The 144,179-nt window shown below is 44.4% G+C and overlaps 1 protein-coding gene and 1 pseudogene across 1 annotated transcript; one reads left to right on the top strand and one right to left on the bottom strand.

Moving 5' to 3' along the window:
• Window positions 1–24,786: 24,786 nt before the first annotated feature.
• On the top strand, window positions 24,787–104,227 carry LOC126106511 (uncharacterized). Its single transcript, XM_049912835.1, has 6 exons — window positions 24,787–24,990; window positions 45,283–45,333; window positions 61,010–62,003; window positions 67,125–69,059; window positions 90,781–90,867; window positions 103,774–104,227. Exons 2-6 carry the CDS (start codon window positions 45,284–45,286, stop codon window positions 103,804–103,806), a joined length of 3,099 nt encoding a protein of 1,032 aa, XP_049768792.1. The 5' UTR covers window positions 24,787–24,990; window position 45,283; the 3' UTR covers window positions 103,807–104,227.
• On the bottom strand, window positions 103,491–103,608 carry LOC126107148 (5S ribosomal RNA; annotated as a pseudogene).
• Window positions 104,228–144,179: the final 39,952 nt, after the last annotated feature.

Genomic DNA, 144,179 nt, shown 5'->3' with positions numbered 1-144,179 from the left:
GGGTTCTACACAGCGCTGGTGGCTAATTTAATAGAGAGATGGGCCCCCTCCACGCCCGCACCAACGTGGTGACCAAACCAAAAGTTCTACTGTCACCTCCGTAAACATGTTAGTTATCTAGAAAGTGGATCACAGCATGCTGGGCTGTGATGTTATCCGTGCGTCTGGGTAAGACTACGCATTTACACGGTCCATCAGGCGAGCGCTGGTGACTACTTTGAAGCCGGCCGGTGTGGCCGAGCGGTTCGAGGCGCTTCAGTCTGGAACCGCGCGACCGCTACAGTCGCAGGTTCGAATCCTGTCTCGGGCAAGGATGTGTGTGGTGTCCTTAGGTTAGTTAGGTTTAAGCAGTTCTAAGTTCTAGGCGACTGATGACCTCAGATAAGTCCCATAGTGCTCAGAGCCATTTGAACCATTTGAACTACTTTGAAGGACAGTAACAGGTGCGAGCATGTAACTCTTTTGTATCGGTTGTGAATAAGTAGTTGCCGCTATTTAAGTTTCAACCCTCGTATTTCCAAGCAAGTACGTATGCCATGCTGATATCATAGAAACGAACAGTAATACAGTGCATTGTCGGTCTGCCATGGTGGAACGTAATGTGTTAGGATAACACCGTCACACTCGTAGACGAGAATCACCATAATTTTCACCATACTGGGGCTCTGACGCACTTTCGACCTTCGCGGCGACCCATAATGACGCCCTTCGTTGGATTGGCGTTTTAGTTTTGGCTCGCACGATGTGGCCCACGTCTCATCCAGTGTTAGGATACGGCGTAAGAAAGCCTCTCCTTCGCGCTCATAGCGCTCCAAGTGCGTCTGAGCAGCGTCGTAATGCATCCATTTCTGCATTTCGTCAAGTCATGCGGAACCCATCCTGATGCAATTTTTCGCATGCCCAGGCGTTTCTTCAGGATGCGAAGGACAGTCGCACGCGCTAATCCGGTTTCGTGGGCGAGCTCACGAATCTTATGGCGTCGATCACTGTCCACTAACGCGGCAACAGCATGCACTGCTTCTTCAGAGACGCTGGGACGACCTGCCCGATGCACGTCTGCCACAGTTTGCCGACCTTCGTCGAATTCTTTTACCCGACATGCCACTGTTCTGTACAACAATGCCGATTCCTCGCACGCCTCTTGATGACACTGTCGTGCTGTACGACCTCTGGCACATTCAGCCTTGATCCAACTCCGTTGTTCCTGTTTCGAAAACATAGACATCGTTACGTTAGACCGCTCGCTCACAAGTTGACTGTGTTTCCCTCGATTGTGCGCACGCTGGTGACGTGGGACGGGCGAGTCCATTTCCTCGGAGGTACGGTAGGTATGTCAACAAGGTGTGCTGTCAGCGACAATAGTAGATTCCATTGTGTAGTCTTAATACTAGTTATAGATTTGTCTTTGCTCTTCTGCTCCCAAAACTTCTTCATCCTTTCCGACCTGGCTGCCCTTTCTTCATCAGTTATGGTGTATTTTTGCGTGTAAATGTCTTTAATTTAAATCTTGTGTCATTGTCTTTCAGGATCTTCTTCTCTTCTTTGCCTTCAATTTGTTGCAATGTCAAGCCTAACTCGCCTAAATCATCCTGAACTTCTTTGAACCAGTTTTTCTTGGTCTCACTTTTCCAAAAGTAGCTGAAGTTGTTTCAGTAGCCAGTTTCTGATAGTCTAGAAATGCACCAGATAAAATCATCCCTCCTTTTCCGCATTGTGTTAGTTACTGACTCAGTTTCTTGGTATACAACTTCGTTAGGTAGTAGTCGTCACTTGGTATTTTTTGTTTATAATTGTTCTAAGGATTCTTCTGTCTGCCCTCTGTAGTTTGTCTGTGGTTGATTTGGTGTTTACTTTGAACAGTGTTTCACTAGATTACGTTGCTTCAGTTTAAATGCAGAGTGGTAGTGTTTGAGTTTTGCATCTATCGAGAGACATTTCTTCTTGTATGTTGGCCAGGTGATGCGTTGCGCTTCTTTCAGTTTAGTTGTTCAGTTTTCTACTGTCATTTTCTCGTTTGGATTCCAACTTATAACCTCACCAAGATATTTGAATTTAATTACTGTTTTAATTTGTTTGTTATCGTTCAGCGTAATGGCTGGTGTTTCAAGCCTGAAGGTTCGCATCATTTCTGTCTTTTCAAACGAGATCCGTAGTCCGACTTTTGCTGCTATTTTTTCGTGTTCTTCCATTTGGTGTTTAGCCTCTTCCACGATATTTGCGAGCAGCGGTAGATCATCAGCAAAGGCCAGGCAACTGAGTTTGATATTTCTGCCAATCTTGATGTGTGGTTGGCATTTCTTATTCCACTCTCGCATGACTTTCTCCAGTGAGCAGTTAAATAGTAGTGGTGAGAGATCATCCCCCTGTCGAAGTCCCGTCCAGATTTAAAATGATTGATATAGTTCCCCTCTGAATTTAACTTTTGATTTGGTATTCTTAAGGGCGAGTCCAATAATATTGACGAGTTTCAGGTGCAATCCAAATTCCGCGAGAATTTTAAGTAATGACTCACGATGGATACTGTGATACGCCTTCTTGAAGTCAACAAAAGTGGTGACCAACTTCTTGTGTCACACTCTTTGATGTTTCATGATCCACTTAAGTCTGATAATATGATCTCGGTCCGCAGCTCGTGGTCGTGCGGTAGCGTTCTAGCTTCCCGCGCCCGGGTTCCCGGGTTCGATTCCCGGCGGGGCCAGGGATTTTCTCTGCCTCGTGATGACTGGGTGTTGTGTGATGTCCTTAGGTTAGTTACGTTTAAGTAGTTCTAAGTTCTAGGGGACTGGTGACCATAGATGTTAAGTCCCACAGTGCTCAGAGCCATTTGAACCATTTGAACCAATATGATCTCGACAGCTTCTTCCAGGACGAAATCCTCCTTGATATTCTCCAAGTTCTTGGTCGAGTTGTTTCTGAATTCTTGTAAAGCTAATTCTAGACAAAATCTTATATGTGACATCAGGAAGCGAAATCCCCGATAGTTGTTTGGATCCGACCTATCACCCCTTTTATGTATTGGGTGGATTATAGCTGTATTCCTCTCTTCTGGCATTTTTTCAGAATTCCAGTTGTCTACTACGTGCGTATGGAGATTCTGAAGTGTTTGTTTATTTGCGTTTTGCCACAGCTCTCCCCTGCTGGTTTGTAGTTCATGAGCCACCTAGTTGCTTCGATCACTTCACTGAGATCTGGTGGTGTAATTTTGTCTGGATGTGTTTTGTTCTTTGGATGTGGTTCGAAACCTAGGTAATCTTTTGGTTCCTCGGCATTTAGTAATTGTTTGAAGTGATAAGCTAGAATGTTGGTATTGTCTTGATTAGTGTGCGCTATTTTACATCATGTGTGTGGGTGGAGTATACTTTAATTGATAGTTTCTGAATGTCCTTTAATAGTCCATTGTTTTATGCTGTTATGATTCCTCTATGAAGCTTATGGTTTCTTTTTGAGGGTCTCTATTGATTCTTCTGATTTCCTTGGCCGTTTGTCTTCTGGCTCAATGCATTACTGCATTAGAAGAAAATAAAATTGATAAGAGTAAATGTATTGCATTTTGCGGTGACAATGCCAACACTAATTTTAGAGGAATGCGACAAGCAGGTACAAACAATTTATTTGCTAGACTGAAAAGGGTGAAAAGTGAAGTAAACAGAAAATCTTTTAGGAGTCGGCTGCTCTGCTCACGTAATACACAATGCTGCCAACACAGCCACTGACGTAATGAGTGTTGACGCAGAAACCTTTATAGTTAAACTTTTCAATTAATTCTTCATACACACAGCACGAACGGAGCGCCTAAAGGAGTTTTGTGAGTTTGTGGACGAAGAGTATCATGCATTGTTGTCACATACAAAAACATGGTGGTTATTTTTGTTTGTTGCAGCAGAGAGAGTACTGAAGTTGTATAATGCTCTTAAATCATTCTTCCTCTTAGACGAAAAGGCACCTAAATTTCTGACAACCCACTTCCAGAATTCCGTTAACGGAAGCAAATCTGTGGTTACTGATACGTCGAGTGTGTTTCAGAGACAAATACTTAAACTTGAGAAAGCAGACAGCAATGTTATAGAAGTAGCTGCGATTTTGGAAAATAGTAGCAGTAAGAAGAAAGTTTTATTCCACCCAAAGCGACGTCTCTCTTGCAGATCAGCGAGTTTGGATTAACAAGTGAAATTCAAAAATTTCATGCTGATGGAAAACAATTTTATGAAACGTGTACGGCTCATTTAGAAAAATGGTCAACAAATCTCAGTGAGTTTTTCATTTTTAAATGGATGTTGCTGGACGCAGAACCTGAGTGAAGCAATGTGCCAAGGACAACAACATTTGTAGAAGGTAGAGGATTGTCAGCAGATGATAATTTATTGTTTGACCTGTTTTCTTTAATAAAGCATTTCACTAAACAAGAAATCAACAAAAATAGCCGATAACTGGATTAGTAAATCATGTCAGGAGAAATGGACCTATTTCTGTCGACAGATTGGATGCGAAGAACAATATTCTCAGTTGCTGAATCTGTGTGGATCGTCTTTAGTATACAAGGGCGTAATGCAAAAGTGGAACGAGTATTTTTCAGATGAATGTGCGATGGTCTGAGGAACGAAACAGATTACAAGTACCAAATGTCTTTTTAATTATCAAATGAGCTGATCTAAGTTTTATGAATACATCACACAGCGGAAAGATTTTCTCTGCAAAGCTCAGAATTCAGATAAATTTGAGGCGTAGGATAACAAGTTGTGTGAACTTTGCACTTCGACATATGGTGTTTCAGCAGACAATTTTGTATCTCGTATTAATGATTCAAATTAAAAAAGTCTTGTGTTACCAGTACTAATATTGTGAAATGTTATTACCATTTGAATGCCCTCCCTTGGGTTTTATTACAGTATAATGTGTTCATTTATTTATTTATTTCACTACATCAATTGAATACAGCAGTAATTTGCACAACTACACTCCTGGAAATGGAAAAAAGAACACATTGACACCGAAGTATCAGACCCACCATACTTGCTCCGGACACTGCGAGAGGGCTGTACAAGCAATGATCACACGCACGGCACAGCGGACACACCAGGAACCGCGGTGTTGGCCGTCGAATGGCGCTTTCTGCGCAGCATTTGTGCACCGCCGCCGTCAGTGTCAGCCAGTTTGCCGTGGCATACGGAGCTCCATCGCAGTCTTTTAACACTGGTAGCATGCCGCGACAAGGTGGACGTGAACCGTATGTGCAGTTGACGGACTTTGAGCGAGGGCGTATAGTGGGCATGCGGGAGGCCTGGTGGACGTACCGCCGAATTGCTCAACACGTGGGGCGTGAGGTCTCCACAGTACATCGATGTTGTCGCCAGTGGTCGGCGGAAGGTGCACGGGCCCGTCGACCTGGGACCGGACCGCAGCGACGCACGGATGCACGCCAAGACCGTAGGATGCTAAGCAGCGCCGTAGGGGACCGCACCGCCACTTCCCAGCAAATTAGGGACACTGTTGCTCCTGGGGTATCGGCGAGGACCATTCGCAACCGTCTCCATGAAGCTGCGCTACGGTCCCGCACACCGTTAGGCCGTCTTCCGCTCACGCCCCAACATCGTGCAGCCCGCCTCCAGTGGTGTCGCGACAGGCGTGAATGGAGGGACGAATGGAGACGTGTCGTCTTCAGCGATGAAAGTCGCTTCTGCCTTGGTGCCAATGATGGTCGCATGCGTGTTTGGCGCCGTGCAGGTGAGCGCCACAATCAGGACTGCATACGACCGAGGCACACAGGGCCAACACCCGGCATCATGGTGTGGGGAGCGATCTCCTACACTGGCCGTACACCACTGGTGATCGTCGAGGGGACACTGAATAGTGCACGGTACATCCAAACCGTCATCGAACCCATCATTCTACCATTCCTAGACCGGCAAGGTAACTTGCTGTTCCAACAGGACAATGCACGTCCGCATGTATCCCGTGCCACCCAACGTGCTCTAGAAGGTGTAAGTCAACTACCCTGGCCAGCAAGATCTCCGGATCTGTCCCCCATTGAGCATGTTTGGGACTGGATGAAGCGTCGTCTCACGCGGTCTGCACGTCCAGCACGAACGCTGGTCCAACTGAGGCGCCAGGTGGAAATGGCATGGCAAGCCGTTCCACAGGACTACATGCAGCATCTCTACGATCGTCTCCTTGGGAGAATAGCAGCCTGCATTGCTGCGAAAGGTGGATATACACTGTACTAGTGCTGACATTGTGCATGCTCTGTTGCCTGTGTCTATGTGCCTGTGGTTCTGTCAGTGTGATCATGTGATGTATCTGACCCCAGGAATGTGTCAATAAAGTTTCCCCTTCCTGGGACAATGAATTCACGGTGTTCTTATTTCAATTTCCAGGAGTGTATTTCACTTTTTAACATTAAGAAAAAATGTCGCGGTTTATGATTCACAAACTATGGCCTTTTTCCCACCACCATTTGTAAAGCAGCGATCTCCCACCGATGTGGGCTCACTGTCCTCAACCTTTGATAGTTCGCCATTTCCTGATGGAATGCCCTTTTTTTAACCACTTACGCTCTAATTTATGTTTGCCGTTAGCGAACGACGCGCTGGCTGTCGACCACGTTTTACTTTTTACCCGTCGCAGCAATATGACGAAGGCCGTTTAATCTTTACTTCAGCAACTTCGTTGTCTTTATGGCGTATTTTATGGCCCTTTCTCCAAGAGGAAGTCCCTGTTTTTAGCTTAACGTGTAGTCGCTTTTAACTCCTTTTTCGTCTCCATGTTCTACAGTTCTGACAAGGGCGCGTATGACCTCAGTTGTTTTTGCGCCCTAAAACAACACAGGTCTCGCGTAACGATCGCTACGAGAATATCCGAGAAGTTAGAGACAATATGGAGATCCACCAACGCGCCACTGCTGAGTGGAGCAGGGAAGGCGTCATAGAAAGTGGTAACAGAAGTACGCACCGTCACACAACGTAAAGCCGTCGGCACACGGACCGTGCTGTCGAACGTGAACGTTGAGCGTGCCAAGTTCAACGTGCTGCTGAACGCTCAGGAACGATGTGACTTATGCATACGGTACGTGGACCCCGACGTGGTATACGCGATCGCAACGCACTCCAGCGGCAGTTGAGGGTTGTTTCTAGTTCATAAATCACACTGTTTACTCAACGGGCGTGCGTAACATTCCCACGTTAGCTCTATTAAAACGCACATTTCCTCCATCGTCCACAAAAAGGAAAGTACCATCTCCAATGAATGAGGACGCAGGGTTGTAAAAGTTCCATTACAAACAGTGCGATGCAAATTCGGAATACTTCTCCGCATAAGATAAACATTATTTCATCATTCGCATATTTTAGTAAAACCCGAAGGTCAGTCTTACTTGATCACTATTCCTACCCAGTAGCAGAATCTTTGCAATATGTGAATTACGAAGCGTAAAAGAAAAGGGAGCAAAATATCTTTATACAAGTAGCGCAAGCTGCCTTGTAGATTAAGCCAATCGAACAAAGTGACCCCTAAAAAAAAAGGTGAACTTATATTTACATAACATCAAATATTATAGTATATACGTATTTTTTTAAAATCTCATTTTGTTCGTATTCGTTCGTTGTATCTGCTCTGGGCGGACGTCGAAAGACAAACATTTCAGTTCGTTGTTGTTGCACGCTGAGCTACCGTGTCGGCACGCTAAACCAACAACACATTCCTGGTATCTAATAATATTGTTTTACCCCTTTCTGAAAACCTTACTCGTAGCTATGTTACTAATTGAAATTTAATTATAACAAATTGACCAAGAACAATGCGTTTTGGGTGGATCTTCAGTGTGTCGTTGTCTTCAAATAGCCTACTCTCATAACACGCAAGTTACAATAATTCTTTTTCAACGAATATGATGGTTCTCATTATTTTATTGGAACGAATCACACAGTTAACAACGGATTTTCCAGCGATTCTCAATTTCCTGGTGCTCAGAAACGGCATATATACATATAGGGTTGAAATGAATGCCAATATGGCACCTTATAACTCTGTACTGAAGGGAGACGGAGTGCGTGTGACGTAGGCGGCGTTGTGCCATCTCATTGGTCAACGCTCAGACGCACGCTCAGAATATCTGACATGCTCGATATTGCTCTGCACGTTCGAAAAGACTCCCGAACGTGCTATTCCACGCTATGACGTCAGAAACTCTGCACGCTCAACGTTCGGATGCACGGTCCGTGTGCCGACGGCTTAAGGTGGCTTGCAGGGTACATGTTAGTGTAGATAACAGCTGGCACGCACTTTCACTTTCCATTAGAGACGGTGAGGGTGTAGTTGTGCATCGGTGCTGCGCTTTCTTTCCTGTTCTGTGACCTTAACAGCTGACCAATTGCAACACGTCTCACATAAGGAGTCAGTGCAGCGATCAGGGAAATCTGCGCCTCCTTTGTCCGTAGGAGCGCCGCGCAGCTGTCGACGTTATCAGCTCAGCACGTCTGTGTTTAGAGGGCCTCCCGCCCACGCAGCTGCGGGGTAATCTGTTTCTGTTATCAGGAGGAAAACTAGCAGGCAGCCCACGTCGTGTCCACCTGAGGTGGATGCCAGTGCACGACATGCACTTTGGCACACTCTCCCTTTTAACAAGTATGCATTCTGTGCGAACTGTCAGGTTCCCTGTCCGTAGCTCACTCCTGTCCTTGCCGACGATGTATTCTCCTGTCAGTAACATTATCTGATGATCGGCTGAGTGAGATTCATTAACCACAATGGACTGAGATGCCACTACAGTAATGGAAATCAGTATACAGAGTGGTCCATTGATAGTGACCAGGCCAAATATCTCACGAAATAAGTAAGCGTCAAACGAAAAAACTACAAAGAACGTAACTTGTCTAGCTTGAAGGGCGAAACGAGATGACGCTATGGTTGGCCCGCTAGATGGCGCTGCCATAGGCCAAACGGATATCAACTGCGTTTTTTTTTTTTTGAATAGGAACCCCCATTTTTTATTACATATTCGTGTAGTACGTAAAGAAATCCGAATGAAATTACAATGAAATGAACACCCTCAGCTGCTTACAGGCGTTGTCATACGTCAACGGGGACAGATGGAAATGTGTGCCCCGACCGGGACTCGAACCCGGGATCTCCTGCTTACATGGCAGGCGCTCTATCCATCTTTTTTTTTTTTTTAATCTCATTTTGTTCGTTGAATCTGCTCGGGGTGGACGTCGTAAGACATCCGTTTAAGTTCGTTGTTGATCGATTAACTCAGTTTTTTTTATTACAGAGGGCTGCTAACCTTCTGACCGAACACGCTGAGCTATCGTGCCGGCATCCATCTGAGCCACCGAGGACACAGAAGATAGCGCGACTGCAGGGATTTACCTGGCACGCCTCCCGCCAAACCCACATTCTCAACGTATTGTCCCGCACTACATTCGTAGTGCCCCCGCCCATTATACTCACTACTCGCGGCGCGTCGCCGATTCCCGTAAGAGTTCGGGCACTGTTTGTGCATTCGCACAGAAGAAGAAGATGGTCAAGTGGCCGGTGAGCCTTAACTTAGTATATATATATATATATATATATATATATATATATATATATATATACTAAGATGGTATCTGTTCTTTCGGACATATCCGAATATTTTAGTTGGACCACTTTTTTCGCTTTGTGATAGATGGCGCTGTAATAGTCACAAACATATGGCTCACAAGTTTAGACGAACAGTTGGTAACAGGTAGGTTTTTTAAATTAAAATACAGAACGTAGATACGTTTGAACATTTTATTTCGGTTGTTCCAATGTGATACATGTACCTTTGTGAACTTATCATTTCTGAGAACGCATGCTGTTACTGCTCGATTACCTGTAAATACCACATTAATGCAATACATGCTCTAAATGATGTACAGGCCGACCTCGTCTGCTGACTGACAGATACCGCAAACAGTTGAAGACGGTCGTAATGTGTAATAGGCAGACATCTATCCAGACCATCACACAGGAATTCCAAACTGCATCAGGATCCACTCAAGTACTGCGACAATTAAGCGGGAGATGAGAAAGTTGAACTACATGATCGAGCGGCTGCTCATAAGCCACACACCACGCCGGTACATGCCAAACGACGCCTCGCTTGGTGTAAGGAGCGTAAACATTGGACGACTGAACAGTGGAAAAACGTTGTGTGGAGTGACAAATCACGGTACACAATGCAGCGATCGGATGGCAGGATGTATGCAACGTCTTAAGTGGCATTGTAGCGAGAAGGAAGTACTTCTCTGGTCGCTGTGTCACTGACCTGGTGTCTCGCTGCTTCCGTAAGTCCCTCGTTGCACAGTAGTAGCGCTCAGGCTCCGGGTTCCATGAAGGTTATGATCTTGCTGAACTGGAGTGTTTCTTGGGATGCCAGTTGTTAAATGTCAACATCGTTTTCCACTATGCTCCTTTTAATAAAGAAAATACTTTGAAACACACTTCACAGAATTTGCAATATGGCGGCTCTTGGCTACGCCGTTATTCAACCCTTTACAACACATTAACACAATTCTCACTTGAAACTTCCTGGCAGATTAAAACTGTGTGCCCGACCGAGACTCGAACTCGGGACCTTTGCCTTTCGCGGGCAAGTGCACTACCAACTGAGCTACCGAAGCACGACTCACGCCCGATACTCACAGCTTTACTTCTGCCAGTACCTCGTCTCCTACCTTCCAAACTTTACAGAAGCTCTCCTGCGAACCTTGCAGAACTAGCACTCCTGAAAGAAAGGATATTGCGGAGACATGGCTTAGCCACAGCCTGGGGGATGTTTCCAGAATGAGATTTTCACTCTGCAGCGGAGTGTGCGCTGATATGAAACTTCCTGGCAGATTAAAACTGTGTGCCCGACCGAGACTCGAACTCGGGACCTTTGCCTTTCGCGGGCAAGTGCTCTACCAACTGAGCTACCGAAGCACGACTCACGCCCGGTACTCACAGCTTTACTTCTGCCAGTACCTCGTCTCCTACCTTCCAAACTTTACAGAAGCTCTCCTGCGAACCTTGCAGAACTAGCACTCCTGAAAGAAAGGATATTGCGGAGACATGGCTTAGCCACAGCCTGGGGGATGTTTCCAGAATGAGATTTTCACTCTGCAGCGGAGTGTGCGCTGATATGAAACTTCCTGGCAGATTAAAACTGTGTGCCCGACCGAGACTCGAACTCGGGACCTTTGCCTTTCGCGGGCAAGTGCTCTACCAACTGAGCTACCGAAGCACGACTCACGCCCGGTACTCACAGCTTTACTTCTGCCAGTACCTCGTCTCCTACCTTCCAAACTTTACAGAAGCTCTCCTGCGAACCTTGCAGAACTAGCACTCCTGAAAGAAAGGATATTGCGGAGACATGGCTTAGCCACAGCCTGGGGGATGTTTCCAGAATGAGATTTTCACTCTGCAGCGGAGTGTGCGCTGATATGAAACTTCCTGGCAGATTAAAACTGTGTGCCCGACCGAGACTCGAACTCGGGACCTTTGCCTTTCGCGGGCAAGTGCTCTACCAACTGAGCTACCGAAGCACGACTCACGCCCGATACTCACAGCTTTACTTCTGCCAGTACCTCGTCTCCTACCTTCCAAACTTTACAGAAGCTCTCCTGCGAACCTTGCAGAACTAGCACTCCTGAAAGAAAGGATATTGCGGAGACATGGCTTAGCCACAGCCTGGGGGATGTTTCCAGAATGAGATTTTCACTCTGCAGCGGAGTGTGCGCTGATATGAAACTTCCTGGCAGATTAAAACTGTGTGCCCGACCCAGACTCAAACTCGGGACCTTTGCCTTTCGAGGGCAAGTGCTCTACCAACTGAGCTACCGAAGCACGACTCACGCCCGGTACTCACAGCTTTACTTCTGCCAGTACCTCGTCTCCTACCTTCCAAACTTTACAGAAGCTCTCCTGCAAACCTTGCAGAACTAGCACTCCTGAAAGAAAGGATATTGCGGAGACATGGCTTAGCCACAGCCTGGGGGATGTTTCCAGAATGAGATTTTCACTCTGCAGCGGAGTGTGCGCTGATATGAAACTTCCTGGCAGATTAAAACTGTGTGCCCGACCGAGACTCGAACTCGGGACCTTTGCCTTTCGCGGGCAAGTGCTCTACCAACTGAGCTACCGAAGCACGACTCACGCCCGGTACTCACAGCTTTACTTCTGCCAGTACCTCGTCTCCTACCTTCCAAACTTTACAGAAGCTCTCCTGCGAACCTTGCAGAACTAGCACTCCTGAAAGAAAGGATATTGCGGAGACATGGCTTAGCCACAGCCTGGGGGATGTTTCCAGAATGAGATTTTCACTCTGCAGCGGAGTGTGCGCTGATATGAAACTTCCTGGCAGATTAAAACTGTGTGCCCGACCGAGACTCGAACTCGGGACCTTTGCCTTTCGCGGGCAAGTGCTCTACCAACTGAGCTACCGAAGCACGACTCACGCCCGGTACTCACAGCTTTACTTCTGCCAGTACCTCGTCTCCTACCTTCCAAACTTTACAGAAGCTCTCCTGCGAACCTTGCAGAACTAGCACTCCTGAAAGAAAGGATATTGCGGAGACATGGCTTAGCCACAGCCTGGGGGATGTTTCCAGAATGAGATTTTCACTCTGCAGCGGAGTGTGCGCTGATATGAAACTTCCTGGCAGATTAAAACTGTGTGCCCGACCGAGACTCGAACTCGGGACCTTTGCATTTCGCGGGCAAGTGCTCTACCAACTGAGCTACCGAAGCACGACTCACGCCCGGTACTCACAGCTTTACTTCTGCCAGTACCTCGTCTCCTACCTTCCAAACTTTACAGAAGCTCTCCTGCGAACCTTGCAGAACTAGCACTCCTGAAAGAAAGGATATTGCGGAGACATGGCTTAGCCACAGCCTGGGGGATGTTTCCAGAATGAGATTTTCACTCTGCAGCGGAGTGTGCGCTGATATGAAACTTCCTGGCAGATTAAAACTGTGTGCCCGACCGAGACTCGAACTCGGGACCTTTGCCTTTCGCGGGCAAGTGCTCTACCAACTGAGCTACCGAAGCACGACTCACGCCCGGTACTCACAGCTTTACTTCTGCCAGTACCTCGTCTCCTACCTTCCAAACTTTACAGAAGCTCTCCTGCGAACCTTGCAGAACTAGCACTCCTGAAAGAAAGGATATTGCGGAGACATGGCTTAGCCACAGCCTGGGGGATGTTTCCAGAATGAGATTTTCACTCTGCAGCGGAGTGTGCGCTGATATGAAACTTCCTGGCAGATTAAAACTGTGTGCCCGACCGAGACTCGAACTCGGGACCTTTGCCTTTCGCGGGCAAGTGCTCTACCAACTGAGCTACCGAAGCACGACTCACGCCCGGTACTCACAGCTTTACTTCTGCCAGTACCTCGTCTCCTACCTTCCAAACTTTACAGAAGCTCTCCTGCGAACCTTGCAGAACTAGCACTCCTGAAAGAAAGGATATTGCGGAGACATGGCTTAGCCACAGCCTGGGGGATGTTTCCAGAATGAGATTTTCACTCTGCAGCGGAGTGTGCGCTGATATGAAACTTCCTGGCAGATTAAAACTGTGTGCCCGACCGAGACTCGAACTCGGGACCTTTGCCTTTCGCGGGCAAGTGCTCTACCAACTGAGCTACCGAAGCACGACTCACGCCCGGTACTCACAGCTTTACTTCTGCCAGTACCTCGTCTCCTACCTTCCAAACTTTACAGAAGCTCTCCTGCGAACCTTGCAGAACTAGCACTCCTGAAAGAAAGGATATTGCGGAGACATGGCTTAGCCACAGCCTGGGGGATGTTTCCAGAATGAGATTTTCACTCTGCAGCGGAGTGTGCGCTGATATGAAACTTCCTGGCAGATTAAAACTGTGTGCCCGACCGAGACTCGAACTCGGGACCTTTGCCTTTCGCGGGCAAGTGCTCTACCAACTGAGCTACCGAAGCACGACTCACGCCCGGTACTCACAGCTTTACTTCTGCCAGTACCTCGTCTCCTACCTTCCAAACTTTACAGAAGCTCTCCTGCGAACCTTGCAGAACTAGCACTCCTGAAAGAAAGGATATTGCGGAGACATGGCTTAGCCACAGCCTGGGGGATGTTTCCAGAATGAGATTTTCACTCTGCAGCGGAGTGTGCGCTGATATGAAACTTCCTGGCAGATTAAAACTGTGTGCCCGACCGAGACTCGAACTCGGGACCTTTGCCTTTCGCGGGCAAGTGCTCTACCAACTGAGCTACCGAAGCACGACTCACGCCCGGTACTCACAGCTTTACTTCTGCCAGTACCTCGTCTCCTACCTTCCAAACTTTACAGAAGCTCTCCTGCGAACCTTGCAGAACTAGCACTCCTGAAAGAAAGGATATTGCGGAGACATGGCTTAGCCACAGCCTGGGGGATGTTTCCAGAATGAGATTTTCACTCTGCAGCGGAGTGTGCGCTGATATGAAACTTCCTGGCAGATTAAAACTGTGTGCCCGACCGAGACTCGAACTCGGGACCTTTGCCTTTCGCGGGCAAGTGCTCTACCAACTGAGCTACCGAAGCACGACTCACGCCCGATACTCACAGCTTTACTTCTGCCAGTACCTCGTCTCCTACCTTCCAAACTTTACAGAAGCTCTCCTGCGAACCTTGCAGAACTAGCACTCCTGAAAGAAAGGATATTGCGGAGACATGGCTTAGCCACAGCCTGGGGGATGTTTCCAGAATGAGATTTTCACTCTGCAGCGGAGTGTGCGCTGATATGAAACTTCCTGGCAGATTAAAACTGTGTGCCCGACCCAGACTCAAACTCGGGACCTTTGCCTTTCGAGGGCAAGTGCTCTACCAACTGAGCTACCGAAGCACGACTCACGCCCGGTACTCACAGCTTTACTTCTGCCAGTACCTCGTCTCCTACCTTCCAAACTTTACAGAAGCTCTCCTGCAAACCTTGCAGAACTAGCACTCCTGAAAGAAAGGATATTGCGGAGACATGGCTTAGCCACAGCCTGGGGGATGTTTCCAGAATGAGATTTTCACTCTGCAGCGGAGTGTGCGCTGATATGAAACTTCCTGGCAGATTAAAACTGTGTGCCCGACCGAGACTCGAACTCGGGACCTTTGCCTTTCGCGGGCAAGTGCTCTACCAACTGAGCTACCGAAGCACGACTCACGCCCGGTACTCACAGCTTTACTTCTGCCAGTACCTCGTCTCCTACCTTCCAAACTTTACAGAAGCTCTCCTGCGAACCTTGCAGAACTAGCACTCCTGAAAGAAAGGATATTGCGGAGACATGGCTTAGCCACAGCCTGGGGGATGTTTCCAGAATGAGATTTTCACTCTGCAGCGGAGTGTGCGCTGATATGAAACTTCCTGGCAGATTAAAACTGTGTGCCCGACCGAGACTCGAACTCGGGACCTTTGCCTTTCGCGGGCAAGTGCTCTACCAACTGAGCTACCGAAGCACGACTCACGCCCGGTACTCACAGCTTTACTTCTGCCAGTACCTCGTCTCCTACCTTCCAAACTTTACAGAAGCTCTCCTGCGAACCTTGCAGAACTAGCACTCCTGAAAGAAAGGATATTGCGGAGACATGGCTTAGCCACAGCCTGGGGGATGTTTCCAGAATGAGATTTTCACTCTGCAGCGGAGTGTGCGCTGATATGAAACTTCCTGGCAGATTAAAACTGTGTGCCCGACCGAGACTCGAACTCGGGACCTTTGCATTTCGCGGGCAAGTGCTCTACCAACTGAGCTACCGAAGCACGACTCACGCCCGGTACTCACAGCTTTACTTCTGCCAGTACCTCGTCTCCTACCTTCCAAACTTTACAGAAGCTCTCCTGCGAACCTTGCAGAACTAGCACTCCTGAAAGAAAGGATATTGCGGAGACATGGCTTAGCCACAGCCTGGGGGATGTTTCCAGAATGAGATTTTCACTCTGCAGCGGAGTGTGCGCTGATATGAAACTTCCTGGCAGATTAAAACTGTGTGCCCGACCGAGACTCGAACTCGGGACCTTTGCCTTTCGCGGGCAAGTGCTCTACCAACTGAGCTACCGAAGCACGACTCACGCCCGGTACTCACAGCTTTACTTCTGCCAGTACCTCGTCTCCTACCTTCCAAACTTTACAGAAGCTCTCCTGCGAACCTTGCAGAACTAGCACTCCTGAAAGAAAGGATATTGCGGAGACATGGCTTAGCCACAGCCTGGGGGATGTTTCCAGAATGAGATTTTCACTCTGCAGCGGAGTGTGCGCTGATATGAAACTTCCTGGCAGATTAAAACTGTGTGCCCGACCGAGACTCGAACTCGGGACCTTTGCCTTTCGCGGGCAAGTGCTCTACCAACTGAGCTACCGAAGCACGACTCACGCCCGGTACTCACAGCTTTACTTCTGCCAGTACCTCGTCTCCTACCTTCCAAACTTTACAGAAGCTCTCCTGCGAACCTTGCAGAACTAGCACTCCTGAAAGAAAGGATATTGCGGAGACATGGCTTAGCCACAGCCTGGGGGATGTTTCCAGAATGAGATTTTCACTCTGCAGCGGAGTGTGCGCTGATATGAAACTTCCTGGCAGATTAAAACTGTGTGCCCGACCGAGACTCGAACTCGGGACCTTTGCCTTTCGCGGGCAAGTGCTCTACCAACTGAGCTACCGAAGCACGACTCACGCCCGGTACTCACAGCTTTACTTCTGCCAGTACCTCGTCTCCTACCTTCCAAACTTTACAGAAGCTCTCCTGCGAACCTTGCAGAACTAGCACTCCTGAAAGAAAGGATATTGCGGAGACATGGCTTAGCCACAGCCTGGGGGATGTTTCCAGAATGAGATTTTCACTCTGCAGCGGAGTGTGCGCTGATATGAAACTTCCTGGCAGATTAAAACTGTGTGCCCGACCGAGACTCGAACTCGGGACCTTTGCCTTTCGCGGGCAAGTGCTCTACCAACTGAGCTACCGAAGCACGACTCACGCCCGGTACTCACAGCTTTACTTCTGCCAGTACCTCGTTTCCTACCTTCCAAACTTTACAGAAGCTCTCCTGCGAACCTTGCAGAACTAGCACTCCTGAAAGAAAGGATATTGCGGAGACATGGCTTAGCCACAGCCTGGGGGATGTTTCCAGAATGAGATTTTCACTCTGCAGCGGAGTGTGCGCTGATATGAAACTTCCTGGCAGATTAAAACTGTGTGCCCGACCGAGACTCGAACTCAGGACCTTTGCCTTTCGCGGGCAAGTGCTCTACCAACTGAGCTACCGAAGCACGACTCACGCACGGTACTCACAGTTTTAATCTGCCAGGAAGTTTCATATCAGCGCACACTCCGCTGCAGAGTGAAAATCTCATTCTGGAAACATCCCCCAGGCTGTGGCTAAGCCATGTCTCCGCAATATCCTTTCTTTCAGGAGTGCTAGTTCTGCAAGGTTCGCAGGAGAGCTTCTGTAAAGTTTGGAAGGTAGGAGACGAGGTACTGGCAGAAGTAAAGCTGTGAGTACCGGGCGTGAGTCGTGCTTCGGTAGATCAGTTGGTAGAGCACTTGCCCGCGAAAGGCAAAGGTCCCGAGTTCGAGTCTCGGTCGGGCACACAGTTTTAATCTGCCAGGAAGTTTCATATCAGCGCACACTCCGCTGCAGAGTGAAAATCTCATTCTGGAAACATCCCCCAGGCTGTGGCTAAGCCATGTCTCCGCAATATCCTTTCTTTCAGGAGTGCTAGTTCTGCAAGGTTCGCAGGAGAGCTTCTGTAAAGTTTGGAAGGTAGGAGACGAGGTACTGGCAGAAGTAAAGCTGTGAGTACCGGGCGTGAGTCGTGCTTCGGTAGCTCAGTTGGTAGAGCACTTGCCCGCGAAAGGCAAAGGTCCCGAGTTCGAGTCTCGGTCGGGCACACAGTTTTAATCTGCCAGGAAGTTTCATATCAGCGCACACTCCGCTGCAGAGTGAAAATCTCATTCTGGAAACATCCCCCAGGCTGTGGCTAAGCCATGTCTCCGCAATATCCTTTCTTTCAGGAGTGCTAGTTCTGCAAGGTTCGCAGGAGAGCTTCTGTAAAGTTTGGAAGGTAGGAGACGAGGTACTGGCAGAAGTAAAGCTGTGAGTACCGGGCGTGAGTCGTTCTTCGGTAGCTCAGTTGGTAGAGCACTTGCCCGCGAAAGGCAAAGGTCCCGAGTTCGAGTCTCGGTCGGGCACACAGTTTTAATCTGCCAGGAAGTTTCATATCAGCGCACACTCCGCTGCAGAGTGAAAATCTCATTCTACAATTCTCACTTTCCATACTCGTGATATACCCGTGGCGTTCACTGATAACTAACCTCCACTTTACATCTCATGTTTAACGGCTGGAATATTTACTCGCGACCGTTCTTTTGGAGCTGCCCCGGTTACTCGGCCGTACGTTTGAGTTGGTTTTGGTTATGTAAATTTTTTATGTTCAATGTGTCATTATTCATTATGTTCAATTTTTTTTTTGCTTGGTATATTGTGCACTAAATTGCCAAGTCGCTTTCCTTAGTTATTTGGGGCCTGCTGTCTCATTCATGTTATGGAGCTTGTTGCATGTATTTTGATGCATTTACTTCCAAGTGAAGCTTGTGTTTACATGGGCATGTAGCCGCTGGTTGCTTAGAAAAAGAGGACTCTGGTGAGCAGTGTATTGGGGCTGTCCCAAGTAACTTTGGGGCCATTCGTCTGGACCACATTGCCCATCGGGAGCGGTTTCATATCAATCAGCTTTAATTGTTTTTCTTTCCTTTTTAATGAACTCCTTTTAGGTAAACCTGTGTTATTTGTTGTACTTAAAACACATTTTAAAAATGTTACTTGCCTGCCTGTCGTGAAGACTGTTTTCCTCTTCTGTTATTCTAGTTACAAAACACTGTTATTTGAGGCATTCTTGAGTTTTGTACTTAATCGTTTTTTTGAAGATATTGTTTTATTGATCATCAGTAATTGTTCTTAAACTGTTTTATCTGATTGTATGGTTTTGTTTTAATATGTCAAGGCCCTGTTGACCTAATTGATAAAGTGACTTCTCCTGAGGAATGTTGTTAAATCTTTATACGAATGATGTTCTATCCCTATTTTGCCCATTCCTTCCATTCCCAGGCAACCTACTATGCTTTCTGTTGACATAGTAGCATAATATCTTTCCTAACGTTTTATGGACTCCCTCCATTCTTCCACTAGTTTGCAGATGTATGGGAGTAGTCCTCATTTTCTTTACATACAATAGACAACAGAGCACTTTCAACAAATCCAGCATAAGGTTGGTTCCCTGCTCAGTCTCTATCGGCTCAGGTACTCCTTACTTCAATTGTTAACTAATGCATGCACTATTGATTATTCCTATTGGTTTAGCATAGCAGCCAATGGGCATCACTGTGGGGGTCCGGACAGAGGTTTGTCGGGGACGGCGAGCTCGTCCCACACATCTCCCGATCGGACAACGGCTGTGGCTGCCCGGGATACTGCTCACATTGAGGCTGATCCCTCACCCGTCGTAGAGTGGGACGTCGTCTCGAGGTGTGGCAGGGGGCGAAAGACATTCCGGAGGGCTGAACGGAAGACCTCTCCAGTTTTTCTGTCGAACCAGCTTCAGGCTCTGTCTCCGGCTGATACTGATCTTCAGCCGGACATGGCTGATTGTCCTGTTCCAGACGTTGCCCCTCACTCTGCAAGATCCGGGCGGTCGCAGAGTAGTTGGGAGCTCCTACGTCAGGCACGTAATGTGGCCCCTTAGGGATATGGCTGCAAGGGAGGAGGGGAAGAAACCAATGTGCACTCCGTGTGCATACCGGGGGGAGTCATTCCAGATGTGGATAGGATACTTCCGGATGCCATGATGGATACAGGGTGCACCCATCTGCAGGTGGTCGCTCATGTCGGCACCAATGAAGTGTGTCGCTATGGATCGGAGGAAATCCTCTCCGGCTTCCGGCGGCTATCTGATTTGGTGAAGACTGCCAGTCTCGCTAGTGGGATGAAAGCAGAGCTCAAAATCTGCAGCATCGTCGACAGGACCGACTGCGAACCTTTGGTACAGAGCCGAATGGAGGGTCTGAATCAGAGGCTGGGACGGTTCTGCGACCGTGTGGGCTGCAGATTCCTCGACTTGCGCCATAGGGTGGTGGGATTTCGGGTTCCGCTGCATAGGTCAGGAGTCCACTACACGCAGCAGGCGGCTACACGGGTAGCAGGTGTTGTGTAGCGTTGACTGGGCGGTTTTTTGGGTTAGATGGCCTCGGGCAAGTACAGAAAGGGCAACAGCCTCAAAGGGTGCGGGGCAAAGTCAGGACATGCGGGGACCAAGCAGCAATCGGTATTGTAATTGTAAACTGTCGAAGCTGCGTTGGTCAAGTACCGGAACTTCAAGCGCTGTTAGAAAGCACCAAAGCTGAAATCGTTATAGGTACGGAAAGCTGGCTGAAGCCAGAGATAAATTCTGCCGAAATTTTTACAAAGGCACAGACGGTGTTTAGAAAGGATAGATTGCATGCAACCGGTGGTGGCGTGTTTGTCGCTGTTAGTAGTAGTTTATCCTGTAGTGAAATAGAAGTGGATAGTTCCTGTGAATTATTATGGGTGGAGGTTATACCCAACAACCGAGCTAGGTTAATAATTGGCTCCTTTTACCGACCTCCCGACTCAGCAGCATTAGTGGCAGAACAACTGAGAGAAAATCTGGAACACATTTCACATAAATTTCCTCAGCATGTCTTAGGTGGAGGTTTCAATTTACCAGATATAGACTGGGACACTCAGATGTTTAGGACGGGTGGTAGGGACAGAGCATCGAGTGACATTATTGTGAGAGCACCATCCGAAAATTACCTCGAGCAATTAAACAGAGAACCGACTCTTGGAGATAACATCTTGGACCTACTGATAACAAACAGGCCCGAACTATTTGACTCTGTAAGCGCAGAACAGGGAATCAGTGATCATAAGGCCGTTGCAGCATCCCTGAATATGGAAGTAAATAGGAATATTAAAAAAGGGGAGGAAGGTTTATCTGTTTAGCAAGAGTAATAGGAGGCAGATTTCAGACTACCTAAGAGATCAAAACGAAAATTTCTGTTCCGACATTGGCAATGTTGAGTGTTTATGGAAAAAGTTCAAAGCAATCGTAAAATGCGTTTTAGACAGGTACGTGTCGAGTAAAACTGTGAGGGACGGGAAAAAACCCACCGTGGTTCAACAACAAAGTTAGGAAACTACTGCGAAAGCAAAGAGAGCTTCACTGCAAGTTTAAACGCAGCCAAAACCTTTCAGACAAACAGAAGCTAAACGATGTCAAAGTTAGCGTAAGGAGGGCTATGTGTGAATTTTTTAGTATCTCTAGTTTCAATCAGAGGCTGTCTGCTTGAATTGTGTACATTAAAATTTGCTTTCTGGCTGCCTGTTTTATCAATGTTAATGTCATTTTCATCCTGTCTCTGAACATCTTTCGTTACTGCCCTCCCTCCCCTAAAAAAACCGCTGATCTGTCACTTGTAACCTATGTAACAGTGCCCCCCGTAAGTTATTTGCTATTAGCCCAGACAATTTTCCCTTCTCTTTCTTGTTGAGGTGAAGGCCATGCCCAGTATAGTCCCATGTGCTGATAGAGTCAACAGGAAACACACCGATATGAGATCCTATATCTGATCCAAGAAGCCGTTCCACCTCTAAATTAACTCTCCTAACAGAAGAGTTTAAATGAGGCCGGTCATTACACCTCAGAACTGACACAAGCCCAACACCAGCATGTCTCGTTGCTGAATCTATCTTTACCAGGGTTCCTATCTACGCTGTTGCCTGCCCCACCCGCTATTACCACGGTGTCTTCCTTTGTGAAGTCTTTACAAAGTGAACCCTCATCCTCTATCAACTGACCCAGACTTGCACTACGTTTAAAAAAGCTTGTGACCTGGTAACCTGACGCTAGTTCATCCTGCAACAGTTGGCCAACATATCTACCATGTGAACCACCTAACAACGAAACTTTCTTCTTCTACACAGCTTTCCTGGCTTCTCACTTTTGAAACACTGATTGAAAGTTTGTGGTGTCCTGTCTACTCCTGCATCTATTTGTGGCTCATCAGTTTCCAACTGTGACAACAGATCAAACCTGTTTTCCACATTCACAACCACACTGCCTGAGAACATCCTATTCCTATTTCTTCTATAACCCGTTGTCACTTCCCACCTCTCTTTTCCCTTCTCCCCCCTTTACCTTTCCAGATCTAGTTTCGCTTCATCTAGTTCCGCCTGAAGGGCAGTAACCTTCTCCTCTTCTTCCGCTATCTTCTTATCTCTACAGAAAATCCAACACTGAGCCGTGTTTATTTCCCCAATTCCCACGCCGCTACAGCCACCCACATAAAAGAAACTGAAACAACCCTTACACCACACCCCGGAACTATCAATCCTACTGCAAGTCATACACTTCTCACTCATGGCAAACAAATTTTAGCTTCAGTCAAAACAGGAATAACTGTGTAGACTGCTCAATTAATATATTAAATTTCTTAGCCAATTTAGGCCTAAAGTTAGGATAATAATTCAAAACTTCTGGAGAAACAAAAACGATATAAGCTGCATTGTTTACGTGACGAAACAAAAACTAAACAAAGAACTGAGCCTACACTATATAAAGTTTAAACTTATTTCGGTACTGTTCACTTCAACTACTTGCTAGAGAATCAAATGGACAGCTTATAAGAATGCACTAACAACACAAACTTTACTTCATTGAAATAATCACGTAACTTACAGTATATCACAGCGTAAACAAATCCTAGTCCAAAACTCGCGCCTATAAAATGTCTTTTTTCAGAAATTACGCAAAAATATGAATCCTTCAATTGATAGCTTACAATGGGTATTAATTTACTTAATTATGATGTAATATTGCCTTGATTAATTAATTAATTCCTTCCGGAATTGGAAACGGTGTTGGGAGCGGTGTATCAATTGTGGAGGAGAGTATTTCGAAGGAGATCATACACAATAAGTGAAAGGTAAGCGTTGAAAAATAATGTGGGCAAAGTTCTGGAATTTTTTGAATAGACCTCGTACGAGGACGTGCTGAAAAGTAGCGCCTCAGAATTTATTATGTCAAAAGTTGTAAAAGTTTTTCTATTAAAATTGATGCTGTTAACATTGTACATCTTTACTCTTCATATTTACATATTCGCAGCCCTATGCTACTAGAGAGATCGGAATTGTGGCGTGTAACATGGCGGTCTGTAACGCAACTACTGTAAATCGGTACGTGAGAAGCAGCGCACCCTGAGCGGATTTCGAATACGAAGAGTTCTTCCATACGTGGAGCACCCTCTTCTTGAACATGCGAACGCCAGAACACAAAACTAGCGCTGTGACATTTGCAACAATCCAATTCCTTGGGTCCATTGTCATTGATCATCCTCCATACAGTACCGACTTGCCCGAATCCGATTTTCATCTTTTCCCGCAACTTATAGAACATCTGCGAGGACTTCACTTTGACAGTGTTGAAGTGGCGCAAGCAGAAGTAAAGTTGTGGCTCCGTCAATAGAGTTAAATATTTCACAATTACGGTACCAACAAACAAGTCTCTCCTTGGGAGAACTATATCTGTTACCAGGGTAGCTATGTTGAGAAATAAATATCTAGGAATGAAGAATATGGAAGTAACATTTCAATATCGCTTGTTTTGTTTACGAAGATATAAGACTTTTCATGTTAAGAAATTTGGTACCATAATCTTCCAGCACGCCTTCGTATCTTTAAAACCATTGCTCTGTGTAGTATCTTAAAATTTTACTCCACCTCGATTGCGTAAAAAGTTCAAGACAGACGTCGAAGCATGATTTCTTTTTTAAGAATCTTCTGCCATTTAATTGTTAATTTTTCATTTATTTTACACAGCCATGATTTCGGTTTTATAGCCGTTCTCAAGAGCATGTTGAACTGAGAGTTAACGAAGCATATACATCACACAGTACAGGGCAGGAACAAGAACTCGTTACGTATTTCAAAACATTACTTACGTGTTAAAATATATCTGACCTGTCTGTGACATGTCATCATCGTAAAAACGTATTTCTCATCTTACAGATCAGTTGTCGTATTACAGGATATGAGTATATACCGAAGATATGGCATATTAAGTATCGTTGCTATGTACTCGTATCCTGTAATACGACAACTGATCTTTAGGACCAGAAACAGGTTTTTTTGTTGATAACATGTCACAGACAGGTAAGATATATTTTAACATGTCGTAATGTTTTAAAATACATAACGACTTCTTGTTCCTATGTTCTGTACTGTTATGACATGTACACTTCATTAATTTTCAGTTCAACATGCACTTTGGAATGGCTATAAAGCGGAAATCATGATTGCGTAAAATAAATGAACAATTAACTGTCAAATGGCAGAAATTCCTTTCAAAGAATTCTAGGTGAGTGTGGTCTCCCACGCAGGAAAGATTATCAAATGTTTTGTTCAAATATTTTTTTTCTTAAATGTCACTCTAGGTACTAGGAACAAGAAAAACAGCATCCTATCTGCAGATATCTCATACCATTAGACTGTCTTATCTCCTACTGAATCATATGCCGTGGCACTTTTTCCTGTGCTTCGATAAGTGTCTGTTATCAGTCGAACTGAAGATTTATCAACAGGCAGGCAGTTTGCTACCCGAACCCGTCTGCTGCACCGAATATTGGCGGTAAGAGTTTTGTTATATCTGCATTCGTTTTAACATCCTTGTTGCAATTTTGGCTCATGTCACCTGAAAAAAGTACAGTAATGTGAACTTGTGTTTTAGGAAATTTAAGAAAAGTGGGCTACCTTTGACACGCGCAACATTGGTGTGCTTCAGAGAATTGGAGCGCCGTTTCCAGGACAAGGAACTACGCAATAAAAGCAGTGCAGAGACCGGAGAATACAGCATCTCAGCCATACGTAATCAGAGGTGATTCTGGATTGGAAAACGACTAACAGCCGGTCGTGAAATACGGATAAGGTAAAACTAACAAGAACTTTTTATATATTTTTCATGGTGAATGGGCCTGCAGTGAACTATGTCTTGAAAGGACATTGTAAATAAGGTTGCAGTATAACTGCTCAAAACATTTATTGAATATTACGACAGCTGTTACGAAAGATTTCCATTTCAAGTACGTCTACGTTGTTCTGATGTATATTTCACCTGAAATTATCGATTTCACCTCGATTTTGTGCTGTTTTTTCCAGTTTGGCGTAATATTTTGAGATGACATTGTAGATATTTCCTGTCATTTTTGACAGGATACTTCCTGTAAGCCTTTTGACAGTAAATATCTACAATATTATATCAAAATATTACACCGCACTGTAATATTTTGATATATTTCCTGTCATTTTTTAACAGGATATTTCCTATAATTTTTTGACAGGAAATATCTGCAATATTATAAATCAAACTATTATGCCACACTGTATAAAACTGCACTAAATCGACTTGAAATCGATATTACAGAGCTTCACTTGAAATGTAACGAGCACAGTAACCAGATACAGTCACATCAGATGTTAGATATGCGTCAGGACAAAATGGAAATCTTCCGAAATAGCTGTCGTAAGCAGCTGTTTTAAGCAGTGATACTGGAATCTTACTTACTTTTTGTATGCTTTCAAATGTATTTGTGTTGCGTATGTAGAAATGATTCAGATTGCCTAGTTAGGAGGTGAAAATGTTTCACTACCGAGCTGTTATCGGACACTGCAGAATATCTCCAGGGAATACATCTACATCTCCCTCGAACAGTTATTTCTCTACCGTTCCAATCTCTAACAGCGCGCGAGAGAAACGAACACTTAAATCTTTCATTGTGAGCTCTGATTTATCTTACTTTATCATGATCGTCGTTTCTGCCTATGTAGGTGGGCGTCAACAAAACATTTTCGCACTCGGAGGTGAAAGTTGGTGACTGAAATTTGACGAGAAGACTCCGCCGCAACGAAAAACGCCTTTGGTTTAATGACTGCCACCCCAATTCGTCTATCATATCTGTGGTAGTCTCTTCGATATTTTGCGATGATAACAAACGAGCTGCCCTTCTTTCAACTTTCTCTATGTGCTCCGTAACGCTATCTGATGTGGATCCCGCGTCGCACAGCTATACTCCACAAGAGTGTGGACAAGCGTAGTGTAAGCAGTAGACCTGTTGCATTTTCTAAGTATTCCGCCAATAAATCGCAGTCTTTGGTTTGCTTTCCCCATAATATTACCTATGGGATCGTTCTAATTTAAGTGATTCATAATCATATTTCATAAGAATTTAGTTGGATTTGCAGCCTTTAGATCTGTGTGATTATCGTGTAACAGACATTTAGCGGGTCCCTTATTGGTATTCATGTGGATGATTTCACTCTTTTCATTATTTACAGTCAATTACCAGTTTTCGCTACCATATAGGCATTACGTTTAAATTATTTTGCAATTGGTTTTGATGGTATGATGAATTTATGTGATGATAAAAGGCAGCAGCATCTACAAAGAAATGTAAGAGGGCTGTTTTGATTGTCACCTACATCGTTTGTGTGGCTCAGGAACAGAAGAGGGCCTATAGAACTTACTCAGGGAATGCCAGATAGTAAGTTTGTTTTACTCAATGATCTTCCGGCAGTTACTACGTAACCTGGCTTTCTGACAGGATATCACAAATGTAGTCAAACAATTGAGACAACGTATGTATATGAAGGTGGTATCGCCGGCCGCGGTGGTCTAGCGGTTCTAGGCGCTCAGTCCGGAACCGTGCGACTGCTACGGTCGCAGGTTCGAATCCTGCCTCGGGCATGGATGTGTGTGATGTCCTTAGGCTAGTTAGGTTTAAGTAGTTCTAAGTTCTAGGGGACTGATGACCACAGATGTTAAGTCCCATAGTGCTCAGAGCCATTTTGAAGGTGGTATCTGTTCTTTCGGACATGTCTGAAAGAACAGTTAACATCTTCATATAGATAAGGCTTACCGGCCAATTATCTTCCTCAGTGCGGATGCACTCAGATTACCCCAACTCCTTACGGAAATCGGTAGGCTGACTGCTGCGAGTAATGAGTGTAGTGGGCAGAGACACTACAAGTGTAGTGTGTAGACAGTAACTTGGAAGTGTGGGTCTGGCGGGGAGCGTGCCAGAGGTAAGTCCCTGCAGTCTTACTATCCTCTGTATCCTCGGTGGCTCAGTCAGATAGTGCGTCTGCCATGCAAGCACGAGATGTCGGGTTCGAGTCCCGGTCGGAACACACATTTTCAACTGTCCCCGTTGATACGAGGGTGAGTCAAATGAAAACCTTAAATATTTTTTTAAATATTATTTATTGTACAGAAATGGTACAAAGCTGTATCACTTTTCAACATAATCTCCCCCACGCTCAATGCAAGTCCTCCAGCGCTTACAAAGTGTATAGATTCCTTTAGAAAAAAAATTATTTTGCTAGTCCGCACAACCACTCATGCACCACGTGGCGTACCTCTTCATCAGAACGGAACTTCTTTCCTCCCATTGCGTCTTTGTGTGGTCCTCACATACGGAAATCACTTGGGGCAAGGTCTGTTGAGTATGGTGGATGAGGAAGACACTCAAAATGCAGGTCTGTGATTGTTGCAACTGTTGTACGGGCAGTGTGGGGCCTTCCATTATCATGTTGCAAAAGGACACCTGCTGACAGCAATCCACGTCGCTTTGATTTGATTGCAGGCCGCAGATGAATTTTTAGGAGATCTGTGTATTATGCACTGGTGACAGTGGTCCCTCTAGGCATGTAATGCTCCAAAATGACGCCTTTTTCGTACCAAAAGAGAGTCAGCATAACCCTCTCTGCTGATGGCTCTGAGCACTATGGGACTTAATTTCTGAGGTTATTAGTTCCCTAGAACTTAGAACTACTTAAACCTAACTAACCTATCACTCACATCCATGCCCGAGGGAGGATTCGAATCTGCGACCGTAGCGGCCTAGCGGTTCCAGACTGTAGCGCCTAGAACCACACGGCCACTCCGGCCGGCTTCCCTGCTGATGGTTCTGTTCGAAACTTCTTTGGTTTTGGTGATGAGGAATGGCGCTATTCTGTGCTCGCTCTCTTCGTTTCCGGTTGGTGGAAGTGAACCCAGGTTTCGTCCCCAGTAATGATTCTTGCAGGGAAGCCATCAGCTTCTCGTTCAAAGCGCCGAAGAAGTTCTTCACAAGTATCAATACGTCGTTCTCTCATTTGTGGAGTCAGCTGCCGTGGCACTCACCTTGCAGACACTTTGTGAAACTGGAACACATCATGTGCAATGTGGTGTGCTGACCCATGACTAATCTTCAGTGTCACTCGGCGGTTTTCCTTCACTATGGCTTCAACTGCTGCAATGTACTGTGGAGCCACAACTCGTTGTGCCTGACCTGGACGAGGAACATCTTCCACTGAAGTCACACCATTTGCGAACTTCCTACTCCATTCGTAGACTTGCTGCTGTGAAAAACATGCATCACTGTACTGAACCTTCATCTGGCGGTGAATTTTGATAGGTTTCACACTTTCACTACCCAAAAGCCGAATAACAGAACGCTGTTCTTCCCTGGTGCAAGTCGCAAGTGGGGCGGCCATTTTTATACTGATACTGCGACGGGATGTGTGCACCTGCACTACGCTGTCACCTACAGGTCATTCAGCGCGCTGTTTGTAGCACGCTTACCAACTTACAGGATAACGGCGCGAAATTTCGATTTGTTATTACAAATTTATGGTTTTCATTTGACTCACCCTCGTATTTATCAGCGCCTATAAGCAGCTAAAGGTCTGGATTTCTTTGTAATTTCAAATTTCAATTGGGACGGCAGACTGTAGGGACGCAATTTCATTGGAAGTCGCTTGTGAGGAATCGTATCAAAAGCCTTGTGGAACTCTAACAACATGGAATCCACTATTGCAGGCACTAACTCTAAATGCGAGCCCGTTTCTGTATTAAAGACCAGTGATCATTTGAAATTCAAACTAGAAGCAGGCACAAGGATAGATGTGTAGGCAATAGGAGTATGTCCAGCCATGACATAAGATACGTAAGATTCAAGTAGGTCTTGTTAGCTATGAAACAAATTTTGGTAGTACTGTGCAAGACCAGTACCAAAACTTTTCTGCTATGAACCGAATATTTGTTAGCAGTAAGCAAGACTCGGACCGAAAGATTTCTAACATTAAACAAGACTGAGACGTAAAGGTTTCTGCTACAAAACCAAACATCTGCTAGTACCAAGCAAGTCTCAGACCAGACAGTTACAAATCTGTCAGTCCACATTGATCATAAAATGTCTTCAGTGTCAGACGAACACAATAAAACATCTTGGGGTGATGAGCTAGAGCATGATTTAGAAAAGCTGAGAACTAATTGGGAACATTATGGCTGAAATGATAAAGGATCATTGTAATGGACACATAAGAAAGATTGGCGATATCGTAGCAGCAAGTGTGAAGAAATTAATTCATCTCAAGAAGACCATTTAATTCAGGTGCAGTTGCAGTATGTGATATAGCATTAATGTCTGGAAGCTAAGTATACTGAAGGACTGAATGACTTTAAGCGGAATACGGAGCAGTGTGTCAGCACGTCGGAGTCTGAGTAATGTACTGGTGGGAGTGTAGCTGAGGAAAATATTCGAGTTAAATTTTAGAATTTTTAGAAATTTGACCCATTGAGATCAATTCACCCTGTAGATTTTTTAGAAAATTTTGCATACATTTAATCAAGTTACTGGAACTAAAGGGAAAAGATATCCTTCATCAAGAGTCATCTGAGTTGCGAGCCATTAGAATGGGGGCCATAGCTGCAGAGGCATCTCAGACAATAAAAGAGTTTGAAGCAAAATTTCTCTTTAAGTACTGGTCAAAAAATTGCGAAGCGGTTGTAGTGAGGTAAATTACAACAGCAGGGAAGCCAATGGCGCTGTTTATGGTAAGGGGGCACAATTAGTTTCTACAATATTTCAGAAGCACAAGGCAAAGGGCAACATAAAATGTGTTCAAATCTGTGTGTACCTTCTGCATAGTAACATTAGCGATAGAGTATTGCAAGAAATAACAAGTTCATGCAGTATGTACTGTTACAAAATATGTTCAACTTGGGCTATATTCGTTTCTTTGAGAAAACTATTAATAACCTGTGGCATAAACCCACAGGATTCGTCCCATGTGGCCTATGTTCAATGAAAATCTACACAATTTTGTTACGGAGGAGGTACAGTTCTCATTGATTAGGGCAGTGGACTTTGAGCAAAACAAGAAGTCTACGGAAAAGACAAGAAAGAAAGCGGGAGAGAGGATAAAGAAACACGACAAGGAGGTCAAGCTTATCGGCTTCTAAGTAGGAGACTTAGTTTTGATAAAGACTAAAGAATAATCCAAGTGAATAAACACTGAGGTAAAGAACTTTTTGGTGGTTTATCATGGTTTGTTGAAGGTGGTAGTTAACCTTATGACAATACCTATAGGCTAACATTTTTCAAACCAGAGAAACACCTTGGATTCAAAGCCGGAGCCTTATGAGTATAGAGAGAGAGACGAAATTCCTAGAGAACATATCACTCCACCACGTATCAATGAGTAGGGGTTCTCGAGTTGACAGTGGATTTCCTTACGTTTCCTGATATGCAGACATTTTCCTTTTACTGTCCTATCATGATCTGGGATGGACGGAAACTTCCGTTGATCTACTATCTCATTGATTAGTCAGTGTGCATTATTATGAGTCAAGAAGATGTAAGTTCAAGGAAAGGAAATATTTTTAGTATGATTCCTTACATTTCTGCATTCTTACGTCACTCATTTCTATGATTCCGTTGTGTAATGACAGTTTTTTGCTGTTTGTATTTGAAAGTCTTTTTTGTCAGAGGGTGCTATTTTGCCAGAGAAGTATAATACGTTGGCTGTCATACGCTTAAGTCGTCATTACTTGCAATTTAAAAGACTGGCCACCTTGAGGTGTTGCGGCACTTCTTAAGGTCAGTTTGCAGCTCTTCCTTCTTTATTTTATTGATAAATTTTAGTTATTTTGTTTCCAAGACGGCTATCTGATATAAATGTTACCATTTACACTTTGTGAAGTAATATCTGTGCCTCCTTCAATATTATAAATTCTTTGTTTGTTATATTACAAAGTTCTTTTTTTTCTCATGTTCTGGAAGTTAGTTTTCACTAGCAGTTCAATTGAAATTCAGGTACTTCTGTTGTAGCTGGAGTGAGGGAGAAATGTGAAAATAATGATTATAAGAATATTAGTTGGTTTTGACTTTAGAGATTAATATGGAATCAGTGTTGAAACGTCCGCTTAGAAAATTAATGAATTACTGTGCTGATAAACATCTTACGTTATTTGATTTTCAAACAGCTGAGCAAAACCGAACGTACTCAGACATTTCTCTCTTTACTTATTCTGATCATCACTAAACTGACACACAATATTTTTAGCGCAACGCAATCTGACTTTGAATAATCTCTACAAAAGAATGGCCCTGACTAACAATAACCTATACCTTTCATGAATCACTTAACTCACAAAAATCTTCGTTAATCAACCTACTGCAATACAGCGAGCGCCAATACTGCCAGCTAAATAAAAGATTCTAACTACTGAAGGCACTACTGATAGACATACTTAGCAAATGAAAGATTTTGATGGAGAACAAACAATGTATTCACCTTAATAGTGTTCAAAAGTCGTAATATATATATATATATATATATATATATATATATATATATATATATATATATATATATATATATATCAGTTCATGACATCAAATCTTACAAATTTACTGTTTCTGATGGACACACGTCCAGATCATCCGCTCTCAAAACTCCACCATCTCTCCCCCCACATCCACCACTGCTGGCGGCTCACCTCCAACTGCGCAACGCTACGCGCTGTCAACAGCCAACTGCCCAACACTACAATAGCAAATTGCAACAGTGCAAAGCAGCCACAGACTGCACACAGCACAGTCAGTGATTTTCATACAGAGCGCTACGTGGCGTTACCAACATAAAAACCTAAACAGCCTACTTACAGTGTCTTTTAGTAATGCATTTTCACATATGGAACAGTATATTTCACTGGTTGAAGATTTAAGAGTAAGTGAACACATTACCAACCGATTGCAATTCCAGACATTGACGATAGGAGTTTTGTTAGATTTCTATTTTTTAATGTCCTTGTGGCAAACGGTGAATTGTTATCCCAACATTATTAGATGTAAAAGCCAGCTTGTCACAGCTGATACAGGAATTGGGCAAACTATCTTAACAGAAAAAGGGTGTGTCATTTTCGTAACTGAAAAAAAGATTTTCTGGGTCATCGGTGAGCTTACTATATGCAATGCATGTAACAGAAAATTCAATACAGAATAAGAAAGATCAAATACCGAACTTGTAAAAATGTTCGTTGATCCTTAGCAAGGTACTTACCAAACAAACAACTATAACTGCCGCTTTGTACTGGGCTTCTTCTGTGCTAAGAGACTACAAGTCATATATTTTCTTCTTCGATCTGCGGAAGTTCTCCAAATTTAAATTCAAGAATAGTTCCATTTGGGTTCTCCAGTACTGCGAACTAGTTTGATAAATTATAATGAATTGTTTCCACTACACTCAACCAACAGTTTGTATCTATGCCATATTCTGTACCTTTAAAACCTCTGCACCGTACAGTATCTTCAAATTTTACTGCCCCTGAAGTGCTAAAACAGTTGGGAAGTACAACTAAACATTTTGTGACGTCTTCCACAATCTTGGGGAAAAACGTCGATAGTAGTGTATCAATGGCGGCTTTAATAAGCAGCTCAAGTGGCTGCCATTAGTTGGCACAGCAGTCATTAGTAGTGGCAGCAAATTACAAACTGCAAGATGGTAGATGGCAGGAAATTCAATAATCCGAGGTGGTGCTGATGGGAAATTTAAAAATACAAGATGATGGGGGTGGAAACTCAAAAAAGCAAACTGGTGGGAAATTAAAATAAAATTCAGAGAAAATTAAAAAAAGATGGTTTAACTAGCTCAGTTGTGGTTTGCAGCTATATCCCTCCCCTTCATCCTGACCCTCTCCTCCCCTCCCCATGCCTTCCCTCCCCTCTCATCCAAGCAGCCTAGATTTTACCCAGCATTAAAACGAAGCAGCTAATCACAGCCTAGTATCTTAATGAACATTAAAATAAAACAGCCAATTACTATGTAGCCACCTTGAACATGCTCAAGAGTATCCAAACGAACTACATCTTTTGGGCAATTTTCAAAAGAATTTATTTAAAAAATTGCTTAAAGTTTAAATTGGCCAACAAAAGCACTGCATACACTACTATAGCCACAAGTCAGATGAAAACATGGCATCCTGGGCTCTCAACCAACCAGTGTCGATATCATCATTGGCCACCCTCTCACTCACTACTGTAACCATGTACGATGCAACACACTTGATATGGGCATGTGTGGTACATCACTGTTGCTTCGAATCTGTCACTCTCTTTCTTTCCACCAGTTCTCTCATTATTTTCTTTTCCTCATCCCAACTTAACTCATTCCTAACTGGGAAAAAAAGTTTCTCCTCCACAAAACATAAAGCTCTCTCACCCTTCATAATTTCATAAGCAGTGAATTCCATTACATCATAAGATATTCTATTTATTACATCCTCCTTGTTCTCCAGAATGTTTCTCCATAAGCTACGATTGTTGCTGCAGTATGAGAAGAATTTTCCTCATGTAATGTGCCAGATGATAAGATGATGTGCATATCACTGGTACTCCCTGATTGGCAATACCAAACTTCCATATTTACATGCAAATTGTGATCTGTTATGGAAATATATGGCTTTAGGTCTCCCAAATTTTACAAAAATTTCTTAACCCAATATTCTAGATTACCCAAGATTGTTTTTCCAGGTGACTTCTCCACCGGATAAAGATTTATAAATCTAGAAAACACCTTCAACACTAGAAAACTACAGGCAGAACCTTCCTTCTTCTTCCGAAAAGGGCCATAAAAATCCATTGTTGACAATGCTATCAAGCAATTTGTTTTGGGAAGACTGTACGTTTGGTTGATAATTTAGGTTCACTGCCATTATAACATGTTACCAAAAATTACAGGCTCTCTTCTGTACATGCATTTAAACACCTTCATATCCAAAACTCCAATGAAAATACTCAATTATGTCAACTATGTACTCATTTGGACAATACACTTTCGATTCCTCTGATTTATGATTAGTTTGTCTGAACAATACTTCACCAGACAAATACCTTGTTCAACAAGTTACATTGTTCTTCCCAAGATTCAGTGCTAATTAACTGATCATCATCATTAGGTAACAGCATATTTTGTTACACTCCCCATTAACCAAAAAGATACTTAAGATACTCTTCGACAAGTGACACTTACCAATGAACGCTGTACGATTAGAACTGGTCAAATAATTCATCTTGTAACACTTTTGCAGTATTACCTCCAAATTTTCTAGATGGACAGTCTCTCTCCTCACTATTGCATTACATCTTGTAATATTTTGGTAACTTATTATCACTATCTTTCTCGCCCTAGTCTCGTGTATCATTCTCCATACCTCATCCTGATTGTCATACCTTCTTAGATTTTTCCATATAACTTTAATTTTCTTCTTTCCCTGGGCCCCCTTTATATAAAACAGTTCCTGTTGGCAGTCTGGAAAAAGTAGCTGATACCTTGTTCTACGTAATTTTAATTTATTTGATTTCAAAGTGAAATTGTTTGCAAAAATAACATCCATCTTGAAACTTCCTGGCAGATTAGAACTGTGAGCCAGACCGATACTCGAACTCATTTCCTTTGCCTTTCCGGGTAAGTACTCTACCATCTGAGCTACCCAGGCACGACTTACGACCTGTCCTCACAGTTTCAATTCTGCCAGTACCTCCTCTCCTACTTTCCAAACTGGAAACATCCCCCATGTCTCCGCAATATCCTTTCTTCCAGGAGTGCTGGTTCTGTAAGGTTCGCAGAAGAGCTTCTGTGAAGTTTGGAAAGTAGAAGACAAGGTGCTGACATAATTGAAGCCGTGAGGACGGGTCGTGAGTCGTGCTTGGGTAGCTCAGATGGTAGAGCACTTGCCCACGAAAGGGAAAGGTCCCGAGTTCGAGTCTCGGTCCGGCACACAGTTTTAATCTGTGAGGAAGTTTCATATCAGCGCACACTCCACTGCAGAGTGAAAATCTCATTCTGGAAACGTCCACCTTGTTAATTGTATGCACATCAGTCTAAACATCTTGAGAAATATAAGAGTTCAGTGGTCATTCTATACGACTGTTTTATTTCCCCATATGTAATCTCTGAATTTTAGGAACCTCCAAACTATAGCAAACACATCTCACTTACTCATACTGTATTCTTTTTCACAACTACGTAATGATCTGCTTGGAATAGCTATCGTTCTATGACCTTCCTTTCCATCACCTTCAAAATTTTGTAGCAATATCACTCCAATACCTAACCCACTTCAGCCAGTTTGTAAACAAAATGCCTGACTGTAGTCAGGATGATGTAACATTACCTCCTCCTTCAAAGCCTTCTTAAGTTGGTCAAAGGTTTCTTGACTCTCATCTGTAGAAGTAGAAACAGTCTTAAGACCTAAGAACTTATTCAAACATGGCTTGCTGAAGACTTATCTAGACTCAAAATTTCTATAAAAATTATAGAAACCTGGAAATGACTTCACTTGCTTCCGACATGCAATTTGGAGATTGCTCCCTTTTTCGGTTCTATCTTTTCACAATCAAATCTAATACCGGTAGTGGACACGATTCTAGCTCCAAATTTTATCTCTTTTCTCACAAAATTTCCACTTTTTAAGCCTAAGGTGATGCCCCATTTTCTTGAAATACCTCATTCAATGAGTTACAACGTTCTTCCCAAGATTCTGTAGTAACTAACAGGTCATCCACATATACAGTCTTTTGGAACTCAGATCTGTTGCCTCTTGTGCTAAGACTTGGTCTAGTGGTCGTATAAACACTGACACACTAATATACAAACCAAACTGCATAGCAGTGTAATGGTAATGCTTCCCATTAACCAAGTAGACTGTAATAGTTTAGGTAACCTTTAACAAGTGTCACTTGCCAGTAAACGCTGTCAAGTCAAGACTGGTCACATAATTTGTCTTGTAATACTCTTGCAATATTATCTCCATATTTTCTGGGTGGACAGATTCTCTCCTTAACAGTGTATTCAACATTCTAGCATATATGACAATACTCACACTACGATTTTTTTACATTCAGTGATCAAAGAAATTTTGTATTTGCTCTTCCTCCTTCCTATAGCTCCACATTCCACCATTCTTTCAATTTCTTTGTACACTGCTTATCTTAGAGCAAATGACACGGAAAAAATTTATTATATAAGGCTCGTGTGCTTTTAGATCCAGTTAACACTCCAAGTTCTTAACTTTATCTGGTCTTTCAGACAATAATTCTGTATTTACCCATAAAACTTCTGTCTTTCTGTTTCTAATCCAATCCTTCAGCTTTATTCATTTGCTTCTTCAATTCTTCTATAAACTCACACTCATCTCTATCACAACCATAGTCAACATTCAGCTCTAGCTCCCCAAAATCAGTTCCTATTGGCAGCATCTTATTTCCTGATGTCCTATTTAATTTTTATTATTTACCACTAAATTAATGAAAGTGACACATTTAACACCTCATACTGAAAGCTACCAAAACCCCTCCATTAACCAGTCCATACTCAAAATGATATCTACACTCAGACCAAGAACTACAAACAAAGTGTGTGCCAAAATTATGGCCCCAGTATCAAATTCCATAATTACTTTACTTAACTGCAGGGCCCATTGTTGTTAGTCCCCTTACTGTCACATATATTACGTGATAATGTCCCTTCATATAATAAAAAAAAAGCTCTCAGCAACAGTGGTAACTTCACTACCAGTGTCCAAAAGTGTTTTCTCTTCTCTACTGTGGTTGCCATTTATCACAATAGGTTGACCAATGCTAGTATCACCAGTGTTATCTAATACAATTGGATTTTGGATTAAAATTTTTTTTTGAATTGCACATAAACTTATTTCCTCCTCAGTACAAGATTACAACCATCTATTTTTACTAATAATGAAAAACTTAAGTTCCTCTCCAACAACTACATCTATTCCAGTGTTAAAAGAATTTGTGGTAGCCTTTTCTCAATAATTTGAGAAAATAGCCGTTATCCTTCCCTCTTTCCTTCCTGCAAGCTCATATATAAAAGAAATGTATCCCCTTGTGTCCTTTCATTTTCCTCTTCATTACTACTACTGTCACCAATATCTTTCTCATCACAGCTATCACTTTTATTTTGCAGTGCATTCTTTCCTTCCTGCCATATCACTTTCTGCCATATCATTGCTGCTCTTCAAATTCTTTGACCCATTTATATACGTAGGAAAATATTTTCATTCATGACACCATTGATTTCACTTCACTTCTGCAGTTTATCTGAAACACCATCTCCTCAGTCACCAGGTTCCAACTACCACACGTTCTATCACCATAATTAGTATTACTGTCATTACAAATTAGTACATTTCCTGTTTCACTACAGCAAAAAGATACGTTTGTAAGACCAAATGTTTCACCATCCATGCATGGGCCCTCACTGTCGCTGGAGTCCATGTCCAATTTTGGAGTCTTCCAGTCTATTATCACTATCCGTACTAACATTCGTCTGACCTCCTCCTCCTCTACCACTCACATGTGTTTGGGTCACCCTGTTTGTTCGCTCTATCTTCTCATGGTACCACACATAGTGTCTGTCTTCATGAAGTGAACAATTTGTTTGCCACCTACCTACATCCTTCACTCTATTATAAAAACCTTTAAAATTTTTATTATATCCTATCAATCCACGTCTCCTTTTAGGCGACAACTTTCCTATTAGTACCTGTATAGTGTCCCTCTCACTCCATGGGCTGTTGAATGAGTCATCCTGTAGCTCCAACTCTCACATTATTATTTCATATGCTCCCTGATTCTCTAATCATACAACCGAACCTTCTTAAAGGCTTCTACAGCAGCACTTTGCTTTTCTTTGGATCAGTATTCTTCTAGAAATGGTGACACAAGTCCTCAAAAGTACCTTGTGAACCTGCTCACCAGTCCAAACTCTGTTTGAGCAAGCACCTGCGCTGCTCAGTTTATCTGCGATCTGCAAGAAACTGACTTCTTGAACTATTTAAAAAAGATACACGTTGCACATTCCCATTAGGATGAAACAATATTATTTTAAAATTACCACCATACCTTATGTGCACTACAGCCATTGATGCTGCAAAATTTTTTACCTGAACTGAGTTTTTTAGATTTACTGGTCTATTCTCAGCTCCAGAAGTTGTAATTTCTTCCACTTCTGTCTTAGTCTTTTTGCTATTCTCCTGGAAAATTTGAACTCAATAGCCTTTCATTTCAGTCTTTAATTGTTTACACTTATTAGTTTGGGTTCCAAGGTTTCTATCCAAGCATTCTACTCTACCCTTTAAAAATTCTCAAATTTCTCTTATTTTTTTATTTTTTTAAAACTCTGGCTCTTTAAAAGTCTCTTTAACATCACCTCTGAACTTCTCAAAGTTTTTGTTTATCTCTAATTTGACCTCGAAAATTTTCTTTTCTAGTCCACTTCGCGCCTCCTGTTTAAATTCGTTTAAGTTTTGCTTGAATTTCTCGTCTAGGGTTTTCATCTCTTTACCAACTAGCTTTTGTAAGTTTGGAAAGATAGCAGCTGTTAGCAACTTACAAAAGCTAGTCCCCTTCTTCCATGTTTTCGTGCTCTTCTTCCTTTTTCTTCTGCCCTTCTCCTATTTTGGCTAACAGCAATGCAAACATACTTTGTACTCCTTCCTTCTCATCTACCTCTCTTGTAACATCTGGCACCAATTTAAAGACTTACTCTCTTTCTACATTTTCCATAACAGCTTCTGTTTCTTAATCTTCCATCAGTTCACTTCTCCATGTTTGAAAGATATCTACCCAGTACTATGCTCTAATGTCAATAACAGCAAAACAAAGTACAGCAAAATGCATCACTCACTTACTGTTGAACCTCAATCCAAAAACTAAGAGCTTTCATCGAGACAGCATCAAAACAATACTGTCCTTTCACTACATGGTCATCATATGAGAAGAAAACGGTTCTAAGAAACGTACACTGCGTTATTTTGACCATGAATTTATATAACTTGATCTGGAAAATTGTGATTATGTAAATTTTGATTATTTAGACTCAAAAGGACGCACTTTACTTCCAAAGTTAATAAGAGAAACCATGTCCACATTAGGTGATACAAATCGCAAAAAAATCCCATGACTAATTTCGTAAATAATTGTGGAACAGGCTGTAATTTTCCTCAATTATAACTGCGAAATCAAATAAACTCGCAGTTGGTTATGCGTACGCGGATATATGAGGTTCTATTGGATGTGAACACAGTATACACAGTTGGACAGCTGTCAGATTTAAATTTCCCACCGATAGCGTGCCTTACGCCAACATCGAACTAACAGCCGTTCTTAAGTTTGGCCAGCGCTCACAGTCTACTGGCAGATCCTCCAACTTATGCGAGTTACCTAAATCACAGTAAAACTCGTAAATGTATAAAGCAACACATCGCCAGAAAAGATTTTTAAAAGACATGCAATAACAACCAAAATAAATTGAAAGAGAAACGTATAGTCGATAAACAGTAATGACTGTGGATAATAGAGACGTCATTAATGCCAACGCATGCTGTGTGGCCCACTTCACTGAAACTACATTTATTCAAGAGAAACAGTTTGATAATAAAGTTGGCACGAAATAAAAGAAATTACAATTTCAGCCGTTTCCCTATTTTTTAAGAGTCTTGACTCGGGTTTAGAAACAGCAAGAGTTTTACATTGCAGCATACATTATGTGGTCAAAAGTATCTGGACACAGGGCTGAAAATGATTTACAAGTTCGTGGCACGTTCCATCGATAATGCTGGAATTAAATATGGTGTCGGCCCGCCCTTAGCCTTGATGACAGCTTCCACTCTTGAAGGCATACGCTGAATCAGGTGCTCGCCGGTTTCTTGCGGAATGGCAGCCGATTCTGCACGGAGTGCTGCACTGACGTGAGCTGTCAATGTCGGTCGGTGAGGCCTGGCACGAAGTCGGCGTTCCGAAACATCCCAAAGGTGTTCTATAGCATTCAGGTCAGGACTCTGTACAGGGCAGTCCATTACAGGAATGTTATTGTCGTGTAACCACTCCGCCACAGGCCGTGCATTATGAACAGGTGCCCGCATCTCGTGGTCGTGCGGTAGCGTTCTCGCTTCCCACGCCCGGGTTCCCGGGTTCGATTCCCGGCGGGGTCAGGGATTTTCTCTGCCTCGTGATGGCTGGGTGTTGTGTGCTGTCCTTAGGTTAGTTAGGTTTAAGTAGTTCTAAGTCCTAGGGGACTTATGACCACAGCAGTTGAGTCCCATAGTGCTCAGAGCCATTTGAGCCATTATGAACAGGTGCTCGATGGTGTTGAATGATGCAGTCGCCGTCCCCGAATCGCTCTTCAACAGTGGGAAGCAGGAAGCTGCTTAAACATCAGTGTAGGTCAGTGCTGTGATAGTACCACGCAAAACAACAAGGCGTGCAAGCTCCCTCCATGAAAAACACGACCACACCCTAACAACATCGCCTCTGAATTTTACTGTTGACACTACACACGCTGGTAGATAACGTTCACCGGGATTCGCCGTACCCACACCCTGACATCGGATCGCCATATTGTGTACCTTGATTCGTCACAACGTTTTTCCACTGATCAGTCGTCCGATGTTTACATTCCTTACACCAAGCGAGGTACCGTTTGGCATTTACTGGTATGATGTGTGGCTTATGAGCAGCAGCTCGACCTTGAAATCCAAGTTTTCTCATCTCCTACTTAACTGTCATAGTACTTGCAATGGATCCTGATGCCATTTGGAATTCCCGTGTGATGGTCTGGATAAATGTAGGCTATGCTTATTAGACATAACGACCCTCTTCAACTGTGGGCGGTCTCTGTCAGTCAACAGACGAGGTCGGCCTGCACGTTTTTGTGCTGTACGTATCCCTTCACGTTTCCACTTCACTATCACATCGGAAACAGTGGACTTAGATATATTTAGGCGTGTGGAAATATCGCGTACAGACGTCTGACGCAAGTGACACCCAATCACCTGACCACGTCCGTAGTCCGTGAGTTCCGCGGAGCGCCCCATTCTGCTCTCTCGCGATGTCTAATGACTAGTGAGGTCGCTGCTATGGAGTACCTGGTAGTAGGTGGCAGCACAATGCACTTAATAGGAAAAACGTATGTTTTTGGAGGTGTCCGGCTACTTTTGACCACGTAGTGTATCTGTTCGTCATCGGTGCTACAAGACGTCAGCATTGGCTCACTGGTGCTAACGGAATAACTGAGCTGACTCCATCAATTGTTTAATTGCAGCACATATGTCCGCGTGCTCGGTGTATGTTTCTCCTGGCAGTAATTTTATCATCCTTTTGTCACGGACTGATCGAACATAATTATTGCCGTATATGTCCCAGATCGTATGTGTTCAGCTAAAATGTTTGTTGCACACATGTTTCAGTAATCGTTCTGTACACAATTTTGAAACGGTATGAAGATCGCTTTACGCCGCTGATAGCGAAGACACAGGCTGTCCGCTTCTCGCCTTTTGTTTCGTCATGATCACGTCGAAAATTAATTCAGTGCCCAAAATAAAAATGATCGGCCGTAAAGCTGCGAGTGTTTTCATCTGACGCACTACCAGCACAATTCACAACAGAAGACCAGTTCTGTAGAGTACATTTAGTATTACCCAGTGCCTTTAACAAAAGTGTTACAAAGACGATGAGACGTAAGCTAACGTCGTACATACTCAATTAATAATAGATTCTTGTAGCAATATATACACCGAAGAACCAAAGAAACTGGTACACTTGCCTAATATATCCCGTGAGCACGCAGAAGTGCCGCAACACGACGTGGCATGGACTCGACTAATGTGTGAAGTAGTGCTGGAGGGAACTGACACCATGAACCCTGTAGGGTTGTCCATAAATCCGTAAGAGAACGAGAGGATGGAGATCTCTTCAGCACAGTCCGGCTCGATAGCTGAGTGGTTGCCGGCACGATAGCTCAGCGTGTTTGGCCAGAGGGTTAGCTGCCCTCTGAAACAGAAAAAAACTGAGTTAATGAATCAACGACGAACTTGAACAAGCGTCATTAGACATCCACCCCGAACCAGTACAACGACCAATAACGAACAAAATGAGACTAAAAAAAAAGTGGTCAGTGCGACGAACTGTCATGCCAAGGGGAACGGGTTCGATTGCACACTGGGTCGGAGATTTTTACCCTTAAGGACTGTGTGCTGTCTTCATCATCATCATCTCATTCCCATCGACGCGCAAGTCTATAAACTGGCGTCAAACTCTAAAGACTTGCTCCAGACGACGGGTCTACCTGACGGGAGTCCCTAGCCACACGACATTTCCATTTATTTCATTTGCACAGCATGTTGCAAGGCCTCCCAGGTATACTAAATAATATTCATGTCTGGGGACTTTGGTGGTCAGCGAAAGTATTTAAATTCAGAAGAATGTTCCTGGAGCCACTCTGTAGCAATTCTGGACGTGTGAGGCGTCGCATTGGCCTGTTGGAATTGCCAAGGTCTATCCGAATGCACAATGGACACCAATGGATGCAGATTATCACACAGGATGCTTAGGTACGTGTTAACTGTCAGAGTCGTATCTAGACGTGTCAGGAGTTCCATATAGCACACCAACTGCACACTCCCACACAACTATTATAGAGCCTCCACCAGCTTGAACAGTCCCCTACTGACATGCAGAGTTCGTGGATTCATGGGGTTGTCTCCATACCCGTACAACAGCTCAATACAAATTGAATCGAGACTAATCCAACGAGGCTACTTATTTCTATACATCAACAGTCCAGTGTCGATGTTGACGGACACAGGCGAGGCGTTAATCTTTGTCTCGTGCAGTCATCAAGGGTACACGAGTGGGCCTTCGGCTCCGAAGGCCATATCAATGATGTTTCGTTGAATGGTTCGCACGCTGATACTTGTTGATAGCCCATCGTTGATATCTGCAGCAATTTGCAGAAGGGTTGCACTTCTGTCACATTGAACGATTCTCTTCAGTCGTCGTTGGTCCGTTCTTGCAGAGTCTTTTTCCGGCAACAGCGATGTCGGAGATTTGGCGTTTTACTGGATTCCTGATAATCACAGAACACTCGTGACATGGAAAATCCCCGTATCATCGGTACGTCGGAGACGGTGTGTCCCATCGCCCGTGTGACAACCGTAACACCAGGTTGAAACTCACTTAAATCTTCATATTTTGCCATTGTAGCAAGCAGTAACCGATCTAATAACTGCGCCAGACACTTGTCTCATATAGGCGTTGCCGATCGCAGCGCCGTATTCTGCCTACTTACATACTCTGTATTTGCATACGCACGCCTATACTCGTTTCTTTGGCGCTTCAGTGTATAGAGCAAATCATAGTCACATTTCGTGCTGTACGGTGTAGAACAAATCAGAAGGTGTTCTAGGCCATCAGAGATGTATGTACAGAATAAAAGGAAGCAAAAGAAAAGAAAGTTCAAAACATTTACGAATATATATATATATATATATATATATATATATTCGTAAATGTTTTGACTTTCTTTTCTTATATACACTCCTGGAAATGGAAAAAAGAACACATTGACACCGGTGTGTCAGACCCACCATACTTGCTCCGGACACTGCGAGAGGGCTGTACAAGCAATGATCACACGCACGGCACAGCGGACACACCAGGAACCGCGGTGTTGGCCGTCGAATGGCGCTAGCTGCGCAGCATTTGTGCACCGCCGCCGTCAGTGTCAGCCAGTTTGCCGTGGCATACGGAGCTCCATCGCAGTCTTTAACACTGGTAGCATGCCGCGACAGCGTGGACGTGAACCGTATGTGCAGTTGACGGACTTTGAGCGAGGGCGTATAGTGGGCATGCGGGAGGCCGGGTGGACGTACCGCCGAATTGCTCAACACGTGGGGCGTGAGGTCTCCACAGTACATCGATGTTGTCGCCAGTGGTCGGCGGAAGGTGCACGTGCCCGTCGACCTGGGACCGGACCGCAGCGACGCACGGATGCACGCCAAGACCGTAGGATCCTACGCAGTGCCGTAGGGGACCGCACCGCCACTTCCCAGCAAATTAGGGACACTGTTGCTCCTGGGGTATCGGCGAGGACCATTCGCAACCGTCTACATGAAGCTGGGCTACGGTCCCGCACACCGTTAGGCCGTCTTCCGCTCACGCCCCAACATCGTGCAGCCCGCCTCCAGTGGTGTCGCGACAGGCGTGAATGGAGGGACGAATGGAGACGTGTCGTCTTCAGCGATGAGAGTCGCTTCTGCCTTGGTGCCAATGATGGTCGTATGCGTGTTTGGCGCCGTGCAGGTGAGCGCCACAATCAGGACTGCATACGACCGAGGCACACAGGGCCAACACCCGGCATCATGGTGTGGGGAGCGATCTCCTACACTGGCCGTACACCACTGGTGATCGTCGAGGGGACACTGAATAGTGCACGGTACATCCAAACCGTCATCGAACCCATCGTTCTACCATTCCTAGACCGGCAAGGGAACTTGCTGTTCCAAAAGGACAATGCACGTCCGCATGTATCCCGTGCCACCCAACGTGCTCTAGAAGGTGTAAGTCAACTACCCTGGCCAGCAAGATCTCTGGATCTGTACCCCATTGAGCATGTTTGGGACTAGATGAAGCGTCGTCTCACGCAGTCTGCACGTCCAGCACGAACGCTGGTCCAACTGAGGCGCCAGGTGGAAATGGCATGGCAAGCCGTTCCACAGGACTACATCCAGCATGTCTACGATCGTCTCCATGGGAGAATAGCAGCCTGCATTGCTGCGAAAGGTGGATATACACTGTACTAGTGCCGACATTGTGCATGCTCTGTTGCCTGTGTCTATGTGCCTGTGGTTCTGTCAGTGTGATCATGTGATGTATCTGACCCCAGGAATGTGTCAATAAAGTTTCCCCTTCCTGGGACAATGAATTCACGGTGTTCTTATTTCAATTTCCAGGAGTGTATATATATATATATATATATATCTGTGTGTGTGTGTGTGTGTCTATGGACATTTCATTGTTCATATCTTCCTTTTTTTCAGAATGTCTGTGCTACGGAACATAGCAACTGCAGTGGCCTCTGCTCGTGATGAGTGAGTATTCCGTTTATTATTTAAACTCATTCGCAAAAGCTCTCTTGTGCTTGATAACAGATGATTAACTTTTGCAGACATTCTCTGAACTCCACCATGAAAACACTGCTTACAACGAAAGATTCTCTAACAGCATCCCCATCCCTGTGGACGAGCTTGTTAACTCATTACTTTGATATTTGACTCGTCTCAGAGATAGCCGATTCAAATCCCAATAGCGGAACAAACTTTCTTCACTAATATTTGAGGAATAAGGCAAGAAAATGGGTGGAATTGTTTCGGGTCACCCGGCTTTTCTCCAGTGTCCTGGATTAAAGTTCCTACCCCTGCAAAGTGTTTCGTGGTGTGTGGTGATCTGTAAGTTGAAGGGTGACATTAGATTGAGAAGCTGTCTTGATGTCGTTGGATACATTCAGGCAATGGCTCTCACTGTGTTCTGTAACAGGTTTTTATTAGGTCGCTTTTTTGTCTGTCTTTCTGTTCAGTACAGATTTTGTAACTGATTTTAAACTAACACTCCACTGAGTTGGAGACTTGAAATTTTAAACAGAGCTCAATGCTGGATGACCGGGCAATATTAACTCGCTGTCTTGTCGATCTTCTCGACAAGGTCGGGAAGGGTGAAGAAGTTTGGTAATACCTGTCACCTCAGTTGCTGTGCAGGACCACATGTTGTGCGGGTAGTATCAGAATGCATTTCAGGCGGTATATGAGCGTACAGACATGGCTGAGTGGAGTGTCAGGTGAGAATAGCAGACGGACAGAGAGGGAGTGTGGAGGAGATGTGTGCTATGTATGTGACATACACGTACACAGGCAAAGCTGTGGGTAAAAAGCTATCAGAAATTATATATATATATAAATAAAGAAAATATGTTATGTGGACATGTGTCCGGAAACGCTTACTTTCCATGTTAGAGCTCATTTTATTACTTCTCTTCAAATCACATTAATCATGGAATGGAAACACACAGCAACAGAACGTACCAGGGTGACTTCAAACACTTTGTTACAGGAAATGTTCAAAATGTCCTCCGTTAGCGAGGATACATGCATCCAACCTCCGTCGCATGGAATCCCTGATGTGCTGATGCAGCCCTGGGGAATGATGTATTGTATCACAGCCGTCCACAATACGAGCACGAAGAGTCTCTACATTTGGTACCGAGGTTGCGTAGACAAGAGCTTTCAAATGCTCCCATAAATGAAAGTCAAGAGGGTTGAGGTCAGGAGAGCGTGGAGGCCATGGAATTGGTCCGCCTCTACCAATCCATCGGTCACCGAATCTGTTGTTGAGAAGCGTACGAACACTTCGACTGAAATGTGCAGGAGCTCCATCGTGCATGAACCACACGTTGTGTCATACTTGTAAAGGCACATGTTCCAGCAGCACAGGTAGAGTATCCCGTATGAAATCATGATAACGTGCTCCATTGAGCGTAGGTGAAAGAACATGGGGCCCAATCAAGACATCACCAACAATGCCTGCCCTAACGTTCACAGAAAATCTGTGTTGATGACGTGATTGCACAATTACGTGCGGATTCTCCTCAGCTCACACATGCTGATTGTGAAAATTTACAATTTGATCACGTTGGAATGAAGCCTCATCCGTAAAGAGAACATTTGCGCTGAAATGATTGACACATTGTTGGATGAACCATTCGCAGAAGTGTACTCGTGGAGGCCAATCAACTGCTGATAGTGCCTGCACATGCTGTACACGGTACGGAAACAACTGGTTCTTCCGTAGCACTCTCCATAAAGTGACGTGGTCAACGTTACCTTGTACAGCAGCAACTTCTCTGACGCTGACATTAGGGTTATCGTCAACTGCACGAAGAATTGCCTCGTCCATTGCAGGTGTCCTCGTCGTTCTAGGTCTTCCCCAGTCGCGAGTCATAGGCTGGAATGTTCCGTGCTCCATAAGAAGCCGATCAATTGCTTCGAACGTCTTCCTGTCGGGACACCTTCGTTCTGGAAATCTGTCTCGATACAAACGTACCGCGCCACGGCTATTGCCCCGTGCTAATCCATACATCAAATGGGCATCCGCCAACTCCGCATTTGTAAACATTGCACTGACTGCAAAACCACGTTCGTGATGAACACTAACCTGTTGATGCTACGTACTGATGTGCTTGATGCTAGTACTGTAGAGCAATGAGTCGCATGTCAACACAAGCACCGAAGTCAACATTACCTTCCTTCAATTGGGCCAACTGGCGGTGAATCGAGGAAGTACAGTACATACTGACGAAACTAAAATGAGCTCTAACATTGAAATTAAGCGTTTCCGGACACATGCCCACATAACATATTTTCTTTATTTGTGTGTGAGGAATGTTTCCTGAAAGTTTGGCCGTACCTTTTTCTAACAGCCTGTATGTGAGAGTTGTGGAGGAACCCACCCAATGTCACAATATCTGTTGGGACTATATTTGTTTTTTCAGCATACCTGAACTGAAAGTCGTAGTTAGACATGATGCAAACCGATTTTAATAGCTCAGCTGGAAAATAAAGGAACTGTGGATCACATGTGCTTACAACAGGGTGGAGTACCAGCACACTTTGCTAAACAGTTACGTGAGAGCTTCGATGGACGATTTCAAGGTTGCTGTACTGTGTGTGGATCAGCAACATTTCCAGCTCCATTGGCATGGGCATAAGTAATGATGTCCATACCTTACCAGTCTAGGTAACTCATTATGGGTGGTAAATAAGTCCCACTTCGCTCAACGCCACTACAAGGCTAACAAAGAGTTGCGCAAGTCCTGAGAAGTTGGGTGTGTAAGTAGACTGTTGTAAGTGAGTGAATAAAAATGATCGCGGACTCTTATACAGACTTCATGTCTTCAATTGATAAATGTTGTTTATTTGTTTAAATATTATTTAAATTGAAAAATCAGTTTAGAGTATAAACTTTACTTGCCAAATGATTGCAATGTTTAAAATTTTTTGGTGTAATGTGGGCATTTATTTGATGTTTACGATTGTTGAAAAGATATGCAAGAATGTGTAATGTGGGCATCGTTTGCAGTTCAGTATTTTAAGCACACCTTGAAATCGTCCATCGAAGCACTCACGTAACTGTTTAGCAAAGTGTGCTGGTACTCCTGACCCTGTTCATGTCATAGCTGTTCGTGTCATAGCTGGGGCCACATCTTCTTAACCGTACTGATACGTTGTATTGCGCCCACTTGTCCTTACAGTCATTGGTTATGACAGCTCACTGATCGATTGGGCCGATTCTTAAACCTTCTTGAATACTGCTTGTCATCAATGTATGAAATGAATTTTTTTTCTCTGTTTTAGTATTGTTTGATGAAGACTGAACCACGGGCAGCGAAGGCTAGAAATAACTAAATTTCACTTTGACGTACCTGCTGTAATTACGAGGGTAATCCCAAAAGTAAGGTCTCCTATTTTTTTTATAAGTACAGAACTCTGTTTGCGTGGCAGCTGGTCACACCGTTATGAAGAGTGCTTCATGCGCTGTGTGTAAACATGCGCACGCCGCGCTGAAGCGCTCAGTCTTGGCTTGGCAGCCGTTGAGAACGGAGCTCCTGTTGGATGTTATCGTCAAGTGCGAATTGCGCCAAGTTATTCGGTTCTTGAACGCAAAGTGTACTGCGCCGATCGAAATCCATCGCCAACTGACGGAAATGTATGGTGAGTCGTGCATGGACGTCAAAAATGTTCGTAAGTGGTGAAGAGAGTTTGCAGCTGGTCGGACCGAAATTCACGACGAACAAAGGAGCGGGAGACCGTCAGTTTCTGGGGAGACAGTGTTGAAGGTTGAGCGAAGCATGCGTGAAGATCGGCGGATCGCCCTGGATGATCTGTGCACGTTGGTTCCTGAGGTTTCCCGAAGCACCGCTCACAGAATTTTAACGGAAATTTTGAACTACAGCAAGGTGTGTGCAAGATGGACGCCACGCATGCTGACTGAGGACCACATGCGGCAACGAGTTGATGCTTCCCGCACATTTCTTCACAGCCTTGCAGCCGAACAGGACAACTTTCCGGACTGAATTGTCTCGGGTGATGAAACATGGGCATACCACTTGACACCTGAGACGAAGCAACAATCACGCTAGTTCATGACTTTATGAACAGCATGGCGGCGAGCTGGTATGACGTGGGCATACAAAAACTGCCACAGCGTCTACAAAAATGCATCGACAGAAATGGTGATTATGTCGAAAAATAGCTAAATGTTCAAGCTGTAAACTGATGTAAACCATTGTAGACATAAACGGGTCTATGTACTTATAAAGAAAAGGAGACTTTTCTTTTGGGATTACCCTCGTATGTTACTGATATTTTAATATGTTTAAATTGTTGCTCATTTGCTTCAATACTGTTTTAATGTAGAACTCTCTCTCCTAAATTATGATTATACACTAACTAGCAATCTCAGAGTCGTTCATTCAGCTGCCATAAGAAAGCGTTCTGTAAACTGACGTTTTCAAATAAATGTCTTTTCTGGTGTAAATGTCAAGTTTCACTTCCGAGCACATTGCCGATCACAGCTCCCCACTAGCTGATGCATTACAAATGTACTTTAATGTCCTGCTACTTCCTAGTCCTTCATGGTGGATTTTGAATAGTTAAATCAGCTGATAAATACTTCGCCATGGTAAAGCATAGCCTCTGTGTTGTACTGAAAGTCCTCTGTTGATTCCAGCTCCTGGTACTCTTCCAGAACACAAAAACGCACTGCATATCGCTGTAATTCATTGGAGCCAACGGAGAGCGGCACAAGCAAAATCATTTCGTAAGAGTGCAAAGCTAACTTACGTGGCAGAGCTCAAACCTGCCACAAGTGGAGAGAGAGCTGCCACCTAGCAGATGATGAGCGAACTAAGCCACAAGGCCAACCTAGAGACGACTGGGACAAACTTGCACGTATTTACTGACTCAGCAATGTAAAGGCCTACATTGTTGATACGAGGGTCACTCCAAAAGAAATGCACACTATTTTTTTGAAAGCCATCTTTTATTCTACATGTTTGAAAGTTTTACAGTGTGTAGATACATCTTTCAGGAACAATATTTTCATTTCTCCTCATAATTTCCATCCCTCTCAACCGCCTTACGCCATCTTGGAACCAGCGCCTGTATACCCGCAAGGTAAAATTCTGGACCAACCTGTTGGAGCCACTGTTTGGCAGCGTGCACAAGGGAGTCATCATCTTCAAACCTTGTTCCACAAAGAGAGTCTTTCAGTTTCCCAAGGAGATGATAGTAACATGGAGCCAGGTTAGGTCAGTAAGGCAGGTGTTTCACTGTTGTCCATCCAAGTTTTGTGATAGCTTCCATGGTTTTTTGACTGACGTGTTGCTGTGCATTGTCGTGCAACAGCAGAACATCCTGCTTTCACATATGCATCAGAATTTATGGTGGTTCCACTTGACATGATGTCCACAAGCAAGAGTTCTTCGAAATCGAAAAACACCATAGCCATAACTTTTCCAGCAGAATGTGAAGTTTTCATTTTTTTTTTCTTGAGTGAATTTGCACGATGCCACTCCATTGGTTGCCTCTTCATCTCTGGCGAAAAATGATGGAGCCGTGTTTCATCACCTGTCACAATTCTTCCAAGAAATTTATCTCCACCATTCTCGTACTGTTCCAAAAGTTCGCTGCATACCGTTTTCCTTGTTTCTTTTTGAGCTACTGTCAACATCCTGGGAACCTAACTGGCACAAACCTTTTTTAACGCCAACACTTTCAGTATTCAGCAAACACATCCTTCCCCTATCCCAATGTAGCGTGACAATTCGTTCACTGTGATGTGTCTGCCAGCAGTCACCAATTCGTTAACTCTCTGCACATTGTCTGGAGTGTGTGCAGTACGAGGCCTGCCGCTGCCAGGACAATCCTCAATGTTGCCATGCCCGCTTTCATCAAGTAACCTGCTTGCTCACCGACTAACTGTACTGCGATCGACAGCAGCATCTCCATACACCTTTTTCAACCTCTTGTGGATGTTTCCCACTGTCTCGTTTTCACAGCACAAGAATTTTATGACTGCACGTTGCTTCTCACGAACGTCAAGTATAGCAGCCATCTTGAAAACATGCCGTAACGGCTCCACTCATGGATAAGGTTGAACTAAGTTTGAAAACAAGTGGGAAGGATGTATCTACACACTGTAAAATTTCCACACATGCAGAATGAATACTGTATTTTTAAAACAATAGTGTGCATTTCTATTGGAGTAACTCTCGCAGAATCCGAGGTATTTAATTGGCAAGGATTGCCTTCAGCACACATGTTGGCATCTTTTTTGCATTGGATTTGTCTCATAAATGTACGAGGGGCGTTCACTAATTAATGCACAACATTTTTGTGGAAGCATGTTGGTTTCAGTCAGGATTGCAATACATCACATTATTCCCCACTCTTTTCGTTGTTTTTCAATATAGTCTCCATTCAATTCGACGCCCTGACGCCACCTTAACTGCGTTGTCATGGAGAAGGAGGAGCTTGTTTGCTTCCATCGATGACCTCGGTTGAGAGTGTCTGCACGTTTCGACATTGCAGGATTCGCAGCTACATGTGGGAGATCGGACAGATCTGCGCGACTTTGTTGAAATGACGACAGACTTTCCGCCAACTACTTGCTGTGCTCTTTTTCACTGCCGGTTCTCCATAGACATTCTGCAAGTGCTTACGAATATCTAGATTCTCTGGTTTTCCTCCAAAAGAAAATCAGTGACAGCTCTCTGCTTGCAAGGCACCTCCATTACAGACGCCATTTTGAAGGCTACAGACAGCGCCGCCATCAGTTGGAACTTCATGAAACTATAGGGGATGAAGTGGGTATATTTCACGATATCTCGTCTTGATCACATACACTCCTGGAAATTGAAATAAGAACACCGTGAATTCATTGTCCCAGGAAGGGGAAACTTTATTGACACATTCCTGGGGTCAGATACATCACATGATCACACTGACAGAACCACAGGCACATAGTCACAGGCAACAGAACATGCACAATGTCGGCACTAGTACAGTGTATATCCACCTTTCGCAGCAATGCAGGCTGCTATTCTCCCATGGAGACGATCGTAGAGATGCTGGATGTAGTCCTGTGGAACGGCTTGCCATGCCATTTCCACCTGGCGCCTCAGTTGGACCAGCGTTCGTGCTGGACGTGCAGACCGCGTGAGACGACGCTACATCCAGTCCCAAACATGCTCATTGGGGGACAGATCCGTAGATCTTGCTGGCCAGGGTAGTTGACTTACACCTTCTAGAGCACGTTGGGTGGCACGGGATACATGCGGACGAGCATTGTCCTGTTGGAACAGCAAGTTCCCTTGCCAGTGTAGGAATGGTAGAACGATGGGTTCGATGACGGTTTGGATGTACCGTGCACTATTCAGTGTCCCCTCGACGATCACCAGTGGTGTACGGCGAGTGTAGGAGATCGCTCCCCACACCATGATGCTGGGTGTTGGCCCTGTGTGCCTCGGTCGTATGCAGTCCTGATTGTGGCGCTCACCTGCACGGCGCCAAACACGCATACGACCATCATTGGCACCAAGGCAGAAGCGACTCTCATCGCTGAAGACGACACGTCTCCATTCGTCCCTCCATTCACGCCTGTCGCGACACCACTGGAGGCGGGCTGCACGATGTTGGGGCGTGAGCGGAAGACGGCCTAACGGTGTGCGGGACCGTAGCCCAGCTTCATGGAGACGGTTGCGAATGGTCCTCGCCGATACCCCAGGAGCAACAGTGTCCCTAATTTGCTGGGAAGTGGCGGTGCGGTCCCCCACGGCACTGCGTAGGATCCTACGGTCTTGGCGTGCATCCGTGCGTCGCTGCGGTCCGGTTCCAGGTCGACGGGCACGTGCACCTTCCGCTGACCACTGGCGACAACATCGATGTACTGTGGAGACCTCACGCTCCACGTGTTGAGCAATTCGGCGGTACGTCCACCCGGCCTCCCGCATGCCCACTATACGCCCTCGCTCAAAGTCCGTCAACTGCACATACGGTTCACGTCCACGCTGTCGCGGCATGCTACCAGTGTTAAAGACTGCGATGGAGCTCCGTATGCCACGGCAAACTGGCTGACACTGACGGCGGCGGTGCACAAATGCTGCGCAGCTAGCGCCATTCGACGGCCAACACCGCGGTTCCTGGTGTGTCCGCTGTGCTGTGCGTGTGATCGTTGCTTGTACAGCCCTCTCGCAGTGTCCGGAGCAAGTATGGTGGGTCTGACACACCGGTGTCATTGTGTTCTTTTTTCCATTTCCAGGAGTGTAGATGTCTTTACACTTTATGACCAGTTTCGGCTTATCGCCATCTTCAGATCGTTAAAATATTATGATATAAATCATCGTCAAGTTAAACATGTGCGTCCATGTAACGTGTATCCACAGGACGTGTGGCCTGTAGTGAAAAAGTGTCATGATGATCACTCCATTGGCAAAAGATTCCGGAACAGTTTCCTATCTGGATCTCCGGGAGGGGACTGCCAAGGGGGAGGTGACCATGAGAAAAAGATTGAATAACCAACAGAAGGAAAACGTTCTACGAGTCGGGCGTGGAATGTCAGAAGCTTCAATGTGGTATGGAAGATAGAATATCTAAAAAGTGAAATGGAAAGCCTCATTCTAGATATAGTGATGGTCATCGGAGTGTAATGGATAGAAGACAAGGATCTCTGGTCAGTAGCATATAGGGTGATATCAACAGCAGCAGAAAATTGTATAACTGGAGTAGGATTTGTTGTGAATAGGAAAGTAGGACAGAGTATGTGTTACTATGAACAGTTCAGTGATAAGGTTGTTCTCATCAGAATCAACAGCAAAATAACGCCGACAACGGTAGTTTAGATATACGTGCCGATGTCGCAAGCTGAAGATGAAGAGACAGACAAAGTGTATGAAGATATTGAATGGGTAATGCAGTACGTAAAGGGAGACGAAAATCTAGCAATCATGGGGGATTGATATGAGGTAAAAGGGGAAGGAGATGAAGAAAGGATTATGGGGGAATATTGGCTTGATACTGGGAATGACAGAGGAGAAAGAGTAATTGAGTTCTGTGATAAATTCCAGTTCAAGAATAACAAGAGCAGGAGGTCTACCTGAAAAGACCCGAAGGTACGGAAAGATTTCAGATTACATCATAGTCAGGCAGAGATTCCAAAATGAGATACTGGATTGCGAGGCATTCACAGGAGCAGATATAAGATCACAATATAGTGTAGTCATGAAGAGTGGGCTGAAGTTTAAGAGGTTAGACAGAAAGAATCAATGCGCAAAGAAGTGGGAGATGAATAAAGATAAATGCTTGAAGTTCTCTAAGACTGTAGACATTTTGGTAATGAATAGCTCAGTAGGCAGCACAGTTGAAGAGGGATGGATATCTCTAAGAAGGGCAATCACAGAAGTTAGATGGAAAAACTTAGATACAAAGAAGGTAACTGCGAAAAAATCATGGGCAACAGAAGAAATACTTCAGTTGATCAATGAAAGAAGAAAGCACAAAAATCTTCAGGGAAATTTAGGAATATAAAAGTATATGTCACTGAGGAATGAAGTAAATAGGAAGTGCAAGGAAGCTAAGATGAAACGGATGCATGAAAAACGTGAAGAAATTGAAAAAGAAATTATTGTTGGAAGGACTGACTCAGCATGTAGAAAAGTGGAAACACCCTTCAGTGAAATTAAAAGCAAAGATGGTAACATGAAGAATGCAACGGGAATTCCTCTCTTAAATGCAGAGGAGAGAGTGGATTTGTTGAAAAAGTACAATTAAATGTTAGAACTTGTGGGGAAAGTAGGAGTAAGCTAAATGGAGAGACAGGTGTTGTACAACTTGCACAAGAGCCAAGAGAGAATAATAAGAGTGGAGACCAAAAACGAAGTGCTCTGATTAAAAAAGATGTAAGACAGGCATGTAGTCTTTCGCCCCTACTGTTCAATCTATACATCGAAGACGGAATGATGGAAATAAAAGGAAGGTTTAGGAGTGGAATTAAAATTCAAGATGAAAGGATATCAATGGTACGATTCGCTGACGACACTGCTGTCCTTAGTGAAAGTGAAGAAGAATTACGTGATCTGCTGAATGGAATGAACAGCGTAATGAGTACAGAATATGGACTGAGAGTAAATCGAAGAAAGACGAAAGTAATGAGAAATAGCAGAAGTTAGAACAGGGAGAAACTTAACATGAGGGTTGGTGGTGACACAGTACATGAATTCTGCTACCTAGGCAACAAAATAACCGATGACGGACGAAGCAAGAGGACTTCCAAGGACTAGCACAAGGGACATCTACTAGTATCACACATAGATTTTAAACATAGCTGCACAACAGCAACGGTTCCACGTTTATGCATCCCAACCTGGGATGTTTATTTCCCACGCACTGGAGTAAAACCTTACATATAATTTAAATTTGTGGAGCCGAACACTGAAAGTTTTTAATAAGTCTTACTATTAATATTATTAATATGTTTCAGTTTTCTATCATCGGAATAAGTACAGCTTTTCACAAATGTGCCTCTACTTTTTGAATTCCCCTCGTATACCTGTATATAGATGATTTTGTACATAAGCTTTACCTATCATGTACTTTTAAAGATATAACAAGGGATGGCCTTTCTGATAGTGCATACGCGTGAATGGTGAGTTTCGGCATTAACATCTATTTATAAATAGCTGTTTAACCATGCGTAACGCCATGGTCCAAGCTAGTAACATACATAATTCTACTAACCCGCTAAGACATCCCCCCCACTGGTAAAAGCACAAATCTCACCTTGGAATGTACGTTGTATGGTAGTGAAACACAGACTGTGGAAAAATCGAAAAAGAAAAGATGCGAAGCATTTGAGATGTGGTGCTGTAGACTAACGTTGAAAATTAGGTGGACTGATAAGATAATGAATGAGGAGGTTCTGCACAGAATTGTAGAGGAAAGGAATATGCGGAAAATAATGACAAGAAGAAGGGACAGGATGATAGAGCATTTGTTTAGACATCAGGCAATAACTTCCATGGTACTAGAGGGAGCTGTACAGGGTAAAATCTGTAGAGGAAGACAGAAATTGGAATACATCTGTCAAGTGATTGAGGACGTGGTTGCAAGTAGTACTCTGAGATGAAAAGGTTGGCGCAGGAGACGAATTGGTGGCTGGTCGCATGAAATCAGTCAGAAGAACGATGGCTCAAAAAAACAAAACAAACCAAAGATAAAAATTATTTATCGATTGTAATTTTTTTTATTTGCGGTTCACTGTTACTATTTAAGCTTACATATCGTCATTTTGTGACTTTGAGATAGTGGTTGGAACTGCAGGTGCTAGCAAATGGGGTGCCAAGTGGAGAAATCGGAACATTTCCGACATGTTACTCTGTTTGAGTTCGATAGAAGGATGACAGCAGCGGAGGCAGCCTGAAACTTTTGCAGCGTTGTATGTGGATAACGGTTTTCTCGTTTTAAGGAAGATTGTTTTGCTATCCATAGCTTCCCCGTTCGGGAAGAGCTTCAGGGTTTGATGAAGATCGGTTAGACGCATTAATACACAGTTATCCACGTCACTGTACTCGAGAACCGACAAGTGTTATGAACTGTGATCATCCCACCACCGTGCGACATTTTCATGCGATGGGGATGGTTGAAAAATCGCGTGTATGGGTACCACATGCTCTAATCCAACATCACAAAAATCAGTGGGTAGTCATACGTTGTCCTCGATGGTGAGTGCTCATCGGAAGTGAGGGTATCATCTGGAGTGCCCCAGGGAAGTGTGTTTGGATGCAGGTTGAGTCGGCATCCCTTCGCTCCCAGCTTCAGGCAGTGTTGGCTTCGGTCACACAGCTTGAGGCTGTTGCCAAAGGGCATCACTGTGGGGGTCCGGATGGGGGTTTGTCGGGGATGGCCAGCTCGTCCCACGCATCCCCCGATCGGACTAAGACTGTGGCTGTCCGGGATACTGCCGACATTGAGGCTGACCCCTCACCTCTATCTACATAAATCATCTTTTGGACAGGGTGGATAGCAATGTGCGGCTGTTTGCTGATGATGCTGTGGTGTACGGGAAGGTGTCGTCGTTGAGTGACTGTAGAAGGATACAAGAAGACTTGGACAGGATTTGTGATTGGTGTAAAGAATGGCAGCTAACTCTAAATATAGATAAATGTAAATTAATGCAGATGAATAGGAAAAAGAATCCTGTAATGTCTGAATACTCCATTAGTAGTGTAGTGCTTTGACACAGTCACGTCGATTAAATATTTGGACGTAACACTGCAGAGCGATATTAAGTGGGACAAGCATGTAATGGCAGTTGTGGGGAAGGCAGATAGTCGTCTTTGGTTCATTGGTAGAATTTTGGGAAGATGTGGTTCATCTGTAAAGGAGACTGCTTATAAAACACTACAACCTATTCTTGAGTACTGCTCGAGCGTTTGGGATCCCTATCAGATCGGATTGAGGGAGGACATAGAAGCAATTCAGAGGCAGGTTGCTAGATTTGTTACAGGTAGGTTTGATCATCACGCGAGTGTTACCGAAATGCTTCAGGAACTCGGGTGGGAGTCTCTAGAGGAAAGGAGGCGTTCTTTTCGTGAATCGCTACTGAGGAAATTTAGAGAACCAGCATTTGAGGCTGACTGCAGTACAATTTTACTGCCGCCAACTTACATTTTGCGGAAAGACCACAAAGATAAATAAGAGAGATTAGGGCTCGTACAGAGGGATATAGGCGGTCATTTTTCCCTCATTCTGTTTCGGAGTGGAACAGGGAGAGAAGATGCTAGTTGTGGTACGAGGTACACTCCGCCACCCACCATATGGTGGATTGCGGAGTATGTATGTAGATGTAGATGTAGATCTCAGCTAGTTCATCATCAATTGGCTTGTGAACAACACTGACCATTCCTATCCTGGTATCGTTACTGGTGACGAGAAATGATGTCTTACTATTAGCATCAGGAAGAGAAAGGGGTGGTTGAACCCAAACGAAGCAGCAACTCCCCATACAATGACCTGCGTGCATCTACAAAAGACAGTTTTATGCATCTGGTGGAACAGCGACGGTGTGATGTAATAGAAATTGCTTTGTCAAGGCGTAACCACCACATTTTTTAGTCAGCAAATGAGGCGTTTTGCAGACGCAGCACAAGGTCAACGACCAGCAAAACAGTGAGACGTGTTGCTTCTCCACGACAACGCCCACCCGCTTTCTGCTGCACTGACTAAAAACACTGTACAGGAACTGAGTTGGGAAATCATTCTGCGCCCTCCTTATTCATCTGGTCTTGTGCCTCAGATATTCACATTTTGCGCACTATCGAACAACCGTCAAGGAACTTCTTTTCCGTTTTGAAATGCGCTCAGAATACGGCTCGACGAGTTTTTGACATCAAAATAAGGTGATTTATACAGTTGCGGAGTTGTAAAGTGGCGGCAGCTTGGCAGACTGTTTCAGTATTTGGGTGTTGACGAGTTGCGCAACAGATTGATCTGACAAGTACGCTTTGGCTCCTGCAAGAAGCAATTTCCATACCACACTACTACAGAAGTCAGAAACACGCTCCTAACGTACCAAAAAGAAATGCCTGAAAAACTTTCAGCAATAAACATCTTCTGGAGTCGTCCGCTGTAAGGAAAAGACACAAAAATATTCTACTTTCTTGCATAACTAGTGGGATACTTGGGTACTGGAGTATTGCTAGTTAGTGTAAGAAAAACATTAAACGAATGGAAAATATTATTTATTGCAAAATCTGAGAAAATCAAATGAAACTTTTATTTATAAACTGGTACAAAAATTTGCTCTTTTCGGAATAGGAGGTTACCTCTTATGGATAGAAATCCCGTTAATGAAATTTATGTACAGTGTGGGAAAGCTCTTTTATCCCTTTTCTTTAAGAATGTTATTTACTCGGCAGAATGGGTGAGAGCCACGCCTACTCAACTTGAATAATTATACAATTCAGTTTTCTTAAGTACGGTTGAGGCTGTCACGTGAGAAATGTAATCGAGTGACGTGAATGAAGTATGTTATTTGTAATGGAGGATAGATAGGGCTCACACAATACCGTGAGCTGCGATGGCTGCTGCCTGCGTCATTTGCCACTGAAAAATAACAAAACTAGCTCTTTCTATCTGGATTGACCTTCGCCAATCGAACTCTCACTACACCTTGATGAAGTCAAGGACTTCTATCTGTCCCTAGTCTAACTATTGGCGTGGTACACCAGTCAGATAACCAGTCCACTGCGATGCCACACAATGTTGACTCGCAGGTGCTAACTAATACTCTGTCTGTGTTCACACCGCACATTAACTGTCGCGGCCAACACAGTGAACGAACGCCTAATCGCAAGCGACTCAATATAGAGCATCACTCCAATTCACTAGCGACAGATGTGCTCTCGCAGTGCAGTACTGAGTAGAGACTTTGTTCCTCGCTCTCTGCGTACATGCACGAGCACGCTCGCTCCAGCTACGTGTTCCCACTTCAAGAGCATCACTGGAACGATGCCTCTCCACACAAGAAGCAAAAGGGTATATCATACGCTGTCTTTCCCTCACTCCTCCAGCTCGCTGCATCAGAGATAGCTTGCCAATCAGGATTACTCTTACAAACGGGAGAATGGCGCTCCGTTTAAGCTTACCAATCTGGAAATATATAGCATCTGTGTTTGGCGTTTGCTGTCCACCTGTGAGAACTCTGAAACTGCGCACTAGATCCGTCAAAAATGCATATGCGGGGGCTCTCCCAAGCAATACAGCGGGTTTTGCTTTTAAGGTGAACACGCAGGCCATTATCCCTTTTCTCTGGCAAAAAACTGTTTTGGTCCGTGGGTGGTCGGCCCGCCGGCGCAGCTGCGCGCTAACTCACCCTCCTACGGACTTTCCAGCCGTCTGGTTGCCTCCGCTGAACAAAAACTCCTGTGGCCGTCGTGTCTTGAATGTTTGTGTACGCCAGCCTCGAATTTTTAATCTCGGTACGCACTTGCGATTTATTTATTAGATTTGCATATCGATTAAATGGAAATATGTAAAATTTACTCTACCCTATCAAGTTTGGGCTCGAATGAAATGTCTTGATACACAGAATACGATGGTGAGGTCGGGATATGTAAGAAATGAATTTAAAGAGACCACGCCACTTTACAACTGTAAAAAGCATAGGAGAATATGTTATTGATGACTTAAGTCCCTGTTACGTGTATCTGTTGTATTTATTATATTTGTGGAATAACACTAAAAACTATGCACATACTAAATAGTTTTAAATTTTTGTGGTCTTGGCAGCCTAAATAGTAGCTCTGGTTTAAGAGGCTATCGGTTGACCTTCAATGAAGAAAGAGGTAAAGGAAGTGTGTGGTGCATACATCACTTAGCTGCTCTACGGAAAAACTTGTTTCTAAAGATATTGGAAAATTTGTGCAAAGAAGGACCAGCGAGTGCATTGACAGCCACAGTGACTATGTCGAAATATGATGGTGTAAATTTTACACGACTGTTGTAATAAATTAGAAAAATATTATGGAGATAATTTTTGACTTGTCCTCGTACTCAATGGATACATTCACATTCTGAATGGGTGTTGGCACCCTTACTATAGAGCACCATAAAGCCATCACCATCTTCATCGTCATCATTTGCATCTTGTTTGTTGCAGGTATGCTGCTCTGGAATACAAGAAGGGGGCACACAATACAGGGGAGGGTGACCGGTACGAGGAACGCGTGCTGGCCCTCGTTTTCCTCCGCTGCCTGAGACGCGGGGTGATCTTCCAGTTGTCTGCCAACAATGGCGAAGCAGGAAAGTTCGACGATGTGGTCCTTGTGTGGCGACCTGAGGGACATTCTGAGGCACACACCATTCTCGTCCAGCTCAAGCACAAGACCGCCCCCAATTACATGACTATCGACAATGACCAATGGCTGTCTGAGGCCCCCAACTGCGACTTCGGTCTCCGCAAGTACTGCACTTCCTACGAGGAAATTAGCAAGTCACTGGGGAGGGACAGAGTCGTATTCGTCTTGTTGACGAACTCCTCTCTGGGCGCCAGTAGTCCCAACATATTTGAGAGTCAGGAAGTGGACGGTATCCTAGGGTTGGAGCTGCTGAGGGCTGGAGGCAGCCTGTACAGTCTCAATCGAGACAACCAAGGGGTGCTGAAGGCAGTGCGTGACAACGACAGCTTTGTGGAGAATTTCTACCTTTTGTGCCAGCAGAGGAATTCTGATGAAATTGTGGTCGACATTTACAAGGAGTTGGAAGAGTTGCTGGGTGCCGGTGGCCTGTGCGAATCCATCTGCGACAATTTGTGCAAGAATCTCCGGCACTGGATGAACAAGGAGAATGTGTGTTTGACGAGTAGCTGGAGCAAATGGCAGGTACTTGTAGACGACTACATCAAGAAGTATGTGACCCAGTGGAGAGCAGTGACCACGGGACTCAAGTACTGCAACGTGGCAACTGTTCGAGGCTGTTTGGAGTCATGCAACAAGGCGTGGGTGAAACCTCCAGAAAGGGGAACGGCAGCTCTCACTGCTACGAAGATACACCAAGCACTGGCTGATGAAACACATATTATGGTGGCCGTAGAACAGTTCAGAGAGCTGAAATACCAGATTCTCCGCTGTTGGGGGCGATTTTGCCGATGGCTGGTACGTTTTAGAGTGATGGCATTATGAAAGAGATTAATGTTTGTTTAATTATGCACAAAATCTTGTCTCTGAAGCAATCCAGAAAAAATTTTATATCATCAGCCATCTTTGGACATCATCAAAACATTTGAGCATTAGCTCTGATCAAAGATAAGCTACATGTCTATTTGGGGTGACAAAGCATGGCCGGCCTCTGTGGCCGAGCGGTTCTAGGCGCTTCAGTCCGGAACCACGCTCTTGAGTCCTGGACCTCGTTTCTTCAGAATTTGGAAGGGATATATATGATCTCCTGAGTCATAAGCTTATTTATAAACTAAAGACGAGGAAATGTATTCCAGATAGCCGTATATTTTATTTCTGAGAAGTACAAGGGCTGATAAACAAAGACTGAGACTAATTATTTTCTGCAGGTGTTTGCTACTCTGTTTCAGTGTTTACATGATCTTTTTCAAAGTACTCCCCTCCTCACCAATCACCTTTATATAGCGTCTCTGCCAGCCCTCGATTATATGATGCTGGCCATTCTCTCTCAGGTCCTTGAGAATCGCCAAACTTTTCTTGACCACTGTTTTGGGGCTCTCAAATACAATACCCCAGATCTTTGCCTTTAGTGATAGGAATTAAAAAAGTAGGGTACAAACCGGGACTCTGAAACGGGATGTGGTTTGCAGGTAATAATGAACTGAGACAGAAACTGCATGACTTGATTTGCGAGGTGACGCCGCGCATTGTGATGATGAAGTCCTCACACAGTCCGAAAGATGTCTGGTTGTTTCCTTGCAATGTGCTTCCGCAGTTTAGCCAACACTGACGTGTAGTATGCTGCTGTAACAGTAGTGTGAGGGGGAACTGCATGCTGGTAAATCATTCCGTAAGAGAGAAAAAATGTGATCACCATCACTTTCCCTGCAAATGGAACAACTTTCGCCTATTTTTGGTGCAGCAGAACTTGGCTCCTTTTGTTTCAGGATCATAACGATGCAGTCGTGACACATCACCGGTGATAATCGATTCAAGAAACGCATTCCCTCCGTCAGAACCTCACGACTTATTTCCATTCGTACAGACTTTTGTTTGGGAGTCAACAGGCGTGGCACCCAACGGCCACAAACGCAGGTAATATGGAGATGATCAGGCATAATGGTACAGAGTCTACGACATGGAATTATGAAGACTTCACTGAGGTTACGTAATGTTGTCCGCTGATCCTCAAGGATAATCACAACACAGCTTGACTTCAGTCACAGCAGAAGGCCAAACACCAGGCCCAACCTTGTTTAACACAGAAAAGTCTGCCCTCTTTGATGTCCCTGAACCGAGGCACGAGGCAGTGTACTTTTACTGTACACTTGCTGCAGATTTTCGTGAATTTCAGTGGCTGTGTGGTTAAAACGAACACAGAATTTTATTTCGCCGTACTGCTTCTCTCGCGTCAGCTACATTGTTCGGTATGCGAAATGCAAAGTGCGTCTACAAAATACAGCATTACTAGCAAGCTACCGATACGAGAGTGCTGCGCCAACGTACATCATACATCAAAAGAAACTTGTTTTTCAAATATTCATGATAAAGACAGGAAACAATCACTGAAGCTACAAGAAAAAATCAACCCCAGTCTTTGATGCTCAGCCCTCGTATTTTCAGAAGAAGCACATTCTGGGAAGTATGTCTGTTGTCCTAACACCTGCTTAATACGAGGGTAATCCCAAAAGTAAGGTCTATTTTTTTATAAGTACATAGACCTGTTTATTTCTACAATGGTTTACATCAGTTTACAGCTTGAACATTTAGCAATTTTTCGACATAATCACCAATTCTGTCGATGCATTTTTGTGGACGCTGCGGCAGTTTTTGTATGCCCATGTCATACCAGCTCGCCGCCATGCTGTTCAGAAAGTTATGAACCTCTTTTTTCACCTCGTCGTCGGAGCTGAATCGCTTTCCGGCCAAATGTTCTTTTAACCGAGGGAACTGGGCGCCAAGTCAGGACTATAGGGTGGGTGGCTGATTATGTTCCAGTGAAACTGTTGAAGGAGAGCAACGGTTTGCCGAGTGATGTGTGGGCGAGCGTTGTCATGGAGAATGTGTACGCCCTTGCTCAACATTCCTCTTCTCCGGTTCTGAATTGCCTGTTTGAGTTTTTTCAGAGTCTCACAGTACCTGTCAGCGTAAATTGTGGTCCCACCGATTCAGCTCCGACGATGAGGTGAAAGAAGAGGTTCATAACTTTCTGAACAGCATGGCGGCGATCGGGTATGACATGGGCATACAAAAACTGCCACAGCGTCTACAAAAATGTATCGACAGAAATGGTGATTATGCTGAGAAACAGCTAAATGTTTAAGCTGTAAACTGATGTAAACCATTGTAGAAATAAACAGGTCTATGTGCCTATAAAAAATTGGAGACCTTACTTTTGGGATTACCTTCGTATTTACTAAATTTCTATTAACGTTATTGTTGTTCTGTTATGTGAGGAAAGTGAGTGTATCAGTGCAGTCTTACCATTAATTATAATTAAATACTGCACACTGAAAGGATCTTTGCAGTTGGCAATGACACAGTGTGACAAATTTTTTGTGTACTTCAGTGTGCCACAGAATACGACATATTCATGCATTAAATCATGACTGCAAAATACTAATTGTATAGTCTGACATGAAAGCAGCAGCATTAGAAGTACGTAAAAATTCTCTACAATATTCCTAAAGTGGAATGATACAGACAAGCATGTCAAACTAGGGAAAACGAATCAGTTACGTAAATTTGCCTAGAAAACGTGAATGAGAAGTAACGCAGATTTTATATTATTAGTGTTAGTTAAGATGGAGTGTTATGTGGTAAAGAGCATGAATCGAAACATTTTAGCCTCCTCCTATTGTCCAGATAATTCAGTTTCTTCAATAATGTGTTTCTAAACTGCACCTAATACCAATCAGAGCGGTTCTGTAGACTCGTAAGTTTCGTGTTAGTAGCCAATAACGGCAGTCCTCGACAAAGTCTGTTGTTTCACTTGGAATAAATTGTAATTCTTACTGCCAAAACACCTTATCAAGCTTAGGTTAATTTTCTGGATAGTAAACTAAAAGAGAAAATACAGAGGGGTCCAAAAATGTATCACTGTTTAAAAGTCCATAACTGGCAAACTAATTTACGGAGTTGTCTCATCTTTGGTAGTGTAATAGATTGTAGCTCCGGCAATCGCCACACAAGCGTTGTATTGCTTTGTTTTGTTTTGTCAGTTGACAGTCGCCAGATAGTCAGTGTTTTGTTCTTAGTTGTACCTAGTTACTTGAGTAAACATGACTGGCGCAAGGCTTACATTCGATGAAAGGAACTCAGTTTTGAAGTGGTATTTTAAGTACGAAAACATTAATGAGGTTCAACGGCAATGGAGAAATGAGTATCAAATAGAGCCACCGACACGTTTAACGATTCGTCGCATTCGAGACAAATTTGAAGCCGAAGGCTGTGTTAAAGGTGTACACAAACAACAATCTGGACGACCTGTAACAGTAACAAGTCCAGGTAACTCCCGTCGTATGTTACAGTAATTCACTCGCTCACCACAGAAGTCTGTGAGACAGTGTGCCCGTGAAACTGGAGTGAGTCGCTCAAGTGTTCGGCGAATTTTGAAGACAGCAAAGTGTAAGTGCTACATTCCACGATTGCTACACGCAGTGAACGAGGACGACCCAGATCGTAGAATGGAGTACTGCAAGTGGTTTACTAACACGGTGCGCAACGATGAATAGTTTGCAGAGATGATTGTGTGGTCTGATGAGGCACAGTTCAAACTCGGTGGTACAGTAAATCGCCACAATTGCATCTACTGGGCCGCCGAAAATCCGAACGTCCATGTAGACCAAGCCGTGAATTTGCCAGGAGTAAATGTGTGGTGTGGGTTGTCTTACCAGGGCTTGATTGGGCCATTCTTCTTTGACGGTACAGTTACCGGTGAGGTGTACCTTCAGAAGCTTCATCCATTTTACCTGCCATCGGGACTTGTATGGAGACGGAAGAGTTTACGTTCAACAAGATGGTGCCCCAGCCCACTAGCAAAATCGTGTTAGGGCGTATCTCGACGAAAATCTACCAGGAAGATGGATAGGCCGTAGAGGTGCTGTGAAATATTCACCACGTTCCCCAGACCTAACTCCTCTGGACTTTTACCTGTGGGGAACACTAAATGTCGTTTATCGACAAAAGCCACGCACATTGGATGAACTTCGAGGATCCATCGTACATTCATGCGCAAATATCCAAGTGAACACGTTGCAGTCAGTAGTTCGTGCTGTGGTTCGGCGGCATCGTTTGTGTGTGGATGTTAATGGTGACCATTTAGAACACCTACAGCCGCGCATGATTAGCCGAGCGGTCTAGGCCGCTGAGTCATGGACTGTGTGGCTGATCCCGGCGGAGGTTCGAGTCCTCCCTCGGGCATGGGTGTGTGCGTTTGTACTTAGGATAATTTAGGTTACGTGGTGTGTAAGCTTAGGGACTGATGACCTTAGCAGTTAAGTCCCATAAGATTTCACACACATTTGAACATTTTTTTTAGAACACCTACAATGATATCTTTAAGTTGGACTTTAAGCTACACTTTCGCCAAAAATGAGACAACTCCGTCAATTAGTTTGCAAGTTATGGGCTTTTAAACAGTGGATACATTTCTTTGGACCCCTCTGTAGAATCATGTGAAGATAAGTGATAGAAAAAGTACCTGTAAAAATGATTCCTATGAATACAGACAAGAAATTTGGAGCTTATTTATGTTGCAATCAGAAGCATATGTTTCAATATTCGTAGCCGGCCGGTGTGGCCGTGTGGGTCTAGGCGCTTCAGTCTGGAACCGCGCGACCGCTACGGTCGCAGGTTCGAATCCTGCCTCGGGCATGGATGTGTGTGATGTCCTTAGGTTAGTTTAAGTAGTTCTACGTTCTAGGGGACTGATGACCGCAGATGTTAAGTCCCATAGTGCTCAGAGCCATTTGAACCATTCAGTATTCGTAAACGTGAGTTGTGTTTCATAATTTCTATAATAATCCTGTGTTTCATTTTTTTTTAAAGTAAGCTTTTGAAAATATTTGAGTTTAAGTAGGGTGTTTCAATCATTTACAGGTGATTGTAGACGACGATAGAGAATGTAATTCCGACATTTTGTCTGAGCTGCCGACACAGGTGCCAACTGAATGCCGTCTCGTGATTGTGTCATCAAGGAGAAGAGACTGCTTTGGTGACACTTGCCGATCATCCGACGTCAGTGACGAAAGCTGGAACAAGTGCCTGGACGTCAAAGTCGTGCTGAATGGGGAACATTTCGAATGCTGCCGCCTGCGAGATCTGGTGGCAGGTGTCGATGCCATCAAGTCACTGCTGGACAACAAGCCGGCTCTCCTGCTGGCTCTGGCACGAGCGACGGAGCCTCTGAGGCTGGGCCGAGATCTGGAAACGCTGCCCGTGTACTATGTGCCCAGGGAGCTGGTGGACAAGCAGCTCTTGACGGACGAGTTCTTCTCGACTTTGGACAGCAATCAAGCATACGACGGCGAGTGGAAGAAAGTTCAGCCCGAAACCACTGCCCACAGTACAATAATTGTGGTGGGGAGACCCGGAGTAGGAAAGTCAAAGGTGCTGTCGCATGTGGCGAAGAAAATAAAAGAAAGGCTCTCCGGCTGCTGGCTATTGAGAGTTAACCTGTTGGAGTTCTACACAGTTTTGGATGACAACGACAGAGCTGCGAGTGCTGCGAAAGACATATTGCGGCGGACGGTCTTCAACGAGGGTGTGCTCGGCCAACTGGAGTACGCTCTGCTTCGACACAGCCTGGTGCACTCCCCGAGAGTCGTCTGTCTCGTGGACGGCTTCGACGAGGTGTGCCCAGATTACATGAACAAGTGTCTCGAGGTGTTGCCCCTGCTGGCGCCTCGTAAGGGCAAGTTCCTCGTGACGACTAGGCCGGAACCGGTGAGGCTCTTGGAGGCTCGGACTGGTGTCTCGGCCCAATCGCTGCTGCCTTTCGGCGACTCAGAGCTAGAAGATTTCTTCAGACGCCACCCGTCGAGGGAAAAGATCCGGCGCATCAGCGGTCTCAACAAGAGCTTGAAGGACCTTCTGAGAATCCCTCTCTTTGCTGAAATGTTTGCAAATCTGTCACAGGAAACAGACGAGACGTACGACATCGTGACTCTGTACGAAGCTTTCTTCCAACATAAGTTCAGGCGGTTTTACAAAGAGAAGTGGGGTGACAATTTTTCCGCTCCCGGGAAGAGGAGAGAGATCGAGGAGGCGCAGCAGAGGCATCAGGAACAGTTGATGGTCCTCGCAGCTTCGGTTCTGCTTCGCGGAAAGGAAGTACCGGCGAAACCGTCGTTCGACAGGGAGTACCTCGTGAAGGCCGGAATCGTGTACGAGTTCGCCGACGGCAAACCCGCGTTCCTGCACAGGACTTTCGCCGAACACTTTCTCGCCAAGTGGTGCTTCCTCCGGCAGGGGAAACGGAGTCGTGCGACGGTGTACCGCAAAGCGTACGTGAACGAGAGGCTGGAGTTCTTCCTGGAGTCCTTCGACCGCATGGCGGCGAGGGGCTGCCCGTTGCTGGAGGCGGCGCTGGACGGCGACGCGGGCAGGGTGAAGGCGCTATTGGACGAGGGTGTCGACCCGAAGCAGGTTGACGCGTTTGGGCGCAACGTGCTGCACCTGGCGGCAGTCAATCGCGCGTTGGGCTACGATCAGCGGTGCCCCCTGTCCCTGCTGCGGCGAGAGTGTTCTGACGACACGTGGAAGGACATGCTGTCTGCAGAAGACGGCCTGCTTGGCTGGACGCCGTTGAAGTACGCAGTGGAGGGCAGGCGCTGGCTCGTCGTGTGTGAGCTGCTGGAGACGGGTGATGACCTCAGCCAGCTGGGGGACTTCCAGACTGGACTGCCTGAGCCGGCACAGCTGCAGGCCGTGCTAGAACAGAGCGGCTACCTGGCCCTGTACCAGCACGTCATCGAAGCGAAACATCCCTTAAAGACAGGCAGCTACATCTGCATGATGGAAGACGAAGTCGAGGTAAGTCAAAATGCTCTCCCTGTGATATGACACGTACCTCTAATTAATTTAAAGTTTCTGGTAAATGAAAACTATGTGCTGGCCGGGACCCTAATCCAAAACCTATGCCTTTTTTGGACAAATGCCCCCTCCAATGTGCTCCTCAGACACGGCTCACGATTGGACGGAGAATATCTCACTGCTACATTCAAAACTTCACTGATATTCTCCCACATAATTACACTATAGGCTATTAAAATTGCTGCACCAAGAAGAAAGGCAGATGATAAACGAGTATTCATTGGACAACTATATTATACTAGAACTGACATGTGATTACATTTTCACGTGATTTGGGTGCATAGATCCTGAGAAATCAGTTCCCAGAACAACCACCTCTGGCCGTAATAACGGCATTCATACGCCTGGGCATTGAGTCAAACAGAGCTTGGATGGCGTGTACAGGTACAGCTGCCCATGCAGCTTCAACACGATACCCCAGTTAAGAGTAGTGACTGGCGTATTGTGACGAGCCAGTTGCTCGGCCACCATTGACCACACGTTTTCAATTGGTGAGAGATATGGAGAATGTGCTGGCCAGGGCAGCAGTCGAACAATTTCTGTATCCAGAAAGGCCTGTACAGGACCTGCAACATGCGGTCGTGCATTATCCTGCTGAAATGGAGGGTTTTGCAGGTATCGAATGAAGGGTAGAGCCACGGGTTGTAACACATCTGAAATGTAACGTCCACTGTTCAAAGTGGTCAATACGAACAAGAGGTCGCCAAAAACGGATGCGACCGTCAAGATGCTGTAAAAAGAACCTGGATTCATCCGAAAAAATGACGTTTTGCCACTCGTGCACCCAGGTTCGTCGTTGAGTACACCGTCGCAGGCGCTCCTGTCTGTGATGCAGCGTCAAGGGTTGTTGTTGTTGTGGTCTTCAGTCCTGAGACTGGTCTGATGCAGCTCTCCATGCTACTCTATCCTGTGCAAGCTTCTTCATCTCCCAGTACTTACTGCAACCTACATCCTTCTGAATCTGCTAAGTGTATTCATCTCTTGGTCTCCTTCTACTATTTTTTCCTCCACGCTGCCCTCCAATGCTAAATTTGTGATCCCTTGCTGCCTCAGAACGTGTCCTACCAACCAGTCCCTTCTTCTTGTCAAGTTGTGCCACAAACTCCTCTTCTCCCCTATTCTATTCAATAGCTCCTCATTAGTTACGTGATCTACCCATCTAATATTCAGCATTCTTCTCTAGCACGTCAAGGGTAACCGCACCTATGGTATCCGACCTAACAGTCCGTGCTCCTGCAAACGTCGTCGAACTATTCGTGTAGATGATTGTTGTCTTGCAAACGTCCCATCTGTTGACTCAGGGATCGAGACGTGGCTGCACGATCCGTTACAGCTATGCGGATAAGATGCCTGTCACATCGACTGCTAGTGATACGAGGCCGTTGAGATCCAGCACGGCGTTCCGTATTAGCCTCCTGAACCCATCGATTCCATATTCTGCTAACAGTCATTGGATCTCGACCGACGCGAGCAGCGATGTCGCGATACGATAAACCGCAATCGCGATAGGCTACAATCCGATCCTTATCAAAGTCGGAAACGTGATGGTACGCATTTCTCCTCCTTACACAAGGCATCACAACAACGTTTCACCAGGCAACGCTGGTCAACTGCTGTTTGTGTATGAGAAATCGGTTGGAAACTTTCCTCATGTCAGCAAGTTGTAGGTGTCGCCACCGGCGCCAACCTTGTGTGAATGCCCTGAAAAGCTAATCATTTGGATATCACAGCATCTTCTTCCTGTCAGTTAAATTTCGCGTCTGTGGCACGTCATCTTCGTGGTGTATCAGTTTTAATGGGCAGTAGTGTAGCAGCACTAGAAGTCTGGAAGGCGGGATACTGCGGAAAGATGGCTCAGCCGCAACTTAAGAAATTGCTTCCGGAATGAATGTTTCCTCTGCATTGAAGGTGAGCACTGATATGAAACCACGTTTCTTCCAGCAGTATTAGTTCCACAAGGCATGTATGAGGAGCAATTAATAACTTGCACAAAACCTTTTTTCTGAAAGCAGATTGTGTTTTTTCAGGGCTCCACTACATCACTCATTCCCCACTATTTTGGCTACAAAACGCTTCTTGCCAACATAATCTGCGTTCAGTGTGACAGCCTTACGTCATCTTACTGGGAGGGCCTATATGCCCACATGTTACTACTGGTCGATGTTGAAACCAGTGTTTTGTTGCGTCAATAACCGACCCGTCATACACTTACTGCTTCCTTCATTGGGTCAGACAGACGGAAGTCAGAAGGTATAAGATTCAGGCTATACAGTGGATGAGGAAGAACAATCCAGTGAAGATTTGTGAACTCCTCTCAGGTGTGACACTTGCGTTGTCATGCTGAAGTCGTTTCTTCTATTTCCTCAGAGTAGCACAATGCACTTTATAGTTAAACGTGGTATCATAAAGGAGGACACGAAACAGAATAACCTCTTCAGTCCCAGAAGACCGTCGCCATCACTTTACCGGTTGACAGTGCGGCTTTGAACTTTCTCTTCGGAGGAGAGATTGTATGGCGACAGTCCATGGAATACCGTTTTGTTTCTCGTTCGAAGTGAAGAACCCTTGTTAAATCGTCTGTGGCCATATTCGACACAAATTGTCACAATCACCCTTGTAAAGAGCAAGCAGTTCCGCCTAGATGGACCTACGTTGCCCTCTTTTTGATCTTTTGTTAGATGGTGAAGAACCCATCAGGCGTGCACCAAGTGGTGGACGAGTGCGTCAACACCACCAACGCCGGCTGGTGTTATGAAACGTCCCCTTTCAACAATTATACATGACTGAGCTTAAACTGACACACAATATTTTTCGCGCAACGCAATCTGACTTTCAAAAATCCCTACAAAAGAATGGCCCTGACTAACATTATCTATACCTTTCACAAATCACTTACATCACAAAAATCTTCATTACTCCAACTACTGCAATACAGCGAGCGCCACTACTGCCAGCTAAATAAAAGATTCAAACTACGGAAGGCACTAACTACTGATAGGGATAGTTAGCAAATGAAAAATTTTAATAGAGAACAAACAATGTATTTACCTTAATAGTCATAATATATATAGCAGTTCATGACATCCAGTATTACAAATTTCAAAACTACGCCATCTCTCTCCCCACATCCACCACTGCTGGCGGCTCACCTCCAACTGCGCAACGCTACGTGCTGTTCACGTCCAGCTGCCCAACACTACAGTGGCAGACAACAATGCAAACTAGCCACAGACTGCACACAGCACAGCCAGTGATTTTCATACAGAGAGCGCTACGTGGCGGCGGCGTTACCAGTATAAGAACCTAAACAGCCTACTTACATAGCCCCCATGCTCCCCACAAAAAATTTTATAAACTGTTTTGGGCACTGGGCAATACATATTTGTTAAAATTTTTCATAATCGTAATTACAATAACAAAGAAATCAAATGCACACACTTATTGATACAATGTTGGTCAAAAGCTAAAATTTTCTCACATTCCATAAAGACAGTCCTGATCATTCATCATAATAGTAATTACAGTTTTTTTTCACAAAGTCTCATTAGTAAAAGAAATTGCACACAGAAGTAGTGTTGTCCTTCCAACGGAAGGACAGTGCTGACTCTTGACATGCAGACAGGTAATGGGCCACAACAGAGCAAACCCACAGCAGAGTCAGTCGAAGTTTTGAAGAATATTGGTAGGTAGGTCATCACAGAGTAGACCCACTGTAGTCCTGGTAGAGATTACGGTATTGGTGAGTCAGCAAAGGTGTAGACCCACTGTAGTCCTTGCAGAAATAATGGTAATGGTGGGTCATCAAAGGTGCGGACCCACTGTAGACCTTGTAGAGACGGCCAGCAGCCATCTGTTGCGACTGTGCAGGTGCACAATCACCATCAAAGAGTCTTGCAGAGAATATAGCAAGTCCATAACCACCACTTGTGCACTCACAAAGTTTTTGGAATTGTCCTTAGAAGTCTTGCAGACAATATAGCAAGTCCATAAACTACCACTTGTACACTCACGAAGTTTTTGGAATTGTCCTTAGAACCAGCAATGCTGTTATCCAGTCCCTTGCTGAATTAGTAACACATGTGCAAACACCAACAGTCCCAACTTCTCACATATTGTGCATTACTATGACCAACAGAAATGTGTGCAGTGAAATGAATGCTTACAAGTTACTTAATTTGATGAACTGGTGTCAATTACAATATTATAACATGAGAATACAATTACAAAGGTACAAAATACATCATTAAAAACATAATAATACAGATAACATTTGTAGTAATACAGGCTTTACAAAAGAATAGAAATAACATATACATCAGTGTTACAGGAATTATGACATGAGTACATACACAAAAGATCACAATAACTTTCGAAACATCAACTTCACACATGAGCATTAAAACAAAACAGAATATATAATGTCTAAACATCTTTACAAAGAAAATAACATATTATCAGAAAAATTCTGCAACATAGCTCTCATCAGCTAAACACGTAAAGACAGGAAAAAGACAAATAAACAAGGGTACATAGACACATAGTTGGCTAACACAAGGAAAGGACAGGTTTTGTTTTATTGCAGTATTTTGCAAACAAAACTTTCTTTGCTTCTTGGAGATCTCCCTTCATTCATCATTACTCCCAAAAAGTCCTATCTATACCTCCTTCCTATATTCTATTCATATTTCTTTCAAAATAATTATTTCTGATTGTAAAATACTCATTTAGACCCAAATCTTTTTCATATAACTTCGCAATGCATTCTTTACCTATTCTCCATAGTCAGTTTCCTATATAGTCTACCCCTCTTAAGCTAACTTAAATTTACTGAGCTCAGATGCTAAACTAAGGGATGAGGCAATGCAGCAGCACAAAACAATTAATGCAAACAGCAATGAAAAAATGCAGATTTGCAAAGCAAGCAGCATTATAGAAATTAGCAAAGCAATTGCAATATTACAACTAATATAAGGCAATGTGCAGCAAACAAGAAAAATAAATCAGTAGTAAACTGGCTTAACAGCGTAATACAACGTCAAATTCAGTAACACTATGCCTGGCAAACAGCAGCAGCAAATGAAATAACTTATCTAAACGTGACATAGCTCAAGCAGAAAAAAATATTATACTAAAGACAATAATGCAGACAAGGGAAATGTATATTCACATCTTAATGTCTATGTAATTAAAGTGGTGCACCACAAAAACTAATTCTACTAAAAATTACCAAGTACTTGAAAAGAAAATTATGTATGCAGTTACTGTTATTAGTCCCTTCTTATTGTTCTTTCCATTCCAAGAGCTCCTTTTTTGAAGAATGTGGATCATAAAATAATTATTTAATAGATCTGTTGACAGAAAGTGTTCACATTAGCAAATGCATTTAATTTTATTTTATGAAACCAATGCTGCAAGACAGCTGGAAAACAGGTATCAAATGAAATAACCAATTATGCAAATCAAAGCATAAAAACATCATTCAATAGCTATGTGGCATTTCGTAAGTCAGTAGCTCTAACTCTCGTAGAAAGACACTTGTCATGATCAGGTCTGCAGATGTAAGAAGATTTCCCATCAATTCATAAGCATTTCAGTAAGTAGCACAAAGTACGATTTATGTTTCCAAGTAATGAGCGTGTCGTATTTGCAATGCTTTCTACAAAGGAATGTCAATAGCGAGGATAATGGCCCCTTTTTTTTCTACCTGTGCCTCTGAAAAGGCACACCCTAATGGCTTTTTCTCCAGGTGTCTGACACAGCTGGGTGCCCATGATGCATTTCGTGCAGGTGGTCACTTAACTTTCTTACGGAAATATTTATGACAGCAGTTTCCGCTACAGTGACAGTCTCATATAAAAATATTTCACAGGTCAAGAATTTGCGTTACAAATCTGTAGAGACAAAATGCTATTGATATAACAGAGTCCAAAAAACTTTCATCGGCATTGTAATACATTCACGCATTTACACACATTTCATAACTCTTAAAGTACGATTCTTGGTTTCCAACAACCTTCTTCACAAACCAGAGTCCCTAACCACTACTCATTATTCCTTACCTTATTCGTCGACACTTCTTCAATATTTCATCATAACAGATACGTAGCATACTCAAATAACTCATATAGCATCAGCTTATTCATCATAAACATACCACAACAGCATAATACACATAGTCATCGTAATAATAACATCATAACACCTCAGTCATCTCTCAAAATCGTCGTAGCTTCCTCCAATAATTAAAAAAAAATTCTCTGCTCGTGTCAAAAGTGTCATCTGCTTCAAACGTAATTTAAAAATCGAGATCCCATACCAAATATATCATTCAAAGATCTCATAATATCACAATGGGTCTGAAAAAATATGAACAGTTCACAAAGTACAAACAAAATACAATTTCATAAGTGTGAAGTTATCCAGGTGTGTAATTACGTAAACATCTGTCACTGACGTAGTAAAAAAAGTTTATCTCTCAGTTAAATAGTCACATAGCTGTGTAATTACGCGTTAGAGAAATATGTTACCGATGTGTAAAGTTGTATAACCAAATACCATATTAGCTAGGGCTCCTTGTGCTTGCCAAACACATGGTACACAAAGTAAGTGTGTACCCCCCTGAGGATTAATGTAATTATACCCTCAGGTGTTACAGATTACAAGAATGGAATGAAATGTATTACAGAAACTCTTTGTATCATTGTACTTCAAATATCTTTAAAAATAAATTATTTAAGTACAAAATTAATCACTCAAATACGTGTACTGTAGCGCTAAATGTGCGTCTTGCTGTAAGATAATCTCTGTGGAAGTGTCGTAGTTATTGTCCTCTGAAAGCTAAGTTCTGCAGAAGTCAATGTACTTACCTCATGATAAACAAAAGTGAAATGCTTTGCGTATAGATATCTTAGTTATTACGCTTATTGCCGTGGTGATGAAAGTACTGTGCTGTAATGTATTATTGTGCTACGGAAAAGGCAGTCTCATTGCAGCTATACCACAAAAGTTACTACTAAAACATGTTTTACTTGACAGAAGAATTCAGAAAAACTGTGCAGATATAAAACAGATACACCACAAAAGCAACATTGTGAATTGTCACTCATTAGTAGCGTCATGATAAAATCGTGTAGCTGTCACATAAACTAACCACTGTCTCATCTGGTATCTCACAGAAAGTACCTTAAATCCAGAATGTATTTTCAAGTAAACCAAAATGTTGCATTGAAATCTCATTAGCAGTACCAGTATATGTTCTAAGTATGTAAGCCGTATATTCGTTACGTCATCGTGCAACTAACAAGGAAGAATGTACCCACACAATAACACTGTGTCCTCTGTTCACTATAACAATGCATTCATAATTTCTGTTGAAATAAGTTTCTTGGTTCTTGACTGGATATTTAACTTCAAACATTGTTGCATATTAACAGTTTCTTAAGTCTGACAAAGCCTACTAGCAATGTAAAGTGAAAAGTTATATGGCAAAGACAAAGTTAAAAAAACAGATTATCTTTCAATAAACGGTTTTACATGTGAAATGTGGTGTAAACCTTTACTCTTCCTAGTACGAAGAGTTTCAGCTTGAACGGAATTATCATGTGGTATACGTCGGTGAGGAATGCTAAAATTTTTCTCAAGGTAGCGTCTATGTTATTTTTCTGTGAACCAGCCGGCGCACGCGGCAGCCTGCGGTGCGAGTCATTGTCTGTTCCTTTGTTGGCGCGCGTCGTTATTGGGATTTGGAGACCTAACTTCTACCAATTCACGTTGCCCAGAGAGCCCAGCTCTGTTAGAAACCCGCCAGTTCTCGTGAAATTCACGTCTGTCGTTTTGTCGGTAGTTTACATAGTTTCTTTCTTGTCTGTCACGTGGTGGAGAATTTCTCCCTGAGTCGTAACCGAGTGCTGGACCATTGCGTCTAAAGCTATTCTGTCTCCCTTGATAATAATTGTTTTGGTTCCCATATTGTCTGTTTCTCTGATTGTCTCTGTGATAGTCATTACCGCGGAAAGGTGATCTTTCCCTGTAACTATTACTCTGCCAGTGGTTGTCATATGGGTGGTGTCTGTTTTGGTCACGACTTACGTTGTAAGAATAGGCTTGTCGTGGCGATTTATTGCTTCTGTCGTCACGGAATTGTGACGGATGTGATCTGTAGTGATTGTTTTCCTGTTTTCGCATCCCGCGACTGTCTGTGTCAATTTCTAATTCTTGTAAGAGTCCCTGAAAAGCTTCAAAGTCGTCTTTGCAACGTCCTGCCAAAATAATATGCCGTAAATGTTCAGGTAATTTGATTAAGCAAATGCGAATGAGTTCTGAGGGGCTGTATGGGTTTGACAGGTACTGATTCTTGTGCAACATGTCTTCAAAATATTTGACAAGACTGGAAAATTCAGATTGTTCAAAGTGTTTCATCATCATGATGCTATGTTTTACTCGGTCTTGTGTAGCTTGAGACCAATATGCTGAGAGGAAGGCATGATAAAAATCTCCTTCACTGTGACAATCGTGAATGACCGATCGCATTCTTACAGCTGCTTCATTCTCCAAGTAGCCACATATAAATTCTAACCTGTGCTCTAATGACCAGTTGGGAGGAAAACAATGAGAGAATTGATGGAGCCACACTTGTGGATGAATGTCGTTGGCAGAATTCTTAAACGTTTTGAATTTACGTGTAGTAATGAACAGCTTATAGTCGAAATCATCGTGTCGGCGAGTCGCACATCGCTCATTGTTACTTCGTTTCGGCAGTTCTATCTCAAAATCCAATGCGCCTTGCCAATTTCTTTCATAATTTCCGAAGTGCCCTATGTTATTATTGTGTGGCTTTTCCGTATTTCTATGTCCCTCTTCCCGTATTGGAGCGCGAGTGTCCTCTGAAATACGTAGTTCTTGTATTACCTGCGTCAACTGATCTTGTACTTCCCGGATTTCTCTTTTGTACTGTGTATTGATTTGATTTTGATTTTGTTTGAGTTTTCTAATTTGTTCATACGGGTTCCTACGGGTCTTGTGTCATTCAGATCATCATCTACCTTTGTAGATAAGTTAGTGAGCTGATCCGAAAGTTCGGCTACTTTCTCCGATAGTGAACACATTTCCTCAGTGTGTTTTTCTGAACCAAGTTTCATAAGTTTTACTGAGTTTTTGCAAGTTGCGTAACCGAATCGGTAGATGCAACTGAGTCAATTTTAGCCCACAAGGTCTCATGATTTTCATGAACAATGCTTTGCAGTTCTTTTATGGCTGCTTCATGAATCTGTAATGCATTTTCATGCCACGAAATAATAGGTTGAAAATGCTCAGAAATTTGTGTTTTTACGTCATTACAGACTTTTTGACATTTCGATTCAATGTTATGTAACTCAGTAGTTAAATCTTCACGTGTTTGTTCAAGTGTGGTGTCTAACTTCCGAAGATTTTGTTCCATTGTGTCTAACTGTTGCTGTGTTTGTCTCTGGTGTTGTTCCATTGTGTCTAACTTTTGAAGCTTTTGCTGTGTTTGTCTCTGATTTTGTTCCATTGTGTCTAACTTTTGAAGATTTTGTTCCATTGTGTCTAACTTTTGAAGATTTTGTCCCATTTGTTGCATTAATTGCAATAATAATGTATTAGTGTCTGGAATCTGTTTCTCTATGCTTTTTGGCAGTGCATTGTCACCGACAACATTCACATTTTGTCAAGCAGAAAATGTGTCTTGACTCATTTGAGAAAACGGTGAGGACCCAAAACCTAAGTCTACAGTATTTGCAATATTGTGTTCTGTCATTTCGGATTCCTGAGGCGAGCTGTTGCCGACCGATCGATCGATAATGCTTCCTTGTTCACTACCTGTTTCACTGTCTACACAATTATTTGCCGCCCGCTCCATTTCCCTATGCACAATTACCAAATTACTACTTCGAATGTCTGTTAATTCACTACACAGTGGTGCTGATAAGCTACACTCGTCGTCACTATTATTTCTCAGTTTCCTTTGAAGCCTAGTGTTACGTTTATTGTCACAATATTTCACACGATAACACAGAAAAGCACAATTTGAAGAGCAAAAATAAGAGAACACATTAACATAGCACTGAAAATAATATGTAGTTAATTGCAAGCGCAGCTGCGAAATACTTGGTGCAAATCTACATGCATGCCACAACTGTTTTACTGTACAACAATGAAAGACTGCAACTACAAAGGAGATTCTCTCTACAATTACGCATTAGCAATAAACAATAGCTACACTAATTACACAAACTACAAGAAAAAATCAGAAGATTCCAGTGAGGTATCCTCGGCTAAGGGTCGACATATGAAACGTCCCATTAGAAAAACTTATACAAGACTGTGCTTAAACTGACACACAATATTTATAGCGCAACGCATCTGACTTTCAAAAATCCCTACAAAAGAATGGCCCTGACTAACATTAACCTATACCTTTCACAAATCACTTACCTCACAGAAATCTTCATTACTCGAACTACTGCAATACAGCGAGCGCCACTACTGCCAGCTAAATAAAAGATTCAAACTACAGAAGGCACTAACTACTGATAGGGATAGTTAGCAAATGAAAAATTTTAATAGAGAACAAACAATGTATTTACCTTAATAGTCATAATATATATAGCAGATCATGACATCCAGTCTTACAAATTTCAAAACTACGCCATCTCTCTCCCCACATCCACCACTGCTGGCGGCTCACCTCCAACTGCGCAACGCTACGTGCTGTTCACGTCCAGCTGCCCAACACTACAGTGGCAGACAACAATGCAAACTAGCCACAGACTGCACACAGCACAGCCAGTGATTTTCATACAGAGAGCGCTACGTGGCGGCGGCGTTACCAATATAAGAACCTAAACAGCCTACTTACAGTGTGACAGAGCGGTTCTAGGCGCTTCAGTCTGGAACCGCGCGACCGCTACGGTCGCAGGTTCGAATCCTGCCTCGGGCATGGATGTTTGTGATGTCCTTAGGTTAGTTAGGTTTAAGTAGTTCTAAGTTATAGGGGACTGATGACCTCAGATGTTGTCCCATTGTGCTCAGAGCCTTGAACCATTTTTTGAACACCACCAACAGGTTGAGCAGCGAGGTGTTTGATTGTGACCAGTCAATCACCTCGAATGAGAGTGTCCATACGTTCCGACATTGCAAAGTTGCATCTGGACGGCACACGAGAGGTCGAATAGCTCTCTGTAGACATTCTGGAGATGAAGGTGATCTGGACACCGATTAGACTGAGTGTGAATTTTAGGCGGTTTCCCAAGCTCATCTGCGCAAAAGCTGGGCTAGTCACAGAATTCAACCTCAGAGAATACGATACACCGCTACATACAGAACGAAGTTTGCAAGATTCGTGGGCAGTTGACGCAAACGACGTTCCTTCCTTACGTTATCTTGGCGACTGCACTGTCTAGAAGGCAATTCGACTTCTAAGTTACAGAATGACATAAAATTTCCTAAATACTGAAAAAAGTGCACCTCTACAAGACAGGTTACACGCTAGGGAAAAGAAATAATAATGACTAGCACAACTTGGGCCTTTTGTAGCTCTTCTCTACATGTGTCGTTGACTCGGCAAAATTAACATTGGATGCTGAAAATTAAGACATGTAGATACCTCCTTAAAATATATTCGTCGTGATATGCTGTGACCAGGTGTAACTGTAACCTTAGGAAGGGCGGAGAAACGGTGCCGATCATGGAAAACTCAGGCATGCCCGTATATTCACCGACAACAGAAATAGACCAGCTGTCCTATGGAAAGATCGACGTGGTGTTGGTATATGCAGCGTAAAAGCTGGAGCTGATCTTATTCTCTCAGTTGAAGAACTGAACCGGTACTTCACTTTACTCACAACCGCTATTGAACCACAAACGAAACAGAGACTCATGCTGGTAAACAACTCTAGCCACGAAAGGTTCTATCTAAAGCGTATCAGATCAGCACATACTGGACACGATGGCACTAAAGTCCAAATGATGAAGCTTATTATTGACCCCCTACTGCCAACTATAGCGGATATCATCAACCAAACCAATTCTTAACCGCAAGTGTTTTCCCTGAAGCCTGGAAACAGAAATTACTTGAGCCACTGCCTAAAAAGGAAGTGGTGACAGCAGCCTCTGATTACCGGCCTATTTGAATTCTTTTTGCACTTTACAAGGTCTTAGAGTATGGAGTCCACAAACACCTAACAAACAAAAACAACTTAAGATACGAATATGAACCAAGTTTTCAAAAACATCACAAAACAACACCTGCCTTATTAAAGTTAACTGATGACGTGAATTGTAGTGTATTGTATTGTATGAAACTGGAGATCTAGAAATGACAGAGAGGCTTCGTCCCCACCATAGCCCTCAGTGGTTCACAACCCCACAACAGGCCAACAGCAGTCCAACCCCCCCCCCCCCCCCCCCCGCCGCCACACACCAAACCCAGAGTTACTGTGCGTTTTGGCCCGCAATGGACCACCCCCCTCCTCCCGCTCCCCTCCCGGGAACGTCTCATACCAGACGAGTGTACCCCAAATGTTTGCCTGGTAGAGTAAGTACGGTGTACGCGTACGTGGATACGGTGTTTGTGCAGCAATCGCCAACCTAGTGTAGCTGAGGTAGAATAAGGGGAACCAGCCCGCCTTCGTCGAGGTAGATGGAAAACCGCTTTAAAAACCATCCACGGGCTGGCCAGCACACCGGACCTCGACACAAGTCCGCCAGACGGATTCGTGCCGGGGACCGGCACGCCTTCCCGCTCGGGGAGCAGCGCGTTAGACTGCGTGGCTAGCCGGGTGGGCTGATGACGTGAAGCTTGCCGTGGGTGCACAAAAGGCGACCAGTATGTGTTTCTTAGGCTTCAGCAGAGCATTTGACAAAGTAGCAGCAAAAATTTCTGGCAAAGTACAGTTCAATGGTTTCGCTCGTACTTGACCTCTCACCAGCAATGCTTCATGTCCGGCACCACGAAATCGTAATGGAGGCACGTAGTGTGAGCTGTCCGCCAGGATTCGGTGTTAGGTGTTATATTCTGTTCATGATGTATTATCGGTTTTGTCCTACTGCAAATACCACAAGTACACTGATGATCTCTAGCTGTTTCTAAGTGTGAAACCAGCAAACCTGAGGACAGCAATCGAGAATCTCAATACCGACGTGGGTGCACTATGTTAATGGGCCGTAGTTGAAGGGTTAAAACTCAATCCACCCAAAACTCAAGCGTTACCAGCGATGCTAAGCTCATTAGCCCGAAATATCGGGAATCCCTACCACATTTAACCGTACTTGGGACAAAAGTTCTTTCTCTCAGCAAAGAGCCTAGGAGTGTAAACAGATGACAATCTGAACTGGACTGAACACGCGAATGCAATGAGCAAGATGGCATCAGCATCTCTCCATGCCCTGCAAAAAAATAAAATTGTCTTCCCTCTTGATCTGAAAAAGAAACTTGAACAGAAACTTATATTTCCAGTTGAGCAATATTTCCAGGGACCGATGACCTCGTTGTTTGGTCCCCTCTCCCACACCAACGAAGCACACAATCAGTTATTCATTACAGCGATGTTGTCCTGCAAGTTATTTATCAGGATGGCTCACGGCGCCTGGAACTGGTTATGAATGTTTGTGTTCGTTATACCTGTGATGCCCGACTCTTTGATCACGTTTCACCGTCAGATGCAGAGCTATCCTGGCTGAGTACACATAAGCGCAGAGATTACCCACCCTCTGTCTTCTCTACCGTCTTATCAACGAACTCGGTCGCTCATCTCTCTCCTCGACCTTAACACGCCTGTCTCAGCGTCGTGACAGAAACGCCCGTTTGCATCAGAGCAATGCCCTTTTCTGTCCCACTCTATCGTTTAGCCATTTTCTCGAAGTCCTTCTCACTAGCAGGAACCCGACTCTGGAATAACCTTCCGCATTGCGGAACTGAAAAACATCTCCAGCTTCATAAGACAGTTAATGACATATCTACTAAAACAACGATGGAGATTACCATTATCCCTGTACGCACTCGGTGCTCCTGTACATCCAACCAGATCGCCGGCCGCTGTGGGCGAGCGGTTCTAGGCGCTTCAGTCCGGAACCGCGCTGCTGCTACGGTCGCAGGTTCGAATCCTGCCTCGGAGATAGATACGTGTGATGTCCTTAAGTTAGTTAGGTTTAAGTAGTTCTAAGTCTAGGGGACTGATGACCTCTGATGATAAGTCCATAAGTGCTTAGAGCCAGATCTTCCTCATTTCCCAGTACTTTGGTTCAAATGGCTCTGAGCACTATGCGACTTAACTTCTGAGGTCATCAGTCCCCTAGAACTACTTAAACCTAACTAACCTAAGGACATCACACACATCCATGCCCAGGGCAGTATTCGAACCTGCGACCGTAGCGGTCGCGCGGTTCCAGACTGTAGCGCCTAGAACCGCTCGGCCGGCATTCCCAGTACTCTTAGCTCCCTAAATTTCCATTTCCCAGAGCTCGATACATCAGAAAACATCTATTGCGTACATCTATAAATTCTTTTTTTATCTGCCACTACCATTATTGCTATTATTATTATTATTATTATTATTATCACTATTAGTGTTAATAGTCGCAATGGTACAAGTGCTACCAGTATTAAGTTTACTAGTTCATAAACAGTATTATTTACTCACATTGTCACGACGGATACTCAAAACATTTTAATACTATGTCTCATATTAAAATTGTTATTTTTAACGTAACTGTGATGTAAAAAAGGTAGTGTATGTGTGAGACTCTGCTCCCATGTAAGAGAGTGCGATCAGTCTCTAATCAGATAAGGTTAAATAAATGAATAAATAAATAAAAATATCCACTTGGATTATAATGCCTTATCATTGACAACTTCGGTTAACTCAATATACATAAATAGTAGTACGTAGGAAATACATACTACTAAGCAGCAAATCACTATCTTCAACGAATATCGTCAATGTCTGACTCCTCACAGTTTTTGTTGAAGCAAAATCTGATCAAAGTAGTATTAGCTACTGCTAGTGTGTCAAGAAAACTGATACGAGACAAACTTCAAATTGGACGGAAAAGTTGGATGAGACTAGAATATCCGCTTGGACCAGGGAACAGAATGAATTGTCAATCCACAGTCAGTAAATTTTATTAAAAATACACAACATGTGGTCGGTATCTAATCACAAAATTTCGCCGGTTTGTGAATCTTCATTGACACAAGATGTCATTCGCGGAATTGAGAGAGTCTTGCATTACTAATCATCTTGTGGTGCAGTTCTTCTTGTTGTCTCCGTGCTTGCTAAGAAAATGGGATGAGAAGTTCCGCCTTATGCAAGACACCTTTTTTCATTTGTTTCATTTTTTCATTTGTTTTCATTTGTTTCACCCATGGGTGAAACAAATGAAAAAAGGTGTCTTGCATAAGGCGGAACTTCTCATCCCATTGTCTTGCATTACATGTGACCCTCAATCTTAATGTGTTTCAAAGTACCTTACAACTATTTTCTTTCTTTTTGTGGGACATTCACAACGACTACCTTGACGGTCTACAATTACAGATCAAAATCTATTGCAGTGCTGATAACAGCGTGCGCTCATTTCACAGATGCAAGATTTGTTACGCACGTCACTTTGCTCCTCTTGGTTACCTCAAAACCTAACTCTCTTTTTAATATATACAGGGTGTTTCAAAAATGACCGGTATATTTGAAACGGCAATAAAAGCTAAACGAGCAGCGATAGAAATACACCGTTTGTTGCAATATGCTTGGGACAACAGTACATTTTCAGGCGGACAAACTTTCGAAATTACAGTAGTTACAATTTTCAACAACAGATGGCGCTGCAAGTGATGTGAACGATATACACTCCTGGAAATGGAAAAAAGAACACATTGACACCGGTGTGTCAGACCTACCATACTTTCTCCGGACACTGCGAGAGGGCTGTACAAGCAATGATCACACGCACGGCACAGCGGGCACACCAGGAACCGCGGTGTTGGCCGTCGAATGGCGCTAGCTGCGCAGCATTTGTGCACCGCCGCCGTCAGTGTCAGCCAGTTTGCCGTGGCATACGGAGCTCCATCGCAGTCTTTAACACTGGTAGCATGCCGCGACAGCGTGGACGTGAACCGTATGTGCAGTTGACGGACTTTGAGCGAGGGCGTATAGTGGGCATGCGGGAGGCCGGGTGAACGTACCGCCGAATTGCTCAACACGTGGGGCGTGAGGTCTCCACAGTACATCGATGTTGTCGCCAGTGGTCGGCGGAAGGTGCACGTGCCCGTCGACCTGGGACCGGACCGCAGCGACGCACGGATGCACGCCAAGACCGTAGGATCCTACGCAGTGCCGTAGGGGACCGCACCGCCACTTCCCAGCAAATTAGGGACACTGTTGCTCCTGGGGTATCGGCGAGGACCATTCGCAACCGTCTCCATGAAGCTGGGCTACGGTCCCGCACACCGTTAGGCCGTCTTCCGCTCACGCCCCAACATCGGCAGCCCGCCTCCAGTGGTGTCGCGACAGGCGTGAATGGAGGGACGAATGGAGACGTGTCGTCTTCAGCGATGAGAGTCGCTTCTGCCTTGGTGCCAATGATGGTCGTATGCGTGTTTGGCGCCGTGCAGGTGAGCGCCACAATCAGGACTGCATACGACCGAGACACACAGGGCCAACACCCGGCATCATGGTGTGGGGAGCGATCTCCTACACTGGCCGTACACCACTGGTGATCGTTGAGGGGACACTGAATAGTGCACGGTACATCCAAACCGTCATCGAACCCATCGTTCTACCATTCCTAGACCGGCAAGGGAACTTGCTGTTCCAACAGGACAATGCACGTCCGCATGTATCCCGTGCCACCCAACGTGCTCTAGAAGGTGTAAGTCAACTACCCTGGCCAGCAAGATCTCCGGATCTGTCCCCCATTGAGCATGTTTGGGACTGGATGAAGCGTCGTCTCACGCGGTCTGCACGTCCAGCACGAACGCTGGTCCAACTGAGGCGCCAGGTGGAAATGGCATGGCAAGACGTTCCACAGGACTACATCCAGCATCTCTACGATCGTCTCCATGGGAGAATAGCAGCCTGCATTGCTGCGAAAGGTGGATATACACTGTACTAGTGCCGTCATTGTGCATGCTCTGTTGCCTGTGTCTATGTGCCTGTGGTTCTGTCAGTGTGAGCATGTGATGTATCTGACCCCAGGAATGTGTCAATAAAGTTTCCCCTTCCTGGGACAATGAATTCACGGTGTTCTTATTTCAATTTCCAGGAGTGTAGAAGAAAACGCAGTCTGTGGGTGCGCCATTCTGTACGTCGTCTTTCTGCTGTAAGCGTGTGCTGTTCACAACGTGCAAGTGTGCTGTAGATAACATGGTTTATTCCTTAGAACAGAGGATTTTTCTGGTGTTGGAATTCCACCGCCTAGAACACAGTGTTGTTGCAACAAGACGAAGTTTTCAACGGAGGTTTAATTTAACCAAAGGACCGAAAAGCGATACAATAAAGGATCTGTTTGAAAAATTTCAACGGACTGAGAACGTGACGGATGAACGTGCTGGAAAGGTAGGGCGACCGCGTACGGCAACCACAGAGGGCAACACGCAGCTAGTGCAGCAGGTGATCCAACAGCGGCCTCGGGTTTCCGTTCGCCGTGTTGCAGGTGTGGTCCAAATGACGCCAACGTCCACGTATCGTCTCATGCGCCAGAGTTTACACCTCTATCCATACAAAATTCAAACGCGGCAACCCCTCAGCGCCGCTACCATTGCTGCACGAGAGACATTCGTTAACGATATAGTGCACAGGATTGATGACGGCGATATGCATGTGGGCAACATTTGGTTTACTGACGAAGCTTATTTTTACCTGGACGGCTTCGTCAATAAACAGAACTGGCGCATATGGGGAATCGAAAAGCCCCATGTTGCAGTCTCATCGTCCCTGCATCCTCAAAAAGTACTGGTCTGGGCCGCCATTTCTTCCAAAGGAATCATTGGCCCATTTTTCAGATCCGAAACGATTACTGCATCACGCTATCTGGACATTCTTCGTGAATTTGTGGCGGTACAAACTGCCTTAGACGACACTGCGAACACCTCGTGGTTTATGCAAGATGGTGCCCGGCCACATCGCACGGCCGACGTCTTTAATTTCCTGAATGAATATTTCGATGATCGTGTGATTGCTTTGGGCTATCCGAAACATACAGGAGGCGGCGTGGATTGGCCTCCCTATTCGCCAGACATGAACCCCTGTGACTTCTTTCTGTGGGGACACTTGAAAGACCAGGTGTACCGCCAGAATCCAGAAACAATTGAACAGCTGAAGCAGTACATCTCATCTGCATGTGAAGCCATTCCGCCAGACACGTTGTCAAAGGTTTCGGTAATTTCATTCAGAGACTACGCCATATTATTGCTACGCATGGTGGATATGTGGAAAATATCTTACTATAGAGTTTCCCAGACCGCAGCGCCATCTGTTGTTGAAAATTGTAACTACTGTAATTTCGAAAGTTTGTCTGCCTGAAAATGTACTGTTGTCCCAAGCATATTGCAACAAACGGTGTATTTCTATCGCTGCTCGTTCAAATTTTGTCTCGTAGTTTTAGTTTTTTGTATGCAATTTCATTTTTGTGTTGTTCTTGCCATACGAGACGCATTTGTGAAGTAGTGGTCATTCCACCAGAGAAAATTCTACATTCGTTAGACAAAGTATTTATTGGCATCTTTAGTTTTCTACGAACATACTTCATTTTTCAACGTACTCACCTTTCAGTACCATAAAAGAAATACCCCGTCTGTAAATGATAAAACCCAATAAAAATGACTTTAAAATTCGAAAAATTGTCTGTCCTGTCACCCATCGAAGTCATTCGTTCGTCATTGCATTTGTATACCGTACAACGAATGTTTCTAAAGTCTACAGAAGTACTAGTCACTAAGTAAACATTACCACGTAACAGAGTTGGTGCATAACATCTTAGCGTTTTCCCATAAGTTTAATAAACACAAGAGACACACGTAACAGAGACTTTAGTCATCAATAATGTATTCTCGATCACCGTTTACAAAAGTCTGTCAACAATGGGATAACTTTTCGATTCCACAACTCTAGAAATCACATGGTTTCGAAATCACGTGGTTTCAAAACGGGGAACTCGTCGAACCATGTTTGGAGAGCGTTTTCTTCCGGAAACGAAGTTCCTTGAAAGCTGTTCGATAGAGAGAGGTAAAGGTGAATATCTGAGAACGCAGGATTTGGTCGCTGTTCTTGGACTGCGTCTACAGTTGTTGACAATGAATGTCGGCAGTGATGGTTCCACTTCGGGCAAGCAGTTCACAGTACACCACACCGTCACTATTGCACCATATACATAACATTATCTTTTGTGGATTCGGGCATGTATTTGTAAGGGAAATTGTTGCAATGGGCTAACCATTCGTATCTTTCCTTTACGTTAGCATAAACACACCATTTCTTGCCATCAGTAACGACACTGGATAGGAATGCTCGGTGTTGCTAACGAACCAATTGATGACGAGCAAGCAGAGATGCACATACAGCCGCTCGCTCATTTTCGTGGTTTTGGCGTAGAGTATGTGGTACCCAACACGGATTTTTTAACGGTCTTCATTGTGTGTAAATGTCGCACGATGGTGAAATCATCACTACCATGGATCATTGTGGATTAATGCGTTTAAACGATGTTAATGAAACCTCGAAGATCTTCCTAAACGTGGAGAGTCACTAGTGTCAAAACAATCCTCTTTCAACCGAGAAAACCATTTTCTTGCCGTCCTCAGTGCAATTTCATTATCCTCATACACGGCGCACGCCTACGTTTCTGTCACCCCTCCAATGAACTGAAACAAAATAATATGTCGGGAATGTTTTGGTTTCACCACTTGGCACTCCATGTTCCAGTGACCACAGTTCCACTCACTATATCCAAATGATAAAATGAATGGCAACATATAAACTCAAACAGAAACAGTGAACTATAAACAAAAACTAACAATCGATAAATAAAACGGCAGGCGCCTAATATTGTGAGCAACAGATTCACAACAATCATAAATGAGTCATTATTTGGAAAGAAAGCTTAGCATTTGCATTAATCTGTATACTTTAACACTTGGTTACAGATTCATGGTTGTACACTACTGGCCATTAAAATTGCTACACCACAACGATGACGAGCTGCAGACGCGAAATATAACCGACAGGAAGAAGATGCTCTGATATGCAAATGATTAGCTTTTCAGAGCACTCACACAAGGTTGACGCCGGTGGCGACACCTACAACGTGCTGACGTGAGGAAAGTTTCCAACCGATTTCTCATACACAAACAGCAGTTGACCGGCGTTGCCTGGTGAAACGTTGTTGTGATGCCTCGTGTAAGGAGGAGAAAGGCGTACCATCACGTTTCCGACTTTGATAAAGGTCGGATTGTAGCCTATCGCGATTGCGGTTTATCGTGTCGCGACATTGCTGCTCGCATTGGTCGAGATCCAATGACTGTTAGCAGAATATGGAATCGGTGGGTTCAGGAGGGTAATACGGAACGCCTTGCTGGATCCCAAAGGCCTCGTATCACTAGCAGTCGAGATGACAGGCATCTTATCCGCATGGCTGTAACGGATCGTGCAGCCACATCTCGATCGCTGAGTCAACAGATGGGAACGTTTGCCAGACAACAACCATCTGCACGAACAGTTCGATAATGTTTGTAGCAGCATGGACTATCAGATCGGAGATGATGGCTGCGGTCACCCACGACGCTGCATCACAGACAGGAGCGTCTGCGATGGTGTACTCAGCGACGAACCTGGGTGCACGAGTGTTGCAAGTCCTGTACGGGCCTTTCTGGATACAGAAAATGTTCGAGTGCTGCCCTGGCCAGCACATTCTCCAGATCTCTCACACAATTGAAAACGTCTGGTCAATGGTGGCCGAGCAACTGGCTCGTCACAATACGCCAATCACTACTCTTGATGAACTGTGGTGTCGTGTTGAAGCTGCATGGGCAGCTGTACCTGTACACGCCATCCAAGCTCTGTTTGACTCAATGCCCAGGCGTATCAAGGCCGTTATTACGGCCAGAGGTGGTTGTTCTGGGTACTGATTTCTCAGGATCTATGCACCCAAATTGCGTGAAAATGTAATCACATGTCAGTTCTAGTATAATATATGTGTCCCATGAATACCCGTTTATCATCTGCATTTCTTCTTGATGTAGCAATTTTAATGGCCAGTAGTGTGTCTCCGAATTTTGCTGTGTTGTCGGAGTACTAAATGTGGAGCTTGTGTGAATGATCAAGACGTAAAGGAATGGTGCAGTAGTTATACGCTCTTGACAAGGTGAGTGTGTTGACGTATTACATCATTTTCGGCGTATCTGCGCAGTAGTAGTCCAGTATAAAAAGCCTATCTGGTTGCTTTACCATAGCGACCTTTGGGATGTTTACGTACAAGCACGTCACACATTCTGTTCAAGGGTGCTTTGTAACGAGGTTTGGACTAAAGATGTGTTTTCACGAAAAAAAAATCTGAATAATCTTCTTTTCTGTAAGCTACTGTTTAATGTTTTATGTTTGTCACCAGTTAGGTCGCAAAAAAATCAACCCTACTGAAATAGTTCCCTGTTTTTCAGTTCGCTCTATCCTTGATCTTCGCAAAAGTGCCAAGAGAGTGCCTCAAAGTCATCGCCGATGAGGCCTCGAAGAAAGGTCACATGGTGGTAAGTATGACGATTGTTCATAGTAACTGCTGCTTTAACTATGTTTGGGGATGAGGCGTTAACACGCCCAGTACCAAGGAAGGGGTAGTCTTTTTGGCCACCTTTTGAAAATATTGTAATCCAGTCACTTCCTTTATACTTCACAATTTTGAACAAATTATACAGGGTGAAGCAAAATTCGTGGACTCGGGATTCGCAGTGCGACTCCACACATGCCAGCGATAAAAATACGTTTGTCTCAAAACTTCGTGCAGCGAGTACATCCGGCAGAAAAAGGACACTAAAGAGTGGCAATCTAGGAACACTGTAACCTCATGTAGGGCAACTACCTCTGTGAACACCTATTACTTGTGCTTTGCAGTAGGTGCAGTGGATGGAGTTTTGGGTTAGCGTGCAAGAGGTCGATTTTTCGATCCTGTGTTAAGCAAATGTTTTTTATTTGGTGAATGTAGTACAGGTGGTACGCTGTCTGGCATCTTAATCGTCAACAGCGATTGCAGCGGGTCCTCATGCGAAACCTGTTTTCTTTGCACGCTCCTCCAGTGGACCCATAGTACCAACTATTATCCTTGCCACGTCAAGTCCATTATATTTCGTTAGGACCTTACATTACCAGTAAGACCAGTAACGTGCTTTGCAAATAATGTCCGTACTCGGCTACTATTTGTATGTGTTATCACCATGATACCACCAATTATGCCTTTCAACATTGAGTCTGGTAACCGCATGCTGTTTAGTACGTATCTCAGTGCATTATGACGACGGTCACTCCAAAAGAAATGCACACTATTTTTGTAAAAATACAGTTTTCATTCTGCATGTCTGAAAGTTTTACATTGTTTAGATACATCCTTGCCGCTTGTTTTCAAACGTATTTCAACCTGTTCCCGTGAGTGGCGCTGTCACACCATGTCTTCAAGATGGCTGCTACACTTAGCTTCGTCAGAAGCAACGTGCTGTCATAGAATTCCTGTGCTGTGAAAACGAGACAGTGGGAAACATCCCCAAGAGGTTGAAAAAGGTGTATGGAGATACTGCTGTCGATCGCAGTACAGTTAGTCGGTGGGCAAGCATGTTACGTGATGAAAGCGGGCACGGCAACATTGAGGATTGTCCTCGCTGCGGCAGGCCTCGTACTGCACACACTCCACACAATGTGCAGAGCCGGCCAGGGTGGCCGAGCGGTTCTAGGCGCTTCAGTCTGGAACCGCGCGACCGCTACGGTCGCAGATTCGAATCCTGCCTCGGGCATGGATGTGTGTGATGTCCTCAGGTTTAAGTAGTTCTAAGTTCTAGGGGACTGATGACCTCAGATGTTAAGTCTCATAGTGCTCAGAGCCAAGCCAATGTGCAGAGGGTTAACGAATTTGCTGGCAGACGCATCACAGTGAACGAATTGTCACGCTACGTTGGGATAGGCGAAGGAAGTGTTTGCAGAATACTGAAAGTGTTTGCGTTAAAAAAGGTTTGTGCCAGGTGCGTTCCCAGGATGTTGACAGTAGCTCACAAAGAAACAAGAAAAACGGTATGCAGCGAACTTTTGGAACAGTATGAGAATGGTGGAAATGAATTTCTTGGAAGAATTGTGACAGGTGATGAAATATATGGCTCCATCATTTATCACCAGAGACGAAGAGGCAATCAATGGAGAGGCATCATGCAAATTTACCCAAGAAAAAAAATTCAAAACCACACCTTCTGCTGGAAAAGTTATGGCTGCGGTGTTTGTCGATTCCGAAGGACTCTTGCTTGTGGACATCATGCCAAGTGGAACCAGCATAAATTCTGATGCATATGTGACGACACTGAAGAAACTTCAAGCTCGACTGAGTCGTGTTCGACCACATCGGAAAAGCAGGATGTTCTGCTGTTGCACGACAATGCAAGGCCACATGTCAGTCGAAAAAACCGTGGAAGTGATCACAAAACTCGGATGGACAACACTGAAACACCCGCCTTACAGTCCTGGTCTGGCTCCATGTGACTTTCGTCTGTTTGGGAAATTGGAAGACTCTCTTGGTGAAACAAGGTTTGAAGATGATGACTCCCTTGTGCACGCTGCCAAACACTGGCTCCAACAGGTTGGTTCAGAATTTTACCTTGCGGGTATACAGGCGCTGGTTCCGAGATGGCGTAAGGCAGTTGAGAGGGATGGAAATTATGTGGAGAAAGGATAATATAGTTCCTAAAGGATGTATCTACACGCTGTGCAACTTTCAAACATGTATAATAAAAGATGGATTGTAAAAAAATGATGTGCATTTCTTTTGGAGAGACCCTCGTATTATTATTATTATTAGTATTATTATTATTGTTGTTGTTGTTGTTTTTGTTAGTGTGGACGCAGCTTTACTGCAAAAGATCCAGAGCTGTATGATCCGGCGGGTTGCGCAATGTAGAGCATCTGTTGTTCTGAGGACAACGTATTCTGTTGTGAAGGTCATGCAGTCATTAGTATGGACATTATTATTGTCACTGGTTGCTAAAGTGCGACATCTGAGCGCTCAAATTACATGTAATATAAATGTCAAGTAGATGTTGTGTTATTGTCCTGTGCTGTCATTTTTAGCATCTCAAAATTGATATTGTTTTTGTAGTTATTCTGTCCTGTGACAGGTCATTTGTTTGAGTGTCTCTTTCTTATTTGTCTAACCATGTACTTCTTATGTTCAGCGTCACAAAATGTTGTAAATTTAGTATAGGTATGACCTAAGAAATGGTGTATATTACAATGTCAGAATGAAATTAGCAAATAAAAAAAATGCGCTCCAACCCAGGATCGAACCCTCGCCCTGCTGCATGCTCACCCAAAACTCTGCACCACCTATACAGCACAAGTAATAAGTGCTGACAGAGGTAGTTACCATACATGTGGTTACAGTTTTGCCAGACTGCCACACTCTAACGTCCTTTTTCTGCCGGATGTACTCGCCGGACGAAATTTTGTGAGAGACATTTTTTTTATCGCTGGCATGCGATCACTCGCGCTGCTAATCCCGAGAGCGCGGATTTCGCTTCACCCTGCATATTGTTTTTAATGAATTTTTCTACCCGATTCCAAAAATGTTTTAAATGTATCAGTTAAACTTAAGCCAAAAATTTGAGTCTTAGTACTACACGTTGCGTTCCTAATGACTCTTATATTCAGTATTTTCAGTTTCAGCACCTTAGTTACATATTAGTATTTCTTCAAAAAGTACGTTGCTGGAAAAAGTCGACAATTAACGAAATTTGATTCTTTAAAAATTTTTTAAGGCGAGCATAAAGTCCATCTCCCCTCCCACCCTCCCGGGTAGTACATGTTATGGAGGTACGTTGATTTTACTAAGAGTGTGCTACAAAACACTTCTGTGTTCTGGATAACTACAGTATGTCAGCATCTCTTTAAAAAGTAAGTTGTTAGTGTAAGTAAACAATTAAAGAATTGCCGGCCGCAGTGGTCTCGCGGTTCTAGGCGCGCAGTCCGGAACCGCGCGACTGCTACGGTCGCAGGTTCGAATCCTGCCTCGGGCTTGGATGTGTGTGATGACCTTAGGTTAGTTCGGTTTAAGTAGTTCTAAGTTCTAGGGGACTGATGACCACAGCTGTTAAGTCCCATAGTGCTCAGAGCCATTTTTTTAAATTAAAGAATTTTTTTTAAATTTTTTAAAGTTTGATGTAAAGACCCCCTTGCTGATATGCATTATGGAAAATGAGTTGGTATTGCTTGGGTTAAGGCTTAAGAAGTTCTTACAATGGACATGCACTGGCCAGCCAGGACATAATGACCACCTATCTAATAGCCGGTATGTCAACTTTGGCAGGATAACAGCGATGACGTATCGTGGCATGTTAGCAATGAGGGAAATGGCACCACATCTGCACACACTGCTGTGAATTCTGGGGAGGGGCGATGAATTCTAACGCCACATTCATCACATCCAAGATGTGTTCGATGGGGTTCATATCTGGCCAGCACATCAGCTGGAGCTCGCCACTGTGTTCCTGCAACCAGTTCATCACATTCCAAGCTCTACGACATAGGGCATTATCTTGCCGAAAATTCCCACTGCCGTCGGCAAACATGATCGTCATGAAGGGGCGTACGTGGTCTGCAACCTGTTTACGATACTCCTTGGCCGTCATGGAGTCTTGCACGAGCTCCACTGGAACCCTGGACGCCCACACGAATGTTCTGCAGAGTATAATGGAGCTGCCACCAGTTTACCTCTGTGCCACAGTACGAGCTGTACCCATGCAAGACAATGGATTCGCGCCCTCCCATCGGCATGACGAAAAGAGTATCGGGATTCATCAGACCGTGCAACGCTCTGCCACTGCCCCAAACGTCCAATGCCGACTGTCACGTGCCCATTTCAGTCGTAGTTGCCGATGTCGTGGTTTTAACATTGACACATTCGTGGGTCGTCGGCTGTGGTGGCCCATCGTTAGGAGTGTCCGGTGCACTGTGTGTTCCGACACACTTTTTCTGCCCATCATTAAATTCTTATGTTAGTTCCTACACAGTTCGCCTCCTGTCCTATTTTACCAGTCTGCCTAACCTACGATGTCTGTAATGAGCGGCGCCCGTCCAACCCCACGACGTCTGTACCTGGTTTCATGGTGAAGACACTCACCACAGCACTCCTCGAACACCCGACAAGTCGTGCAGTTTCCGAAATGGCCATGCCAAGGCCCTGGGCCATCACAATCTGCTCTCGGTCAGATAAATCACGCGGCTTCCCCATTCTTCACACAGAAAGGACGCTCGCTGAGACTACATGCACCGTACATGTGTCTGACTAGCAGTCACCACCCCTCGCCAGGTGATGATGCTATCGCCTGGACTGTTTTATATCCATAGTAGATCGGCGGGCATAATTCTCTGGCTGACCAGTGTAGTATGGCATTTTATCACTGTGGTATTCTGAATGTGCTTTTGCATCATTGATACTGCTGTATCACATTGGGATGCTATGAGAAGTATGCAGGGGTGAAGAGCCGACCTTCTAGCGCTCAGGTCAGTGATGGGTCTCCCACCTGGGTATTGTGTGTTCTACAGGTTTGGCGAGGGCTATGGGAGGCAATTGGAGGTATAGCCGGCTGTGGCAAGACAGATGACTTTTTTTTCGATTGTTGTTATTTCATTCCCCCTCGCTTCATGCAGGCGTGGGGCGGTGGTGGAGAGGGGGGGGTGGGGGCTGGTGTCGTTACAAAGAATCTTCTCTTCTGCCAGTAGAACTTAATGCTTTCTTTCTTTCTTTCTTTCACTTACACCATAGTCGTGCAGCGATCGCAGGGTCGACTTGGTTAGAACGGATGTGGCAAGGTTAGTTTGAGGGGTGGCCGGATGCCCTTCCTGCCGCCACCCCGTACCTCCAGGGATGGAATCAGTGTACCCCAGCTGTCTGCATCTAATGTAAATCGTGAAATAGTGCGAAACTGTTTCAAATGTCTGCGACGCGTGTAACTAAGGCGGAACGTGGGGACCAGCCCGGCATTCACCTAGCAGGATGTGGAAAACCGCCTAAAAACCACATCCAGGCTGGCCGGCACACTGGCCCACCTCGTTAACCCGCTGGGCTGATTCGATCCGGGGCTGGCACACCTACCCAAGTCCAGGAAGCAGCGCGTTAGCGTTCTCGGCTACCCTGGCGGGTAACTTAATGCTAGCTTCTAAAACAAAAAAATAATGAGACCTAAGTGCTATGAATTGAAAGTAATTCAAAAAGGTGATGTGAAAGGGTGAAATATAAATAATACAACGCTTCATGAATTGTTTAAAAACACTGATAAAAATGTGGACAGACAGCACAGTTAAAAACACTTGGAGAACACTAAACACTTGAAACAATACCTGAAAAGCACTGCACACAACAGAAGATACACTGTCTATTAAAAAAGGAGGACCATGTACTGTCACTAAAACTGGAAAAGGACCTGCCCTGGGATGGTGGATGTTGGATGAAAAGAACGCTGGCGATGGAGGGAGATAGGAGCATGATGGTGATGAGGATGGAAAACGTAAGAGGTAGTGACATGACAGGGATGGCACTGGGAGGGGGGGGGGGAGGGAGTGAGGGGCAACTGGTATTGAAGAGCTAGAGATTGGACAGTAAAAAGGGGTGGGGGTTACAAGGAAGGGGAAAAATAAGAGATGTGGTAGTGGGAGAGGAGGAGGAGCGAGTTTTTATGGGGGAGGGGGCAGATAGGGTAGGATGGATTCAGAGCTGGTAGGATAGACAGATTTCGTGGTCTGGAAGAGAGAGTGGTGAAATTTCTGTGGGAGAGGATGTGGAGAGTGTGTAGATGAAGGATTGGTGGGGTGTGTAGGTAGAGGCGTGGCAGGACACTGAGGAGAGGGGACACAATAGGGTTGTTGGAGACGAGTTTACAGGTGGTGTAGGTTATTCAGAGGTGTTCAACGTGAGTGAGGAGAGGTGGGAATTTGATAAGCTGGTAAGGTATCCTTGTGGGCAAAGGAAAGCGGATGTGGAAAGAGGCATAAACCATGGTGTTTGAGGATCTGGTGGGACTTGTAGAAGTTAAGAGGGGTGGAGATCCATACAACATTTGCATAGCAAAAGATGGGGCAGATCTGGGATGCGTACATGTGAAGGACATTGCAGGGCAGTTAACTGTTTTAGTCTGTTGTCGGATTTCTGTTCGGTGGTTAGTAGGTGAGTTTTCCACATTAGGTGGCTGTCAACAGTTGGTCCAAAGTAATTTAGCGTGTTCGTTAGCTGGATGCAATGGTCATAAATGGTGAGGTAGAAGTCGTGGAGACGGAAGATGAAGGTAGTGCATACTATAATTACTGCCTGGGTTTTGGAGGGGTGTATTTTAAGGAGCCATTGGAGGTGGATTTGGACGGATAGTTGGGATTTCTGGAGCGTATGAGGTTTGATCATATTGGCCGTGTTTAAGAGGAAAAGGGGAGGGGAGAGAACTGAACCTTTGGACACTCCTACAGTGGGGTGGAAGGTACGGAACACTTTGAACGATTAGAGATAGGACGTTCATATTCACAGGAATGTACATTAGTATGTTCTGCAGTAATGATTGGCATTTGAACCATGATGGCCTGCAAGTTCAAAGTGAACATCGATATCGCCGCGCAACGCCACCTACTGGTAAATGTGCCCGTGACTCTCCTTGTCGCTGTGTACCGTAGGCAATGTGACTTGAGCAGACGTGAAGGATGCCTCGCAGACGTATGCGCGAACCGTACCGCCAGATCAGTGAGTCTGAAAGAGGGCGCATTATTGGAATGAGAGAATGTGATGCATCCACCCGGGAAATTGCTGCTCGTGTGGGGCGAAGTGTTTCGGCAGTGCAACGGGTGTGTGCAGAATGGTCCACAGATGGCCGTAGAGCACGACGAGATGGGCCAAGTCGCACCACCCGGACCGCCCTCTGAGAAGATCGACACTTCATCCGAATGGCGTTGCAGGGCCGATCTGTGTGCTCCTCGGATCTGGAGCAACAGTGGAACACATCGTACACTACTATGGTGACAGTTCATCGCCGTTTATTACAGCATGGGTTAAATGCGTATCATTAACATTAACGAATGTGTAGAAACATGCTAGACGGCTGTGGTGTGTGGAACGACATCACTGCGGACAGGAATGGCTTCAGATAGAGTTTTCTGATGAATCCAGGTTTTGGTTGTTTGAAAATGATGGCTGCACTTTGGTTCGCTGCAGACACAGTGACTGCATTCGCATAAGACATGCAGCGCCAACAATAAAGCACCTGGAGAAGATCAGATCCAGGCCGAACTTTTCAAATATGATGAAAACGCTGTGGGGAACAATTCATAAAATAATACTGAATATCTGGCAAGAGGGGAGCACGCCAAAGGAGTGGAAAACAGCTATAATGTGCCCCATACATATAAAAGGAGATAAATTAAACTGCCAGAACTATCGAGGAAGTTCCCTACTAAATAATACATATAAAGTTTTCTCCAAGATTCTAACCAGCAGGCTTACTCTATATGTGGAAGAGATGGTTGGAGACTATCAGAGTGGCTTTAGAAGAAATAGGTCAACAACTGACCAGATATTCACATTGCGCATACTACTTGAAAACTGTTACATCAAATTAACATACACCAGCTTTATATCGACTTTAAACAAGCCTATAATAGCATCTCAAGAGAGGCATTGAAGAATGTAATGGAAGAGGCTGGAATACCTAAGAAGCTCATTAAACTTTCTATAATGAGCTTCAGCGAAACCAACTGTAAAGTAAAAATACAGGGCGAAATCTCCAGAGAAGTGGAAGTGACAATATCTCCTCATTGCTATTCAACCTTTGCCTAGAAAAAGTCGTAAGTCAGATAGAGTTAAATAAAGGAGGAACCTTCTTTAATCGTTCACTACAGTACCTAGCCTGTGCTGACAATGTGGCATTACTTGCACGAAACACTGTTGTGCTAGGCGAAGCCTATCAACAACTGGAGAAAGGTGCAAGGAAACTTGGCCTGACTTGACCAACATCGAAAAGACCAAGTATATGGCAATGACCAACCAACAAAACCGCACAAATCTCAGGATAGCCCACAGGGAGTTTGAAAGGGTGAGAGACTTCAAGTACCTTGGGTCGACTATCACTGAGACAAATGACATTGGCAGTGAGGTGAAAGCCAGAATAGCAGCAGGTAACAGATGCTACTTTGCTGCATTACCCATACTTAGGAATTCGCTTGTATCACGAAAATCCAAAATCCTCATTTACAAAACAGTTATAAGACCAGTTGTTAATGTATGGTGCCAAAACGTGGACCATGACTGTAAATGAGGAAAGGATCCTTAGCATATGGGAGAGAAAGGTGCTACGTAAAATATATGGCCCAGTATATGAGCAAGAAGGTTGGCCCATTTGTACGGATGCAGAACTACAACACCTTTTTGAAGAACCTGACATTGTTACTACCATTAAAATAAGAAGACTGCAGTGGGCAGGGCACGTGGTCAGAATGGAAGAAGACAGAGCATGTAAGAGGATTTTTTATGGCAAGGCTGGAGGCAGACGGCGGAGGGGACGCCCCAGAAAGAGATGGGTGGATGGAGTTGAAGAAGACATGAAAAAGCTGGGTCTCAGAGGATGGAGGCGGAAAGCCATGGGTCGGATAGAATGGCAGGATATTGGGACGCATACCAAGGCCCTTCAAGGGCTGTAGAGCTGAGGAGAAGTAAGCAAGTATACAGCGCTAACTCCAGGCCTTATGGTGTGGTGTGAAATAACGTAAACCACAAATCACAGTTGGTGTGTGGCCAGAACACTGTGATCAGTGTGAGCTACGTGAATGACACCCTGCGACCCGTAGCCATAGCATTTCTGCACAACTCCCCAGATGCCATTTTTCAGCAGGACAACACACGACTACCTGTCGCTGCACGAGCTCGTGCCCTCTTGGTGTCACAGGATGTCAACTTTTCTGCCCTGGTCCGCCAGATCACCAGACTTGTCGCCGATCGAAAATCTGTGGGACATGGTGAAATGATGGGTGCAGCGCTGTGACCCAATGCCAACCTCCACAGATGAACTTCGAAACAAGGTGAGTGCAGCATGGATGGCTGTATCACACGACTTGATTCGCAGCTTATGTGTGTTGGTGCCACCACGCATGGAACAAGTTATCAGGGAGCATGCAGACCCTGTGCCTACTAGGCAACAGGACACATACTCAACCGAGGTGACTGAAATGCTAATCATTTCTGCAGAACATACTAATGAACATGTCCTGTGAATATGAACATTGTTCAGGGTGTTCTGTTTTTTCTGAAGTGTATTTAGCAGTTCCTAGTTTTCTAGTTTATGATAAAATATCGACACCCCCCCCCCCCAAAAATAAATCTGTGCTTATTTATATTATCAACGATAATCATATCGTTAAAAGTCTGAACCGAAATATTTGAACAAGTAAATGATATTTAACATCTGGGAACCGGGAGCTTCCAAACTAACGACTTATAATGTAAAAGTTAAGACTAAAATTAGGATTCAAAAAATAAATGAAAAGTTTTATGCCTTGTGCGATGCCATCAGGAGCAAACATATGTATGTGTAAATTGAAATGGGCTTCTATCGGTCACTTATACGCCAATTTAAACAAGTGCATATGAAATCTGGGATATGAGGGATATTCGAGAAGAAAATGGTGCTCAAAATTTTTGGAGCAGTGAAGGGCCATGCCTGTGGTGGATGAAACATTCTAAGAAGGCATCTGATGTGTTTAAAGAACCTGACATTACAGTAAACATAAAAGCAAGAAGGACTGAGGTGACTGGTTATGCAATGAGATTATAAGGAGACAGAATCTACAGGACTGTGATTAAAAAAATTCTCATTTTTAATAATATCGTGAAGGACGTAATATTTTTGAAAAGTGCTGGTTGGAGTGAATATAGGAACAACAGACAAGCCTGGCGAAACACTGTTACGTCACTGTTACGTCACCGATATTATTATATAGCTTATAATTCCTAATAATAATAATAATAATAATAACAGTAATGGTAACACTAATAATTTTGATCGCCCTGCAAAAGAGAACGTGCATGTATGAATTCAATCATATATCCCGATACGAGAAAAATAACTGTTGCAATGATTTACCAGTGGGTGAAACCCTTTTCGTCTCACTTTTAGATATTACTCTAAATGGCCGAATAAGGGGCACAATTTTTAATGAACACTCTCCAGTTGCCTAGAAATTGCTGTTGCAATACTTCCGTTGGTCACTGGGACTCAGTTCGAAGCAGTGAAGACAATTCTACTCCAGTCAATGAGATTCCAGGATGAGTGCGTTTCTGGAGACGCCCAGGATAGTGGCAAGTCGTTCTGATCTGACATTTCAGCAAGATAATGCCCGCCCACACACGCGGTGGGCTTCGTTCTAATCAGATTCTATCTAGACCAGCAAAGTCTCCGGCTTTCTCGCAAACTGAGAGCGTTCGGAGCTCTATGGGCAGCACCCTCGAGAGATTTTGACGATATAACGAACCAGTTGGGCAGAATTTGGCACGATGTCCCTCAGGAGGACACCCAAGAAATCTATCAATCAATGCCCTTCCATAAGGGCCAATGTGGACCAACGCGTTATTGACTTGCTCAATTTGTGAAGCTCTTTCCCTTGAATAAACCATCCAATTTTGCTGAAATTGTAGCCATTTGTTTGTCTGTACATGTACATCACATCTACCGATTTCCGTCCTATACGTGTAATCCCTTGGTGGTGTGTTGGTTTTTTTGTTTTCTTAATGTGTATTTGAGAATTATTATGAAATTTAGTTAACTGATACTATCGGAGTTTATTAATCGAAAACATTTATCTGAGAGCTGTAAGAATAGGGCATGTTCGTACGAGGCGTGTTTTTTAAGTAAGTACCGTTTTCAAATTAAAAGAAAGACGTGCTAAGATATCTCAATATTTTTACATGAAAGCCTGTACATTAATCTACTTTTCTACATAGTTTCCGTCAATATTGAGGCACTTGTCATAACGTTGTACCAGTTTTTGAATACCCTCTTCATAGAAATCTGCCGCCTGACTTGTTAACCACTGCATCACCACTGTTTTGACTTCGTCAACGTCTTGAAAACGCTGACCGCCCAGGTGTTTCTTCAAGTGCAAAACAGATGGTAGTCACTGGGCTGTACGGAGGATAATCTAGAGTTTCCCATCGAAAAAATGTGATTAGATCTTTGGTCTGATTTGCCACATGCGGACGGGCATTGTCTTGCAGCAAAACGATGCCCTTGCTCAACTTCCATGGACTGTTGCTTTGATTCTGGTGTGACGTAGACCACCCATGTTTCATCGCCCGTAACAATTTGGCTTAAGAAATCATCACCGTCGTTGTGGTACCGCTCAAGGAAAGTCAATGCACTGTCTAAACGTTTGGTTTTGTGCACATCCGTCAACATTTTCGGCACCCAACGTGCGCACAATTTTCGGTAATTCAAGTGCTCGGTCACAGTGCCACTCAAAACACTAAGAGAAACATTAGCAAAGTCATCCCGCAAGGAGGAAATCGTAGAGCGTCTGTTTTCTCTCACCTTTTTGTCCACTTCCTGCACCAAACTTCCATTAACGACCGAATGACGGCCACTCCGTTGTTCATCATGCACAGTTGAGCGGCCATCTTTAAATGCTCTCACCCACTTTCTTACCATTCCATCACTCATAATGTTTTCTCCGTAAACTGCACAGATCTCACAATCAATATCGATCGCTTTTAGGCCGTTATCACTAAAAAATCTTGTAACAGCCCGTACTTCACAGTCGGCGGACTCACGATTATCTGAGGCATTTAAACACTCAGTATACAACGTAAACAAGGAAGAATCAGACTGTAATTGCGTCAGTGCGTAGATTAAGGTACAGGCTTTCATGTAAAAATAAGATTATTGAGATATCTTATTGCAATGCTCTCCGTCTTCAGGCCACAAGTGGCCCATCGGGACCATCCGACCGCCGCGTCATCCTCACTGAGGATGCGGATAGGAGGGGCGTGTGGTCAACGCACCGCTCTCCCGTTCATTATGATGGTTTTCTTTGACCGGTGCCGCTACTATTCGATCGAGTAGCTCCTCAATTGGCATCACGAGGCTGAGTGCACCCCGTAAAATGGCAACAGCGCATGGCGGTCTGGATGGTCACCCATCCAAGTTCCGGCCACGCCCGACAGCGCTTAACTTCGGCGATCTGACGGGAACCGGTGTAGCTACTGTGGCAAGGCCGTTGCCATTGAGATATCTTAGCACGTCTTTTATTAATTTCAAAACGGCACTTACTTAAAAAAAAAAAACACGCCTCGTACATAACAGTACTACCAACAGTACAAAACAGTTATATGTATTGTTACACTTTCACTGTTTTGAGATTGTATTCTTAAGACTGATGTTTTTCAGGTGTGGGATTTGCTTTCACGTGCATGTACCTGAAGAGATGTAGAAGAAATGAAACCTCGGAAGAAAGAGCAAAACTGGAAGCCAAAGATGGTCGTCCACACCATTTAAGAAACCTTCTGATGGTTGCATGGCCAAGGAATGCGCCCACAGAGGCGTTTGTGCAGGGAGAAGGAGCAGCACCACAGATGATCCCGATGGGGGTACCTCACCCCGAGACGGTGCCGCGAGCACATCGATGGGAATACACAACCAACCAGTGTAGCAAAGTGCGGTCGTGCCGCGTGTATCACAGTGCCCCTGCCTGCTGGTGTGATGCGCCAGGCGCTGCTTATTCTGTTACTAATGGTTAATCGTCTTGAGCTGACTGCAATTTAATTAAAGAGAATATAAAGTATCTTCCGTGATTATACTGCAAACTGTATACATACGTTTGTACATCTTTTATTATTTTATTTTAAAAAGAGCGTTTTGTTTATAAATTTGGTATGCAAGTTACTTACGGTGTTTCTTTAAATATTCTGCCCATTCCCTCCTTGCTAGTAGCGGTTGACGTCGAAAGACTTCCATTCATATTTGCACTTGCCCTATGGTGTCAACATTCGATAACACACTCGTTACGGGTTGCAGTTATCGACCGCGGTCGGTATGGGTATCGCAGGACCCGCGAGTCGACTCCGTCCGCTCCTTGTAACAAGTCTCTAGCGTGCGCTTGGCCACTCTTGCTCGGGACGTCAAGTAGGAAAGTAGTACAGCCTTCAGCTGATAGGAAGCAACCTCTGACAGGCCGCTTAGTTAAATTAGGGCCTATCTGATGCCTCTATAGCTCTCTGTTTGTAATTATATTCATCCTGACTATGAAGACTCCTGTACTACCAATATATTAATCTTTACCAACGACTTCTACGAGGATCACTCCAAAAGAAATGCACACTATTTTTTTTTTAAATCCATATTTTATTCTACATGTTTCAAAGTTTTGCAGTGTGTAGATACATCCTTTAGGAACAATATTTTCATTTCTCTACATAATTTCCGCCCGCATCTCGTGGTCGTGCGGTAGCGTTCTCGCTTCCCACGCCCGGGTTCCCGGGTTCGATTCCCGGCGGGGTCAGGGATTTTCTCTGCCTCGTGATGTCTGGGTGTTGTGTGCTGTCCTTAGGTTAGTTCGGTTTAAGTAGTTCTAAGTTCTAGGGGACTGATGACCACAGATGTTAGGTCCCATAGTGCTCAGAGCCATTTGAACCATTTGAACATAATTTCCATCCCTCTCAACTGCCTTACGCCATCTTGGAACCAACGCCTGTATATGGTAAAATTCTGAACCAACCTGTTGGAGCCACTGATTGGCAGCGTGCACGAGGGAGTCATCATCATCAAACCTTGTTCCACGAAGAGAGTCTTTCAGTTTCCCAAAGAGATGATAGTCACATGGAGCCAGGTCAGGACTGTAAGGCGGGTGTTTCAGTGTTGTCCATCCGAGTTTTGTGATCACTTCCACGGTTTTTTCGACTGACATGTGGCCTTGCATTGTCGTGCAACAGCAAAACATTCTGCTTTTGCCTATGTGGTCGAACACGACTCAGTCGAGCTTGAAGTTTCTTCAGTGTCGTCACATATGCATCAGAATTTATGGAGGTTCCACTTGGCATGATGTCCACAAGCAAGAGTCCTTCGGAATTGAAAAACACCGTAGCCATAACTTTTCCAGCAGAAGGTGTAGTTTTGAATTTTTTTTTCTTGGGTGATTTTGCATGATGCCACTTTATTGATTGCCTCTTCGTCTCTGGTGAAACATGATGGAGCCATGTTTCATCACCTGTCACAATTCTTCCAAGAAATTCATCTCCACCATTCTCGTCCTGTTCCAAAAGCTCGCTGCATACCGTTTTTCTTGTTTCTTTGTGAGCCACTGGCAACATCCTGGGAACCCACCTGGTACAAACCTTTTTAACGCCAATACTTTCAGTAATCTGCAAACACTTCCTTCCCCTATCCCAACGTAGCGTCACAATTCGTTCACTGTGATGCCTCTGTCAGCAGTCACCAATTCGTTAACTCTCTGCACATTGTCTGGAGTGTGTGCAGTACGAGGACTGCCGCTCCGAGAACAATCCTGAATATTGCCGTGCCCGCTTTCATCACGTAACCTGCTTGCTCACCGACTAACTTTACTGCGATCGACAGCAGCATTTCCATACGCCTTTTTCAACCTCTTGTGGATGTTTCCCACTGTTTCGTTTTCACAGCACAGGAATTCTATGACAGCACGTTGCTTCTTACGAAGCTAAGTGTAGCAGCCATCTTGAAGACATGGTGTGACAGCGCCACTCACAGGAACAGGTTGAACTAAGTTTGAAAATAAGTGGGAAGGATGTATCTGCACACTGTAAAACTTTCAGACATGCAGAATGAAAACTCTATTTTTACAACAATAGTGTGCATTTCTTTTGGAGTGACCCTCGTAATTATTTTAGTCATTGCAGACCGAGACCATGCAGCCAGCTCATTATCGACTTGACTGACACACCTGCTGTATCTGCAAAGAAGACATTTGTATGTTTCTATTTAGCAGTGGCCACCAGTCATTCACATTGGCGACGATTCGTTTGTCGTCATCAAAACACTCCCATTCTGCAGTATTTCTTACGTTACATTTTTCACACTTCACTTTTGTAAACTGTTTCTCATTCTGCACAGCAACAGTGTTTATATCTGTTCGTTTGTTTTTGTTCATGCTTTGAGTGTCGCCGACATGTGCAACTATTCCTTTTGTGATCATGTTTGTGTATGTGTGTGTGTGTGTGTGTGTGTGTGTGAGAGAGAGAGAGAGAGAGAGAGAGAGAGAGAGAGAGAGTTATTGAAAATTGAGAGACTGTCTTGTATCTTACATAGAGACTTGAGGGGAGTGGGAGTGGGTTGACTTTCTTTCTTGTGGGAGGGGGGAGGGGAGCAGGGATGGGTCTGAACGTTAATTATAGGACATAATCTGCCAAGAGACGGTAGTGATGAATGAGCAGTGTGGTTTTACGTGTAAATATAGTGTCATATTAAGTGGCCAATCAGTTTAAAGAATGTGTGTCTTGCCAAGTTGGTCTGATCATTTACGAATTGTTTTTTTTTTTTTTCCTTTGTGGTTTTTTTGGATGTGGTAGTTATCTTGTAAGGTGAGGAGGTGTATTTTGTTGTTGTTTATCTTTATGATTTCCATGTCTGTGCCTCTGGCTGTAATTTTATGTTGGTCTTGGTGTACGTGGTCTCCAAAAGTTGAATGATATGTCCCACACTTCCATGCTCTTACATGTTCTTTGTATCTGGTGTCATATGTCCTCCTGGTTTGATATAAGTATCTTCCATCACATGTATTGCATTTCTGTTGGTATATTCCTGATTTCTGACCACGTTTTCCTATTGGTTTTGGAAGTATTTCTGAACTGAGTTACCGATTTGGTAGGCTATTTTTATGCCTTGCTTTTTGAAAATCTTGGATATTCTGTGGGTGTATTTGTGGTTGTATGTCATTGTGTACCATCTTTTACTTTCTGTTTCTTCCACACTTTGTATTTTTCCTATTCTTGTATTATGTGTATTTGTTTGCGAGTGGTTTTGTTCAAAAAATGGCTCTGAACACTATGGGACTCAACTGTTGAGGTCATAAGTCCCCTAAAACTTAGAATTACTTAAACCTAACTAACCTAAGGACATCACACACATCCATGCCCGAGGCAGGATTCGAACCTGCGACCGTAGCGGTCGCGCGGTTCCAGACTGTAGCGCCTACAACCGCACGGCCACTCCGGCCGGCGAGTGGTTTTGTCCTTGTGTTGATGACATCTGGGTGTTTGTTCTTTTCTGTTTCTTGATTTTTCTTGTTCAGCTTTGTCACTAAGTTTCTTTATAGCCACTGTTAGATACACTCCTGGATATGGAAAAAAGAACACATTGACACCGGTGTGTCAGACCCACCATACTTGCTCCGGACACTGCGAGAGGGCTGTACAAGCAATGATCACACGCACGGCACAGCGGACACACCAGGAACCGCGGTGTTGGCCGTCGAATGGCGCTAGCTGCGCAGCATTTGTGCACCGCCGCCGTCAGTGTCAGCCAGTTTGCCGTGGCATACGGAGCTCCATCGCAGTCTTTAACACTGGTAGCATGCCGCGACAGCGTGGACGTGAACCGTATGTGCAGTTGACGGACTTTGAGCGAGGGCGTATAGTGGGCATGCGGGAGGCCGGGTGGACGTACCGCCGAATTGCTCAACACGTGGGGCGTGAGGTCTCCACAGTACATCGATGTTGTCGCCAGTGGTCGGCGGAAGGTGCACGTGCCCGTCGACCTGGGACCGGACCGCAGCGACGCACGGATGCACGCCAAGACCGTAGGATCCTACGCAGTGCCGTAGGGGACCGCACCGCCACTTCCCAGCAAATTAGGGACACTGTTGCTCCTGGGGTATCGGCGAGGACCATTCGCAACCGTCTCCATGTAGCTGGGCTACGGTCCCGCACACCGTTAGGCCGTCTTCCGCTCACGCCCCAACATCGTGCAGCCCGCCTCCAGTTGTGTCGCGACAGGCGTGAATGGAGGGACGAATGGAGACGTGTCGTCTTCGCATTGGTGCCAATGATGGTCGTATGCGTGTTTGGCGCCGTGCAGGTGAGCGCCACAATCAGGACTGCATACGACCGAGGCACACAGGGCCAACACCCGGCATCATGGTGTGGGGAGCGATCTCCTACACTGGCCGTACACCACTGGTGATCGTCGAGGGGACACTGAATAGTGCACGGTACATCCAAACCGTCATCGAACCCATCGTTCTACCATTCCTAGACCGGCAAGGGAACTTGCTGTTCCAACAGGACAACAGGACAAAGCGTCGTCTCACGCGGTCTGCACGTCCAGCACGAACGCTGGTCCAACTGAGGCGCCAGGTGGAAATGGCATGGCAAGCCGTTCCACAGGACTACATCCAGCATCTCTACGATCGTCTCCATGGGAGAATAGCAGCCTGCATTGCTGCGAAAGGTGGATATACACTGTACTAGTGCCGACATTGTGCATGCTCTGTTGCCTGTGTCTATGTGCCTGTGATTCTGTCAGTGTGATCATGTGATGTATCTGACCCCAGGAATGTGTCAATAAAGTTTCCCCCTCCTGGGGCAATGAATTCACGGTGTTCTTATTTCAATTTCCAGGAGTGTATTAACAACTGCTGCGGAAGATGGCCACACAGACAAACGTAGCTTGGTTTTTCGCTCAGTCAGTTTTTTCAATCGAATGAAACAGTGGAATAGAGCTAGTCTTTACCGCCATATCAGCACTATTAATTTATCTCACACTATTCCCCTCCCCCCACCCAACCACCCACCATCCCCCGTAGCTGGGTGATTTCAGTGCATATGCGATAACCGGTTATGTCACTTATATTGACAAACTGCTCCGACTGGAAATGGAGGACAAAAGTCCTACGAACATGTCTAGAAATGGACGACAAGCGTGTAACTGCAAAAATCCGTCCTGGAACCCAGTACAGAGCTGTGTGGCATCCACGTCACAACAGACGTTCGAAGCGTCCTCAGTGAGATTGCATCTGATAGGAGTGATAGACACATGCAAGATACATATAATCGTATTTTGGCTTGAAACGTGATGGCTGGTCACTTTCCTGCAGCTTGTACTAGGATTCGCGTCAACATCCTGTATAACCCGGTCCTCCAAATCTGGGTATGCACAGTCTGCAGCCTCCCTGCACGTTGGTCTGTCTGAGAGGTCCCCTGAACACACAAACGTCCAAAAACGGCCTGAAATACTGTGTGATGTTGTTGGTGCCTCTGAGGGTACTTATTGTACACTACTGGCCATTAAAATTGCTACACCAAGAAGAAATGCAGGTGATAAACGGGTATTCATTGGACAAATATATTATAATAGAACTGACATGTAATTACGTTTTCACGCAATTTGGGTGCATAGATCCTGACAAATCAGTACCCAGAACAACCACAACACCATCGCAGGCGCTCCTGACTGTGATGCAGCGTCAAGGATAACTGCAACCGTGGTCTCCGAGCTGATAGCCCATGCTGCTGCAAATGTCGTCGAACTGTTCGTGCAGGTGGTTATTGTCTTGCGAACGTCCCCATCTGTTGACTCAGGGATCGAGACGTGGCTGCACGATCCGTTACAGTCATGCGGATAAGATGCCTGTCATCTCGACTGCTAGTGATACGAGGCCGTTAGGATCCAGCGCGGCGTTCCGTATTACCCTCCTGAACCCACCGATTCCATATTCTGCTAACAGTCATTGGATCTCGACCAATGCGAGCAGCAATGTCGCGATACGATAAACCGCAATCCGACCTTTATCAAAATCGGAGACGTGACGGTACGCATTTCTCCTCCTTACACGAGGCATCACAACAACGTTTCACCAGGCAACGCCGGTGAACTGGTGTTTGTGTATGAGAAATCGGTTGGAAATTTTCCTCATGTCAGCACTTTGCAGGTGTCGCCACCGGCGCCAACCTTGTGTGAATGCTCTGAAAAGCTAATAATTTGCATATCACAGCATGGTCAGTAGTGTAGGATAGCCATGCTGCGTCCCAAGCGTTTACGTCTGCTTGGCCGTACAGAAACGGTATCTCGGCTTCTTCCCGACTTGAATACCGGACCATCCTGCTGCTTACAGTATGCTACGTCAATCACACAGCCTGCAACACACAAGGGACACAAAGCACATCGTCAGAGAAACTGTCATTCGTCAGCACCCTCTGTCGTGGCAACGATGCATTTCCGGACATATGTTCAACGTACCTTTTTCCTTCTGTTTCCAGTCAAGAATCGGTCCCTGCAGTTTGTTGGATTTATTAATGTTCACCTTGCATGAATGTTCCGAGGGAGTCCCAGGGTTTCACTGATTCCACTTACATACATGTTCAGCCTTTTCGATTATACCGCGTGGTTATAATTAAGCTGATGGTGTTCCAAGGGCGGCAGTGTGGGCTGTATACACCACAGGACGCTGAAACATCCTACGTACACTATCTGATCAAAAGAATCCGGACACCTGGCTGAAAATGACTTGCAAGATCGTGGCGGCCTCCATCGGTAATGCTGGAATTCAATGTGGTGTTGGCCCACCCTTAGCCCCGATGACAGCTTCCACTCTCGCAGGCATACGTTCAGGTGCTGGAAGGTTTCTTGGGCAATGGCAGCCCGCTCTTCACGGAGTGCTGCACTGAGGAGAGGTATCGATGTCGGTCGGCGTTCAGAAACATCCCAAAGGTGCTCTATAGGATTCAGATCAGGATACTGTGGAGGCCAGCACATTACAGGGATGTTATTGTCGTGTAACTACTCCGCCACAGGCCGTGCATTATGAGCAGGTACTCGATCGTGTTGAAAGATGTAATCGCCATCCCCGAATTGCTCAACAGTGGGAAGCAAGAAGATGCCAACCTTTTTCCAGTGTTCAATCGTCCAATGTTTAGGCTCGTTACACCAAGCGAGGCGTCGTTTGGCATTTACCGGCGTGGTGTGTGGCTTATGAGCAGCCGCTCAACCATGAAATCCAAGTTTTCTCACCTCCCACCTAAGTGTCATAGCACTTGCAGTGTCTGGATAGATGATGATTACGACCATCTTCAGCTGTCGGCGGTCTCTGTCATTCAACAGACGACGTCGGCCTGTACGCTTTTGCGCTGTACGTGTCCCTTCACGTTTCCAGTGCACAATCACTTTGGAAACAGTGGACCTAGGGATGTTTAGGAGTATGCAAATCTCGCGTACAGACGTGTGACACAAGTGACACCCAATCACCTGACCACGTTCGAAGTCCATGAGTTCAAATGGTTCAAATGGCTCTGAGCACTATGGGACTTAACTTCTAAGGTCATCAGTCCCCTAGAACTTAGAACTACTTAAACCTAACTAACCTAAGGACATCACACACATACATGTCCGAGGCAGGATTCGAACCTGCGATCGTAGCGGTCGCACGGTTCCAGACTGTAGCGCCTAGAACCACTCGGCCACTTCGGCCGGCCTCCATGAGTTCCGCAGAGCGTCCCATACTGCTGTCTCACGATGTGTAATGACTACTGACATCGCTAATATGCAGTAGGTGCCAGAACAACGCACCTAATGTGAAAAACGTATGTTTTTGGGGTGTCCCGATACTTTTCATCACGTAGTGTATATCTAATAAACGCAAGTAAGTACACTTCCGTACATTTATCACTGCCTACGATTACATGCTTATATCCACCAGTCAAATAGCCAACTATGCAGAAACTGGATGGCAGTTTCTTTTAACTAAGCTTTTGACCACTTTCTGAAATAATACAATTATCAGTCGTCAAGGTCTGAAGTAGCTGATTTAGTTATTGATTTTGAGATTTAGCGTCAGGCTGTGTTTAAATCTATCACTGTAATTTGTGCTTAAAAAACAAGAGGTATGCAGGCAGTATTGCTTCTAATGCAACAGTTAATCTGCCATGTTTGAAAATTCACTTGAGCAACTACTGAAAATAAATGCAATTAGAGGTTTAACTCAAGCCAAATCAACTTGAAAATACCCAGAAAATGGTGACCAGTGCGTCAGCGTTACTTTCAGTTCCGTTTAAGTGAACAAGACAGAACTTCACAAAACATTTGAATCAGATATATTGTGGCATGTGGAGGTACGTTTGTTTGTCATCACAATATTAATCCTAGTCATTTACTATAATATACGGCATACAAAGCACGACTGTGATTTGACTTAAGGTTAAATAAACTGTAGAATTACTATTCACATTGTGTTCTGTTCAACACTTGCACTAAGAAAACTGTCATTCGATCTACAACCGTAATTTTAAAAAATAGTGAAAAATCTTGCTTGGTTGCCGGTGTGCGATCAGAATAGGTTGTGGTAAAGAATTCTGTATGGTTTCTTCATGTCTCTGACAAATTGAATGACTGCGGTCCTCCCATTCCAGAGCCTCTGTTCCTGTTGTGGTCTTCAGTCCTGAGACTGGTTTGATGCAGCTCTCCATGCTACTCTATCCTGTGCAAGCTTCTTCATCTCCCAGTACCTACTGCAACCTACATCCTTCTGAATCTGCTTAGTGTATTCATCTCTTGGTCTCCTCCTACGATTTTTACCCTCCACGCTGCCCTCCAATACTAAATTGGTGATCCCTTGATGCCTCAGAACATGTCCTACCAACCGATCCCTTCTTCTGGTCAAGTTGTGCCACAAACTTCTCTTCTCCCCAATCCTATTCAATACTTCCTCATTACTTACGTGATCTACCCATCTAATCTTCAGCATTCTTCTGTAGCACCACATTTCAAAAGCTTCTATTCTCTTCTTGTCCAAACTATTTACCGTCCATGTTTCACTTCCATACATGGCTACACTCCATACAAATACTTTCAGAAATGACTTCCTGACACTTAAATCTATACTCGATATTAACAAATTTCTCTTCTTCAGAAACGCTTTCCTTGCCATTGCCAGTCTACATTTTATATCCTCTCTACTTCGACCATCATCAGTTATTTTGCTCCCCAAATACCAAAACTCCTTTACTACTTTAAGTGTCTCATTTTCTAATCTAATTCCCTCAGCATCACCCGACTTAGTTCGACTACATTCCATTATCCTCGTTTTGCTTTTGTTGATGTTCATCTTATATCCTCCTTTCAAGACACCATCCATTCCATTCAACTGCTCTTCCAAGTCCTTTGCTGTCTCTGACAGAATTACAATGTCATCGGCGAACCTTAAAGTTTTTATTTCTTCTCCATGGATTTTAATACCTACTCCGAATTTTTCTTTTGTTTCCTTTACTGCTTGCTCAATATACAGATTGAATAACATCGGGGAGAGGCTACAACCCTGTCTTACTCCCTTCCCAACCACTGCTTCCCTTTCATGTCCCTCGACTCTTATAACTGCCATCTGGTTTCTGTACAAATTGTATATAGCCTTTCGCTCCCTGTATTTTACCCCTGCCACCTTTAGAATTTGAAAGAGAGTATTCCAGTCAACATTGTCAAAAGCTTTCTCTAAGTCTACAAATGCTAGAAACGTAGGTTTGCCTTTCCTTAATCTTTCTTCTAAGATTAGTCGTAAGGTCAGTATTGCCTCACGTGTTCCAGTATTTCTACGGAATCCAAACTGATCTTCCCCGAGGTCGGCTTCTACTAGTTTTTCCATTCGTCTGTAAAGAATTCGTGTTAGTACTTTGCAGCTGTGGCTTTTTAAGCTGATTGTCCGGAAATTTTCACATGTGTCAACACCTGCTTTCTTTGGGATTGGAATTATTATATTCTTCTTGAAGTCTGAGGGTATTTCGCCTGTTTCATACATCTTGCTCACCAGATGGTAGAGTTTTGTCAGGACTGGCTCTCCCAAGGCCGTCAGTAGTTCCAATGGAATGTTGTCTACTCCGGGGGCCTTGTTTCGACTCAGGTCTTTCAGTGCTCTGTCAAACTCTTCACGCAGTATCGTATCTCCCATTTCATCTTCATCTACATCCTCTTCCATTTCCATAATATTGTCCTCAAGTGCATCGCCCTTGTATAGACCCTCTATATACTCCTTCCACCTTTCTGCTTTCCCTTCTTTGCTTAGAACTGTGTTTCCATCTGAGCTCTTGATGTTCATACAAATGGTTCTCTTATCTCCAAAGGTCACTTTAATTTTCCTGTAGGCAGTATCTATCTTACCCCTAGTGAGATAAGCCTCTACATCCTTACATTTGTCCTCTAGCCATCCCCGCTTAGCCATTTTGCACTTCCTGTCGATCTCATGTTTGAGACGTTTGTATTCTTTTTTGCCTGCTTCATTTACTGCATTTTTATATTTTCTCCTTTCATCAATTAAATTCAATATTTTCTGTTCCTGTAAAAAATTGAAATGAGCGTTGGCGTCATTGACCGGGAGGCCCCTTACGGGGCAGGTGCGGCCGCCTTGGTGCAGGTCTTACTACATTCGACGCCACATTGGGCGACCTGCGCGCCGGATGGGGATGAAATGATGGTGAAGACAACACAACACCCAGTCCCTGAGCAGAGAAAATCCTCGACACAGCCGGGAATCGAACCCCGGCCCGTAGGACGGCAATCTGTCACACTGACCACTCATTTATTGGGGCCGACGTTGTTCCTGTGGTATCACATATCAGTACCATGCCATTGGCATTCTACAGCTGGTAATGGTATGGCAAGTTGGCGATGGACGCCGACAGTGGTCTCGCGAAAGGTGGCGGACCCAATGGTGCATTCCGAGCCACACTCCAGCCACTCTGTACCATGAGCGCCGTCTGCCGACGCAATACAGAACGGCCAGTTGAGGACGCTCATCCACTTGAGCCTGGAACCACTTCCTAGCAACAGTGATATCTGGACTCTGTTTCTTGCTACAAGATTTGTAATGAGTCTTGATTCGTTTGGAGAAATACAAGTAAAGTAAATCTTCTGTTTGTTGGGTTAAGTTGCTCACTAATCTTCCTACTCCTGTGCAGCTTTCCTTATGACGGCAGTTGCCACACCACTCTGTATCCCACCTCACCTTACCATTGTCTGCAAAGTCGTATGCAAGAGTTTCCCCTTCAGCCATGGCTCAGTAAACTTCAGAACATCACAAGTCTGTAAACTCTTGCACTCCCGACCAAAGAATTTGAGAGAAAAACTATAAAAAAGTAATAGCCACACGAATTTACAAATAATTCGATGGAAAATTAATTACAATATTAAATATACACCTCCAGCCATCAAAACGCATCCATTCGTAGCCGTCTCCCAACAGCTTGCCATCTGTCTTTTCTTCACTACAGCGAGCGCCAGTGCTAGGCACGTCAAAAGTTCAAATGTGTGTGAATTCCAGAATGAGATTTTCACTCTGCAGCGGAGTGTGCGCTGATATCAAACTTCCTGGCAGATTAAAACTGTGTGCCAGACCGAGACTCGAACTCGGGACCTTTGCCTTTCGCCGGCAATGCTCTACCAACTGAGCTACCCAAGCACGACTCACGCCCCGTCCTCACAGCTTTATTTCCGCCAGTACCTCGTCTCCTACCTTCCAAACTTTACTGCAGCTCTCCTGCGAACCTTGCAGAACTAGCACTCCTGAAAGAAAGGAATTTCTAAGTGACCAAACGGCTGAGATCATCGGTCCCTAGACTTACACACTACTTAAACTAACTTATGCTAAGAACAACACACACACACACCCATGCCCGAGGGAGGACTTGAACCTGCGGCAGGAGTGGTCGTGCAATCCAAGACATTGCGCCTCCAACCGTGCGGCCACTCCGCGCGGCGGCACGTCGAAGTCATCCAGACATAGCGCCATTGAGATTCCCTAACTGATGTGGCTGAAATTTGACCTCCATAAATCATACGAGGAACGGCCTTGCCGCAGTGGTTACACCGCTTCCCGTGAGATCACCGAAGTTAAACGCTGTCGGGCATGGTCGGCACTTGGATGGGTGACCATCCAGGCCGCGATGCGCTGTTGCCATTTTTCGGGGTGCACTCAGCCTCGTGATGCCAATTGAGGAGTTACTCGACCGAATAGTAGCGGCTTCGGTCAAGAATACCATCATGACGATCGGGAGAGTGGTGTGCTGACCCCAAGCCCCTCCTATCCACATTCTCCTCTGAGGATGACACGGCGGTCAGATGGTCCCGATGGGCCACTTGTGGCCTGTAGAGGGAATGGTGGTTACAAATCATATGAGGGCCAATTTCGGTTGAAAAAATGTAGAATTTGTTTGGGGGGGGGGGCATCGTTGGAATCCTCCCGCTTCAGCCCTTACAGTTTCATGAAGTTTCCATAACTGGCGGCGCTATACGGAACCTTCAAAATGGTGTCTGTAACGGAGCTGCAGTCCAAGCACAGAGCTGTCCTTTCATTTCTTTTTGAACATTTTGAATTTCTTTCGACGGAAAACCGGTGCATCGCAGATATTCTTAGACGTTTCCAGAATGTCTACGGAGACCTGTCAGTGAAACAAAGCACGGTCAGTCGTCGGGCGAGGCGTCTTTCGTCGTCGGAACAAGGTCGCGCAGGCCTGTCCAGTGTCCTGTGTGCCGGCTGGCCGCGCACAGCTGTGACTCCTGCGGTGCTGGAACGTGCGGACACTCTCACTCGAGCTGATCGACGGATCACAATGAGAAGTGTCGCTGCTCAGCTGGATACCTCTGTTGGCAGTGCTGAACACTTGTACAACGGTTTGTATGCCTAAAGCCGTCGGCCCACGGACCGTGCATCCGAACGTTGAGCGTTGAGCGTGCCGAGTTTCTGACGTCATAGCGTGGAATAGCACGTTCGGGAGTCTTCCCGAACGTGCAGAGCAAATATCTGGCATTTGAGATATTCTGAGCGTGCGTCTGAGCGTTGCCCAATGAGATGGCACAACGCCACCTACATCACACACACGCCGTCTGTGGTGTCACCGCCAGACACCACACTTGCTAGGTGGTAGCCTTTAAATCGGCCGCGGTCCGCTAGTATACGTCGGACCCGCGTGTCGCCACTATCAGTGATTGCAGACCGAGCGCCGCCACATGGCGGGTCTAGAGAGACTTCCTAGCACTCGCCCCAGTTGTACAGCCGACTTTGCTAGAGATGGTTCACTGACAAATTACGCTCTCATTTGCCGAGACGATAGTTAGCATAGCCTTCAGCTACGTCATTTGCTACGACCTAGCAAGGCGCCATTATTATTTGCTATTTATCTTGTGATGCATGTACCGTCAGACCGATGTACAACAATTATGGATTAAAAGTTAAGTATTCCAGCAGCAACGTACCTTATTGGCTATATTAATTACTGAAACGTCCCTTTAGAAAAATTATACACGACTGAGCTTAAACTGACACAATATTTTTAGCGCAACGCAATCTGACTTTCAAAAATCCCTACAAAAGAATGGCCCTGACTAACATTAATCTATACCTTTCACAAATCACTTACCTCACAAAAATCTTCGTTACTCAAGCTACTGCAATACAGCGAGCGCCACTACTGCCAGCTAAATAAAAGATTCAAACTACTGAAGGCACTAACTACTGATAGGCATAGTTAGCAAATGAAAGATTTTAATAGAGAACAAACAATGTATTTACCTTAATAGTGTTGAAAAACCATAATATACATGTTCTTGACATCCATTTTTACAAATTTCGAAACTCCGCCATCTCTCTCCCCACATCCACCACTGCTGGCGGCTCACCTCCAGTTCATGACATCCATTTTTACAAATTTCCAAACTCCGCCATCTCTCTCCCCACATCCACCACTGCTGGCGGCTCACCTCCAACTGCGCAACGCTACGCGCTGTTCACATCCAGCTGCCGCTGCCCAACACTACAATGGCAGACAACAATGCAAACTAGCCACAGCCTGCACACAGCACAGCCAGTGATTTTCATACCGAGCGCTACGTAACGTTGCCAATAAGAAAATATAAACAGCCTACTTACATTACATTGTCCTGTTCCAGACCTCACGCCAGCCTGCGTGAGCTTAAACGCGTGCCTTTCGGCTACCGGTCATAGTGGCTTGGCTGTCTTGCCAAGTCACAACACCGTCTCCCTTCAGTACAGGGTTGTGAGGCGCCATATTGGCATTCATTTCAAGCCTATATGTGTATATGCCTTTTCTGAACACCAGTAAGTTGAGAATTACTGGAAAACCGTTTGTTAACTGTGTGATTCATTGCAATAAGATAATGAGAAAAATCATATTCGTGGCAAAAGAATTATTGTAACTTGCGTATTAAGAGAGTAGGCTATTTGAAGGCAGCGACACGCTGAAGATCCACCCAAAACGCATTGTTCTTGGTACAATTTGTTATAATTAAATTTCAATTAGTAACATGTTTACGATTAAGGTTTTCAGAAAGGGATAAAACAATATGATTTGATACCAGGAATGTGTTGTTGGTTTATCGTGCCGGCACGGTAGCTCAGCGTGCAACAACAACGAACTGAAATGTTTGTCTTTCGACGTCCGCCCAGAGCAGATACAACGAACGAATACAAACAAAATGAGATTTTTAAAAAATACGTATATACTATAATATTTGATGTTATGTAAATATAAGTTCACCTTTTTTTGAGGGGTGACTACGTTCGATTGGCTTAATGTACTAGACAGCTTGCGCTACTTATATAGAGATATTTTGCTCCTTTTTCTTTTACGCTTCGTAATTCACATGTTGCAAAGATTCTACTACTGAGTAGGATCAGTGATCAAGTAAGACTGACCTTGGGGTTTTACTAAAATGTGGGAATGATGAAATAATAAAACTTATTTATTATTCTTATGCGGAGAAGTATTCAAATTTTGTACCGCACTGTTTGTAATGGAACTTTTATAAGCCTTATTGAGTGGACATGGTACTTTCCTTTTCGTGGACGATGTGCTGCTCTCATCTAATACATTCCCCTCTTTGGGGAAGTGTGAGGGGGAGTTTGTAGCCTTTTGGCTTTTACTCCCCTGTGTACGTGTGTGTGTGTTTTCTCTATATATTTTTGGTGTCTGTGATATGTGATGAATTGTTGTGAATATGTCTGGTACTTGCCTGGGGTAGGCGAGATGATTGGTGTTATATGGGAAGGAACTGGATTAGGGATTGGGTGTTGGGATTTTCTCTTCGACTTAATCGTCGAAGATCGTCATAGGGCGCTTGTGCTTATCGCGGGACATGTCATACCGACCTAGGGAGTGGATGAGTGCATTTCCGGATCTGGAGGAACCTTCATAGAAGGCCCTTGCCAGATCCTGGAAACGCTCTCTCAGGAGTGGGATTTCCGGTGCGGCGTGCAGGTCGTCTGTGGGGAATCCAAGTGGTAGATGTAGTGCCCTTCTGAGGGCGCGGTTCTGCAGCCTCTGGAGTTTGTCCAGGTGCTGCTTTGCCGCGTATCCCCAGACAGGGCACGCATACTCCATTACCGGCCGGATCAGGGCCTGGTATACATTTACTGCTACTGGGCAGGGAAGGGAGCTGGTTGTGTTCAGGATAGGGTATAGGATGGACATTCTGGCGCAGACCTTCCTGTGGACCTCGTCTATGTGGGGTTTCCACGTAAGACGAGAGTCAAAGGTTACGCCAAGGTACTTGGCGGTTCTGCGCCAGGGGACTTGGGTTCCATTTAGGTGGAGGTGGAGGGGTCGTGGACGATGTAGGAAATGTGTGTTTTAATAGAGCTAACGTGGGAATTTCACTCGGGCCCGATGAGTAAACAGTGTGATTTACTCCCTCAACTGCCGCTGGAGTGCGTTGCGATCGCGTATACCACATTGGGGCCGCCGTACCGCATGTACAAGTCGCATCGTTTCTGAGCGTTCAGCAGCATGTTGAACTTCGCACGCTCAGCGTTAACGTTTGACAGCACGGTCCGTGTGCCGACGGCTTAACTTAGTACAATGTATAGCAACAAAGGAGCATCTGCGTAGAATTGTTTGTGTGTTACGAGGCTCCTCGTGACTATTTTTTGTCGAATATCGTCACAGGCGATCAAAAATGGGTTCATAAAGCGGGCTTTCAATAAATATGATGTGGTGTGATGGCCCTCAACTACTAACCCTCCGACTCAGATTTGCAATATTAAAAGTTTTGGCTGGTTTCGTTCTGTAGGGGCCGGGTTACAGGTAAAATACTGCAGAGTCTACAGTATACGACAAGAATCCACGCATGAATCGAATGGTCGAAGGTTTATAGCACTCGGCAATTGCGAATTATGACCGTAACGTATACATTTACAAATGAAATACTGCAGTTAAATAAAATCTGCAGGTACTATCTTAACGACTTTAAATGATTAGTATTATAGTAGACGTACCTTTGGGAATGCGATATATTTCTGCAAAACACTTATTGCTGTTGATGGTCCAGCAATTAAATAAAACATAAGTTGAATAACAGGCAAACAATAGATTCCTGCTGGACGTAATTACACTACTGGCCACTAATATCGCTACACCTCAAAGATGACGTGCTACAGACGCGAAATTTAACGGACAGGAAGAAGATGCTGTGATATGCAAATGATTAGCCTTTCACAGCATTCACACAAGGCTGGCGCCGGTGGCGACACCTACAACGTGCTGACATGAGGAAAGTTTCCAACCGATTTCACATTGCCTGTTGAAACGTTGTGATGCCTCGTGTAAGGACGAGAAATGCGTACCATCACGTTTCCGACTTTGATAAAGGTCGGATTTTAGCCTATCGCGATTGCGGTTTATCGTATCGCGACACTGCTGCTCGCGTTGGTCGAGATCCAATGACTGTTAGCAGAATAAGCAATCGGTGGGTTCAGGAGGGTAATACGAAACGCCGTGCTGGATCCCAACGAGATGACAGGCATCTTATCCGCATGGCTGTAACGGATCGTGCAGCCACGTCTCAATCCCTGAGTTAACAGATGGCGACGTTTGCAAGACAACATCCGTCTTCACGAAGAGTTCGACGACGTTTGCAGCAGCACGGACTATCAGCTCGGAAACCGTGACTGCGGTTATCCTTGACGCTGCATCACAGACAGGAGCGCCCGCGATGGTGTTCTCAATGACGAACCTGGGTGCACGAATGGCAAAACGTCATTTTTTCGCATGAATCCAGGTTCTGTTTACAGCATCATGATGGTCGCATCCGTGTTTGGCGACATCGTGGTGAACGCACATTGGAAGCGTGTATTCGTCATCACCATACTGGCGTATCACCCACCATGATGGTATGGGGTGCCATTGGTTACACGGTCGGTCACCTCTTGGTCGCATTGACGGCACTTTGAACAGTGGACGTTACATTTCAGAGGTGTTACGACCCGTGGCTCTACACTTCATTCGATCCCTGCGAAAGCCTACATTTCAGCAGGATAATGCACGACCGCATGTTGCAGGTCCTGTACGGGCCTTTCTGGATACAGAAAATGTTCGACTGGTGCCCTGACCAGCACATTCTCCAGATCTCTCAACAATTGGAAAAGTGTGGTCAATGGTGGCCGAGCAACTGGCTCGTCACAATACGCCAGTCACTACCCTTGATGAACTGTGGTATCGTGTTGAAGCCGCATTGGCAGCTGTACCTGTACACGCCATCCAAGCTCTGTATGACTCAATGCCCAGGCGTATCAAGGCCGTTATTATGGGTGGTTGTTCTGGGTACTGATTTCTCAGGATCTATGCACCCAAATTGCGTGAAAATGTAATCACATGTCAGTTCTGGTATAATGTATTTGTCCAATGAATACCTGTTTATCATCTGCATTTCTTCTTGGTGTAGCAATTTTAATGGCCAGTAGTGTAGCTATGAACAACAACATAGCATGCGAGATATTCACTTCTAAACACATACTACGTCTTCACTGTAGAAGCCACAGAAATCTCAAAAGTGCACAAGTCGACACTCGTAAGTATTTCTGTCTGCCGCGACCACGCACAAACCGCTCTACTCTCCAAGTCCTTCCCGCGACTGTGCGTCCGTCGCGCCGTCGCGTCCAGCACTGCCCGTGTCCAGTGCGACCATCCTTCGGGACGCACTCCTGAGAACTCCCCCCTCGTGTCCTCTCCAGAAACGATGCTCCTACTCAACCACCATACGTCTCTCTTAGTAACGAGCGCTGTGATTGGCTAGAACGCTCCCCCCATGTCTCCAAGTCAACGTACACTCACAAACATATTGAAACACTTTCGAAATAGTGTATTTACATGTAAATAACTTGAAATTAAATAAATATTCCTACGGCTGGACCATAAACACGCTCTAACACACATTATTAGATACATAAACAAATTAAATAAACATATATCAAAGGAATAGAACAAAAGGTAGGCCAGAGCCAAATGTCTCTGTGCTTTCTAAAACACAGTAAATATTTAACCAGTTTCTTCATGAATAGTATATATCGCAGGTCGCACCAGTGTTTAAGAAGGGTAGTAGGAGTAATCCATCGAACTACAGACCTATATCATTGACGTCGGTTTGCAGTAGGGTTTTGGAGCATATACTGTATTCAAACATTATGAATCATCTCGTAGGGAACGATCTATTGATACGTAATCAGCATGGTTTCAGAAAACATCGTTCTTGTGCAACGCAGCTAGCTCTTTATTCGCGCGAAGTAATGGTCGCTTTCAACAGGGGGTCTCAAGTTGATTCTGTATTTCTAGATTTCCGGAAAGCTTTTGACACCGTTCCTCACAAGCGATTTCTAATCAAGCTGCGCGCCTATGGGGTATCGTCTCAGTTGTGTGACTGGATTCGTGATTTCCTGTCAGGAAGGTCGCAGTTCGTAGTAGTGGACGGCAAATCATCGAGTAAAACTGAAGTGATATCAGGTGTTCCCCAGGGAAGCGTCCTGGGACCTCTGCTGTTCCTGATCTATATAAATGACCTGGGTGACACTCTGAGCAGTTCTCTTAGGTTGTTCGCAGATGATGCTGTAATTTACCGTCTAGTAAGGTCATCCGAAGACCAGTATCAGTTGCAAAGCGATTTAGAAAAGATTGCTGTATGGTGTGGCAGGTGGTAGTTGACGCTAAATAACGGAAAGTGTGAGGTGATCCAGATGAGTTCCAAAAGAAATCCATGGGAATTCGATTACTCGATAAATAGTACAATTCTCGGGGCTGTCAATTCAACTAAGTACCTGGGTGTTAAAATTACGAACAACTTCAGTTGGAGGGACCACGTAAATAATATTGTGGGGAGGGCGAGCCAAAGGTTGCGTTTAGTTGGCGGGACACTTAGAAGGTGCAACAAGTCCACTAAAGAGACTGCTTACACTACACTCGTTTGTCCTCTGTTGGAATATTGCTGCGCGGTGTGGGATCCTTACCAGGTGGGATTGACGGAGGACATCGAAAGGGTGTAAAAAATGTAGCTCGTTTTGTATTATCACGTAATAGGGGAGAGAGTGTGGCAGATATGATGCGCGAGTTGGGATCGAAGTCATTAAAGCAAAGACGTTTTTCGTCGCGGCGAGATCTATTTACGAAATTTCAGTCACCAACTTTCTCTTCCGAATGCGAAAATATTTTGTTGAGGCCAACCTACATAGGTAGGAATGATCATCAAAATAAAATAAGAGAAATCAGAGCTCGAACAGAAAGGTTTAGGTGTTCGTTTTTCCCGCGCGCTGTTCGGGAGTGAATGGTAGAGAGACAGTATGATTGTGGTTCGATGAACCCTCTGCCAAGCACTTAAATGTGAATTGCAGAGTAATCATGTAGATGTAGATAAACAAAGATATAGACGAATAAATATATTTACCGTTTTTTCGTGTCACTGTGGAGTACTTATGGCCTGACGCGACCGATAGTAATCGACCACTTTGACCTCCAATAACTCATGTACTATTCATGTTATATGCCTGTAATTCATACCACTTTAGGTTTACACTAATCGTTTGGATTTTGGAAATTCGTTACTGGGTGTTACTCTTATAATTTACTGTCAGATACTGAACTTTAAACTAATAAAGATACTGAATATCTGAATATACCATCAGAATCGTCGTACAAATGATTGTAATGTACATGTTTCTTTTTGAGGTATCGTGATTCATCTGGCTACTATTAATTGCTATACGAACTGTGAAATGTCTGCCATGATGGTTTCACGAAGTCCGCCATCTTTGGCACTCCCGGTGTGTCTCCTTCATAGACACAGCGTCACGAATGAATTCCCAGCCATACAGCCGATGGACCGTGTGCTGGGGCTACCCCTCTTACCATGACCAATGTCCGGCACCACATGGCCGGCCTGCCAAACCCCAGCTTGCCGAGCGGCCCGTGCAGCCGTGCCAACTCCGAACTTAGAATATTTTCAGGGCGCCACAATTCGCCCGTTACCTCACAATCTCTTCAAATCAGAAACAAAACAGCAGTCCATGGAGTGACGCATCACCATATCTGCTCCAAAGAGAAGGTTCAAAGTAGCGCAATGAGGTGGTGAAGTCAATGGCGACGGTCTTCTGGGACTCTGAAGGGGTTATTCTGTTTGATGTCCTCCATCGTGATGCAACGATTAACTGTGAAGTGTTCTGTACTACCCTCAGGAAAGTGGAGAAACAACTCCGGCGTGTTTCTTGCCGCAAGAATACAAATGAACTTCTCTGTCGTCGTGACAACGTGAGGCCCCTCACAGTTCCGCGGACCTGACAAGGGAGCTCACAAAATTTGGCTGAACCCTTCTTCCTCATCCACCCTACAGTCCGGATCTCGCACCTTCTGAATGCCATCTGTGTGGCCAAGTGAAGGATGCACTCCGTGGGCAGCAGTACGTGACTGATGAGCAGGTTATTAATGCAGCTAAACGTTGGTTCCACCGACGACCATTAGTGTGTGCCATATGGGCACACACGCCTACCGTGTCCCGTTGGGCTTGGCATGCAGGGATGACTGAGTGTTGCAATACTTGATATCGGTTAAACGGCGTAAACTTCGAACACCTTTTATAAATGTAATGTGTTGTAAAAATAAATTACAAAATTTTTATCCTCGGTGTAACCAATGAAACACGTATGTAACATAGCAGCGATGGTGAGGCACGTTAAAATCTTTGACCAGAGAGCCTATTTTCGCGGTTAGTCTGCGCTTGACCGCACGAGTGTTGCAAGTAGTACTCTGTCAGTAGTCGTTGAGAGCAGTTCTGTAGTAGTCGTCATGCAGAGCGGTCGGTCAGTAGTAGCAGCCCAGTGCGGTTGCGTGATGTAGTCTGTCGGCGAGCGTCGACATGGCATTCTGGTCAAGAGGCTGAATGAGGTAAATTGTTAATTAAGGTAATCATCAGATAATGTAAAGTTTATTTATTGTAATTAATTTCCAACAAGTGCCCCAATAATAATTTTGATTTCAAAAGCAATTTTAGAAAAAAAATTTATTTAATTGAATTAACGATTTTATTCCACTTCCCTTAAAGACAAATTTCAGTTAAATTACAAAAAAAAAAGGAATATTATTATTTGCAATGCAGTTCCTCCAAGCTGTGCGCAAGAATAAGAGCAGAAATTTGACTAGCAGTTACAATGAGGTAAGAATTTAATTCTGATTTGCACAGGGCCAAAGACCGATATTTCGGTTTAATTGAATTATCATTATCACTGAGATTTTCTTATCACTGAATTGACTTTCATTATTTTCGTGAGGAATTTATACTTGGGTCAGATTGCTAATTTTTGTCTAATTGTCATTGTCAGTAAATTTATTTGCTGGGAGATTACGTTAGGTTGTATTCTTGTTAATATTCAAATTATTGTCCGGTCAACATTTTTGTGGCAAGGTTTCTCTTGGCTCCATTTTTATTAAATATTGTCTTCCTTTAAAATTTTTGTGGGGAGGTTACACCAACGAAAAGCTCTTATTTTTGTGTTCCTTCCCTTCTGTCCTTTTTCTGTTCACTTGCATTATTTTTTCAAGAAAACGTGGATTTTACTGCTAACAACGCAGTTCAGAAGCTTATACTTATTACTTATGACGCAATACAGTATGTTTTTGTTGTACTCCATGTGTTGTTTGTAATATGTAAGCTGTGTTCCGTTCTATGCGTCAAGTGGCGTGTTTTGTATGTACACATGCAGTGCATTAAGCTGTGTGATTTGTAGGCACTTACACGTATAGTTGCACATCAACTGACGCCACACACACCAAAGTGACAACACAACTTATCACGGGCAAATTATAGTATTTTTATGGAATTATTATTCCAAGGTTTAATGCCCACAATATGAATGAGGTAATTAATGCAGCTAAACGTGATAGACCGTACAAGCTCAGGTTCGTTTAGCATTGCATTGCATCGCAGTGCAGTTTCACTGAAATTAATACTGCTTTAATGTCATGGGTTCGCGTAGTGAAATATTATTGTGTGGCATGTTTATCACCGATCATTTCGGAGTAAGTTAATTTCTGTGGAGTTACGTAGCTAAGATTCCTGTTACGCGGCAACCACACGAATTGAATGAAAACTGCTATTAATCTTTGCAAATAAATTAAAATGACACCGAAGCTAAGTAATTTAATTAGAAACTTTGCATGTTATTTCTGCTCGGCGCCGCTTAATATTGGCAGTATTCAAATAAAGCTTTGTGTTCGTGCAAACGGTCGTCAACAATCAATCATAGGTTCGCGCTGTGTTGTGCTTTTTATGATATTCCTAATATGTCGGGTTGCTGAAGATACATAAAGGTTTAAGACCAAATGAACACACATACACTCCTGGAAATTGAAATAAGAACACCGTGAATTCATTGTCTCAGGAAGGGGAAACTTTATTGACACATTCCTGGGGTCAGATACATCACATGATCACACTGACAGAACCACAGGCACATAGACACAGGCAACAGAGCATGCACAATGTCGGCACTAGTACAGTGTATATCCACCTTTCGCAGCAATGCAGGCTGCTATTCTCCCATGGAGACGATCGTAGAGATGCTGGATGTAGTCCTGTGGAACGGCTTGCCATGCCATTTCCACCTGGCGCCTCAGTTGGACCAGCGTTCGTGCTGGACGTGCAGACCGCGTGAGACGACGCTTCATCCAGTCCCAAACATGCTCAATGGGGGACAGATCCGGAGATCTTGCTGGCCAGGGTAGTTGACTTACACCTTCTAGAGCACGTTGGGTGGCACGGGATACATGCGGACGTGCATTGTCCTGTTGGAACAGCAAGTTCCCTTGCCGGTCTAGGAATGGTAGAACGATGGGATCGATGACGGTTTGGATGTACCGTGCACTATTCAGTGTCCCCTCGACGATCACCAGTGGTGTACGTCCAGTGTAGGAGATCGCTCCCCACACCATGATGCCGGGTGTTGGCCCTGTGTGCCTCGGTCGTATGCAGTCCTGATTGTGGCGCTCACCTGCACGGCGCCAAACACGCATACGACCATCATTGGCACCAAGGCAGAAGCGACTCTCATCGCTGAAGACGACACGTCTCCACTCGTCCCTCCATTCACGCCTGTCGCGACACCACTGGAGGCGGGCTGCACGATGTTGGGGCGTGAGCGGAAGACGGCCTAACGGTGTGCGGGACCGTAGCCCAGCTTCATGGAGACGGTTGCGAATGGTCCTTGCCGATACCCCAGGAGCAACAGTGTCCCTAATTTGCTGGGAAGTGACGGTGCGGTCCCCTACGGCACTGCGTAGGATCCTACGGTCTTGGCGTGCATCCGTGCGTCGCTGCGGTCCGGTCCCAGGTCGACGGGCACATGCACCTTCCGCCGACCACTGGCGACAACATCGATGTACTGTGGAGACCTCACGCCCCACGTGTTGAGCAATTCGGCGGTACGTCCACCCGGCCTCCCGCATGCCCACTATACGCCCTCGCTCAAAGTCCGTCAACTGCACATACGGTTCACGTCCACGCTGTCGCGGCATGCTACCAGTGTTAAAGACTGCGATGGAGCTCCGTATGCCACGGCAAACTGGCTGACGCTGACGGCGGCGGTGCACAAATGCTGCGCAGCTAGCGCCATTCGACGGCCAACACCGCGGTTCCTGGTGTGTCCGCTGTGCCGTGCGTGTGATCATTGCTTGTACAGCCCTCTCGCAGTGTCCGGAGCAAGTATGGTGGGTCTGACACACCGGTGTCAATGTGTTCTTTTTTCCATTTCCAGGAGTGTATTTGACAAAAAATGCAACAGTCTCTCTCACGTCTGTCCTCATCCAAGATCAGTACACGAGTAGGTAATTACATAAAATCGTTCGACTGATTCACAGTTATCATTATTTTTAACGTAGAACAAAGAATAACATACATAATAAATCGTTATTGTTTTTAAATACAATTATGTTGAATGATAAATGTATCTTTCGTAATTTCTACATACTTATTTGAAGAATCATAAGTCTTAATTCATTGCAATTTTCGTAACTCTATATAGCTCGGAATCTTTCGGTACCGTTCTCGCGTCCCGCGTACGGGGTCCCGGGTTCGGTTCCCGGCAGGGTAAGGGATTTTCCCTGCCTGTAGATGACTGGGTATTGTTGTATCGTCTTCTTCATCATCATTCAAACCCATTACGGTTAGAGGCAAACCACCTCCCCTAGGACCTTGCCTAATACGGCGCTGCGGGCTTCCCGCATCGTCCCCTACGCTCCTCGGAGTATGGGACCTCATCATCATCATGCCAACACGTACGTACACTTTGCAACAAACCAACGGAGAGCGCGAGACCAGTGGATAAAATAATAACTCTTACTACAGTGTAAACATGTAATGGTCTGCACTACTGGCCATTAAAATTGCTACACCATGAAGATGACGTGATGCAGACGCGAAATTTAACCGACAGGGCCGGCCGCGGTGGTCTAGCGGTTCTAGGCGCGCAGTGCGGAACCGCGCGACTGCTACGGTCGCAGGTTCGAATCCTGCCTCGGGCATGGATGTGTGTGATGTCCTTAGGTTAGTTAGGTTTAAGTAGTTCTAAGTTCTAGGGGACTGATGACCACAGATGTTAAGTCCCATAGTGCTCAGAGCCATTTGAACCATTTTTTAACCGACAGGAAGAAGATGCTGTGATATGCAATTGATTAGCTTTTCACAGCATTCACACAAAGTTGGCGCCGATGGCGACACCTACAACGTGCTGACATGAGGAAAGTTTCCAACCGATTTCTCATACACAAACAGCAGTTGATCGGCGTTGCCTGGTAAAACGTTGTTGTGATGCCTCGTGTAAGGAGGAGGAATGTGTACTATCACGTTTCCGACTTTGATGAAGGACGGATTGTAGCCTATCGCGATTGCGGTTTATCGTATCGCGACATTGCTGCTCGCGTTGGTCGAGATCCAATGACTGTTTGCAGAATATGGAATCGGTGGGCTCAGGAGGGTAATACGGAACGCCGCGCTGGGTCCCAACGGCCTCGTATCACTAGCAGTCGAGATGACAGGCATCTTATCCGCATGGCTGTAACGGATCGTGCAGCCACGTCTCGATCCCTGAGTCAACAGATGGGGACGTTTGCAAGACAACAACCATCTGCACGAACAGTTTGACGACGTTTGCACCAGCATGGACTATCATCACAGACAGGAGCGCTTGCGATGGTGTACTCAACGACCAACCTGGGTGCACGAATGGCAAAACGTCATTTTTTCGCGTGAATCCAGGTTCTGTTTACATCATCATGATGGTCGCATCCGTTTTTGGCGACATCGCGGTGAACGCACGTTGGAAGCGTCTATTCGTCATCGCTATCCTGGCGTATCACCCGGCGTGATGGTATGGCGTGCCAGTGGTTACACGTGTCCGTCACCTCTTGTTCGCATTGACGGGACTTTTAACAGTGGACGTTACATTTCAGATGTGTTACGACTCGTGGCTCTACCCTTCATTCGATCCCTGCGAAACCCTACATTTCAGCTGGATAATGCACAACCGCATGTTGCATGTCCTGTACGGGCGTTTCCGGATACAGAAAATGTTCGACTGCTGCACAGGCCAGCACATTCTCCAATCCCTCACCAACTGAAAACGTCTGGTCAATTGTGGCCGAACAACTGGCTCGTCACAATACGCCAGTCACTACTCTTGATGAACTGTGGTATCGTGTTGAAGCTGCATGGGCAGCTGTACCTGTACAGGCGTATCAAGGCCGTTATTACGGCCAGAGGTGGTTTTTCTGGGTACTGATTTCTCAGGATCTTTGCACCCGAATTGCGTGAAAATGTAATCACAAGTCAGTTCTAGTATAATATATTTTCCAATGAATACCCGTTTATCATCTGCATTTCTTCTTGGTGTAACAATTTTAACGGCCAGTAGTGTAACTCAATGAAAAAAATACAGCCTGCTACATACGAATCTCCAACCCGGAGGCGTGCGCCGGCCCCAGTGGCCGAGCGGTTCTAGGCGCTTCAGACTGGAACCGCGCGACCGCTACGGTCGCAGGTTCGAATCCTGCCTCGGGCATGGATGTGTGTGATGTCCTTAGGTTAGTTAGGTTTAAGTAGTTCTAAGTTCTTGGGGACTGATGACCTCAGATGTTAAGTCCCATAGTGCTCAGAGCCATTTCAACCATTTTTGAACCTCAGATGTTATAGTGCTCAGAGCCATTTGAACCAACCCTGAGGCGTGCGATCTATCTGACTTTGACAGAGGGCAGGTTGTGATGTTCCAGACGCTCGGCACGAACATTTCGGGAACTACTCGACCTGTCAGGTGTTCGAGAAGTGCTGCGGTGAGTGTGTACGCGTGGCGATAACACGGTGAAACCGCGTGCAGACTTCATCGGGGTGGGCGGCCAAGCGTCATTATGGATGTCGTATGTTGTAGGCTGGGCAGACTGGTAAAACAGGACAGGCGGCGAACTGTGGCGGGACTTCAACGCTGTTCAGAGTACAAGTGTGTGTGAACACAAAGTGCACCGAACACTTCTAACGATGGGTCTCCACAGCCGACGACCCACGAACGTTCCAGTGTTAACACCACGACATCGGCACTTGAGCATCGACACTGGACGTTGAGGCAGTGGCAGGGCGTTGCATCGTCCTATGATTCGCCAATTGGAGGGCGCGAATCCGTCGTCTTCGGGCGAACTGCACCTTGACACTTGTACTGCGGAATGGAGACATGCCGGCGGCAGCTTAGTTATGCTCTGGGTATCCATGGGTCCAATGGAGATGGTGCAAGAAACCATAACGGCCTAGAAGTATCATACACTAGCTTGCAGACCACGTACACCCCTTCATGACGATCATGTTTACATCAACAAGATGTCACAAGGCCGGAAGCTTGATGCTGTGCTTGGAGGAACAAAGTGTCGAGTTCCAGTCGATGTGCTGGCCCTCAACTGGCTAGATCTTGAGAGGTGGCATGAGCCCCCTCTCATATTTCTATCTTACGATTCTCCTCTCTAATTGCATGCGGTGGAAAGTTGCTATTCCTTCACACACGGACTTCCCACGCAGCGTCTCTCGTCACCCGGGTGGTCCGGTGACAGGCGGGCTCTGCTGATCTGGAAAGCTTTAAGCCGACGGGTGTGAGGAAGTCGAGTCAATGCTTTGCAGACGCCGACATTGTCAAGAGGCACGCCCGCAGGGCCTGAAGTAGCGGCTGGGCTAGAGGTTCCGTTACTTCGCAGAAACTTTGCGAAAACACTTTTTGTTATGATAGCTACAGATAAATAACTATAAAATTAAAATTACAGTGTCTGAAATGACAGACCATCAACGTATCGTTATGTAAATTTATTATAACATAGAAGGTCATGGGGAAAAGTTAGGCATAGGATTTTTGTAAGAATTGTGCAGATGACGGGGATCGTGGCAATGCAGAGGCCAGCCGGAGGTCATCGGCTACCTGCAGGAGGAGAGCGTCGGCGCGCTACCTGACGTGAGGGGCGCGAGGGCGTCCGGTACTACAAGCTGACAGTCACCGGGCCGTGTACCTGAGGGATTAGGCGGGATCCTCGCCGGGCCACAAGCGAAAGTGACGCTGGCCGTTGACACTGACATGCGACCCACGCGCGACAGCCCGCTAGCTCTCCGGACGCGGCGGCCGTTTGGAGGGATTCCCTGCGGAAGGCCACGTTGTTGTGAGTACACGAAGAAGATCATATATCGTGTCAGAACCTGCGCCTCATGTGCCTCAGGACAGAAAGGGACGCTATATACTCACCTGTTTGGGTTTTTACAACTCACTAGCATTGGCCGATCTGCATACACAAAGCAGTATCGTGCCACACTAACAAATGTAAGGTCTCATTTCTAACTTCTCCTCTCTGTTAGAGAGCAGTTTTAGCAATCGTCGCTCCTAGTTCGATCCTGTATGGATGACCTCACACACTTGTGGAGTCACTCCACGTGCCATCATCCCTCGTCCAACTGCAATATTGGGAAACGTAAAATACTGTCCAGCGAGAGAAGAGACCTAGACTAGTGATGTATCCCAACCAGTAGACCTCAGAGACAATTAATCGACATGAGGAGGGCCTATCACTGTGTCTTCCTACCGTACTGCCGTGATCATATGCGTGGGTCTGACTACAATCTCAACAGCGTACTGCAGACGCTCCAGCACTCCCTAATGCTGTTGCAACAACGTAGCAACAACACCCGACGTTTAGCCCTATGTGATGTCAGTACTGTGGCCCCATCCCAAAAGCCCCCCTCCAATGCTCAAGACATGGAACCACGGGCATCAATGCATATGACTCAACATACCAACCCCCTCAGAGAAACTAATGAATTTGTGAAGTGCTTCGAACATTTCTAACAATGTGATTTAGTGCCTCATTCTCAGCACAGTCGTGAACAGTGTGCAATGTGCACGCACAACTTAATGTCCCATGAACCTTGTTTCTTTTTAAAAAATTTCTTTCTCTAGTGTTGTTTTTGTAATGTATGTGATACCTTGTATGTGTTTGTTTTACACTGTAATTCTTATTACAAATTACCGTATTGTTCTCCACACCATTTTTTTTTTTTGGATCTTGTATTTATTGTTGAGTGTATGGAAACAGTGTGCCTGAAGTCCCCATAAACTGAAGCAGATACCACCACTGTCATTGTGAATGGACTATCAGTTCAGGGAACTTTTTGTAAAGGTTATTCTTGCTGCAGGGAGACAGAATGAATCGGAGGTTGTAATTAGATTCTGAAAGCTCACAAAGAGATTGTTAACTTAAATAGTATCATGTGTGAGTGAGTTCAGGTTAGTTTAATGATTAAAATTGTTGTAACATCTTGGGCATTTAATTGTGGAGCACTCCAACTCTGATTGTAAAGAATAAATTGCTCCATATTTGGCTCACATGCCCGGGCCATATTTAGAGAGTGAATGTCTGTGTGAATCGGTATTTGGAAGGGGCTCCCTGGGTATGGATGTGTGATGTGAGTGTTAGTGTTCCATATTAAGAAGGTGAAGTTGGCTACATCATAAATAATCCTCCCTCTATGAGCTGCATTTTTCAGTTGCAGTTATTTTCTTTATAGAGTGCGGCATGTGCAGCCAGTTTGCGAGATTGTTCTTGGGCGATTGACTCACTACCTTGCTCCTAAGTGAGCCAACCGCTCACCAATTACAATCTAAAATGGCGTAGGGGCTATGAGAGGTGGCATGAGCCCTCTCTCATATTTCTATCTTACGATTCTCCTCTCTAATTGCATGCGGTGGAAAGTTGCTATTCCTTCACACGTGGACTTCCCACGCAGCATCTCTCGTCACCCGGGTGGTCCGGTGACAGGCGGGCTCTGCTGATCTGGAAAGCTTTAAGCCGACGGGTGTGAGGAAGTCGAGTGAATGCTTTGCAGACGCCGACATTGTCAAGAGGCACGCCCGCAGGGCCTGAAGTAGCGGCTGGGCTAGAGGTTCCGTTACTTCGCAGAAACTTTGCGAAAACACTTTCTGGCGGGCTACCAGCGAGGCGTGGGAATGACTTGTGTACCCAGGCAGCTGTGGCGGGAAAATTCCCGCACTTTCTGCAAAATAGTAACTGTGATTGGCTTGCTCAGGGCATAGCTCCGTGACGTAGCAAGATCGGCGCAGAAATTGGCGCCAAGAATCTCCATTGGTGGAATGGTAGCGTTCCGGCAATGGAGTGGGATTTTCCGCCGGTTTTCGAGTTGCTGATTGGAACGTTTAACCACGGCCACTGTCGTGGGGGCGGGAATGTTCTGTGTTCGGTTTTGTACGGGTGCTCTTGTGGGTAGTCGGCTCTCGCCTTTCGGTCGAGGACGTCGAAGCAACCAGCCAACAGCTCCAGTACGCCAGATCGTGTCCTGGCAGTCAAGAAGACAGTTTGGTAATGTATGTCCGCAGCACCGGCAGATAGGGATTTTCCTAGGTGATAATCAGAGCTCAGCAGAGCGCGCCTGTTCGTCTTTTTTCTAACCTTGTTCTGTCATGGGTAGCAGCAATTAATGTTGGGTTGGCTATGTGTTTTCTCTAAGATTTGAGTTGGAAGGAAATGGCTGCACATACCACTTCGTCATAATCCTCGCAATCTAGTTTAGGGACAACTTCACATTCACAGCGTTTGTTTGAGTATCCAATTTGAGCCAATTTGATGTATTGTAAATGTTCATGTGTCTTTGTTTATTATTTTGTGTTTAGTCTTAATAAATCATATTGTTACTTTGGACAGAACTTTCATTCTGTTAATCAGTAGAGCAACCCCATCATTCCTCACGATGTTAATGAAACCTTCGTTTATGTAACTTATTTATCAAATTAAATTATTGCAGGTGCCAAACTCTCTTCTACTCCACTGGCAGGGTTGATTAGAGTCAGTTCGCGTATTTTTTTTTTATCCTTGTGCAACAGCAAAAGTTGGAGTTAGAACAGGGGGGGGGGGGGGGGCTTAGAGCATCATGTACACATGTAGATTCTAGAAGAATTGAGTGTTAAATACACTGCTAGCCCCGGCACCTCGCAATCTGAACCCTATCGAACACATGTGGGATGTGGTTGAATGTGGCGCAAGAGCTTATCACCTTCCTCCACGGAATTTACGGGAATTAGGTGACAAGTGTGTGCTGATGCAGTGCCAGCTCTCTCCAACGATCTATCAAGACCTCATTTCTTCCATGCCACGATGCGTAGCTGCTGTTACTCGTGGACATGCCGGCTATTAGGTAGGTGGCCATAATGTTAGGGCTGTTCAACGTTTATAAATGCACTCGTAGTTTTATAAGTCAATTTCCAATGTGCCCGTAGTCTTCTTATTCATAACAAAGTGTAAAATAGTTCTTAATATTTTGTCTAGAACGCTAGTGGGTGTTTCACGTTTGTCCAATGAATCGTTTCTGGCAGGAGAGGTTGTGCACCCGCATGGTTTTGCCCCTTTTTGAGTGAATTAGTTCCACTCCAGTAGGATTTACATTTCATTTCACCTTATAGGATGCTTGACAGAACTGGAAGAATTAAAGTGTCACGCACCCTTCATTGGAGGCTAGTGTGCCCCTTTGAGGGCGAGATCTACGGCCTGGTACTCACTAGGAACTTTTGTCATGGTTGGTAGTTCTCGCTCCAGCTCATTTTTCTACGTTTCCTCGATTCATCTTGCAGTTTACGGCAACATGCAGCCCTTTTCCAGCGGGAAATTCAGTGCATTCTCTTACTAAATCAGGGAGCTTCTCCTCAAATAGGACCTCACAGTGAGTGTAACGAGTGAAGTCATCTAGCAAGGAAATCAAAACGTCTTCCAACTCACACACTTCATTCGCTCATGTGTCGCCATTTCCGAGATAGTATTCTTCAAATAATCGGCCTGTTTCTCTCATTATTCTTTGCGACCTTCACCTCTCTTCTCTCTCTACAGTGCTATTTGTAAATACCATCAGGATTTCAGAAGATAACTGCGTGAGAGCTACAAACTATACACTTATATCAGTGGATAGCAAATCTCTCCAAGTTTTTAACTCACATCACGGGTGCTAAATATGAGCACCGTTTGTGATTCGACAATCGTCAATCGATAGTTAATTTCTCGCCACGTACCATACATGTCCTAACACATCGTAGTCGATATCAGTGACAAAATTAATTATCCTTCCTTGTAAGTACTAAGTGGCAGTGGAAGCAGGAACACCTGTCCGCATAGCCGAAATCGCTAACACACGCCTCTGTAAAGGTGTTCGGCTCAGAGGTAACCCGTTTGAAATGCTGGTGGTGCCAGTCTTTGCGCCAGTGACCTGGACAAATCCGCAACCTCTTCAAAGTGTCTCATAGAGTGAGGTAATGTGACACCTTTTTCGGGCAGTAAGCTTCGTAGCCACCTTGGTGCTGTCCGAAAGGAATAGAGTGGTTCTACCCTTTCCCTTTCGTTCATCCATAACACAACCCCAACACTACACTCCAGAATCGTCGAGTAAGGTTGGTTGGTTGGGGAAGGAGACCAGACAGCGTGGTCATCGGTCTCATCGTATTAGGGAAGGATTGGGAAGGAAGTCGGCCGTGCCCTTTCAGAGGAACCATCCCGGCATTTGCCTGGAGTGCATCGACTAAGGCTTCGTTCACAGAGGCACCGACGACGGTCGTCAGACACCATCGCCAGAGGTCGCCCGATAACAAATGGTTTGAATGGCTCTGAGCACTATGAGACTACTTAAACCTAAATAACCTAAGGACATCACACACATCCATGCCCGAGACAGGATTCGAACCTGCGACCGTACCACTCGCGCGGTTCCGGACTGAAGCGCCTAGAACAACTCGGCCACGGCGGCCGGCGCCCGATAACATCGACCGACGGTGAGATCATAGTGCGTCCGATCTCCTTCCTCAGTTTTTGGCAGGGTCAAGGAGGTTAGATTAGGTTAGAATCTTTGTATGAAGTAGGTTAGATTTTAATCTCTTAGCATGGGGTGGATACCACGACGCTTCCGTGCTTGGATACGAGTGCTGCATGGTGGCTTCGGCTATTAAAGATTTTGAATACCTACGAATGAGCTTTCCTGTCTCGTAAAGAACGTGGTGAGTACTGTACACTCTGTCCTCAGTTATCGGAATTACCAATCAAGTTTTACGAATAAATATATGAGATGAGGGGAGAAACGTTCTGTTACATGCTCTAAATAATCCGTGGTGACCTTGAAAAGCAAGTTATGAACACTGTGTTTCGCAGTACTTATTTAAAGTTGCGCAGACGTACATCAGTTAACCTCAATGAAAGACAAGCCTAAAGTGTAGCATTAAGATACTCTGAAAACCTAAAGTACTTAAAAGTAGAAATACATACCATACACATCGTTTGCAAACCACCTACCCTACTGGCAAACGCCAGTAAGCAGTAACAATTTGTAGACAACCTACCATAAAAAAGATCCAGTTTAGTAGTTATAGGCATATAAGAGACGCCACCTTTTTCACTAGAACAATTTTTTTTCCGGCAGTGTGTGTACACTAAGGGAAAGTAGCGATAGCGTGGACATGTGGTAAGAGTGGACACAGAGCAGTTTCAGTGCAATAATCTTTCAAATATTTATATGATCAGTTGGTAGTTCTTTAGGGTGTAGTAAACAATTACATAAAATTTGACGCTAGTTGGGTAATTGTTGCCAGGAGCAGAAGTTAAAATATGATTTTAGGCTTATGATTATTGTGTTGAACAAATTTCAAGATTAGTCCAGATGATTAGTACTGAAAATATTATAATTGTCGTTTATGAACCTCTAAACACTGACCTATCTTTTACTTCTGTTACATATTCTCTGAACAAACCACATGTACTAAAATAGGGTTTTGTATCCAAAATAGCACTTTGGGGCAAGTGTAGGCAGCTGAAGAGAAGCGTGGATGGTGCCCTCTGTTATCCTAATCCTGATTTAGGAAAGATGCCAAGTTTGTTTCACAAATTTACTTTATAAATGATTTGAAGTGAATTATCTATATTTTAGAAGGTGATGATGTATATGGGAAAAACAGACAGGACTAATATTAGTGAAGAAAACGTCCAATGTGATAAAAGAAATTTTTGTTCAAATAGGGGGCAACTGAGCAGCCTGTGAAAATTACAACTTTGAGCAATGCTTCACCTTCCACTTAAGGTGAAGACTTCACTGAAATGCCAACTCCTGGAAATAGTACACATTTTTTAAATTTTGTTAGGCGAAAAACAAAATCAAGGAGTATCGCTTAAGTTGCACAACTGGATTCATGATTTCCTGTCAGAAAGTTCATAGTATGTAGTAATCGACAGAAAATCATCGAGTAAAACGCAAGTTATTTCTGACATTCCCCAAGAAATTCCCTCTGCTGTTCCTAGTTTTTGCGAACGATTAAGCAGACAAGTTGCCCTCTTAGACTGTTTGCAGATGATATCATTTACTGTCTAGAAAAATAATCAGAAGATCAAAACCAACTGCAAAATCACAATACCTGTATGGCCCAAAAAGTGGCATCTGTCTCTGAATATGGCAGAGCATGAGGTCACCTATAAGATTCTAAAAGAAATTGGCTAAATTTTGGTTACACTATAAACAGCATAAATCTGAATGGTGTTTATTCAACTAAATACCTAGCAATTACAATCATGAAGAATTTAAATTGGAACAACCACTCAGTTAATGTTGCGAGGAAGGCAAATGAAAGACTGCATTTTAGTGGCAACAGATGCATTAAGTCTACTAAAGGGACTGCCTACACTAAGCTTGTTCACTAGAGTACTGCTGCACAATATGGGGTCCTTATCACATAGGATTGATGGAAGACATCCAAGTAGTCCAAAGATAGGCAGCTCGTTTTGTATCATCTCGAGATAGGGGAAAGAGTGTCAGGAATATAACTGAGTTGGGGTCACAGTCATTAAAACAAAAGTGTCTTTCGTTGTGGCGAGATCTTTTCACAAAAATTCAATCGCTAACTTTCTTCTCTAACTGCAAAAATATTTTGTCATCGGCCCACACAGGAAAAAATAATAAATAATAAAATAAGAGAAATCAGAGCTGATACAGAAATATTTATCAGTTCATTTTTCCTACATGCTGTTAGAGAATGGAAAGGTACAGAAATAGTCTGAAGGTGGTTCAGAGAACTCTCTGCCAGGCACTTAACAGTGAACTGCAGTATAGTCAAGTAGACATAAATGTAGAAGTAGAAGGCAAAAGAAATCTGTAGTATACATTAGTACTCTAATCAAAGATTAATTGAGGGCAGCAATGGTGGGTAAAATGAGACCAGCTTTAAAGAAGACATTTTATAAGAGCGAGAATAAATGAAAGATTTCTGCAAAAAATAAAACTTATACTGGTACAGACAGTAAGTTAGAAAGCCTTTCATCAAGTGTGCTGAAATCTGAGAATGAGGGATGCTGTGAAAGAGAAGATGATGAAGCACAAACTTTACAGAAGTTTGTAGATGATGAAGTGTGGTCTGGTAAGTTTGTTTTTGTTCGTTCCTTTACCAAGAAGACTGTTAAGTAATATATTGGCCAGGTTAGGAATACTGTTGGGGAAAGAGGAAATGTATGTTTGCTATCTGTGGAGAACGGCTATGGACATATGTTCCCTATTATCCCTGATAAGTCAGTAGCAGAGTGGTCTGACAGTACTTCTCTCCTGACTTCTGTAAAAACAACAAGGACACAAAGGCAAGGGAGGATCCTACATTTTAATGGTAATTTTGAAATGTATAATGTTTGTTAGAGAAATAAAACATATTTGCTTTACAAGCTTGAAAAGGGCTGACACTCAACAGCTGTATCTGAGTTTTAATGAAGGATGAAAACAGCCAACTGGTTGCACAAAATTTATTTCATTGACCTGGTTTCGATACTACGCGTATCTTCATCAAAATACAAGGGTAATTCTATAATTAAAGTGACAAATTGGTCTGGGGAAACAACTGTTACCAGGGCAACCTTGGTACTTTCATGGTTTTAAGTTGGCATCACTGGGATGAGACCTGATCACCTGAGGTATCCACATTGTTTTGTTTATAACCTCAAAAATACATTTCAAGATGGCGAGTCCACTTGAAACGTCGACATTAGTTGAACTACGAGTACATTCAGTTGTTCATTTCTTTTATCTTGTTGAAGGCGAGAAACCTGTGGATATATACTATAGAATGTTTAAAGTTTATGGTGAAGATTGTATGAATCGTACAAATTTTTACAAGTGGGTAGAGCAGTTCAAAAATGGACGCAGCTCAGTGACTGACAAACACCATTCTTGCCGATCAGTTGCAGTTTCAACTCCCTCACTTGAAAAACGAATTGATGACATTATTCATGCCGATCGGCTTGTGACCGTGGAAATGATAGTTGATAAGGTTCAAGTTAGTATTTGGACAGCTCATAACATTATCTGTAACAAGTGGAAGTACTGCAAAGCAGGTGCAAGATGGGTCCCAATGGAGTTGACATGGCTACACAAAGAAACAAGGTTGAGAGCGTGCACAGAGCTAAAGGAACATTATGAAAGAGAAGGTGAGCACTTCCTCAACAAAATTTTAAATTGTGATAAAACTTGGATTCACTATAACGAGCCAGAAACAAAAAGACAAAGCATGGAGTGGAAGCACACCAACTCCCCTGTCAAGGAAAAATTCAAAACCAAATCATCAGCAGGAAAAGTCACATTGAAGGCGTTTTGGGATGCTTAAGATCCAGTTTCTTGTTATGTCCAAGAGCAGCATGCAATGAACAGCCAATACTACTTGGATTTGCTTTTAAACAAGGTGAAGCCAACCATGAGAGAGAGACATCGTAGATCTGAGCTGAGGTGTGATTCTTCAGCAAGACAATGCACATCCTCATATTGCTCAACTAACCCATGAAACCATCGACAAAATGGGCTGGGAAGTACTGCCTCACCCCCCTCACAGTCCTGATTAAGCACCCAGTGATTTCCATTTGTTTGCTGCACTGAAGGAGGAATTACGTGGGAAGAGGTTCCAGGACAACGAGGACGTGAAAAAGTTTATGGAAATTGGTTTAAACAACAAGATAAAGAGTTCTTTGCAGCTGGAATAAAAAAGCTTGCAGCCCATTGGAACAAGTGCATAAATGTTAAAGGGGGTATGTTGAAAAGTAGAAAAAATATTGTTTTGTAAAAATAAACAATTTTTTCTCCAGACCAATTTGTCTCTTTATTTATTGAATGACCCTCATAAGTTATAGTTGCCTATAAAATTTTTTAAAGAAGGTACAAGAATAATAAACACTGAAAACCCCGAAGTAGCACAAGAACTATTATAAACAGAACAAGTATTACTTACACAGGTTCACATTGCCTGGTGGGAAAATAAAACCATATAAGCTGAAACGCTAAAGTCAAGTAAGTAAATGTTATGTGGGGGCCTTTTACTAATTTGACTTGAGCACTTCAACTCATATGGTTTTACTATTTGTCTATGCAGTGTGGACCTAGGTAAGTAATATGCATTCTGTTTTTAGTTTTCTAGTTGGCTATGGGGTTCCTCATGGCTGAAACTGCATGGGGTACATGTGGATGGACTGTAGGGCCTTTCTTTTCAGCTGGTGGTCAGAATACAGAATACACAAATAAGTGGTTTAATGCTTGTCTTAGTGTACAAACTCAATAATCCAAAGTATTAATCTCTGAAAATCAGCCTCAAAAAGTTTTAAACATGAAATATAAAAAGCGTCCACACAAGCAATACCCTGCCCTAGTGATGGAAATGGGAAGCTGAAGTCATGAATTAAATATGTATTCTCAATTGTGCACAATTTTCAAACGAAGAAAATAATGTATAGAATGACTTAAACATTTTTAGAAGTTCAAAAGTGTGTGAGAGAGACAAAGATAGGTTTTAATTTGACATTAAGTATATGCATTTGATTTTAACTGCACATAGGTTCAATAAATAATTTTCGTACAATATCATCATCTACCTCTGACCAAACAGTGTCATTTCAGTGCTAGCATTCTGAAATTAGTACATTTTGGTAGTGAAAAGATCAGGAAGCCCTTCTGCTATGTGTACTGTTTACTATTGCACCTAATAGTTCGACTTAAATTAAAACGATCGCCTGTTTTGCCTTGATGTAGTCAATGCTGAACAAACGAAATTTCGCACAACAAATTAGTTACCAACTGTCTGGTTGTGAGCATTCCTTCACCAATGTATGCTGTATTTAAGTACAAAGACGTGCCTATCAGTTAAATGACTTCAAGTAGAGGGCAAATTTCGCCTGAAACTATTTTCAATGAACATACTGATTTAGCAAACCTACCCATTTTTGCAGACCTTTAAAGACTCTTTAAACTTAAAAACTAAGCAATTACTTTGAAGCTAAATGCAAAGAAAACACATATAGACAATGAAATAGAGCCACAAGATAATCAGTCCATAATCAATATGCATAAAACAAGAACAGACATGTTAAATGTAATTTCAGTACAAAAGTTATGCAAGAAATATCATCTTGAACTCTAGTTTTATAGAGTGTAAATAGCACATTTCAATTTTGCAATGATGAACATATGCTTCTTTGATAATAACAAATGGAATTTAGTAAGTATACATATCTACTGTTGTCAGTGTTTACCTTTCGAAAATGTTATCAGTGTGCAACTTTCGAAAATGTGAGTGTTGGGCAAAGAAAATAAAGTTAGTTTAACTCTTTGGTTTGTGTACATCTTGGAAAACGCTGCATTCACCACAGTAACACTTCACTGTAATGTCGCTATGACTTGTACATGCCCACTTTCGACTGTATTGGATATCTGTCGATTTTTCTGGTTGTATCAAGTCTGTGGACATTCTGAGCAGCCTACTTGTCAGTCTGTCCAGCCGTTGGAGTTCCCAATTTCATTATGTTGCACCTGCATTAGTCAACTTAGGTTATTCCATGAGAAGAATTCCGTGGGAAATTCACAATACTGACTGTTTAGCATCCTGCATGGTGCTCATACACACGTGAAAACCGTTACTGTCAACTTCATGACTCAGGTGACGACAGATGTTTGGTACTGCAAAATTGTGTCAGTGGCTCAGTGGGAACAGAAGACAGCTATAGTGGTCCTAGTAATCCCAAAGGAATCTAAATGTAAGGGTCAGAAAAAAAATATAGAAAAGTCGGGGAAACTAAAACTGAATTTAAAGGTTCTTTGTGTGCTGATGAATCGAACTCTGAAAGGGCTAGGTGTAGAATCTGCAAATGTAACTTTTGTGCCTTAACTGGGATGTGTTAAAAAGCATTCTAAAAGTGAAAAACACGTCAGGAAAAGTTAAGGTGGTGACGTCTAAAAGTCAGACAACATTGAGTATATTTTTGAAATCAGTTACAATTGATATGTCTTTAAATAGTCAGGCTCACATTGCTGAAATTAAATTGGAATGATTCGTGGCAGAACACAATCTTCCTTTCAATGTTGTAGATCACCTGGAGAGAATAGTTAAGAGTTGTTTTTCTGGTCCTAAAATCGCCAATGGTATTCATCTGCATCGCACTAAATGTTCCTAGATCGTAAATAACATAGTTCCCTGATCATAAAGAATATGATAGGAGAGAGCCATAAGAACAAACTTCCAGAAAATCTCAGAAATTTAAAATTAAGTGTTCTTATTCATGAGTGAACACAGTATCTGTTAAAACATTGTGTGTTGTGGTTAGATGCATTGATAAAAACACAAATAAAATTGAAAGTAAATTTTGGAATCTTTGTGAAATTTTTGAGCAGGCTTAATATGGTAAGGCAAACGAAGGTGCAACAAGTAAAAACATTTCTTCTGATCTAATGTTTTGATTTTCTGAGTGCAATGTTGCTGAAATCAAGATTATAGTATTTTCTTGTGATGGTTATAATTCTATGATGGGCTGAAGAAACTCTGTTGCTAATTGGTTAATTGAAAAATGTCCTGGATTACCATAATCATTCTTAAATGTATATATCACTCACTTCAAATAAGTGCCAGTGAAGCTTGTAAATGTCTTCCCAGAAGTTGTGAAGACCTGGATAGGATCATT

This window comes from Schistocerca cancellata, chromosome 10, assembly GCF_023864275.1.
Source record: "Schistocerca cancellata isolate TAMUIC-IGC-003103 chromosome 10, iqSchCanc2.1, whole genome shotgun sequence".
NCBI classification, from domain to species: domain Eukaryota; kingdom Metazoa; phylum Arthropoda; class Insecta; order Orthoptera; family Acrididae; genus Schistocerca; species Schistocerca cancellata.
Note: the sequence above shows the minus strand (reverse complement) of the source record. Positions and strands in the feature narration are given on the sequence as shown.

Excerpts from the sequence above, each read along its gene's own strand:
- LOC126106511 (XM_049912835.1), top strand. The coding sequence starts at position 45,284 with ATGTCTGTGCTACGGAACATAGCAACTGCAGTGGCCTCTGCTCGTGAT. Across the intron at positions 45,334-61,009 it reads GTGGCCTCTGCTCGTGATGA|GTATGCTGCTCTGGAATACA; the intron begins GTGAGTATTCCG and ends TGTTTGTTGCAG. Across the intron at positions 62,004-67,124 it reads GGCGATTTTGCCGATGGCTG|GTGATTGTAGACGACGATAG; the intron begins GTACGTTTTAGA and ends AATCATTTACAG.